The 118,389-nt window shown below is 47.8% G+C and overlaps 1 protein-coding gene across 5 annotated transcripts; it reads left to right on the top strand.

Annotated features, from left to right (window-relative positions):
- The first annotated feature begins 8,726 nt into the window (after nt 1-8,726).
- ZNF143 (zinc finger protein 143) lies at nt 8,727-67,949 on the top strand. 5 transcript variants are annotated; one of them, XM_047752134.1, is made up of 17 exons: nt 17,237-17,762; nt 18,662-18,730; nt 23,674-23,788; nt 24,110-24,202; nt 25,291-25,374; nt 25,915-25,998; nt 27,498-27,694; nt 28,490-28,564; nt 36,524-36,643; nt 37,855-37,930; nt 38,708-38,833; nt 40,255-40,434; nt 47,752-47,979; nt 51,344-51,492; nt 55,948-56,109; nt 61,926-62,072; nt 66,940-67,949. In XM_047752134.1, the coding sequence occupies exons 1-17, from the start codon at nt 17,742-17,744 to the stop codon at nt 67,021-67,023; spliced, it is 2,010 nt and encodes a 669-aa protein (XP_047608090.1). In that variant the 5' UTR covers nt 17,237-17,741; the 3' UTR covers nt 67,024-67,949. The 5 variants fall into 5 exon arrangements, with proteins under 5 accessions (XP_047608092.1, XP_047608091.1, XP_047608090.1 ...); XM_047752136.1 differs by lacking the exons at nt 17,237-17,762; nt 18,662-18,730 and adding an exon at nt 8,727-8,807 and having other exon boundaries at nt 23,670-23,788; XM_047752135.1 differs by lacking the exons at nt 17,237-17,762; nt 18,662-18,730 and adding an exon at nt 8,730-8,807.
- Nucleotides 67,950-118,389: the final 50,440 nt, after the last annotated feature.

The following is a 118,389-nucleotide window of genomic DNA, read 5'->3' as shown; positions in this document are numbered from 1 at the left end:
CGATGTCGAGAGGTTGGCTCGCTCCCCTCTCTCCCAACTGCATGTTCAAAAATAAGCCTTTATTAATCGTAAACATCTATCAGATGAGTCTTACATTGGGTTATTTTTTTATATACATGTACACACAATATTCCAAATTGAAAGCAACATCCCAATGGATTCAGAACTGTTAAGTGCTGTTGTCTATAATGGACTAGAAAATTTATAACTGTAAAAATGAAGCAAATGCACATATTATTTAAAATTTGCGTAATTAAAACCCATTGGTGTTGTGTTTTCTTGTATGCCAGTAATTAAGCCGCTGCTCTTGGCTCTGTTTGGTTTCTATTTTAACACTGAAGGAGTGAGAGTATTTCCTATATTTATGAATTTACTATGAAAATCTTGGCAAAAAAAAGAAAAAAAAGTCTAAAATGTGTGGGTGAAAACTGTTAATCAAGTGTGTTTCTACTTTTTTCCCCCCAAGTTGGACACCATCTGTGTACCCTAGGTTGCTTCAGGGGATTTCATTATTATGTAAAAATCAATAAAGTTAAAATGGAGTAGTTGTATATATGCAACATTGTGTACAGAGGGGAGATACTGAATAGTATTAAGCATTTTCGTCTTCCTTTACCTTTGATCCCCTTCTTAATATCCAGTCTACTTTTTAAAATTTCAGACTTCACTGCTCTTTGAATTGATAATTCCAATTTTCACATTGTTATTGGAAAACCATATCTAATAAAGGTTTTAGTTATTCCCACGCACAGTATGAAAATTTCGTTTGCTGAAGTTTTGTTACAAGAGAATGTATTGGCATGTCTTTGAGAACAAGTTGTATTGTCTCCTCTGTCATACAACTCTAATCTCCATTTATGGATTTTGACTGAAATTAAAGACCTTAAAATTAATTAAATTATATTTAATATTAAATATTGTTTAAATGGTAGTTTCTAATGTATTGAATATATACCTCGATTATTTTCAGTATTTCCTTAAGTATTACATCAAATTAGAGTTTCTTATAGATATGGATCTTGATATGTGTCAATGTTTCTAAGTAAGGTTATAGGATTTGGGGTAACTTTTCAAGAGTAGTATTTATAAACTTGTAATTAGTTGCATGTAGATTTTATTTATTTAACATACAGCTTTTCCCACAGTTTCACTAACCTATAACTTATTTAAAATTCTGATTTTGTTTGGGTTTCAGTATTTGTCTTTTTTAATGGCTGACATTAACATAAAATCTTACTTTTTGTAAACTTAAGCCATCTGTTTTTATAAAATATTTATCAGTATTAAATAAAGGAAGTTAATCTGTTTCTCTGCAGGTAACAGAATGATTACTAATCTACACACCTTATCAAGAGCGTGACTGTTGTGTTTACGTCTGGAACTGACCAGGCTGTAGAGAGCAGGGGTGGCCAGACCACAGCCTTATGGCTACGTGTTGCTCTTAGGTTCCAGATGTAGTCGCTGAAGCAAGCGTGAAGAAAAAAGGGAGACCTGGCATAATGACCTGAACACAGTAGGCATTCCCTAAGTGTTTGTAAAATGAATTACCTAAAATTACATTAAAAGAAAATTACAGTTTAAACATACTGGTTAGAAAATATCAGTTCTGTTGTATATAATTTTAAATTTTGTTGAAGATTATAAGTGGCTGTCAGAATCCTTCCTGAATTCTGGGTTTTATCCTTGATGGGGTTGGCCACCCTTGCAGTAGTACACACTTTGGTGTGTGTGGGTCTTACCAAGGGAAATTGGGTATCCAGCTAGAAATCCAGAATTTTATTGCTATGGGTGGGATAAGTTTAAGTAGCTTTTTTTGAGAGGTAATTCCCCCTGTAGGTTTTTTAAAGCACAAGTGATAATTCCTTTATGTATTTATAGAATCTTCTTTCCTTTATATATTGAAATGTCAGTTCGCTTGCTATTTGGATCCTATATTTAAGTACTTCCTATCAGAGGCTTTTAAAGTTTCTTTTAACATCCTTTTAGTAAACTCAGACTAGAAACACAAATTTACTCATCCTGAAAAAAGGCATCTACCAAAACCCTGAAGCTAATGGACTTAAAACAATGAAAGACAGGAGTTCCCATCGTGGCGCAGTGGTTAACGAATCAGACTGGGAACCATGAGGTTGCGGGTTCGGTCCCTGCCCTTGCTCAGTGGGTTAACGATCCGGCGTTGCCGTGAGCTGTGGTGTAGGTTGCAGACGCGGCTCGGATCCCGTGTTGCTGTGGCTCTGGCGTAGGCTGGTGGCTCCAGCTCCAATTCGACCCCTAGCCTGGGAACCTCCATATGCCGAGGGAGTGGCCCAAGAAATAGCAACAACAAAAAGACAAAAGACAAAAAAAAAAAAAAAAACAATGAAAGACAAAAAACTTGTCTAAAAGCTATTGACTTTGAGGTTGCAAGACACAATAAGATCATAATACAAAAATCAGTTGTTGGTGTTTTCCGTTTTTTTTTTTTTTTTTTTTTTTTTAATGGCTGCACCTGTGGCATATGGAAGTTCCCAGGCCAGGGACTGAATCCAAGCCATGCCAGATCCTCTAACTTGTGCCAGCCAGGGATCAAAACTTCGCCTCCAAAGCAGCTTGGGCTGCTGCAGTCAGATTCTTAACCCACTCTGCCACGGTGGTAGCTCCACAAAAATTAGTTGTATTTCTAGACAGCCGCACTGAGTCAGGAAAATTCCATTTACAATCCCAAGCATCCTTTGGAATAAACTTAACAGATGTGGAAAACTTAACTCTAAAAACTAAAAAATAACCTAGAGACAGCCCATCTGCATGAGGTGCAAGACACACTTGTGGAGAGGGCAGTACTCGTCTGGTGGACCGACAGATTCGGTGTAGTCCCTGTGCCTTTTTGCAAGAACTGACAAAGTGATCCTAAAATTTGCATGGAAGTGCAAGGGACCCTGTCAAAACAGTCTTGAAAGCAAACACGATGTAATTATGACAATAGTATGATAAGGATAGATGCCTTACACTGACCAATGGAATAAAATTGAAGAGTCTGGAAATAAACCCTTAAATTTATGATCAATTGACTTTCAACAAGGGTGCCAAGAAAAATCTTTTCAACACATCTCATACAGCTGGGTGTCTACAAAACATGAAGTTTGACCCTTAGTGCTTCATACAAAAAGTAATTCAAAGTGGTTTAAAGATCGAAGTGTAAGCTCAAACTCGGGCAAACTGTAAAACACTGTGACTGAATTAGGCAAGTTTCTTGGATATGACACCAAAGGACAAGTGACAAGAAGAATAGGTGACTTGGGCCTCATCAAAACTTCAAAGAATACTTTCCTGAAAGTGGAAAGACAACCCAGAGAATGGGAGAAAACTAATCTTGAGTATATAGAGGACTCTTAGAACTCAGAAACCCCAATTTAAAAAGGAAAGGGTAGAGTTCCCGTCCTGGGTCAGACTATTATCCATGAGGACACAGGTTTGATCCCTGGCCCCCACTCAGTGGGTTAAGGCTCAGCGGGTTAAGAATCCGACTAATATCCATGAGGATGTGGGTTGGATCCCCTGGCCTTGCCCAGTGGGTTAAGGATTCGGCACTGCCGCAAGCTGCCGTGTAGGTCGCAGATGCAGCTTGGATCCTGCACTGCTGTGGCTGTGGCCAGCAGCTGCAGCTTCCATTAGACCTCTGGCCCAGGTATCTCGATATGCCATGAGCACAGCCCTAAAAAGGAAAAAAAAATGGGAAAGAATTCAGGTAGACATTTCTCCAAATAAATGGCCTTACCAAAAGAAAAAATGCTCAACACCACTAGTCATCAGGGGAATGCAAATAAGAATTCATGATACATTTCCTACTTACTAGCATGTGCAGAATCAATAAAGTGCACAGTTATTATTTGTGAGGAAATAGAGAAATTGAAACCATACATTGTAAAACATTTATCTGTTATGTAAAAGTTTGGCAGTTCCTTAAAAGGTTGAAAATAGTCACTTAGCAATTCCACTCCCAACCAACATTCAAGAGAAGTGAAATATGTCCATGCAAGAACTTGCTCACGATTGTTCACAGAAGCATTACTATAGCCCCAGAGAGGAAATGACCCAAATAGCCATCAATCAGTTGGTGAAAGGATAAACAAAACGTGGTATATCCTTTCAGTCAGATACTCGGCAATGAAAAGGAATCAAGTGCAGTTATGTGCTGATGTAGATGAACCTTGGAAACAAAGTGGAAGAAGTCAGACACAGGATTCCATTTACAAACGTCTAGAATTAGTTAATTGACTAGTGGTAGCTGGGGCAGGGGGAGGAGGAGGAAATGGACAGCGCTAAAGGGTTTCTGTTGGGGATGATGAAAGTGCGTGTGATTAGACAGTGGTGATGGTTGAACAGCCTTGTGAGTATACTAAAAACTACTGAAATTCACTTAAAGGTCTCAAATTTGCTCAAAATTCTCAAAAACCTAATATGACATGTTTACTCATTTAATACAAGTTAAAATCAGTTTTAATCATCTTTATGCAACAGTCCCCATATTAAGGGGACAACAGCCTTAGAGATAGTATTCCCCCAATCCAATTATTTTGTTTTGCTACTGGTTCATTTGTCTTTTAAATCCCATCACCCTTATCAAACAGCTCTAGCTGGCGCCAGATTTGGTGGAGTGGGTAGCAGGAGGAAGACTCCTTAACATTCTTTTTTTTCCATAAATACCGCATCTGTTACATATTTCAGTGTAATAGTGTTAGGACCAAACCATCTCCCCCCCCCCCCCCAGATTATAGCACTTAAGTGGTTTTCTCTAAAATTGTATCAATTTTATTGCTTTTTGAAGACATGAGCTTCACCTTACAAATGTTCTCACTTTGACTCAAGAATATGTTTTCCTGGAGTTCCCGTCCTGGCTCAGTGGTTAATGAATCCGACTAGGAACCATGAGGTTGCAGGTTCGATCCCTGGCCTTGCTCAGTGGGCTAAGGACCCAGCATTGCTGTGAGCTGTGGTGTAAGTCGCAGACACGGCTTGGATCCTGAGTTGCTGTGGCTCTGATTAGACCCCTAGCTTGGGAACCTCCATATGCCGCGGGAGTGGCCCCAGAAAAGGAAAAAAGAAAAGAATGTTTTCCCAGAAAAAAATCATTTTAAATGCAACGGTTTGGTGTTCCTGTCGTGGCTCGACGGAAACAAATCTGACTAGTATCCATCAAGATGCAAGTTCAATCCCTGGCTTCACTCAGTGGGTTAAGGATCCAGTGTTGCCGTATGTACCTAAGCTGTGGTGTGGGTCGCAGATATGGCTCGGATCAGCGATGTGGTGGCCCTGGTGTAGGCCAGTGACTGCAGCTCTGATTCAACCCCAAGACCTCCATATGCTGCGGGTGCCCCCCCCCAAAAAAAAAGACTAAATAAATGCAGTGGTTCCATTCCTGGATTACTCCTTTACTGCTGAAACACTGCTGACTTTCTATGTATGTTAATGAGATTTGGTTATCCTCCTGTTGGGAATCCTATACTTTTGATTTAAGCAAATGTAATTAGAAGTGAAAATAACTAGAATCTTGTGGAGAGAGCCAGTTCCAAAGGGCCACCTGGAGTCTTCAGAGGCTTTATAACATTTTGTAAATTGAGTTTGCCTCTAAAATAAACCTAACATTAACCACAAGTGGTAATCTTAGAGCTCACTTACTGGATATTTTCAAAGATGTAACGAATGAATGGGGTTAACAAGGGGCCCAGGGTAGAGTTGGTAAAATGGAAAAATAGCACCTACTGAAGTTACCACAGATACCTTGAAATGGGGGAAATCATGCAATTTAGCCACTAACAGCAAAATGTTACCAGTTGTATTATACCAGTGCTTATGGCAGCATATTTACTGGGAACTACTTACTTGAGATTGGAAAGAAACAGTTTAAATAACCTCATCATACAACACTTCCAAAAGTATGTTCTAATTAAGCTCTGATTAATACTTTTCAGTGTAAAAGCTAAATATGATTAACTCAATGAGTTTATTCTTTAGACCAAGGACTCTTTAATTCTGGGTCCATGAGCCCTATGAAACTGCAGTCTTTAGTATATTTTATATAGCTTTCTTCTGAATCTCAAAGGAGTTGTCAAAGTCCTTAAAAACTGCTAGTGACCATAAAGGTGAGAATTGGAGAGACGGGCTCACATTTATTAAGCACTTGAAAAGCAGCTCTGATAAGCACTGTGCTACATTTATCTACACTCTCATATATCTGCCCAATCACCCTGTGAAATAAGTGTTTTTACTTTACAAATGAGGCAACAGTTTCTGAGACAAGTGACACACATCTATCTGCCACAACTTCCAATGGAGAGCAAAGTACTGGTTTGATTTTAAAGTCTTCAGTGTTTTGAGAAAAGAAAAAAAAGTAAAAACAAAAGAGAAAAAATAATTTTTACACAAGAAAAATTCATGTGTTTAAAAATCTATAAATTCATGATAAAATTTATTTTAAATTTATCACAGAAAAATTTGATAAATCAAAACCACCCTTTCCTAGATGTAATTATTTTTAAAAGTTGAATGTATCATTTCTTGGTGTCTTTTTTCTATACATATGATAATGGTTAAGTCATTATACAAATAAGCCAAAATCAACCAATTCTCCAGAAATTTTGAGTTAATGAAAGAAATGTTTTTAAAAACATGATGGTAACAATTTTTGAAGGGGGCTAGAAATAAGTTAGCCTATTAGAAATTTGGGGAAAAGGTCCAGCATTGTATAAGAGCCTGGACTACCACCGACTGGTGGTGAAATGTTTTCAAGTCACTAATTTGATAAGATGCAATAAATTATAAGGCATAGGAGGTGATTTAGGGAAAGTCTGAAGATTATGGATGATCCTGAATACTATGTACATTTGAACCCTGATCTATTGTCAATGGTAAAAACAAGAGTTCCATTATTTCTGACAAAAACGTTATTAAGGTTTCTCCCTGAATAAGATTAGAACTATAGCATCCTGCCTGCCACCACCAATGTTTACAATTAGTAGGTTCAGGGGATACAAAGATGTCCTGTAACTGCAATCTACAATTACAGGGTGGCTTTTTAACCTTCTTTTGAGATTTGGTATTACAGTGTTTTAACAAATGACTAAAGATTTGGTTCTTAGTAATACATGATTAAATGGCATAAGGTATTCTGATTCTGATTATAAATACAGATACAACAACTGGAAGGTACAGAAAGTATAAAGTAAAACACATCATCATCTGAATCTATTCTTTCGGCACAAGACTGTTGAGTGAGCCAATTCTTCCAGTTTCAAGTAACCTAATCCAATTTTATGTCGCATTTTTCATTCTTAAAAGGACATAAAATAATGACTACCTTAATGTAGTCAAACAAAACTCAAAGTCCTGTTTTCCTTCGAATGGCATTTGGGTAACAATTATGAGCTACACCTTGGTTAGGGTCAGCCTGCCCCTCACTTCCCACCAAAAAGAAGGTACTGGTAAAATCTCAAACCAGATTCAAGTGCAGATCAAAACACTAATTATCCTCACCTAGAAAGCCATTCCATAATCAATTTAGCCCAAAGACACTAAATCCTTCACCATTCAGCTCTCTCCCGTTTTCATAAGTAGGACACAAATCTCAGCTACGGCGGGGCCAGCGCCTCATTCTCAGCAACTCAAATCTACACCTGCGATGCCCAATTCAACAAATACTGAGTCTGCACACTTTAATCTCACCTCTGTTCAGCCTCGCTGCCAAAGCACATGGATACTTACTGAATACTTCAAAAGATTAGGATTTCCAATGGTTTAGAGAAAGTTTGGGTTGAGAGTTACAGCAAGTATTACCTAAACTTCACAACTAATTTGTACCTATAGGTTTGAGCAGGCCAAGCCAGTGCTTTCCCCACCCTTTAATTCGTAACAGACACTAAAGGGAAAGAAAAAAAGAAGTTAGCGACACCACTACAGACGACTTCGAGATCTGAGCCTAAACGACACGAAAGCGCAAAAGCATCCGCAGTGTCCTCCAGCAGCGTCCGAGACCACCGCCCATGGTCGAGCGCGGCCGGGGCTCCGGCTGAGGCAGGAGGCCCGCGCTGCGGCCCGTGGTGACGCCCCGGCGACCGGAGGAGCAAAGGCAGACTCGGCAGCCAGTGACCGGCCAACAGCCGCTCTCGGGAAAGCAGAGCCCCCGCCCAGGACCAAAGGCCTCAGCTGGCACCGGGAGCCCCCCGGGAGCGGCCAGGCGTCCCGCCCTGGCCTACCCCAGCCTGCTACTTCCCGCTCGACACTCGGCAGTCGCTAGGCAAAGCCCGATCGGTCGCCAGAACGCGCTCTAGCTAGCCCGCGGGGAGCGCCGAGACCGTCTCCTAGCCCCTGTGGGGAAAATGGCGCCTGTCACCCCTTCTCCCTCCCGGCTAGTCACAAGGACCAGCCTCCGTCCCTCGCCACAAAATGGCGCCTCCCGCTGGGGCCCTAGAATCGGCATAATTCACTTGTCAGCGAGGCGGTGTCGAGCTGGGACGCGCGCCTCTGCCGACCAGTCAGACCCAGTAACTTTGGTTCCGCACTTTGCTCAAGCCACTCAGGCGCTAGCTGTAAGGCCTGGCGATGCTGACGTCAGGGAAAGGGGCGTGGACAAGGCGGTCTCCTTTGGCGTCGCCTAAATTTGAGCCAATGGAAAGCAGGAAGTGTCCAATGACTGACGTAGTGACGGCCCAATGGAGGCCGGGGGCGGGCCTCAGACCCACTATGCGGGTTGCGGGGCCTGGGGGCCGGGCGGCTGTTTCCTGTCCTGGTGCATGGTGGTCGGACGAAGGAATTGTTGGAAAATTTTCTCGGAGGTTCGTATATAAATGTGTTTTTACCCAGTGTGCATTATTCTCCGCCCGGCCGCCGCCCTCAGCGCGGCGGCGCGGGCCCGCTCGGGCCGGGGCTCTGGCTCCGGCTGCTCAGCCTCCACCGCAGGCCCAGCCGATCCTACGGCCGGCCGCGGTAGCCGCGCCTGGGCAGAAGCGGAGTTTATTAATAACCCGCGGCCGCCACTCTGGGGCGGCGGAGCTTTTCTCACTGAGGACGCCCCCCCCCCCACCTCGTCTGCGCACTGCGCCCCGCCTGTTCCCCTCAGGGGACAGCCGAGGGGAGGGAGGGAGGGAAGGAGGGGAGGGAGGAGCCCTCGGGAGCCTGGCGGCGCTTCCCCGCTTGACCTCCGCGCGGAGCGGGTCCCCAGGCGCCGCCGAGGCGAAGCTCCTCCGGCCGGGACGCCGGGCCCGGTCCTCACGGGGCCGCAGCTGGGGCGCCGGCGGCGCAACTGGCCGGGGGCCCGGTCGGGATCCCGTCTGCAGATCGCACCCAGAATTTCCTTCTACTCAGATCGTGCACAGATTTCTTGTTTTTCTCACTTTTTTTAAAAAGTAATTTTTGGGTCTTTGAAGCCTAACATCGAATATTAGAAATTGTCCATTTTATCGTTCCACTCTTTTCTCGGTGTTGGCTAAAGAGTGAATGAATCTCTTCGTTGCTTTGTACCATTTTCTTGTGGGACCAATCACCAATTTTTATTCTCTTCCCTTTTGCTTATTTTACCATTAAGTTTACACATTAACAAAGTTAAGCAAAAAGTAGATAAGAATACAATTGCTAAACCGATTCTTTGTTTAAAATCAACTTAAGCCTTGGCTTCGGAAGTGTCCAGTCAGCTAATATAATTTGGTGGGGAAGTGGTGAAAAATTGTACGTTTGGCGTTGTGTTTGAAATTGTCCTGAGTCTTACTAGAGGATGTTTGTGTTGTAGTTGACAAAAATCTGTGGAATATTTAGTATTTTTTCTTTGCTCAGTGCTTAGTTTCAGTTCCTTGTGAAGTGTTTAGTAAGAGAATAGGTAATGAGACCATCCAAAGGCTCTGGTAAGTTAGGGAGCTAATTTTATCCAGGTGTATTTTCATTACTTTGGAAATTATTTAGCAGTGTAGTAATACTTGAGGGCCTATTTTTTTTCCATTGCCCTCCTTTATTTTTTAAAAATAATAGGTTTATTGATAGAATTTACATACCTTTACAGTTCACTCCTTTAAAGTATATATTAGGTAGGTTTAATGTACTCACAGGTGTGCAGCCACCACCACAATTTTAAACCATGTTCATCATCCCTCTTCCAAAAACCCTACCCACTGAGTTACTCCCCATTTCACTTAAAACTTCCCCTTCCCCGACCACTAATCTGCAGATTTATAGATCATGAACATTTCATATAAATGGAATCATACAGTATGTGTACTTCTGTGACTTGCTTCTTTGACTTAACATGTTTGCAAGGTTCATTCATGTTATAACATGTATCAGTACTTAATTTCTTTTCATTGCCAGATATTTTGTTGTATGGACATAACACCTTTTATTTATCCATTAATCTACTGATGTACATTTAGGTTGCTTTCACCTTTTGTCTGTTATGCATGATGCTACCATGAAGTTTCTGTGTGGAAATTTGTTTTCATTTCTGTGTGTGTATGTCCACACACACCTAGGAATAGAATTCGTTGGTTGGTTGGTCATATGGTAACTCTGTATTCACCCTTTTGAGGAACTATGAAACTGTTTTCCAAAGTGCTTGCACCATTTTGCATTGCTGCCAGCAGTGTATGAGAGCTCACGTTTCCCCATATCCTTGCCAACACTTGTTGTTATTCTTTTTGATGGTCGTCATCCTAGAGAGAAATGAAGTGATATTTCTTGTGATTTTGATTTGCATTTCCTAGGTGCTAATGGCATTGAGCATTTTTTCATGTGCTTTTTGGACATTTGCATATTTTCTTTGGAGAAATGTCTGGGTCTTTTCCCTATTTTTAAATTGGTTTGTTTAGGGAGCTCCTGTTGCGGCACAGCGGAAATGAATCCGACTAGGAACCATGAGGCTGCGGGTTTGATCCCTGGCCTTGCTCAGTGTGTTGGGGATCTGGCATTGCTGTGAGCTGGGGTGTAGCTTGAAGACGCAGCTCAGATCCACGTTGCTGTAGCTGTGGTGTAGGCTGGCGGCTACAGCTCCGATTAGACCCCTAGCCTGGGAACCTCCATATGCCTTGGGTGCGGCTCTAAAAAAAAAGACATAAATAAATAAACTGGATTGTTTATTTAGTATTGAATTGTAAGAGTTTCTTACATAAAGGGCCCTTATCAGATATATGATTTGCAAAATATTCGTTGCCCTTTGCTGGAGTTGGGATATTTCTGTGAAGTAAGGATTCATCATATTCTTCATGGAAAGATGACCTAGCTGGATTGGTGAATTATGGCTCTACTATTACTTTAGCTGTTATTAAATATTTATAATGTGTGTACAGTTTGTAATCGTGTGAGGAGACCTTTCTGAATTCTGATGTTCTTATTATTCATTTTGAAGTTTTTAATCTAGTTTGGTTTGTACATAATGTGGCGGACCATGGATGTTGTCCTGCTGTTTATGTACCTCTTTAAGTTAATAATGATGAATGCATTTGGCCTTGTTTTGGAAATACAGAGATTTGTGTAGTATGGATGTAATGGTCGCAAGAAGTTGGAGTCATTTAAATTAAAGGCAGTTTATTAGACTCACAGACATAGGGAACAGACCTGGGGTTGCAGTGAGATGGACTGGGAGTTTGGGGTTAGTGGATGAAAACTATTACGTTTAGAACGGGTGGACAATGAGGTCCTACTGTATAGCACAGGAACCATGTCCAGTCTCTTGGGATGGACCACGATGGAAGATAATGTAAGAAAAGGAATGTGTATATGTATGGCTGGGTCACTTTGCTGTTCAGCAGAAATTGGTGCAACATTGTAAATCAACTATACATTAATTAAAAAACATTATGATCAAAAGAAAAGGAATGTGTATATGTATGACTGGGTCACTTTGCTGCAGTTGGTACAGCATTGTAAATCAACTATAATAAAAAAAGAAAAAGATGCTCTGGGCACAAAGTTCAGAAATTTGTCACTCTGAAAAAGAAGTAATGGCAGTTTATAATGCTATTTGCATAAAATACAGTGACATATTTTAAGAAGTGAGGCACAATGAAAAGAGCATTGTTGTAAAGGAACCTAATCTTTAATCCTGTTGTAGGCGATTAGCTAGCCGTGACCTCATACAAATCGTATTCATTTGTTCAACAAATATTTAGGAAGTATGTACCATGTGCCAGGCATTCTTTTAGGCACTGGAAATTCAGGGGTGAACAGGACCGATGGGGCCCTGCAGTCGTGGAACTTAGAGTTTGCTTAGAAATTCTGGCGGGTGCTGTGAAGAAGATGGAGCTCTGTGATAGAGAATAGGAGGGTGGTGCTAGAACGGATGTCTTAGGCAGCACGTGCAGAAGCGGGGAGAATTAGGTGTGTTCTAGGAACCAGAGGGTCAGTGTGACTGAATGTATATACAAGGGAGGACAGTTGTAAAACACTCTCCAGCATGAGGTATTTTCAACTCACCAGATGTTCATTGAACTTGTGATCTTAGGTGTCCAAATTTCAGTGACTCATAGCATATAGCACCTAGCTCAGAAGGCTTACCATCTAATTGGGAATAGTAGATGTGGGAATAAAAGGACTGGTAAGAGGAGAGAGGAGTGTTAGGTTATCAGGAATCAGAAGGCTTTCAGCCGCAAACACGTTTCTCTAACCCTCACTTTCCTCACCTGTCGAAAGAAAGCTGGCATAGTGTGAGTGTATCTTCAGTGCTAAGGGCTTTGTGTACATTTGTTTACTTAATTTTTTTTTACAACAACCCCATCAGGTGGGTGTTCTCCCATTTTGTCGAAAGAGGAAAGGGAAGCTTAGCATTAATTTAATTGCCCAGTAACTGAGAGCAGGATTCAACTGCATAGCAGACCAGCAAATTATAAAGCTACATACAGGTGAAATCTAATAATTAAAACGTAGTTGGTAATTCAAAATGATCTGGGCTGCAAACCAAATGTCTGTACATAACTGTAGGATTCAGATGAGAATGGACTGAGAGGTCTGGGTAGAGCCAGTGACAATAAAGGCCGTCCCCAGTATCTGGACTGCCTTTTCTACTTTTCCTCCCCTTGTGAAATGTTCACTTATCTTATTGTGCCCACGTTCATGTGTAATCACCTTTGCATACTTGAGGCAAAGTGAGGGCCTCCTCACTTTATTAATGCTTCTATTTATAGTAACTTTTTTTTTGGCAAGGACCTTAAGTTCTTGCTCTTCTTTAAAGTAACCCAAACTGGAGTTCCCGTCGTGGTGCAGTGGTTAATGAATCCAACTAGGAACCATGAGGTTTCGGGTTCGATCCCTGGCCTTGCTCAGTGGGTTAAGGATCCGGCGTTGCCGTGAGCTGTGGTGTAGGTTGCAGACGCGGCTTGGATCCCGCATTGCTGTGGCTCTGAAGTAGGCCGGCGACTACAGCTCCAATTTGATCCCTAGCCTGGGAACCTCCATATGCCACGGGAGCGGCCCAAGAAATGGCAGAGACAAAAATAAATAAATAAAGTAACCCAAACTGGAATGTATCATGGCATAGGTTTTTGCAAAAAGACAGTGCTGAACAGAGCTGCAGACTAATTCTCAGAGAAGAGGCCTTGGCCTTCTATCAAAAATTAATGAATGAATATACGTTTCTGTATTTCAATTAAAATAGTTAAGGTATATGCCATTTTTATGCGTCCCTTCTGTAATATTTATTTATTTATTTTGCTTTTTAGGGCTGTACCAGCGGCATATGGAAGTTCCCAGGCTAGGGGTCAAATCAGAGCTACAGCTGCCGGCCTATACCACAATTACAGCAATTCTGGATCCAAGCCACGTCTGTGACCTATACCACAGTTCACGGCAACACCAGATCCTTAACCTACTGAGTGAGGCCAGGGATCGAACCCACAAACTCATGGTTCCTAGTTGGATTCATTTCCGCTGTGCCACGACGGGAACTCCCACAGTGCTATAAAAATTATGTATGTGTATGGATAGCAAGAGTTAGAGAAGAATACCAGGAAATGGAAAGACTTGTTAATCCATTGGAAATTACTCTTCTTAAATTTGTATTACATTATTATATGCAGTGAAAATTTTTATGGTGTAAAAGACAAATTAAGTTATTTGGCAGTATTATTGGACTGGAGGGATGAGAGACTGGAGCAAAGAAAGCAGTAAAGAGGTTCTTGCAGTAGTTAATGCATGAGGAGTTGGAAAAGAAAATTTTTAAAGGATAAAAATCATGGAGTTGGCAATTGCCTAGTTGTGAATTTAAGAATGAGGGTTTAGGGAAGTTCCTCTTGTGGCTCAGCTGGTTATAAACCCTCCTGGTATCCATGAGGATGCAGGTTTGATTCCTGTCCTTGCTCAGTGGGTTAAGGATCCACTGTTGCCATGAGTGGTGGTGTGGGTTGAAAAGGCGACTTGGATCCTGCATTCCTGTGGCTGTGATGTAGGCTGGCAGCTGCAGTTCCTATTGGACCCCTAGTCTGGGAACTTTTGTATGTTGCAGGTGCGGCCCTAAAAATCAAAAACGGAAAAAAAAAAGAGAGAGAATGAGGGAGTTACCATTGTGGCTCAGCAGAAATGAACCTGACTAGGATCCATGAGGCCATGAGGATGCAGGTTTGATCCCTAGCCTTGCTCAGTGGGTTAAGGATCCAGTGTTGTCGTGAGCTGTGGTGTAGGTCACAGATACACCTCGGACTTGGCGTTGCTATGGCTGTGGCGTAGCCTGGCAGCTACAACTCCGATTCTACCCCTAGTGATCACCTGCAGAATAAGAGATACTTGAACCACTGGAGTGGTGATTGCATTTGTCATTGGGGTAGGAAATACAGAAGGAAAATTTTGTGGGAAACTGTTTTGAGATGGAGATTTCTGTGGACCAGGAAGGTCATCAAAGCCAGTAGGCAGCTAGATGTATAGATCAGGAGCCCTTAAGAGAAGGACTGGAATAGTTCCTGTCATGGTGCAGAGGAAGCAAATCTGACAAGGAACCGTAAGGTTGCAGGTTCAATCCCTGGCCTTGCTCAGTGGGTTAAGGATCTGGCATTGCTGTGAGCTGTGGTGTAGGTTGCAGACGTGGCTTGGATCCTGTGTTGCTGTGGCTCTGGTGTAGGCCCTAAAAAACCAAAAAAAAAAAAAAAAGAGAGAGAGAGAAAGGACTAGGTAGATTTTTTTGTTTTATTTTGTCTTTTGTCTTTTTAGAGCCGCTCCCGTGGCATATGGAGGTTCCCAGGCTAGGGGTCGAATTGTAGCTACAGCTGACAGCCTACGCCACAGCCACAGCAATGCCAGATTCGAGCCACGTCTGAGACCTATACCACAGCTCACCAGCAATGCTGGATCTTTAATCCACTGATCGAGGCCAGGGATCAAACCCACATCCTCATGGATACGAGTCGGGTTTGTTACCACTGAGCCACAATGGGAACTCCTTTAATGTTTAACCATTGTAAGATCTGGTTGTTTTCTAAACTTTTTGAAAGCCTGAGATAGAATCATCTGTGTTCAATTTGATGACTTTTGGCAGCTGTACACGTCCAGGTGATCATCACTCAAAAGAAGATCCAGAAGTTCCCATCGTGGCGCAGTGGTTAACGAATCCGACTAGGAACCGTGATGTTGCGGGTTCCATCCCTGGCCTTGCTCAGTGGGTTAAGGATCTGGCATTGCCGTGAGCTGTGGTGTAGGTTGCAGGCGTGGCTCAGATCCCGAGTTGCTGTGGCTGTGGCGTAGGCCGGTGGCTACGGCTCCGATTAGACTCCTAGCCTGGGAACCTCCATATGCCTCGGGGCGGCCCTAGAAAAGGCAAAAAGACCAAAAAAAAAAAAAAAAAAGAAGATACAGAACGTTTTCATCACCACAGAAGATGCCCTGTCCCCCTTTCCCGGTACTCTCCCAGCCTCGCAACTACATTCTGATTTCTACCATTATAGATTCATTTTGTCTGTTCTTGGATGTTATATTAATGGAATAATACAATGTATGTTATTTTGTGTCCATCTTATTTCCCTCAGCATAATAATTTCGAGATTCATTAGTGATATTGTGTGTGTATATATGTAGTTTGTTTCTCTTTATTACTAGGTAATAATCTGTTGTATGAATTTATCATAGCTTCTTTATCCACTCTTTTATTCTTTTGTTTTTTTAGGGCCACACCCACAGCATATGGATGTTCCCAGGCTAGGGGTCGAATCAGAGCTACAGCTGCTGGCCTACACCACAGCCACAGCAACGCCGGGTCCTTGCTGGGTCTGTGACCTACACCATAGCTTATGGCAGCACCAGATCCTTAACCCACTGAGCGGGGCCAGGGGTTGAACTCACTTCCTTATGGGTACTAGTTGGGTTCATTACCACTGAGCCACGATGAACACTTAACCATTCTTTTATTGATGGACTTTTGAGTTCATTCCAATTTGGAACTATTATGAATAAAACTGTGGACACTATTGTAGGCGTCTTTTTGTGGACGAACATTTTAATTTCTCTTGGGTAAACATACCTAGGAATATTCTTGGGAATGGCCGTTGAACTCCATGTTAAAGTGGAAATTGTTGACTAGCCTGACAAGTTCGGTGCTTAGGGATAGAAACCAGATGGATGGCAGTGAGAAATCAGGAAGTAGTCTTGTTAACAGCTGTTAAGGAAGGCTAGCTGTGATAAGAAGGAAAGAGGAATTCCTGTTGTGGCTCAGTGGATTAATAATGGACACACTATTTGTCTCCTTGAGGATGTGGGTTTGATCCTTGGTCTTGCTCAGTGGGTTAAGGATCCCACTTTGCCAAAGGCTGTGGCATAGGTTGCAGGTGTGGCTCAGGTCTGGTGTTGCTGTGGCTGTGGTGTAGGCCTCAGCTCAGCTCCGACTGGACCCCTGGCTGCAGGTTCGGCTGTTTAAAAAAAAAAAAAAAGAGTTTAATATCTGAGATAGGCAAGATTTTGTTTACTTGATTTTTTTTTATGACACTTTTTTTTTTGCCTTTTCTTGAGCTGCTCCCACGGCATATGGAGGTTCCCAGGCTAGGGGTTGAATCGGAGCCGTAGCCACCGGCCTGTACCACAGCCACAGCAACTCAGGATCTGAGCCACGCCTGCAACCTACACCACAGCTCACGGCAACGCCAGATCCTTAACCCATTGAGCAAGGCCAGGGATGGAACCCGCAACCTCATGGTTCCTAGTCGGATTCATTAACCACTGTGCCACGATGGGAACTCCTGATTTTTCTTTTTGTCAGAGGTAGAATTTGAATATATTAGGATCTCTCTTTTTCTTCTTCTGCTTCTGGTCCTCAAACTCCCTAGTCTCAGTGAGAGCAAGCCAGGGCATGCTTAGCGAACTGAACTACTCAGATGTGCCCTTATCAGGCCAGGTTGTTAGTGCTACTTTGTTGAGGTTTGAGGTATTTTTTTAGGGTTCTTTTTCATTTAAATGGTTCAATTAAGATCAAATCATCACCAAAACTAATGTTCCTAATAACTAGACCTAGGCGTCTATGTCTAAATTCTCGTCCGTCTCTGTTCTTAGCTCTTTTTCTCACAAGTATTTTTAATTTTAGGTCTCCGAGGCCTTATCTCAACTACGTTATTCCATTTCTGCGCAGTCTTGGAACTTGGCAAAACCTTCAAGTTCCAACATTTCACCCATCCAGTAGAATAGTCTACTTCTTTAAAATTGGTGATACGAACTGGATGCCTTCATTTTACCCTTTGTCTTGTAGAGCCTCTGAAATCTCTACCTCAATCACCAGCATCTTATAACTACTCTGTACTTAATGGAATTGCATTTTACCAATGGAACTGCTTACTCCCTGGGTATGTTTAAATACAACTAAAAAGATTAAAGGCAGTTTTCCACAGACATTAATCAAAGCAGTGTAACTAGGTCGGCGAACTGCAAAGGTACCAGCTAGCCCACTATTTTTGTGTTGCTGTTCTGAGGAACTTCCTCATTCCAAGTTGGGAGATGTCATGAAATGTAGCACAAGTGACTAAGCTTAAGTGGGGAAATACTTTGTGTAGATGTAAGTTTCTAAGGAAAATTTGGAATTGAGATCGGGTAATTGAAAGGCCTAGCCTCTTTGTTAAACAGCCTGTCGTTAGAATCTGAGCTTGACAATTTATGAAGGCCTGGTTTGTGTGGCTTCGTGCAAAAAGACATCTTAGATTTGTTGATCTAAATTTCTTTTTGAATCATTTCTTATCACAATAAAGATTACTTGCAGTTGATTCTTGCTTTTGTACTTGGACCATTAGATTTCTGCTTTTGTAATGATTTGTGCTAATAATTGTCTCTAACAAATTAAGCCAAATTTGAAATATCCAAGGGCTTCACATTTTAAAATATTGGTCTGGTGTAGATTCAAAAACCATGGAGAAAACACCAATTTTTTTTTTTTTAAGGGATAAAGTCAGCTACTATTTAGTTACTAATTTAACCACCAGTTTTCGGACACTCATTTTCTTCTTGCCAGTAATTTGGGGTATTTTTCACTTTTAAAATTATGAAATCTATCAAACATAAGGAAGAGTACCTGTATAAGTAATTGCATAAATGCTTATGTACCCACTCGGTTTTTAACAGATCCTAACATTTTGTTGTGTGTGTTCAGACCTTTTTCTCACTATGGTAAAAAAACCACAACATAAAATTTACCATCGTTGCTGTTTTTAAGTGTAGACGTACTAACTGTGTGCACACTGTCGTACGACAGGTCTCTGGAACTTCTTCGTCTTGCAAAACGGAAATTCTGCACCCATCGAACAACACCCTTCACACCCTGGTACTTGGCGTTTACCTTCCTGTGTCCTAGTTCTAAGAAGTCGACTGCTTTAGATACTCTGTACAAGTCCGGTCCTGCAGTATTCGTCTTTTTGTGACAAACACTTATTTCACTTAGAAAAATGTCCTCAGGGTTCATCTCTGTTCTAACATATGACAGTATTTCCTTCTCTTTTAAAGCTGAATACTATTTTGTTGTGTGTTTTATGTGTCCATTCATCCTCTGATGGACATTTAGGTTGCTTCCACCTCTTGCCTTTTGTGAATGATGCTGCAGTGAAGAGGTGTGCCAGTGTGTCTCTAAGATCCGTTTTTAATTCCTATAGATATGTACCCAGAAGTGGGGTTGCTGGGTTGTATGGTAATTCTCTCTGGGATTTTTTGAGGGATTGCTGTTCTGTTTTTAGTAATAATTGCACCATTCTCCATCCCCACCGACAGAGCAGAAAGGCTCTAATTTCTTTGTGTTGTTGCCAATACTTGTTATTTTTCTTTTCTTTTCTTTTTTTTTTTTTTGATAGTGGGCATTCTTTTTTTTTCCACTTTTAAGAGCTGCACCTGCAGCATATGGAAGTTCCCAGGCTAGGGGTCGAATCAGAGCCGTAGCTGCCAGCCTATACCACAGCAACACAGAATCCGAGCCACATCTTCTGCCTACACCACAGCTCATGGCAAGGCCAGATCCTTAACCCACTGAGCGAGGCCAGGGATTGAACTTGCGTCCTCATGGACACCAGTCGGACACTGCACCGCAATGGAGCTCCTGATAGTGAACATTCTCACAGGTGTCGGGGCTATCTCATGGTTTTGATTTGCATTTCCTTTACAGTGATACTGAGCATATTTTCACATGCTTGTTGGCCATTTGTGTATCTTTGGAGAAATTTCTATTCAAGTCCTTTGTCCAGTTTTTATTTTTATTTATTTATTTATTTATTTATTTATTTATTTTTGTCTCTTTTTTTTGCCATTTCTTGGGCCGCTTTGCTCCCGCGGCATTTGGAGCTTCCCAGGCTAGGGGTTGAATAGGAACTGTAGCTGCCGGCCTACACCAGAGCCACAGCAACACAGGATCCGAGACGTGTCTACGACCTACACCACAGCTCACAGCAATGCCAGATCCTTAACCCACTGAACAAGGCCAGGGATTGAACCCTCAACCTCATGGTTCCTAGTCAGATTCGTTAACCCCTGCGCCACGACGGGAACTCTGTTTTGTTTTTTGGGGTTTTTTTTTTGTCCCTTTGTCCAATTTTTAATTGGATTATTGTTTTTTTGTTGTTTAGTTTAGAAAGTTCTTTGTACATTCTGGATATAACATTTACTATGTTTCGTTGGTGTGTTTTTTTTTTCTTTTCTTATGCTATCTTCCAGAAAGGTGGGAACTTAATTTGTTACACAAGTATGTCTTCATTTGAGATTCCTGTTGTGCCCCATGACAGCCTCATCTGTGTCCAATTGTGGCCCATAATTCATTATCACTATTTTTTAAATGATTTTTATTTTTTCCGTTATAGCTGGCCATAATTCATTATTAAAGTAGCCCTTTCTAAAGATGTTATGTGTCTCTTAGACGCTATTTCCATACAACCTGAAAATGTTGGTGCCAGAATGATCAAGACATGGCAGTGGGAGAGTTCCTGTTTGGTGCAGTGGAAATGAATCCGACTGATATCCACGAGGATGCGGGTTTGATCCCTGGCCTCGCTCAGTGGGTTAAGGATCCAGTGTTGCCCGTAAGCTGTGGTGTAGGTCGCGGACACGAAGCTGGGATCTGGAGTTGCTGTGGCTGTGATGTAGGCTGGCAGCTGCAGCTCTGATTTGACGCCTAGCCTGGGAACTTCCGTGGGCCGTGGATGGGGCCCTAAAAAGCAAAACGAAAAGTCATGATGGTGGATGTATTAGCCACTGTAGCATGTTTGGTCTCTAGCTTATTTATTTCATTTATTCACTGTGATATTTCCCCATTTGCTCATTTTCTAACAAAGGGCATTAATTGTATCACAGAGTTTTTTTGAGAATAAGACAGGCTCTGTCCCTGCAGTTGCTCCTCCTCTCTAGGAATTACAGTGCCCAATCTTCACCACCCCATGTGTTTCCCAGCAACTTGTGCCCACGAATCAGCTGTCTCTTCATCTTTTGGTGAGTGTAGATTTTTTCCCATTAGGACAGAAACTGTATAATTGCTGAAGCCTTCCTAAAATTTAACAGTTGACCAGCTTTCAGAGAAGAAAGAACTTTGATTTACTGCAGATACGTCAGTTACCTGTTGATGTAGTTATTTGTAGATTTATAAGTAGTTGAATGAGAAGGACAGAATGCTTGAGTTATGGGTCAAACCTTAGACGTTTCTTAATATCATGACCCAAATTACCTTGTAATCTGCCATTTTCAAAATGTATCTCCTAAATGAATAGTGTAAAAATCATACAGTTTACTACATTTATATAGGTGATTGCTCTTCCATTTCCTTGTCTTATTTCTGTTGTATAGTGACAGTATCTGTTCTGAAAATTAGCCTGTCCCAATCCTATACTCATCAGGGAGTTTAACAGCAGAATACTGCAGTTAGTTTGTTGCTCCTTTGTTAGCCCTTAGAAGTAGCAAGGAAGTATTGAAGTTTTAGTCTGCTTTGTGGAAGTTAAAGATTGTAAACCTTTCAGAAATCCCTGAGAAGTCAGCCCTTGATTGACTTTTATCACAGCACTGATAGCTTTCTGTGACTCTAAGCTATAGTCCCTGGCTGTAATCCAAAGAGGGTGCAGTTTAGTGTTTATAAAACAAAAATCTTCAAGGAGTCGTAAACATAAATGTCAAATATTATTACTACTATCTACATATTTTTCTTTTAAATATTGACACTGAGATCAGATCTTTAGACCTGGAAAGGTTCTCAAGAGACCCTCTGATCCTACTCCCTGGCTCAAGGCAGCTAAATTATTCCAACTTCTGTTTACAACTCAAGGCTCACAGAGGTAATGGGACCTTCAGGTGGGAAAAGGGAGGAAGGGGTTGTGGTGATGACTGTGAAAGAGCCATTCAGCTGTTCTCCTGTGGTGCAGAGGATTGAGGATCTGGTGTTGTCCTTGTAGCTGTTTGGGCTGCTCCTGTGGCACAGGTTTGATCCCAGGCTCGGGAACTTCCACATGCGCTCAGTATGGCCAAAAAAAAAAAAATTTTTTTTTTTTTTGGCTTTTTGCTATTTCTTGGGCCGCTCCTGCGGCATATGGAGGTTCCCAGGCTAGGGGTCCAATCAGAGCTGTAGCCGCCAGCCTACGCCAGAGCCACAGCAACGCAGGATCCGAGCTGCGTCTGCAACCTACACCACAGCTCACGGCAATGCCGGATCGTTAACCCACTGAGCAAGGGCAGGGACCGAACCGGCAACCTCATGATTCCTAGTCGGATTCGTTAACCACTGCGCCACGACGGGAACTCCCCCCCCCCCCCCAATTTTTTTTTTTTTTTTTGGTCGTTGTTGTTGTTGCTATTTCTTGGGCCGCTCCCACGGCATATGGAGGTTCCCAGGCTAGGGGTTGAATCGGAGCTGGAGCCCCCGGCCTACGCCACAGCAACGCGGGATCCGAGCCGCGTCTGCAACCTACACCACGGCTCACGGCAACACTGGATCGTTAACCCACTGAGCAAGGGCAGGGACCGAACCCGCAACCTCATGGTTCCTAGTCGGATTCGTTAACCACTGCGCCACCACGGGAACTCCCCAAAAAATTTTTTTTAAAGGAGGCTTTTGTTCATCCACTTACTCAGCACCTATTGTGTGTCTGCTGTGTGCCAGGACTCTTTAAGCACTTGGGTCAGCTGTGAGCAAGCAGTAAAAATCCCTGTCCATTCTAGTTGAGGGGGAAATACATAAGAAACAAAGTCAGCAAATGCTTGTAATATGTCGAATAATAAGTACCATGTAGGAATATACAGGAGGGAGGGGGTGCAGGGTGGGTCATCCTCGGCGGGCTTGGACGTGCAGTGTGAAATGAAGTGAGCAAGGAAGCTCTCACTGAGGGGACACTGAACACAGGCTTGAAGAATGTGAAGGAATCATCGTGATTGCAGGGAAAATGTTCAGGCAAAAAGAGCATCAGAGGCAAAGGTCCTGGGGCATTAGAACACCCACTGTGTTTGAGGAAAAGCAAAATGTGGCTGAAAGGGAATGAACACGAGTCAGAGAGTTGTAAAAAATGAGGGCTGAGATTGTTGGCCTCGTAGGCTAGTGTAAGGCCTTTTAGCTTTCCTCTAATGAGAAATCATCCGGGAGTTTGAGCAGGAGACGTGATCTAACTTTTCCCTTCAAAAGGGCCCTCTGAGGACGTGCCCTCGTGACGCAGTGGGTTAAGGATCTAGTGTTGCCGCACCTCTGGTGCAGGCTGCTCCTGCAGCACAGTTTCCATCCCTGGCCCAGGAACTTCCACATGCTTCGGGTGTGGCCAAAAAAAGGAACCCTGCTCACGGCTGTGTTGAGAGGAGACTGTGCAGGAGGGAGGCCAGGTGGAATGCCAGTGCTGTAACATCTTGGCGGGGAAGAGGTGGTAGTGGTTTGGGTCCCGGAGGTCAAGGTGAGGCTTGTGAAAAGCGGCCAGATGCAGGGTAGGTTTTCGAAGACTGAGTCAACAGGATTGCTGATGGATTGTAACTGGGAATTTTCAACCATGTTAAACGCAAAAAACACCAATTACGGGATTTCAGGTATGATGCAGAACTGATGGGCAAGCCTGGTCCGTGTGCCCAGCAGCTTCCTGATGAATTATTAAAGGCATGTCCTGGACTTTGGGTTCACACCCTTACCCTGCATGTTCAATGACGCTTTAGCTCTTTCCAAACACTGTTTACTTCCTTAGCAGTTTTTCATGGTTCACAAATGTTCTTGGTAGATTTTATTTCATATGCTTTGTTCTTTGCTCTCAATGCCTGTATTTTCCTTCAAGGTAGAAAATGTTGTTAGCCCAAATAAATCGAGACTCTCAGGGAATGACGGAGTTTCCTGGAGGAGGAATGGAGACTCAGCATGTTACCTTGTGCCTGACAGAGGCGGTAACTGTGGCAGGTGAGCACTCGTGTTTGAAGGGATCACGTGGGTTTGGAAATACTTATTTTAAGGTAAAATGAAAACACACACCACTGTGTTTTCTTCGCTTCTTTTCCTTTGGCTAAAAGCAGCACAAAGCTACGCCTTTTTACGAGTGTTTTTATCTTGGTGTGGATGCCGGGTACGGTAGGGCAGGGAAATATTTTTTTGTAAAGGCTGAAGCAATCCCACTTGAGTAAAGTTAAGCTGTCTGCCTTTGACTAATTTTTATTTTAACCTCATTACCTTAAACCATATGTACATGTGGTAGTTATCTGAAGAAAATGTTTCTTATAATAGATGGTGACAATCTAGAGAACATGGAAGGTGTAAGCTTGCAAGCAGTCACGCTTGCAGATGGCTCTACTGCTTACATACAGCACAGCTCTAAAGGTACGTACCTCCCGCACGGCCCAGTGGTTGTTTCCAGCAGTTCATTAGCTCAGAGTTGGAACACGTCCCAATCCCTCTTACTGACACTGTCTTGCATATGGTGTTTTTTAACAGTTTCACTTTAACTTAAATTTTTTTCTGTCTTTTTAGGCCGGCACCCACAGCATATGGAGGTTCCCAGGCTAGGGGTGGAATTGGAGCTGTAGCCGCTGGCCTACGCCAAAGCCACAGCAACGCCAGATCCAAGCCGCACCTGCGACCTACACAACAGCTCACGGCAATGCTGGATCCTTATTGACTCAACAGAGCAAGGCCAGGGATTGAACCTGCGTCCTCAAGGGTACTAGTCGTGTTTGTTAACCGCTGAGCCAGGATGGGAACTCCTAACTTAAAATTTTTTTGATAATTTGGGGACACTTTTTGAGATTCTTGAAAGGCACTCTGGGATATCGGAATTAGTGAGAGGGAGGGGGTAGCATCCCCAACCTATTTTTAGTTAAGACCTTTCTCACTTTTTCACTTATTTTTTGCAAATTATTATTTAATGTTTTTACAAAATATGCATGAAAGTGGACATTTGGTTTTGCTTGTGTAACATTGTCTCTAAGTCAGTGTTTACTTCGCTCCAAGAAACAGCCTCCTTCTCCAATTCCTTGTTTTATGGAAACCTACTGAGCATATGTGTACATAGTCCAGGGACTTGTAGTCCCGGGGGAGAAGGACAGGTGACATCGTATGCACTGATTGTCTGTCTGTCTTCCCAGCTTCAGCTACCCTGTGGCCGGGGTCACTATCCCTAAATGGCTCTGAGGGTGCGTAGAGGTCCAGCTGCCATAGCTGGCCGCGGTGAGCCACTCTTCCTCTTGAACTTACCCCACTGAAAATCGGAGGGAGGAAGGATGGCTGAGGGAGGACTTTCTGCTTCCTGTAGGATCACTGGATGTGTTATTGAATTGCCTCAGAACATTGAGGGAAGAATCAGGATGAACATGATCTTGAGTAGTGTATGTTTTTATATTATTTTGAAATTGTATAAAGTTTAAAATTTTTGCTTGTGCTGATTTCTTGGCTTCCCTCCTTTGTTCCAGATGGAAAACTCATAGACGGTCAGGTCATTCAGCTGGAGGATGGTTCTGCTGCCTATGTCCAGCATGTACCCATACCTAAAAGCAGTAAGTATTTGATGCTTACCCTTCTGATTCTCATGCTTCAGTATTTGCTGCCTCCATCTGCCTGTTTCTGCTTAAACTTGGTCCTGATCTCTCGTCGTCCTTCTGAAAGGGGAGATGGGCAGAGGTCAGAGGGAGGATCTAAAGACCATTCTAACGTCGTCAAGACACTCTCTCTGGAAGGTAATGGACGAGCAGTTGCTGGACTACACTCTGGCAATAAATGGCCACCAGTTCTAAGTGAATCATTCTGTTACATGAGCTAAAGCCTGCATGTCTTCTCATTTTCTTCTCCCCCCCACCCCCTTCTTTCAACTCTCCTCATCTCCTGGTATATGTTGCTAAAGCAGACATTCTAAACTTTTTAATTTTAAACACCTATTCAGAGCAGCTTTGCTGAAATTATTTACATGTTCAAAAACCCATAAAGCAAGGATGGGTTTTGGTTCATGGTATGTTTAATGGCTTATTGATCCTGCTGTTGCTCAGTCATCAGAACGTGCTTGGAAAACGTGGGATCTAAATGTAAGCATTGTTCTTGAGCAGGGGACAGTTTGCGTTTAGAGGATGGTCAAGCAGTCCAGCTAGAAGATGGCACTACAGCATTTATTCATCATACCTCCAAAGGTAAATTTGCTTTGAACAGTTGAATTAAATAAAGGAGAGGTGGGGAGTGGGAAAAATAAGAACTGATTTTAGTTGCTGAAGTGCTGTAATGTACAAGAATTGTGCTTACCTGAAACATAAGATGGCAAATTTGGACACAGTCTAAGGAATAACTTTCTAATTATTTCAGTTGTCTGATGACAGGTTGGAATAGCAAAGCCCTGGTCCCTGGAGGGCTTCAAACAGTGGCTGTTTTTATTTTTTTATTTAAAATTTTTATTTATTTATTTGATTTTTGCTTTTTTAGGGCTGCACCCACGGCACATGGAAGTTCCCATGCTAGGGGTGGAATTGGAACTACAGCTTCTGGCCTACACCACAGCCACAGCAATGCAGGGTCTGAGCCATGTCTTCAGCCTACACCACAGCTCATGGCAACACCAGATCCTTAACCCACTGAGCGAGGTCAGGGATTGAACCCACATCCTCATGGATCCTAGTTGGGTTCGTTAACCGCTGATGAAGGGACCTCTGAGGCTGTTTTTAAAATATGAAATTAAACACTTAAAAGTTAAATTCTTAAATTTTTTTCTTCCTTTTAAGTATAATGTTTTTAGCAAGGTCCTTTGCTCCTTGTGTTGGTCTTTAAATAAAAATATTAAAATTATCTGAAACAAATATGGTGATGTTCATGTTTCTTAAGTTTGTGTAGGGAGGACCAGGGTTTGAGGTGGAATGTAGAGGAGTGGGGAGCATAGTTCTGCAGCCAGAACGTCTGGGTCTGCTGTCTTTTAGCTGCAGATTATTCAGCCTCCCTGTACATCAGTTTCATCATCCGTAAAATGAGAATTGTAATAAATACCCATATCATAGGGTGGTTGGAGAATAAAATGTGAAGCATCTGAAACAATATTTGTCACATAATAAATGCTCAATAAATATTAACTATTGTTACTACTTGATAAAATATTTTAGTATAGAATGATGGTGACATGTTTTAAAAGACTGTTTAGTTGTGAAACCAAAGGAGGAAATGTTTTAAAATTTAGAATGTTTTAATTTATAAGTAAATTTATTTATTTCAAGTTGAAAGTAAACTCTGGATCTTTTCTTTAGCAGTGGGAGTTGATCACAGGTTCATTGTAGCTGGCTGGATTTATTATTTCACAGTGCTGTGTGTATTTGGTTATTTAGAGGGAAAACATGGAGTCACACTAACTTGAGTTCAGATCCTGGTTTCTCTGAATACTGATTTTGACTGTTAATTGTTAGTGTTTTTATTATTATTTCTGGGTCCTAAGGAAAGCGACTGTACCTCCCTAAGCCTCAGTTTCCCGACTGTACGGCAGGGGTGGTAAGCACTCCCTTCACAGGATCGCTGAGGGCACAGAGTAACACGCGTAAAGCGCGTGGGCCCTGCTCACAGCAGCGCCGCAGAAGTCCTCTCCCTTCCTCCTTTAAACGTGTAGCAATTTGTCCTACCGCCTTTAATTTAATGCCATTCTCTTCCGCTCCCTCAGACAGTTATGACCAGAGTGCGTTACAGGCAGTTCAGCTGGAAGACGGCACCACAGCTTACATCCACCATGCCGTGCAGGTCCCACAGTCCGACACCATCCTGGCAATTCAGGCTGATGGGACAGTGGCAGGTCTGCACACTGGGGACGCCACCATTGACCCCGACACCATCAGTGCTTTGGAACAGTACGCAGCAAAGGTACCGCATCTTATAATGTGAAGAACGTCCCAGATACAGCTTCTTTATCTTTCATTAAAAGAAAAGAAAACAAAAAAATAAGAAACTAGAAATTCAAAGTCAAAACCAGAGAGCATCAATGCAGGAGTTCCTATCATGGCTCAGTGGTTGACGAATCCAACCAGGAACCATGAGGTTGCAGGTTTGATCCCTGGCCTCGCTCAGTGGGTTAAGGATCCGGCATTGCCGTGAGCTGTGGTGTAGGTCGCAGACGTGGCTCAGATCTGGCGTTGCCGTGGCTCTGGCGTAGGCCAGCGGCTACGGCTCCGTTTAGACCCCTAACCGAGGATCCTCCATGTGCCGTGGGTGCAGCCCCAGGAAAGACAAAAAGACTAAAAAAAAAAAGAAGTGAAGGGCAGAAAGAAATATTTGAAGAAAATTAAAGGAATAGAGTAAGAGCTTAAAGAAGAGAAATGAGTGGCAGGTAACTCGCCAAAAGATATGTTCAGTGATGAGTGCCATGAAAGAAATAAGGCGACATAGACGGAAATGTTTATGAATTAAGAACTAGAAATTAGAAATTGGAAAAGATGAAGGAAAGTGTCACTTAAGCTTTAAATCAAAGGGGCAGTGTTTTTTCCCTGCATTGAAGTTATATCACTTACGTAATTTAAAAAGATTCCCCCCCCCACTTTTTATCATGGAAATGTTCACACATACACGAAAACAAATGATAATGAATCCCATGGACTTAGCTCCCAGCCTAAACAATTATCAACATGTAAAACTCTTTTAAGCTTTGTTTTATTCCTGTAGGTGTCCATTGATGGGAGTGAAAGTGTAACAGGTTCTGGAATGATTGGAGAAAATGAGCAAGAGAAAAAAATGCAGGTATGTAAGGCTAACTGTTTATATAGAATCTCTTTCTCTTAGCATTTCTAGGCCCTTCTATGGATGAAAACAAGAATTTGGAAAAGAAAAGTCTTGCCAATTCAGAAAAACAGTGTATGCGTTAGGCAGTTACATTCTCAAACTTCCTCAGGTCTCAGAATTCGTTGTTTGGATGAAAGTGGCAGTACAGAGATGGAAATCACACAGAGATCCCGCTAAAGCTCGTGCCCTGGGATCCAGGGCGGTTGTGGAGACCAGCTGATCTGCTGCTGCCACACTCAGGGCTGTTGGCAGATCCTGTCTCTGGCTTTCGCCCTTACTGTAGCTACCTGACCTCTCTGCTTTGCTTTGCATATCTTTCTGTCTCTTCCGTCTACAGCTGTTTCCCTCCGTACTTTCCTTTTCAGATTCTTGAGCAAAGGTCCCCGAACTAGTTAGCATTGTTCCTGCTGGGCTAGGCTGTTTCTGCTTTTTTTTCTCCCAGGCTACTCCCTGGGCTGTAGATGTCACAGGTTGGCTGCCCTTGATTCAGATGCCCACCCTGGGTCCAGTCACTGGCTGTCCTTTACTTAAATAACAGTCTAGAGCAGCAGTGCCTGTTCAGGCTTTGCAGTTAAGTACGGAGTAGTCACAGGTGCATTCTGGGAGATGTACGGAATTCCGTGTTTTTATGTTTGTGTGAGGGGTAGGTGTGTGGGTGGCTGTTCTTGGAGCTTATATAATCATTGTAGTGTATTCTTACTTTAATGCTGCTCTTTTTTTTTTTCTCAGCAGTTATCTCTAGTATTTTGCTGATTGATCCCTCATAGCAGTTTTTGCATTCTTCCGAGAGTTTTATCGTATTGAACTCCTTTTCTAAAAGCTACTGCTTTAGGGCCACACTGTTTTTGGACGGTGGGAGCTCTCATGCAGCATATGAAAGTCCCTGAGCCAGGGATCAAACCTGTGCCCCAGCAGGGACAATGCCGAATCCTTAGCCCTCTGCACCACCACAGAACCCCAGGGCCACCCTTTTAACTTGAGCGTTGGCGTCACCGCGTAATGCCACTGAGTGGGGATGATCAGGAAGATTTTACATGAGCCGTAATAGTGAATGGTGAAACAGCAGGAGCCACTGAAGTCACTGGTAAAACGTTGATGCTTTTAAACGCTGCTAAAATAGCCAGTATTTCTCCTTGCCAGCTGAAGTGATGTCGTGAAGCGGCAGTCGTAGAAATACTTGTTGCAATTCACTGAGACCATCCGCTTTGAAAATGTGTGTTTCTTGGCAAAATGTTCAAGTCTTTGAATTCATAAAATGAGACTTTCCTGTTTTTATCCTGCAGTGTGTCAGATCCATCTAGTCAAACTCTGCTAAAATGCAGACGCAGTGTAGATACGCGTAGGACATGTAGGTCGGTGCCTGGCAGTGGCCCAGTGGGGTCTCTCTCTTATCAGCGACTAGCAGTTTTTTAAATACTGGAAAGTTTTTAAATAACCTATTTTTAAAGACAGTTGTAACTACACTTATAATAAACTAATATAAAATAAGTCAACAAAGAATGAGTGAATTTACCATTGGGCCATATAACAATATAATATACTTTTATCATAAAGTTTCGTTGTAGTCAGCAATTACTTTCTGAAACCAGAAACATGCTAGGAATTCAGTACTGCCGAAACAGAATGTCGTAAAAAGCCCCATTACTCTTTATCTCCAGACATATAACCATTTGGTGTTGGTGCCAGTAGACAAAGAAATATAAGAAAGTTGAATAGGATTTTTGTGTTTTTGTTTTTTGTTTTTTTTTGCTTTTTAAGGCCGAACCTAAGGCATATGGAGGTTCCCAGGCTAGGGGTCCAATCGGAGCTGCAGCCGTTGGCCTACCCCACAGCCACAGCAACGCAAGATCTGAGCCATGTCTGTGACCTACACCACAGCTACCGCAACGCCGGATCCTTAACCCACTGAGCGAGGCCAGGGATCAGACCCGCAAACTCACGGTTCCTAATCGGATTCGTTTCCGCTGAGCCACAGCGGGAACCCCGGATTTTTGTTTTGACCGTAACTTTTTCTCCTTTGCCTTTTTACCTCTCCCTTGCAGACTAAGACTGTGCTGTCTAAAATGTAGCCACTTATAGCTACTGAGTCCTTGAAATGTGGCTAGTCAGAATTGACCTGTGGTGTGAGCGTAAAATACATACTGGATTTTGAAGACTTATAATGCCAAAAAGAATGTAAAATATATCATAATAATGTCTCCTACTGATGACATGTTTAGAGGATAATATTGGGTAAAATAAAATAATTACTAAAATTAATTTCACCTGTTTCTTTTTTATTTTTCATTTTTAATTTTTAAATATAGTTACTAGAACATTTTAAATTATATCTGTGGCTTGCATTTTGACTCATATTTTGCTTCATTAAGCGCTGGATCAGAAATTCCTAAATCTTCCATCCTCTAAAATAGTTGAGCACTATAATTGAGGTTGATTGAGGGCCCAGTATGTAGTATTAAAAGGTCAAAATATCCTAAAAAGACAAAACACAACAAAATCTGAGTTGAGTTTCCATTTTGCTACATAGTGGCTGTGTGACTGTGAGCAAAGTATCTAACTTCTCTGGATCTAAAATTTCTTATCAGGGAGTTCCCGTGGTGGCGCAGTGGTTAACGAATCCGACTAGGAACCATGAGGTTGCGGGTTCGGTCCCTGCCCTTGCTCAGTGGGTTAACGATCCGGCGTTGCCATGAGCTGTGGTGTAGGTTGCAGACGCGGCTCGGATCCCGCGTTGCTGTGGCTCTGGCGTAGGCCGGTGGCTCCAGCTCCGATTCAACCCCTAGCCTGGGAACCTCCATATGCCGAGGAAGCGGCCCAAGAAATAACAACAACAACAAAATTTCTTATCAGATAAATGATAATAACCTTTGCCTTTATCCATCTCGCGAGGCTGTGAAAACCAAGTGAACATTTCACTTGATTAATATTTTAGGTAATACATGAGAGAGTAAATATGTAAGCATTAATACAGCAAATGTTGATGCTTTACATGTTCTGTTAGAATCTCAGGTCCTTTTTCATGGTTTCCATTAGTTTTGACCTCATTAAAAACTAATTTTATTTACACTGGAGATCAAAGTCCTTTGGCGTGAGAGTTTCAATCCAAGCTCTAATAGTTGCACAACAAAGAAAGCCAATCAAGCTAGTTCAAGAAAAAAGATATGTTATAAGGATACAGCAGAGCTTACAAGAAGCTAAGGGCAGGAACTGCTGAACAGCTGGGCTTCACAGGAGCCAGAATTGCAACGGAGTCAAGGCTGGAGGCTGATCTTGGTTTTCCTTCCGCCGTCTTCCATAGCATCTCTGCTCCCTTTTTTTCTCTGCATCCTCACTGAGCCTGCATTTGGTCCACCGCAGTCCTGCTTTCTCAGGGTTACCACCCACGAGCAACTCAGGATTTCCCTTGACTTCTTAGGTCAAATTCCAGGGGAGAATTTGTGAAGTCAGCCTGCCTTTTTAAGCCTGGCCCTAGAATGAATATATATATATATATATATATATGTAATATGTATGTATATGTTTATAGGTATATATGTATACACACACACAAATTTCATATAACATATGGCTGGGGTGGCAGATTCTTTCAGAACATGGATTGGTTAATTACTCCAAAACTTGTTCAGCATGGACAGTTTGTCTTATTTATTTACTTTTTTTTCCTTTTTAGGGCCGAACCCAAGGCATGTGGGTATTCACAGGCTAGGGGTCAAGTCTGGGCCACAGCTGCAGGCCTACATCAGAGCCACGCCAGGTCTGAGCCCTGTCTGCGACCTACGTCGCAGCACACTGCAGCTTGAGGCAGTGCCGGATCCTTAACCCACTGAGCAAGGCCAGAGATCAAACCCAAGGCCTCATGGATTGTAGTCGGATTCATTACCACTGAGCCACAATGGGAACTCCTCGCCTTGACAGTTTGAATGTGGATCTTAGTTCATATGTATTTTCAGTACTTATCTAGCTGTGTGATCTTGAGCAAGTGAACCTTGCTCTTCTAAGGCTCTATTTTTTTTTTTCTTTTTTTTGCTTTTTTATTAGGGCTGGCATATGGAGGTTCCCAGGCTAGGGGTCAGATTGGAGCTACAGATGCAGGCCTATACCACAGCCACAGCAACACAGGATCTGAGCCACATCTGTGACCTACACCACAGCTCACGGCAGTGCCGGATCCTTAACTCACTGAGTGAGGCCAGGGATTGAACCTGCAACCTCATGGTTCCTAGTTGGATTCATTCCTGCTGTGCCACAACAGGAACTCCCTAAGGCTCTTTTTTTCATCCCTAAAATAAAGGTGTTGGATCAGTGATTCTTAATCTAAGGCCAACATGCTGTTGAGCTGTGAACTTTTGAAAAATAATTCAGGACCAAGACCAACTTCCAGACTTTCAGTCAGTAGGTCTGGGATGGAACCCAGGATTTTTTAAAATAATATTTTTAGTGATTTTTTTTTTTTTTTAAGTTCAGAGAAGTACAAAGAAAAAACCCCAAATGACCAATTATCTTACTATATCTTACTGTACAGATAACTATTGTATACTTAAAAAAAAGTAATCATGTTTATATTTAGAAAAGCCAAATGGTGAGAAGGGTAAAAATAAAAGGTGAAGGACCACTATGCAGTAACAATCACTGTGAGAAAACTCTTTTTTGTTTTTGTTTTTTAAATCTTCCTGGCAGTGCTGACATGTCCCCTGGTTCTCTAAAGTCCCCTCTGTTGCCACACTTCCGTGATTCCTTTCTTGAAAGAAAACATACTCTTTTTTTTCCCCCCTTTTTCAGCTGCACCAGTGGCACATTCAGTTGTTACCTACAACACAGTTGCAGTTACACAGGATCCTTTAACCCATTGCTCGGGGCCGGGGATTGAACCCTCACCTCCACAGCAACCTGAGCCACTGCAGACAGATTCTGATTCTTTTTTTTTTTTTTTTTTGTCTTTTTAGGGCCATACCCGTGGCATATGGAGGTTCCCAGGCTAGGGGTCAAATTGGAGCTGTAGCTGCCAGCCTGTGCCACAGCCACAGCACCAGGGAGACCTGAGCCACGTCTGCAACCTACACCACAGCTCACGGCAATGCCAGATCCTTAACTCACTGAGCAAGGCCAGGGATCAAACCTGAGTCCTCATGGATACTAGTTGGGTTCATTAACCACTGAGCCATGACGGGAACTCCTGCAGTCAGATTCTTAACCCACTGAGCCACAGTGGTTTTTAAAGTCTGATTTGGGTGGGGGTGTCATAGGGTTTATTTGAGGTCCCTCAGGGACTAGCAAAGCTGAGCCACCCACACCTCCCTGGGCTAGCAGCAGCAAGACTGCCTTATCTGGTTTTTTTTGTTGGTTTTTTTTTGGGGGGGCGGTTGGCTGTATCTGGGGCATGCGGAAGTTCCCAGGTAGGGACCAAACCTGTGCCAAAGCTGTAATCAGAGCCACATCAGTGACAACACTGGATCCTTAACCCCCTAAGCCACCAGGGAACTCTCCCCCTTATCTATTTTATGTAGTAGAATGCTGTGTAAGATTTCATCTGACAAAGGAGTTTGACTCCTTAAAAAAAGGTTTAATAAGGAAAAAATACCACTGGTTTCACAAAATATGTTCTTTATATAGACAGGCAAATAGGCTTTCCATGACGTGCACAAGGTCACATAGTGAATTTGTGGCAGAGCTAAGGTTGTCTCTTAAATCTCAGAACACACATTAAGTATAAATAGTAGTGAAGTCATTTTCTGTAAGTGGTTTTAGAAGCTAATTAGTGTTTCACTGATAATAGCTTCTAATGGCCCTTGAGACATTTCCCTTGTGATAATACATCAGGTGGTTTTTCTTTTGACAAGGATTATATATACCCCAGGCTTAAATGACTGTTACAGCTTTAGTTTATTAATTTAGCTTTTGAATTTTGGATTCTGTCCATTTTCTCCCTTAAAATATCTACAGAATCATCTGTTGCATTCATTCCATTAGTCATCGTCCTGGGCTGGTTTTCATTGCTCTTCCCTCCACATTTATGATTGTACCACCTGCTTGGAGTCTCCTTGCCTCTTTTGTCTTTCACTGTGTCCCGCACCGTTGCCAGTTTTCGTTCTGACATGCCGAACGGATCCTGGTCAGTCCCTTACTGAAACACTTCATTGCTGCCCTTTTGCTTTCATTATCTCGGCCTGCACACCAGAGTGGCACCTGAAACTTTCCCCGATGTGCTCCTAAACTTCCCTTTCTTTTTTAGAGTATTTATTCTCCTCTGCAAACGTAATGCTTTCATATTAAGTTTCCTTTTCTTCCAGACACACTCCCATACTCTTGGTTATACTACTCCTGCCTGGACTGCTCTTCCAGCTCTCTTTTTCTTTTTTTTTTATCTTTTGAATTTTATTTTTAACTTTTTAAAGATTTTTTTTTTCTATTATAGTTCATTTACAATGTTCTGTCAATTTCTGCTATACAGAAAAGTGACCTGGTCTCACACACACACACATTTTTTCATTCTCCAGATTTTACTTCTAGACAGCTTGCCCTAGCCTATAGCTCTCCCTACCTTTGAATTTTGTCCCCTTAGAACTTTGCTATGTTTTGGACTGCCGTGATAGCATTACTATATTCCATTATAATCCTTCATTTATAGGACAATTTCGCTAGCTAGAATGAAAGCCCTACTAAGGCAGGGACTAATTTACCGTTGTATGAGGTAGGTGCTTAGCCAGTCATTTGTCAGCCGTTTGTGATTTTTAGAATGTCTGCCATGGTGCAGATGGGGTCGGTGGAAGTTGGTATGGAAGTAAGGTACGAGGAAGGTGGTAGACCCAGAGCAGGTGCCAAGTAGAATAAAACAGTTTGAGAATTGAGAAGATAAATATCAGCTGGGATTGAGAGATAAAGGGCTCTACAAGGAAACATTTCAGATAAAAAGAATCCATCCCACTCAAACATTCTAGGAGTTCCCACTGTGGCCCAGTGGGTTAATGATCTGGCTTGTCTTGGTGGAGGTGTCAGTTCAGTCCTGGCCCAGCACAATGGGTTAAGGATCCAGCATTGCTGCTTGAATTCACTCCCTGGCCCAGGAACTTATATATGCCATGGGTGCAGCTGAAAAAGAAAAACAAAAGCATTCTGTGTGTGGAGATAAAAGCCAGAGTAGTTTTTGACTTTTGTGTGTCCCATGGCTTGGCGTTGCTGCAGTTATTTAAAGTCTGGCGTGTGAAGTTCCAGAGAAGTGGTCTACTTAACATATGAGTACAGACTAGGATCGTGTGGATTGTAGTGTCTTCCACGGGTGAGTCCAGTGACCTAACCCTTCTTTATCATTGCTTTTGAAACTGAAAATGATTTTTTACATCGTTTATAGAACTCGTGTGTGTGTGTGTGTCTCCCTGGAATATGTCAGGCAACACCTGCATACAGTGGAGGAATAGATGCTGCCTGGCTTGATTTTTCTAGAATGGGAATCAATCTATGAATACTGCTGGTGTTCCCGTCCTGGCGCAGTGGTTAACGAATCTGAATAGGAACCATGCGGTTTCAGGTTTGATCCCTGGCCTTGCTCAGTGGGTTAAGGATCTGGCGTGGCTGTGGCTGTGGCATGGGCCGGTGGCTACGGCTCCGATTAGACTCCTAGCCTGGGCACCTCCATATGCCGCGGGAAGCAGCCCTAGAAAAGGCAAAAAGACAAACAACAACAACAAAAAAAAAAAACCTATGAATGCTGGCTGTGTCCCCTTTTGGATCTCCTGACTTCTTCCAGAGCTGACTTTAGCCGTGGAACAGAACTGGCTCAGCATGATAAAATTTTCATAAAATGATGACCTGAGTCTGGAAACCCACATTACAGTTTTATCTTTTTTATTCTGAAAATTGTAACATCACCTACTTTATTATTTCTGTATAAATAATTTAAATTGTACTTTTTATTTCATCTAGATTGTCTTGCAAGGACATGCAACAAGAGTAACTGCTAAATCTCAGCAGAGTGGCGAGAAGGCCTTTCGATGTGGATATGATGGATGTGGAAAGTTGTATACAACAGGCCATCATCTTAAGGTACATATGAAGGAAAGCCTGTGTCTAGCATGAGAATCCCCAGGACACCAAACGCCAGCATGATGTACTCGCAGCACTTTCGCACACCGTAGTTCTCCTCCACCTGCCGCGATGGAAACACTCACTCACTCACACACACAAAGGCCTGTGCAGACTTGAGAACCTCCGCTCTTGGGGGCTGGGACGGTGCTTTCTTCCCTTCCGTCTCCCTCGTGTGCAGAATACATTTTTGTGAAGTGTGAAATTTATGTAATTAAATGAGGAATGTGTGTATAATCAACTCTGTTAACAGTGCTTTGCTGAAGTCTGGCAAAAGGCGGTGTTAACTTGTGCTGTACAGGTACAGAGGTGTCTGACACATAGGCCAAATGTTTGGACTGCAGCTGAAAACCATACGCCATGACTCAAAAGTAACAGCTGCCGCGTACTGAATAGCTTCGAGTGTGTCAGGAGGTGTGCATTTAGCATATTTGGAGTAGCCCCTCCATCATTTATTGGTGTGTAGCCTCGACATGTTACTCTTAGTACCTCATTTTCCTTGTCTGTAACATCGGATGATAAAAGTACCTCCCTCGGAAGTTCCCGGGTAGTGCAGAGGGTTAAGGATCTGGCACTGCTGGAGCTGTGGTGCAGGTTGCAACTGCAGCCTGGCTTCCATCCCTGGCCTAGCAACTTCCATATGCCACAAGTGTGGCAAAAACAAGTTACCTCCTTCAGCAAGTGTTTGCGAGAATTAAGTAAGTGAATTCTGTACATGTACAGTAAAGGTTCAGGAGGTGCTGGCCGTAGTCGTGCGTATTCGTGTGTCACGGCAGCTCTTGGGCAGGTACTGTTATGTCCCCTCTTTACTGAGAAGCCTTTGAGGCTGAGAGAAGGCAAGTGCCACGGCCACACCACCCGCCAGAGCTGAAGCCGTGCCTCAGCTCGAGGCCCCTCTGGCAGCAGCTCCACGCCCTTGGCCTCTGCCTGTCCCTGCCCTCAGCCTGGCCTTCAGTGTGTGCGTTCCATGCAGACCCCTCTGAGCACTCGGAAAACTCGGACCTCCGGTACTGCTGTTCCTTCTTTAAAATGAGTGCTTCTGAACATAGAACATTTGGTCCATGTTGAGAATTGTTGGGCCCTGGTTTCTGAAAAAGAACGTTTTATGTGGAGACCGTGGGTCTAAAGAGTGGCCTCCAGGAAGTGGACTCACGCCTGCGTTTTAATGACAGGTCCATGAGCGGTCACACACAGGGGACCGGCCGTATCAGTGCGAGCATGCAGGCTGCGGGAAGGCATTTGCAACAGGTAAAAACATGAATTTTCTTTGTTTCTTGGTTCCCCCTAGGGGTCAAGCAGAGAGAGCTGAGAGGCAGGAACTGCCCCCTTGCCTTGGTCTGAAGTAGCAGGTGCACAGTGACCAGCCTTCCAGTCTCTCGCCTCCTGCCTTTGTGCTGCTGCTCTGTTCTCTCTCTCGGGGTTGTCATTTTTCTCCTCAGACCTGTTTCTGCCCTCTGTGTTTGGATTTCACTCCACATTCTGCTTTCTTTAAGCAGGAAAAACAAAAGCCAAGCCTTAAGCTGACACGGGGTGTAACAGTAGGACAGACCTTGGGGGGAACTGTGGGGAACTGGAGCGCGGCAGTGGGACCGTCCTGTCCAGGGAGCAGGGCCAGGCCTCCTGACTTCCATCCTGTTCCTCATCCATGTCTCCGCTCTAATTCAGGATTTGGGGGCGTAAGTTGTGAACATCTAACAAGATTGGGGCACTTAAAAAATTCTTTTTATTACAGTTGATTTATGGTGGTCTCTCAATTTCTGCTGTGTAGAAATAACATATACACATTATTTTTCTCATAAGATTGGGGCACTTTAAAGAAAGAAACACACAGTCTCTTCCAGACAGAGATGAAACCATTGAATTTCCAGCAGGAGAGTCCTGAGCTGTCATACTCTTGTACCTTGTTAATAGTTGTTTTGTTGTGTTTGCCTAAGATTCTATTCTTGGTGTTTCCTGTATTTTTCAGTAGCTTAATCTCAGTGGGCATGCTTATATAATTAAATTTCTCATAAATTTTTCTTGAAGGTTACGGATTAAAAAGTCATGTCAGAACCCATACAGGAGAAAAGCCATATCGGTGTTCAGAAGATAATTGTACTAAATCTTTCAAAACTTCAGGAGATCTACAAAAACATATCAGAACGCATACAGGTACTGATATGAAGAATTGTCATATCTAGGCCAGGAGTGCCTAACTGGCAGGGAGGGACTCCAGGAAGTAGTTTCTGGAAGCTTTTGGGGGGTCAGCATCAAAGGCTTCTCTTACCCTCCCGAAACTCCATGCAGTTTGCCATCTGTGCGTATTTGCTTCTTTCCGGAACGAGGGTGCAGAACCCGTTAGGTTATGCCATTAGGCGCGTAGCATAACCTTAGAGGGGTCCATGTTCCAAAAGAGATTGACAGTGGCCCTGGATCACCAGCCCTCTCAGCTTTCAGGAATTGTCTGAGAAACGGGCTTATTTACCTAGGATTGTACATCTGTTTGGTAGCCCAACCGAGACCAGACCCTGAGGCACCCCATCCTGTCTCCGCTTAGTATTGCTTCTCCTGCATCAAGCTGCTTCTAAAAAGGTGTTTGGACTCTAACAGCCCCACAGGAAGAAAGGCTTGTTCTTCCTACCCTTTAAATTTTCTTCTCTCCTTCTCCGAAAGAGTGCTTTGTCTTCCCTCTGCTCCTCTCCCTTCCTTGTACTTGATTGTTTGAAGATTGGTATTATAACGGTAATTGTTTGCTTTGGGTCAGAGCTGGAAGAATTTCAGAAACTGTTGATAAGAGGTGCTGTTATAAGCTGTTGACTAAGTAATAGAGCATAAGCTTTAGTTTGATATTTTTACTGCAGATGTTTTAACTAGAGTGTGATAACTTCATCCCCAAATACTTCTAAGTATTCTGAGATAGCTTAGCAGATTTCTATGGAGGATTCTTCCAGTCATTAAAGTTTAACTTTTTAGTTCAAATATGATCCCAAATTGACTTGGCTTTATAATGTTTAGGAAAAACATAAAGCTGTAGGTTGTATTCTATTTATGCTCTTATTCTTAATCTTTCATATCAGAGGCAAGTGTTTCCATGCTCCTTAGAGTAGTAATATCTTCAGTAGGTATTTTTGGTGCAGTGCATATTATGTATTAGACACTAGATTTTAAAAAGACCAAGAATTCTTTTTCTTCAAGAATTATAGAATAAATAAAGTAGGAGATAAGATTTTAGGGGATCCTAGGGTTGTTCTAAGTTAATCCTTTTTCTTGACTCTGTTTTTCTTTTGTATTTCTCTATGATATGTATTTCTTTCTCTGCTTTTCTCAGCTCGTTTTTTATGATGCCCTTCCGGATGATTCCATCTGGGAAGTCATGTAATCAGTGATGAGTTTTGAATACTACTCAGGTTTTCCTGTGTAAATTTAAGTTTGGAGTAGATGATGCTGTTTCTGGAAGAAAGAAAACCGAAGGAGCTTCGATACAAAAAGCCTAGAGCTTTGAGCATGGATGAGCCTAGGCAGAATTGAAGGATAAGATATTTCAATTTTCTGTGGTTTTGCATCATTTAATTTATTTCCCTTTGTGTTTTCAGGAGAAAGGCCCTTTAAATGTCATTTTGAAGGCTGTGGGCGGTCTTTTACAACATCAAATATCAGAAAAGTGCACATTAGGACGCACACAGGAGAAAGACCGTATTACTGCACAGAGCCCGGGTGTGGGAGGGCGTTTGCCAGTGCAACCAATTATAAAAACCACGTGAGGATACACACAGGTAACAGCCTCTGTTTCTTGGTCTTCAAACTTTCAAGGCTCAGTCTAACTCCTGTCTCTCCCATAAACCATTTACAGGTAATCTCTTCCCTCCTTCCTGCCACTTAGCATGGTAGAGAGGGATTATGCCACTTGAAAAAGAGTCACCCTAGCATTTATACATTTATTCATTCAGTGGTTGTTGAGCATCTGCTGTGTGTTCCCTGCCAGCCATCACAGATGCAGAGAGAGACAAGAACTGTCCAGGACAGTCGATTGGGCGAGGATAGTAGACATATAATTGCTGCAGAGTATCTATGGATATATATATATTTTTTAACAGCTTTATTGATACGTAAGTCACTGTATAAGTCATCCATTTAAAGTATATGATTCATTGGTTTTTTATTTTTGTTTTTATTTTTTATTTATTTTTGTCTTTTTCTCTTTTCTAGAGCCGCACCCTCAGCATATGGAGGTTCCCAGGCTAGGGGTCTAATCAGAGCTTTAGGCACTGGCCTATGCCACAGCTGCAGCAACTTGGGATCCTTAACCCACTGAGTGAGGCCAGGGATCGAACCTGCAACGTCATGGTTCCTAGTTGGATTTGTTAACCACTGCGCCACAACAGGAACTCTGGTGTTTTTTAATATACTTACCCAAACCCAAATTTAGAACATTTTCATCTCACCTGAAAGAAACGCTATACTTGTTAGCAGTTCCCCCCCACACCCCGTAAGAATTACAATTCTACCTTCTATCCCTGTGGATTTTCCTATTCTGAATATTTCATATTGATGGAATCACACGGTTTGTGATGTTCATTGTCTGGCTTCTTTCCCTTAGCATAATACTTTTGAGGTTCAGCCATGATATGTTGGTAGTTCTTCCCTTTTTAATTACTGACTAGCGTTCTATTATATGAATTTATCATATTTTAGCCATTTACCAGTTATTTTACTTTTCGGCTATTATAAATAATGCTGCTGTATTGATGTGCAAGTTTTTGTGTGGCTGTGTATTCCTTCCTCCTGAGTGTACACCTAGGAATGGAATTGTTGGGTCACATGATAACTGTGTTTAACGTTTTGAAGAGCTGCCAGATTGTTTTCCAAACCGGCTGCAACGTCTCACAGTCTCATCGGCCATGTTTACGGTTCGCGTTTCTGCACATTCCAGGCGACAGTGGGGTTATCCGTGATCACAGCCTCCCTAGTGGATGAAAAGTGGTTCCTCTCTCGTCATGGTTTTGATTTGCGTTTTCCTGACGTGCTAATGACGGGGATCGTATTTTCGTGGGCTTAGTGGCCGTTTGTGTGTGTGTGTGTGTGTGTGTGTGTCTTTTCAGGAAGTGTCTTTTCAGTACCTTTGCCCATTTTTTAAATTGGGTTGTCTTTTTTGTGTGTGTTATAAGAATTCTTTATTATATCCCGGATATAAGCCCTTTATTAGGTATGTGATTTACAGATATTTTCTCCTGTTCCCTTTTTTTTTTTTTTCCTTCTGGGGCAGCACCCGTGGTATATGGAGGTTCCCAGGCTAGGGGTCGAATTGGAGCTGCAGCTGCTGGCCAGCGCCACAGCCACAGCAACGCCAGATCTGAGCCATGTCTGCGATCTACACCACAGCTCCCAGCAATGCCAGATCCTCAACCCACTGAATGAGACCGGGGATCAAACCTGCGTCCTCATGGATCCCAGTCAGATTCGTTTCCACTGCACCACAACGGGAACTCCTCCTGTTCCCTTTCTCGATGATGCTGTTTGCAGCACAAAACTTTTTGATTTTGATGCTTCACTTTGTGATTTTTTTTTTTAATGGAAGTAGAGTTGATTTACAATATTGTATTGATTTGGGGTGGTTGTATTTTTTATGGGCATGGAAAGGCAAATGAGGAGGTGCATTAGTTTTATAAGAAACTCTCTTTGAATATATTGTTTTTGTTACTGGTAGTAAAAATAACCTGTGGAGTTCCCGCTATGGTACAGTGGGATCGGCAGCATCTCTGCAGCACCAGGATGCAGGTTAGGTCCCCAGTTAAAGGATCTGGCATTGCCACAGCTGCAGTGTAGGTCACAACTGTGGCTCAGATCTGATCCCTGGCCCAGAAATTCCATATGCTGTGGGGTGACCAAAAAAAGAAAATAGGAAAAAAAGTAAGCTTGTGGTAATTCAAAATCAAAAGGTATTTTTATAGAATGGAACTTTAGACCCCTGGGTATCTCTGGAACTATTTCCAGGGATCTACAGCAATCCCTTTCCTTTGAAAGTGGTACATTAACAAGGTTTTTTTTTGCTTTTTAGGGCCGTACCCACGGCATATGAAGGTTCCGGCTGGGGTCCCCAAATCAAGAGCTACAGTTACCAGCCTATGCCACAGCCACAGCAATGCAGGATCCAAGCTGCATGTGAGACCTACACCAACAGCTCACAGCAACGCTGGATCCTTAACCCATTGAGCGAGGCTGGGAATCGAACCTGCAACCTCATGGTTCCTAGTTGGATTCATTTCCACTGTGCCACGATGGGAACTCCTGAATCTACTTCTGTGTGCATTTTTCTATAAAAGGAAAAAACCTTAAGTTGCATGCGTGTCGAAGTGAGAGAACATAGAATGCACTGAAGTCAAATTTCTGACACAGTCGTGTATTATGCTTCCATTGTGTGTTACACGTTATGCTGTCACCTTCTCTACATTATTTGTAGCTTTCTTAAGAAAGTAGAAAAGGCTGTGAAAACCTAAGAGGCCTGGAAAGGAGGGCCACAGATTAGAAGAAAAATTGTGTTTTGCTAATATAATTTGCATTCCTTTTTCATTAGGATATTTTATTGTAAAATTTTAGTACATGTTTGTGGTTGTAGGAAAAAAACAAAGCTATTTGATACAGCTCTGTCATAGTGTATTACACACAAACATAAACTTGCTACTGAGTTTATTGAGTATTAAATAATTAGATAATTGGTATTTTAAGTGCTTCATATTATACAGAAATTCTTGGTGGGTTATAACAGAGATGCTTAAGAACCTTTTGGTGATATTTGGGGAAATTGGCTAGATGGGTTGGGAAAGATATTTTTCCAACTTAAAGTGATGGAATACAGACTCATCTGAAAGTTAGCCATTCAACACGTTTTATGGGCACATTAAATTCCAGTAAGAGAGATGCTGTATTAAATTTGGCCATAGTGATCTTTGGGACATGCAGGTAGAGCAGTGTTTTCAAATGTGGAAGTTCACTGGATTCACCTTTTAAAAATAGACTGACTCCCCAGCTCTTATCTGCAAAGATTCTGGCATAATTTTATTGAGGTGAGGCCCAGGCATCAGTATTTATAAAAAACTCTCCAGGAGTTCCCATTGTGGCCCAGTGGGTTAAGAACCCAACACGGTGTGCGTGAGGATGAGGGTTTGATCCCTGGTGTTGTTCAGTGGGTTAAGGATCCAGCGTTGCCACAAGCTGTGGTGTAGGTCACAGATGCAGCTCAAATCCAGTGTTGTAGGTTCAGCTGCAGCTCCCTTTCGACCCCTAGCCCAGGAACTTTGATATGGAACAGGTGTGGCCATAGAAAGAAAAGAAAAACAAACATACAAAAATCTCTTCTGGGAGTTCCCATGGTGGCTCAGCGGTAATGAACCTGACTAGTATCCATGAGGATGCAGGTTCAACCCCTGGCCTTGCTCAGCGTGTTAAGGATCCAGCATTGCCATGAGCTGTGGTGTAGGTTGCAGACACTGTTCAGAACTGGTGCTGCTGTGGCTGTGGTGTAGGCCAGCAGCTGCAGCTCCAATTCGACCCCTAGCCTGGAAACTTCATATGCCACAGGTGCAGCCCTGAAAACAAACAAACAAACAAAAACCTCTCCAGGTCTTTTATGTGCATACATGTTTAGGAATCATTGAAGCAGAGATATCCAGTAAGTAGTTATAAATGTCGGTCTGACTCATGAGGTAGGTCTGGGCTGGAAGAAAAGATTGGCTAATGATCATCAAGTAGATAACCCAGTAAAAGCTCAAATTATGCTCTAAGTGGAGTGTAAAGATTCAGCTGTGTGAACAGTCCATTCTTGCAAGGATGGTCAGATGACCCAGGTGAGACCAGGTGGCTGGCTAGTCATTAGGGAGCTCAGAAGTGCAATTCAGGTCTGTTTATGTCTTCACGAGAAGATGCTCGGCATCACTAATTATCAGGGAAATGCAAATCAAAGCCACGGCGGGATATCACCTCCCACCTGTCAACAAGACAGATGTTGGTGAGAATGTGGAAGAAAGGGAACCCTCTTGTATTGTTGGTGGGAATATAAATCGGTACAGCCACTGTGGAAACAGTGTGGTGATTCCTCAAAAATTGAAAACAGAGCTACTGGAGTTCTCTTGTGGCTCAGTGGGTTAGGGATCTGGTGTTATCACTGCAGCAGTTTGGATCACTGCTGTGGCTCGGGTTTGATCCCTGGCCTAGGAACTTCTACATGCCGTAGATGCAGCCAAAAAGAAAAGGAAAAAATAAATAAAGCCACCATATGACCCAGCAGTTCCATTTCTGGATATTATAATAACAAAAACAAAAACACTAATTCAAAAAGATACACACCCCTGTATTCATTGCAGCATTATTTACAATACCCAAGATGTAGAAGCAACCTAAGCGTCCATTGACAGATGAATGGATGAAGAAGATGTGATATACACACACACATACAGTAAAATATCAGCCATAAAAGAATGAAGTCTTGCCATTTCTGACAACATGGATGGACCTAGAGAGCATTAAGCTAAGTGAAGTAAGTCAGACAGAGAAAGACAGATACCATAACATTTCACTTATATGTGGAAACTTAGAACAGAACAAATGAACAAACGTCACAAAACAAAAGCAGACTGGAAGAGAAAACAAACTGATGGTTGCTGGGGGCGGGGCTTGGGCATGAGTGAAAACAGGTGAGGAAGATTAAGAGGTACAGACGTGCGGTCATAGAGTACGTCATGGAATGTGTAGCATAGGAGATACAGTCAGTAATACTGTGATAACTTGGTTATGTTGGCAGATGGTAACTAGACTTACTGCGGTGATCATTTTATAATGTATAAAAACAGCAAATCACTAGGTTATATACCTGAACCTCGTAGAATATTCTAAGTCAATCATACCCAATTAAAAAAGTACAATTTGGGGAGTTCCCGTTGCGGTTTAGCAGTAATGAACCCGACTGGTATCCATGAGGACGAGAGTTTGATCCCTGGCCTCGCCCAGTGGATTAAGGATCTGGCATTGCCATGCATTGTGGTGTAGGTCACAGAACTGGCTTGGGTCCATGTTGCTGTGACTATGGCATAGGCTGGCGGCTGCAGCTCCGACTTGACCCCTGGCCTGGAAACTTCCGTATGCTGCAGGTTCGGCCCTAAAAAGACCAAAAAAAAAAAAAAGTGCAATTTCAGAACAAAAACAAAAACAACCCCCTCAAAAAACAAATTCATAGGAGTTTCCTGGTGGCCTAGCAGTTGAGGATTCCATGTTGTCATTGCTGTGGCTTGAGTTAGACTCCTGGTCCAAGAGTTTCCCCATGCCTCAGGCAAGGCCAACCCCCACCCCCAAACCAAGTTCATTTATATCATGACTTTGGTTTGGTGCCACCTAGTGGCAATTTGCTCTGCAGCCTAATTACTAATGGGGCGGGTGCTTTGCTTTGGAGTCCTTGGCATTTCCTGCCTGGCCTTGCCTGTCACGTCTCCCCAGCCACCATTTTCCAGGATTAGAACTTGAACCTGCTCTGCTTTGAGAATGTGGCCTGGAGAGATGATAGAAAGCATCTCAGTTACTGCATGTCTAAGACACATATTACAGGGTACATTAGTGTGCCCTTTTACTGTTGGCGGGTGGTTTTACTGTGCTTAGAACCATGGAAAAGATGCAGTTCCCCAAGAAAGGTGCAAATGAGAACCAAGTGGAAGATACGCATGTGCATATTTTAGAGATTATCCGAGCTCACACCAAAGCTTCCAGTTCAAACTCATCCTGCAGGGCTCTTTCCTTTCTTCCCCCGTCGCATGTTCGCACGTCCCTCCTTCCCTGGTGAGAGCTCTGGCTTCCAAGAGCACTGACACGTTTGCTCTCGCTCAGTCTTCTGTTACATCGAAACTAGGCTGAGTCGTTTTGTCCCTAGCACTGTAATAAGCAAGCCTACCAAGAAGAGCTGAGGGTTTGTTTGTTTGCTGTTTTCCCTACCCTGGCCTAGTCCAAGACTGAGAACGTCCGTCAAGTACTGCGTGTATGAGTTACTTTATTTATTCCCCGCCCCCCACACCTCCGTCCTGGCCCCTATACCCCTTCTTCATTTATATTATGGTTAGGTTAATTTGTTCCAGTTGGCTTTCAGTGTTAGATTCCCACCACTGCATGTTAACAGTGTCTAAGTATTTTATGACATTAAATAATTATTGTTAGCGTTCTTATTTCAAAAAAGAGTCCACCTTCTATACAATCTGAAATATTTATAGATGAGATGGAATGCTCTTGGAGCTGTTTCAGAAGACCGCAGGGTGGGTGAGGGGGCTGGAAGGAGTGCTCAATCGGTGAAACTGTTGGCTGTAAATTCACAGCTGAAGCTAGATGGTTGGTACCTAGGGCTATTGCACCGTGTCTCTATGCTTCTGCGTATGGAGAAATTTTCTGTAATAAAAATTCTAAAAAAATATGTACTGCCTATATTATTCTCAAACTGTTTTCATGGAAGAAGAATTTCTTTGTATTGAGTTGTTTTTAGTAAATATTCAATAGCTTTTGATTGGATGCAGGAAGTGAAGTGAAGTGAATAGGACATGTATATCATTTTAGATGTACTGACGTGTTCAAACTGTGTCTAAGAGACTTTTTAGGAAATCTGTTCATTATCCTTATAAAACCCTTAGGGTTAGCTGCTTTGATTACAGGAATAGCTGCATTTATTGTTGCCATCATTAGTGTAGGATCACTGATGTCTAGATTATCTCGTCATGGGCAGCAAGAACACTTTCAGCAAAGCTTAGAGGCAACTGGACAGTAAACGTCTCCATCCTGATGTTTCACCTCTCTTGCAGTTAAGGGGAGAGGGGCACCCACACACACGGGATACGACTCAGGGTGCAGATCCCCCTTTGAGCCCAGCTGAAGCCAGAGTTAGGGCATCTTCTCTTGTGTACTGCCTCATAGCAGGATAGAAAAGGGTTTGACAACTATTTATTTTTGCCATTAGAGGCTCCCCCTCTCTGTGCGCCCCCGCTCACCCCCAGAGGATATGGAATGAGTATGCCTGCATATGTAAAAGTTGATTTTTTTTTTGTTTTTTTGGTGTGTTCTTTACTTAGGGGAAAAGCCATATGTTTGTACAGTCCCTGGATGTGACAAAAGGTTTACAGAATATTCCAGTTTGTACAAACATCATGTTGTTCACACTCACTCTAAGCCGTACAACTGTAACCACTGTGGGAAGACGTACAAGCAGATCTCAACACTGGCCATGCACAAACGGACAGCCCACAATGACACCGAGCCCATCGAGGAGGAGCAAGAAGCCTTCTTTGAGCCTCCCCCAGGTAAGGCTTCTTTTTTACAGTACATCTGTGTCTGTCTGAAAATCAACAGTTATGAACATAATTTATGATTTAAAGCATGTGCTCAAATCATAACATTTCATTCCAATAGTCATATAAGCATATCATTTACGACTGTGATAACTACTGTCAAAGAAGGGCACTTAATGCTCTGGGCTCTATAAGAGGACAAGTTAGTTTAGTCTGGAAGTCAGAGAAGGCTGCCTTGAGGAAGCGATTTTTTGAGAGATCTGCAGGGTAAATAGGGGTTAACTCAGTGGAGAGGCAGGGACATGGTGGTGGGGGCGGCGGTGGAGAATTAGGAACAAAGAGAGGGATTGGCACAAAGCCCTGAGGCTGGAAAGAGTGAAGCAGATTGGAGGGACTGAAAGGAGCCTGGCCAGCGTGGCACTTCTGCCTGGGGAGGCGGCGCGGAGCGAGGCCGCACAGCCAGGCAGGGCCGCCGGGCTCTTCGGGGACGTTAGGGCGTCTTCAGCCTAAGAGTGGGGGAGCACTCCCCAGTAAGCCTTAGCTGACTCATGTGCTCCTCAGCGTGCTGTGGTAGACAAAACATTCATCTTAATAAGGACAAACTCTTGAAAAACATTTGAGAATTAGATTCTGTGATTTCAGTTAAATAACTCAGCATAGTTAAGTAGCTAAAGTGACGATGATTTCTCTAAAACAGAACACAAAACAAAACAGGTTCCCTGTTTCACGAGGACCTCCTAAATTAAGTAAATTTGAAAATTAAAACATCTTTCCTGGAGTTCCTACTGTGGCACAGTGGGTTAAGGCTCCAGCCTTGTCACTGTCGCGGCTCTGGTTACATCTGGGGCCTGGGCTCAACACCTGCATGTCGTAGGCACAGCCAAGGAAAATAATAGTGATTCCCTTTAGTTCTAATTTGTCTTTTCAGATATCAGTCGTGTGATAGGAAGAAAACAGCAATTCCTTCACTCTTGAATGCTATACTATTTTCCAGCCAAAGCACTGCAGGTGTGCATGGCTAGGTGTTATAGTAACTGCTGAGCCCTTGCAGTTAGAAAGCAGGCTTTGATAATGTCAAACCTAGGTTCAGGACTCTTCCTTTCTTGGGAGTTGCCTAGTGGGTAAGGATCTGGAGTCACTGCTGTGGCTCAGGTTGTTGCTGTGGTGTGGGTTCAATCCCTGGCCCGGGAACTCCTGCGTGCTGCAGGTGCAACCAAAAAAAAAAAAAAAACAAACAAACAAACCCAAACAAAAAAACCTGTTCCTTTCTTAAGCTTCTTCAGTCTCTTCCTTAAATGTTAGTATTTCAGATTGTCAATTTCTCATGTTCTACAAGATAATCTATAATATATCCTTTGTTGAAAAAATTAAACTAAGATTGTTTTTCTAAGAATAAGGGTGGGTTTATGTTCTTTTTCTCCCAAATGATCTAGGTTTTGAACCTACTGGCGTGATGGTATAATCGTAAGTATAATAAATAGCCATGAAAGAGAACCAAGAGAAACGGAGCCATGAGTGTCACAGGGACTACACCAGGATGACCAGTGCTGGCGTCAGCCGTGCCTGTCATAAGCACCTTTAAATTAGCACAAAAATGTCCTTCTTTGAAGGGAAAACCCCCATAGTCCCCTCTTTCTGGCCTCACTCGAGGTGGACTAGGAGAGAGGGATGGGGGATCTTCCGGCCTGCCAAGGGGGGCGGGAATTGCCGTTCACTTGCCGGCTCCCCGTGAAATAAAGAAGTAGGTGTGGGTTCCTGTTCTGCCACGTAGGAAACATTCACCTCACCCCCGATAAGGTGCCATTGCTTAGTCTTCATACAGGGATGTCACTGTGTGCTGATGACTGGCAGTCAGTCACTTCTGTTAAAGAGACAGTCACTTGGTGCTGATGCGTTGCGTTTACACACCTTTCTGGTTTTGCGGTTAACGTTTTGAAGATTGTCTTCTTTTTAACAGCTTCATAAGCGATTGCAAGACCTTAGTGCATCCTTGTCATGTTGGAAGGGTTATTCGCCAGATAGCCATCCTGTGCAGTCCCCCCTTCCCGCCCCAACACACGTGCACAGTATCACCTAGTCAGTCAACTAAGAGGGTAGGAGAGGCCTCTCAAAATTAGAAGAGGTGCAGTTCATGTGGAAAGGCTGGGTTGGGACTGCTCTGGTCCGGTTTGGCTTGGCAAAAGGGGAGACAGAGAGATTGGCAGGAGGTACCCAAGCCATTCTCATGACTTAGAATTTAATACATACACCCTGCAATTTTTGTCCGTTTCTCCATAATATCGAAAATGTCCTCTATTTTCTCTTTTTTTTTTAGCTTGTAAACAATATAAACTTATTTTTCAGTTTTGGAGGCTAGGAAGTCCAAGGTTTAGGCACTGGCAGATTGGCTGTCCTGCTTCCTGGTTCGCAGATGACTGTGCTTTTGCTCCATCCTGAGGTGGCGGAAGGGATTAGGGGTTTCTCATCCCTTTCATGAGGTCTCCAGTCACCTCCCAAAGGCCACCCACCCCGGTATCAACATGTAGAATGTTAGAAGTTCTGGGTGACACAAGTATTTAGTCTGTAGTACTAGGGTCAGCCTTTTAACTCATACTCATTCCTTACGGGGTGAAGCCCAAGACCTTCACAAAGAGCGCAGCTGCTCCTTGTCCGCCTCGTCCGCCGTTATCCTGCTGCAAATTCCCAGGCCACGAGAATGGGTGTGGTCCCTGTTAATCCTCTCACCGATGACTTGATGTTTCTGTCCATGCTGATTGGTCTGCCTGTAGCATACCCTGAGACAGACCTTATTGCAACTGCCCATTTGAATATACATCTCTCTCTAAATTTCGACCTCTTAAGAAAAGACAGCTAACAGAGGGGGTAGTAAATAATAGTCCCTCCATAAATGTTCATTAAACTAATGTGAGCTAGCCTGATATTTTGGGAGAGTTGACAGGCCAAGATGAACTCTCTCTCTCACACAGACTCAAAATCTAAGCAAGGAGTTCCCGTCGTGGCTCAGTAGTTAACGAATCAGACTGGGAACCACGAGGTTGCGCGTTCGATCCCTGGCCTCACTCACTGGGTTAAGGATCCGGCGTTGCCGTGAGCTGGGGTGTAGGTCACAGATGCCGCTTGGATCCCGAGTTGCTGTGGCTGTGGTGTAGGCTGGCAGCTACAGCTCTGATTAGACCCCCAGCCTGGGAACCTCCATATGCCACGGGAACAGCCCTAGAAAAGGCAAAAAGACCCCCCCCAAAAAAATCTAAGCAATATATATTGTAAATTGAATATTGACCAGTGTAGCAGTAGGTTGAAAGAAATTAGAAAACATCCTTGTTTTCATAACAGCTTGGTTGGTTGATCAAGTAAATAATCCATTTGTTTTAAACAGGTCAAAGCGAAGATGTTCTCAAAGGGTCGCAGATCACATATGTCACAGGTGTGGAAGGGGACGATGTTGTGTCTACACAGGTGGCCACGGTAACGCAGTCTGGGTTGAGTCAGCAGGTCACGCTCATATCCCAGGACGGGACTCAGCACGTAAGTACCCACCCAAAGCAAACCACTTAAATAGTATTTTTCTGAGCCTGGGCTTGAAAGGCAGGTTGGGTCCCGGTTGAGGAAAGCCTTGAAATAGGGCACTAAGTTTGGAGTTTAGCTTGTAGGCAGTGCTGGATCTTCTGAAGGTTGTCCCATAGCCAGAGACTACCTGTGGGGAGGGCGGGAAAGAGGAGATTGGTGACTCGGCAGAATTCAGATGATGTGATGCGTGTCGTTCAAAGGGGAGGGATGAAGTTCAGAACCACAGCGAAATGAAGGGCTTGAAAAGCAAGGCACCCCTGTGAAGCAGGAGGGGTAGGGTCTGGCGGCTGATTCAATCCAGGAGCTAAGATTGAGAAGTCAGCAGAGGTTTGGCTGAGGTAGTGAGGACATCACTGCAAGATCCTGGGAGGTCAGTGATGGACAGACCTGTGAAATTCCCGGAGTGTGGCTCTCTCCCTACCTGGAATCATGGGAGTTCACTTAACTAGCTTCACAGAATTAATAGAACAGGTGTCTTGATTTCTGCGGGAAAAGCAATATAATGGTTGTTGGTTGTTGTTCAACAGTCAAACTTGTCATTGTTTTCTAGATGCCACTGGCCTAGGATAATTCAGACTTGACTTCGTATCTAAGCTCTAGCTAAGGTTGTCTTAGTATCTGGTGGAAATCCTGCCCCTTCCGGGGAGAGCGCTCTTCCTGCCCGTCCCTCTGAGAGCTTTACCAGCCATGGTTAATCTGCCGTCGGTGTTGATAACTGCTGCTGTGCTGATGTTGCCTAGAAGGCAGAGCACGTTCAGGAGAGGAAAGTACAAAGCACTTGTACCATCCCGTTCATTCCTCCTCCCCTTACTTTGTGGGTTTTTTTTTTGGGTTTTTTTTTGTTGGCTTTTTAGGGCTGTACTCTCGGCTTATGGAGGTTCCCAGGCTAGGAGTCTATGAGAGCTGTAGCCACCAGCCTGCACCACGGCCACAGCCACGCCAGATCCAAACCATGTCTGCGACCTACACCATAGCTCATGGCCACACCGATTCTTAACCCACTGAGCAAGGCCAGGGATCGAACCCATGTCCTCATGGATACTAGTCAGGTTCATTAACCACTGAGCCATGGCGGGAACGCCCCTCCTCCCCTTACTCTGATGTCACTAATTCCACTTGGTGCTTTGGGCCACTGATGGGCATGTAAAGTTAAACATCTTTGCTAATACTGCTAGTTCAGTATCAACCCTAAGCCTTTTTTTAAAAATTAGGTCATCACAGACAGAGTCTATAAAGGTCCTTGGATCTAACCTCCTTCCCTCCCTACGCAGGAGAAGTTCCCTCTGCAGCAGCCCCAGAATAGATGAGGCAGCTTCTTTCCTCAGAGGCAGTCTGTTCCACTGTTGGCTAATTCAGGTGTTTATCAGACTGGAACCTACCACTGTGTCGTCCACCCGTGGCCCTTCTCTGACCTTATAGAATGAATCCAATCCCTCCTTATGCATTTTGGGGGCTTTTTTGTTTTTTGGTTTTTAAACCTTTTTTTTTTTAAATTAAAGTGTAGTCGGTTTGCAGTATTGTGCCAGTCTCTGCTGTGCAACACAGCGACTCAGTCGCACGTGTGTATGCATTCTTTTTCTTTCTTTTTTGGTATTATGTTCCATCACAGTCTGTCCCAGGAGATTGGCTATAGTTCCCTGTGCTATGCAGTAGGACCTTACTGTCTCTCCATTCTAAATGTAGTAGTTCACACCTATGAACCCAAACTCAGTCTATCCCACTCCCTCTCCCTCCCCCTCAGCAACCAGAGGTCTGTTCTCCATGTCCATGAGTCTCTTTCTGTTTTGTAGATAGGTTCATTTGTGTCATATTTTATATTCCACATGTAAGTGATATGGTATTTGTCTCTTTCTGACTTCACTTAGTATGGGAATTTCTAGTTGTGTCCACGTTGCTGCACATGGCATTATTTTGTTCCTTTTTTAATGACTGAGTAGTATTCCATTGTGTATATGTACCACATCTTTATCCATTCATCTGTCAATGGACATTTAGGTTGTTTCCATGTCTCGGCTATTGTAAATAGTGCTGCTATGAGCAGCATGAACCTTTTTGTAGTTTTGTCCAGATATATGCCCAGGAGTGGGATTGCTATGTCATATGGTAGTTCTATATTTAGTTGTCTGAGGTACCTCCATACTGTTTTCCATAATGGTTGTACTGGTTGACATTCCCACCAACAGTGTGGGAGGGTTGCCTTTTCTCCACATCCTCTTTAGTATTTGTTATTTGTAGACCTATTAAATGGATGGCCATTCTGACTGGTGTGAGGTGGTACCTCATAGTAGTTTTGATTTGCAATTCTCTAATAATTAGGAATGCCAAGCATTTGTTCATGTGTCTATTGGCCATCCATATCTCTTCTTTGGAGAAATGTCTGTTTAGGTCTTCTGCTCATTTTTTCACTGGGTTGTTTAGTTTTTGTTGTTGTTGAGTTGTATGAGTTGTTTGTATATTTTGGTGATTCAGCCCTTGTTGGGTTGCATTGTTTGCAACTGTCTTCTCCCATTCCATAGGTTGTCTTTTCAGGGTTTTTTTTATGGTTTTCTTTGCTGTGGAAAGCCTTGTAAACTTGATTAGGTCTCATTTGTGTATTTCTGTTTTTGTTTCTGTTGCCTTGGGAGACTGACCTAAGGAAACATTTGTATGGTTGACATCTGAGAATGTTTTGCTTGTGTTCTCTTCTAGGGGTTTTTATGGTGTCAGGTTTTATGTTTAAGTCCTTAAGCCATTTTGAGTTTATTTTTGTGCATGGTGTGAGGGTGTTGTTCTAGTTGCACTGATTTACATGCAGCTGTCCAGTTTTCCCAGAACTGCTTGCTGAAGAGACGGTCCTTGTCACATTTTATATTCTTACCTCGTCAAAGATTAATTGACCGTAGGTGTCTAGGTTTATTTCTGGGCTTTTATATTCTGTTTCATTGATCTGTATGTCTGGTTTGTACTAATACCACACTGTTTGGATTATTGTAGCTTTGTCATATTGTCTAAAGTTGGAAGAGTTATGCCTCCTGCCCCCCCCCCCCCACTCAGGTTTACTTTGGCAATTCTGTGTGTTTTATGGTTCCATATAAATTTTTGGATTATTTTTTCTGGTTCTGTGAAAAATGTCATGGGTAATTTGATAGGAATTGCATTAAATCTGTAGACTGCTTTAGGTAGTATGGCCATTTTAGCAATATTAATTATTCTAATCCAGGAACATGAGATATCTGTCCATTTCTTTGAATCTTCTTTAATTTCCTTTATTAATGTTTTATCCTTATCCATTTCCTTGGCCAGGTTTATTCCTAGGTATTTAATTTTTGGGGGGGTGATTTTTTTTTTCATGTGTTTTGAAACAGCTGTTTTCTCCATCCCAGTGTCGTATGTTCTCTAGACATAACCTTCCTGTTTCCTTTAGGACTTAGATCACTGCTCCATTCCTTGGCCAGTTAAACACCAAATGTTTGGGTTGAGCATCAACCCAGTGCCAGGCATTTTGGAAAACTGAGGGTAGGGAGTACAGGAAGGAAGGTATCATCACCTAGAAGGAGAGGCACATCCCTAAAATGGATAATAATCTCTCATAATGATAGGTTTTTAATGAACAGAAATGTAGATACGTAACGTGTTGTGACAATCTGGAGGAAGGAGTTAATGCTTCTTCCTGAAGGAGGCTCGGAGGCCTCTGTAGAGTATGGCCGTTTAGCTGGGTCCTGAAGAATTTTCATGAGTTAGCCAGGCAGAGAGTGAAGGGAAGGGCAGAGCCACAGCAATGTAACAGAATGCGACACCCCGGGACTGCAAACGGCTTGTTGTGGTTGGAGTGCCCGATGTGTGTGCTGGCTTGGAGGCCCTGAAAGAGTCTGGGGATGCCGTTACGGTCATGAAAGGTCGTGAATGCCATGGAAGAAGTCTGAGGAGGAGTGATGAGGAGTCTGGGGATTTGAGCAGGGAGCAGGATGAAATTCGCTTGTCTTTTAGGAAGGTAACAAGGGAGAGGATTATTAAGGAAGGTTAAACTAGATGCCTGGAAAGAAGTTATATCATTGCAGGAAATTTAATGGAAAAAACAGGGGTCTAAATTGGCAATAGAGATGGAGAGGAGGGATACGTTTAAAAATTTCAGGGTTTTGATGACCTCTTTCCATGGGTTGATCCCATTGTAAAATGCTTCTTTGCTCCCATGGACTTAGACAAGGATTGGGCCTACTCCTTAACAAATACTGCCGAGGAACACAAGCGGCATTGACTTTTTTTAAAACGGGGGTTCCCTGGTAGCTCATCAGGTTGAGGATCCAGCATTATCACTGCTGTGGCACAGGTTCGATCCCTGGCCCAGGAACGTCCACGTGCTTCCGCAGATGCAGCTAAAAAACAAAACAGAAACAACAAGAACTTAGGCTTACGGTGAAATGCGTTGTTTTGCAGGTCAACATTTCGCAGGCTGACATGCAAGCCATTGGCAACACCATCACGATGGTCACACAGGACGGAACGCCCATCACTGTGCCCGCTCAGGACGCCGTCATCTCCTCAGGAGGAACACACTCTGTTGCCATGGTGACTGCAGAGGGTACAGAAGGCCAGCAGGTCATTGCTTTTTCTTTTATACCAGTCGCTACATATCAGTGTCAGAACTGTCACCTAGGTGTCCTGCACAACACACAAACCTCAGGTTGAATCCCAGTTTTAGAACTTCCTAGCTGCGTAACCCTCTGAGTCTCTTTTTCCTCATCTGTAACCTAGGAATGGTTACTGCATCTACCCATAAGGTTAATAGAAGATTGAGATGATACATATAAAGTGCCCAGGTATGTTTTAAGTATTCCTTAATGGTCACTCTTCCTGTCATCATTATCATCATTAGATTGTTAGGGAAAAATTTTATTTGCAAAATTTAATTTTTGGAATATGTAACATATTTACATAGTTTAAGAATCAAAAAGTATAGGGACTCCCCTTTGTAGCTCAGTGGTAACAAGCCTGATGAGTATCCATGAAAATGCAGGTCCAATCCCTGGCCCTGTTCACTGGTTTAAGGATCTGACACTGCCGTGAGCTGTGGTGTAGGTTGCAGATGTGGAGCAGATGTGGATCAGATCTGGCATGGCTGTGGCTGTGGTGTAGGCAGGCAGCTGTGGCTCTGATTTGACATCTAGCCAGGGAACCTCCATATGCCACGGATGTAGCCTTAAAGAAAATTAAAAAAGCAATAAATCCCAAACTGGGAAAAAGATATTCACACTATATTTGACCATGGACTTGTATTAAGAATATATATCAGGGAGTTCCCATCGTGGCGCAGCGGAAACGAATCTGACTAGGAACCGTGAGGTTTCAGGTTCGATCCCTGGCCTCGCTCAGTAGGTTAAGGATCTGGTGTTGCCGTGAGCTGTGGTGTAGGTTGCAGACGCGGCTCAGATCCCGCGTTGCTGTGGCTGTGGTGTAGGCTGGCAGCTGTGGCTCTGTTTCGACCCCTAGCCTGGGAACTTGCATATGCTGTGAGTGTGGCCCTAAAAAGACAAGGAAAAAAAAAAAAGAAGAATATATAGCAGATTTCTGTAAATCAACAATAAAAAGATGAACCCATTAAAAAAGAGCAAAAAAGGAAATACTTTTAAATTAGCAAATCATTTGATTAGTTATTTGAAGAGACACCTTACAAAAGAATATACATGAGTGTCAGTAAGATAAAAAAGTGCTCAACATCTTTAGTCATCAAATAAATGAAAATTAAAGCAGTAATGGGATACCATTTCAGACATGGGAAATGGCTAAAATTAAAAAGACCAACAAAACCAAATGCTGACAAAGATAAGAAGCAACTGGGACATTGAGCACCCTAGTGGGAGTACAAAATCATCCCGCCGCTTTGGAGAACTGTTTGGTAGTTTCTTATAAAGTTGTACATACGTCTACCCTATGACTTAGCAACTTCGCCTAGAACACATGCTGTATGATCCCACTTACGCAAAATCCAAGGACAGACAAGACGAATCCGTGGTGGTAGAAATCAGAAAGTTCAGCTTGGCTGGGGAGGAAAATTGAAGGAATGGAATATGAAGGAACTCTTCTACATCTTGCTTTAGGTGGTCGTTTCATAGTTGTATCTAACTGTCGAAATTCAGCAGAACACCTAAGATCCATGCATTGTTACTGTTTGCTAATCATACCGTATGCCGTAACAAAAAAGCCAATCCCCAGCTTTCAGACTGGCTTATGGAATGGTCCCACCTGATTGGTGTGCAGTTATTTCCCTGGCTCTGGCATTCCTGGATGGGCTTAGAGCCCATCTTGGGTAAATAGACCTTGTACCGGTTTCCAGTTGCAGGTCTGGAAAGATCGCAACCCTAAAGCAGACATTCTGCTTCAGGTAGCTTATTGGTAGCCTGTTGGCAAGGAAGACTCCCAGGAGAGCAGGCTTTGAGGGCTAGAGTGAAGCCAGGCAGCTTCCACAAGTTGGATGTCACAGCAAGGGAGAGGGTTTCACTTGAGGACCTGCCACTATCACTGCTCCTCCTGCTGGAACTACATTGGGCAAATGTTGACGTTCCACTGAGGTGTTTAGACATCATCTGTGAGTTATCTGTAACACTTAAATTGGCTATAACATTTCTTTACATGCACGGGAAGAAAACAGTCGGTCCTTCCCTAAGTGTTTTTGTTTTCTTTCTTTTTTTAATTAAGGTAATTGCATATCTCAGACTCATTTTTCCAGATGCCTCTGGAAGCCTGGTTAGCAGGTATAGACTGAAGAGGCAGTGCTTTTCTTTTTTGTAGTTAATCAGGTTACAAAAGTAATACATAACCCCAATGGGATAAAATATTCTAGAAAGAAACCCTCACAAATATATTCAGCTAAATTTTGACAATTGAAATTTGTCCATTCAGTGGGAAAGATCTTTTGTCTTTTCAACACATGGTGCTGGGAAAACCTCAGTATCCACGATCTGCAAAAGATGAAGTTGGACCCTTACCTACTACCATGTATAAAAATAAGCTCGGGAGTTCTCATGTGGCACAGCAGGTTAAGGGTCTGGCATTGTCCCTGCAGCAGCCCCGGTCCCTGCTGTGGCATGGGCTTCATCCCTGGCCCAGGAAATTCCACATGCCTCAGGCACAGCCAAAAAAAATAATTTAACTCAAAATTGATCAAATACCTACATTTAAGAACTAAACCTATAAAACTTTTAGAATAAAACATAAGTGAAATTCTTCATGATCTTGGATTAGGAAATTATTTCTTATGACACCAAAATTATAGGCAATAAAAGAAAAAGTAAACTGAACTTCTTCAAAAATGCTTGTACATCAGAAGCCACTACCAAGAAGTGAAAAGACAGTCTTCAGAAAGAGAGGTTCAAATCATGTATCTGATAAGGGATTATGTATGTATATTGCAGATATAGTTTCTTTAGGGCCACACCTATGGCATATGAAAGTTCCCAGGCTAGGGGTCAGATTGGAGCCATAGCTGCCAGCCTGCACCACAGCCACAACAACCCCAGATCCGAGCCACATCTGCACCCTATACCACAGCTCAAGGCAATGCCAGATCCTTAATCCACTGAGCAAGGCCAGGGATCGAACCCACGTCCTCATGGATACTAGTTGGGTTCGTCACCACTGCGCCACCATGGGAACTTCTAGAATATATTTTAAAATAATAAAAATTATATTACAAAGGAATAAATATCTAGACTATGTAAAAAATCCCTATAACTCTACAAGGAAAAAACAAGCAACCTAATTTAAAAATGGACAGAGGAGGAATTCCCTGGTAGCCTAGTGGTTGAGGACTTGGCATTGTCACGCTGTGGCTTGGGTTTAGTCCCTGGCCCAGGATCTTCCACATGCCATGGGCACGGCCAAAAAAGGGAGCCAAGGACTGACAGACCTTTCTCCCAGAAGATTTACAGATGGCCACTTAGCACATGAAAAGATGTCCCACTAGGATGATTATCACCCAAACAACAGACAGTAGCAGGTTTTGGGGGTGACAAGGAGAAATTGGAACTCTTGTGCGTTGCTCCTGGGAATGTAAAGTGGCGCAGCTGCTGTGAAAGAGCACAGGTACATATGATCCAATAATTCCTCTTAAAGCTGTATACCCAATAGAATTCGAAAATAGAGAAACTGAAAATCAGGTATAATCCCTTGATGTTAAAATAACTAATTTCAACATTTTGGACTATCTGTCTTTTTTTCTGTGTGTGTGTGTGTGTGTGTGTGTGTGAACGAAGTTAGTGTTATAATACAGTTTTGTATACTTGTCACCCACTAACGTTACATTTTGAGCTTTTTCTCCTGTCAGTTAAATAGGAGAAATCCTCTTTTGAAAGGATTTGTAATACTTATAAAATAATCCATCAAGTGGATATACCATAATGTATTAACTCGTTCCAAATACGTAAATTTTTGTACAAACTTCTGACTATTTTCATAGGAAACAAATTCTAGAAATGGCATTGTTTTATTAATAGCATGAACCATTTTAGGCTTCTTGCTATATATTGCCAGACTACTTCCCAGAAAGTTTTTTCTTGTTTTAAAAAAATGCTATTGGAGTTCCCATCGTGGCTCAGTGGTAATGAATCTGAATAGTATCCATGAGCATGTGGGTTTGATCCCTGGCCTTGCTCAGTGGGTTAAGAGTCTGGCTGTGAGCTATGGCGTAGGTTCCAGATCTGGCTGGAAGCCCGGGTTGCTGTGGCTGTGGTGTAGGCCAGCAGCTGTAGCTCTGATTTGACCCCTAGCCCCTAGGGAACTTCCATATGCCGCGAGTGGGGCTCTAAAAAGAAAAAAAAAAATTATTGAAGAATAGTTGATTTGCAATATTGTGTTAATTTGTTCTGCACAGCAAAGTGACTCAGGTGTGTGTGTACACACACACGCACACAATTTTTCATATTTTTTTCCATTATGGTTTCCCAGAAAGCTTTAACAATTATGCCATGAATCAAAAAGTATTCTTGTTTTACTGTACTCTTGCTAGCATTGAGGATTTTTTTTTATATTTGCACAATTCATAAGCAAAAGGTAAATTATATTTTTCCTTTCATTTGTCTACTGATGAAGTTGAGCATGTTTTTCATACTAGCCAGCAGTGTTTTTTCTTCATTGGTATAAAATTTACATAAAATGAAGTGCTCAGATCTTAAGTTTACAGTCCTTTGGTGGTTAAACGTACGCACCCACCCGGTCCCAAACAAGGTCTGGAACATTTCTGTCACACCAGGAAGTTTCCGAGGTCCTCTTGCAGTCAGTTCCCACCCAGCTGTTCACATTATGTTATTTCGTCTGTTCTTGAACTTTGCGTAGTGGAGACAGAGTTTAAGCTCTTTTGGAGTTCCCGTTGTGGCTCAGCAGAAACGAACCTGACTAGTATCTATGAGGTTCAATCCCTGGCCCCTTCTCAGTGGGTTAAGGATCTCGTGTTGTTATGAGCTGCGGCTCAAGTCTGGTGTTGCTGTGGCTGTGGTGTAAGCTTGCAGCTGTAGCTCCAGTTTGACCCCCAGCCGGGGAACTTCCATATGCTGCAGGTGTGGCCCTAAAAAAATGTATATGTATACTCTTTTGCATTTAACATGGCATTCTGGAGATTTATCCATATTCTTGTTTATACATCAGTACATTCTTTTTTATTGCAGAGCAGAGTAGGAGTATATCACAACTGATCGATGTATTCTTTCTTTGATGAACATTTGGGATGTTTTTAAGTATCTTATAACAGGTGTAGCTGATGCCGTTTTCTGTGTTATCTACATAGAAGAAACTACACTTGTGGTTTAAGAGCCACGAAAGCACTTTTAACATTCCAGCTAGATGGTTCTGGACCAAGATGGAAAAATTCCCTGGACTCTGAAAGAGGAAATGAGTATAACAGGATATGTTACTGTTTTGTCAGTATTGCTGCTGGTACTTTTGTTTTCCTAGTTAAATGGAAATCCAATTTAAAGTGGGACAGATAAAACAGGAGGAAATAGTGTATCTACCACTGATCCAAACTCAGGCATACACAGGCGTTTGAGTTGTGCTTAGTCCACCTGTGTCACCTCCCAGGCAGCCGCGTAGGGTCATCGATTCCAGGCACAGTCCCGTCTCTGCTGACCTCTACGGGTTAGCAGAGCCTGGTCTAGCAGGTCCCTGTCTCCAGTGTCTCCACCCCGTTCTGCCATTGGCTTACTTCGTAACCCTGCCTAAGTCTCTCTCTGAGCTCAGCTTCCTCAAATGAAAAACCAGGGTTCCAGAACAGACAGTAGGTAAGGTCTTCCCCAGTGTCAGGCTTCTACACGTCTGTGGTCAGAAGGGAGGTTTTCCTTTTGAATTTGAAGACAGTCCCTTGCATTAAATGGTCTTTAACCTATTTGAATCATAGTTTTAATTCTTCTCTTGTATTTTTAAAGGTTGCAATTGTGGCTCAGGATTTGGCGGCATTCCATGCTGCTTCATCAGAAATGGGGCACCAGCAGCATAGCCATCACTTGGTAACCACAGAAACCAGACCTCTGACCTTAGTGGCGACATCCAATGGCACCCAGATTGCAGTTCAGGTGGGTACAGTGGCAACTGTGCCGAGGGGACAGCAGTGCTCCCAGCGCTTACCCTGGGACCCTGTGCTTTATGCGTGCCCTTCACGGAGGGGGGCCCAGGGTAATCTGTTATTTAGCCTCTTTAAGGAAGTTGTGTGTTTGAAGTAGACTCAGAGAGGCCCGGGTTTTGTTCTCTACTATCTTTGCCTATTCTAGGGGAATTTAAAACCAGAAAAACAAAGCTCCTGGTAGATATATTTCCCTGTGCGTACCTGGCCTTTTCACTCTCAGAATAAAAGTCTGTCTGTAGAGCCTTTAAGAGCCGCTCCATGGTGATGAGCCTTGTGTGGACATGGACCTGTTAGTCTTCTGAGAATCACTGCACAGCCCTATTTAATGGTAGGAATGTTAGAAGATGATGAAGCAGCTCTTCTCTGGGAGGTCACTGCACTCAGAGAACCCGGAATGCTAGGTGTAAATTACCTCTCCTTGGGAAGTTCTTTGTTTTTAATGTACTTATTTGGAAAAGGGTTAGAACATATTCAGGAAAATGCCAGCTATTAGTTTTAACTTAATATATGGGAATAGACAGAGAATTAAGATGGCGGAATAGAAGGACTGGAGCTCAACTTCTCTCCTAAAAACAACAAAATTCACAACTAAAAGCTGAGCAGTCCCCACCCAAATGGACCAGAAACCTTAAAAAAGATACCCTCCTCCAGAAGAAAAAGAGGAGGCCACATCAAGAGGTAGGAGGGGTGATTTCACGATATAAACAACCCCATACCTCCCTGTGAACCAGACTGAAAACTAACTGGTTCACAGAGAGAGACTCACCTACAGGAGTGAGAGTTCTGAGCCCCACATCAAACCCTCACGTGCGGGGATCCGGCACTGGGAGAAAGAGCCCCTGGAGCATCTGGCATTGAAGGCCAGTGGGGCTTCTGCGCAGGAGCTCCATGGGACTCGGGGAAACGGAGACCCCATTCTTAAAAGGCACACACAGACTTCCACGTGCACTGGGTCCCAGGGCAGAGCGAGGTCTCCACAGGAACCTAGGTCAAACCTGACTGCAGTTCTTGGAGGACATCCTGGGAAAACAGGGGTGAATGTGGCTTGTTGTGAGGGAGGGACATGGAAGGCAAAGCTCTCGGGAATATTCAGCAGCTGCCTTTCTCTGGAGGGGGCCATTTTGGGAAAATCTGGCCCTACTCTTCAGTCAGTGCTGAGAAGCCCCAGGGCAAACAACAATCCAGGTGGGATCACAGCCCCGCCCCCTCACTAAACAGGCTGCCTAAAGACCCCCCAGGCACACAGCCGCCTCTAATCCCATCCAGAGACTAAGCCCCACCCACCAGAGGGACTAGAATCAGCCCCACCTACCAGGGGGCAGGCATCAGCCCCTCCCATCAGGAAGCCTACAGCAAGCCCCCCATGCTGACTTCAGCCACAAGGAGGGCAGACGCCAGAAGTAAGAGAGGCTACAACTCCATTATCTGGAAAAAGGTCACCACACCAAAAACCTATACCAATGAAAAGACAGAGAACTATAACTCAGATGAGGGAGAAAGGAAAAACCTCAGAAAATCAGCTAAGCCATGAGGAGATTCTCAGCCTCCAGGAAAAAGACTGTAGATTGTTGATGCTGAAGATGATGCCAGACATTGGAAATAAACTGGAGGCAAAGATGGATAACTTGCAGGACACACTGACCAAAGAGATACAAGATATAAAACTTAAGAAGAGATGCAAAATACAATAACTGAAATAAAAAATTCACTAGAAGCAGCTAACAGCGGAATACAGGAGGCAGAAGAGCGAATAAGTGAGGTGGAGGACAGATCAGTGGAAATTATGGATGCAGAACAGAAAAGAGAAGATTGAAAACAAATGAAGAGAGCCTCAGAGAACTCTGGGACAATGTGGAACACACCAACATCCGTATTATAGGGGTGTCAGAAGAAGAGAGAGAGAAGGGGACAGAAAAAATATTCCAAGAGATAATAGCCGAAAACTTCCCTCACATGGGAAAGGAACCACTCACTCGAACCCAGGAAGCACAACGAGTACCATACAAAATAAACCCAAGGAGGAACACCCCGAGACACATATTAATCAAACTGACCAAAATTAAAGACAAAGAGAAAATCTTGAAAGCAGCTAGGGGAAAGAAACAATTAACACACAAGGGAACTCTGATAAGGTTATCAGCAGATGTTTCAGCAGAAACTCTGCCGGCCAGAAGGGAGTGGCATGATATGTTTAACGTGTGATGCAAGGAAAAAACCTCCAACCAAGATCACTCTACCAGGCAAGGCTCTCATTCAGATTTGAAGGAGAAATCAAAACCTTCACAGATAAGCAAAAGCTGAGAGGATTCAGCAACACTAAACCAGCCTTACAACAAATACTAAAGGAACTTCTCTAGGCAGAGAAGAAAAGCCAGCAACAGGAAACAAAAATTCCACAAATGACAAGGCCCACCAGTAAAGGTATATATACAGTAAAGATACGAAATCATCCATGCACGATTATACCACTAAAATCAGAAATCATGAGAAGAGGTGGGTACAAATGCAGGACACCGGAGATGCACTTGCAATTAAGAGACCAACAACTTAAAACAATCTCATATACATATAGACTCTTGTATCAAAATTTCAGAATAACTGCAAACCAAACATCTACACTTGATACACAAACAAGGAATCTCTGGAGAAGAAATATATCTCATAGTCAATAAATGCCCAATCCACCATGAAGGGGGTCATTTGACATCATTCTTGGAATGCTGAAGTCTTCTCAGATCTGATTCTGATTTCCTCTCCATCAAAGAATTTATGATAATTACAATTAAATAATATAACTGTACAATTAAATAATACAGTTCTACAATTGTATTATTCAAAACCATTTCTCTCCATGGTACAATGTAAGGTCTATAATGTCTTCTTTATCACATCACCTAGAATGGTGTAATGCCTATACTGAAGAATCAATAAGATGTAACAAATTGTGAAGACATATTTATATAATTACACTGTTTTTTAACCAATTTATGCATTTTATATTTTACTTATTTTCAGGAGGTGTATTATTTTTGTTATTCTTATCAGTTAAGTTATTCTTTTTATTATGCTATGTAAAATATTTAATGGTATATAAAGCTTTCTTCTTTATAAATTTTCGTTGCATAATATACATAATTTTAATATAATGCTAATTTTTAAAGAAAAATTGAAATGTAATAGATAATACTAAATAGTAAAAATGAAAGCCATACAAAATGGGATAAAGTATAGAATAAATTTCCTATTTATCTCAGCATATTTTCCATTCCACTTCTCCAGAGGGAGTCACTTAATCTGTTTCTTAAGATCCATGATATCATAATCTGTGTGAATGTAATTGTGTTTAAATATATGTATTTTGTAAAAAAAAAAAAAAAATTAAAGAACAGGCATTCTTCCAAAAAAAAAAAAATCAATGAGACAATTCTCTCAAGTGAGTTCATTTGAATATCTTAAAAGGAAGTGTAACTTCTACAATGTTTTCCATTAACTTTGCTAACGTCACCCTCTTAGAGTTAGAAACGAACGTGTCTTTACGTGAGGGACCGTGAGGGACCGGGATATCAACGATGGATTAATTTTGAATGCTACTGACCCAAGCTAGTGTACACCTTCTGTCAGCCATGAGGAAGAAGTACAAAGCAGCTGATCCTGATACTCAGCGATCATAGGAAGCAATGTGTTTGAAGAAAATCAAATGCCTACAGGGATCTAACAGGCAAGATAAAAGTTTGAGCCTGGCCAAAGATAAAAGAATGGAAAATACAAAATGTTTTGACATACAGAAAACATATTCCAAATTAAAGGCATGTTAATTCCTAATGTTGAAGGATATGATCCAGCAGTCCCGCTCCTGGGCATATACACATGCAGACAGAACTGCAGTTCAAAAGAAACATGCACTCCTCTGCTCACAGCAGCACTATTCGCAGTAGCCAGGACATGGAGACAGCCTGTATGTCTACTGACAGACGAATGGATTAAAAGATGTGGTGCATACACACAACGGAATACTATTCAGCCATAAAAATGACAAAATAATGTCATTTGCAGCAACATGGATGCAACTAGAGAGTCTCATACTAAATGAAGTAAGTCGGAAGGAGACAGACAAATACTACACAATATCACTTGGATGTGGAATCTCAAATATGGCCCAAATGAACCTATCCATAGAACAGACACAGATTTACAGACACAGAGGACAAACAGTTGCGCCAAGCGGGGAGGAGAAGGGAGTGGGCTGGATGGGGAGTTTGGAGTTGGTAGATGCAAACTATCCCATGTAGAATGGATAAGCAACGAGGTGCCACTTTAACAGCACAGGGAACTTTATCCGGTCTGTTGGGATAGAACATGATGGAAGATAATGTAAGAAAGGAAACGTGTGCGTGCGTGTGCGCGTGTATATATATATGAATGACTGGGTCACTTTGCTGTACAGCAGAAATTGACACAATCCTGTAAATCACCTATACTTTAATAAAAAATAAAAATATAAAATGGTTAAGATTGTAAAAAAAATAAGGGAAAAAATATATATATATGGGAATAGATGTGAAAGGCTTAGGACGCTCTCTACTTCTGTCGGAAAGAAGCATCTTTTTTTCCTTGCATGTGTAAAGGCTTATCAAAATGTTAAATAAAGAAACTGCATTCTTCTCCCCGGCAAGGATTTGTTTTTGTGCCTTGTGGACCAGCATTAGGACCTCAACAAGGCCAGGCGTCAGAATTGCAGAGAGAAATTTTACGTCTGGCCTATTTTAGGGTTTCTTTGGCATTATCTTGACTGTGGTTTTCTGTATGTTGCGTTTCAGCTCGGAGAACAGCCATCTCTGGAAGAAGCCATCAGAATAGCATCCAGAATCCAACAAGGAGAAACGCCTGGTTTGGATGATTAACCCTAGAACAATGGAGCAATAAATGGGGAGGAGCCTTTCATCTCCAGGCAGCAGAGATGCATGAAGCCCGGGCCCAGGAAGATGAGAAGTTTTCCATTCCTGAAACACTGTACACTTTTTTATGCAAGAGTGAAGAACGTTTTATTCTTGACACTTTTGTGTATATAACCCTTGGAATAGATTTCCCAAACTGATTGTGTACAAGGAAGTATGAAATTAGGGCAATACAGTAAATTTTTATGTTACTCTTTTACCAGCTTGCAAGCTCCGAGAGTCCACATGCAAGACCAATGGAGTCTCATGGAGTCTTACAATGGATTTTTAACTTCCTGTGAAAATAAATAAAGGCTGTATCTAAAATGCAAAGGTTCTGTAAGTCAAAACAGTCATAATTCCAGAAGCCGTCATGGGTAATCAAGGGTGTGAAGCCTGCAGATACTTCCCTCAGCTATAGCAGCGTGTCTGCAGTTTCTGTTCTGCTGTATGGGTGTCCATTTTTCTTTGTATCCCACGGTTTGAAGACTATTCACCATAGTTTTCCATCTCTGTTAAATACCAGCTCTTCAAGCTGAAGTGCTAATTACATTAGCATGACATTGGATTATGTGTAAAATTACAAAGGTTGGTTATTTAAAATTAAAAAGTTAAATCCTGTACTTTGGTTTAACGATTTTCCTTAGTGTTCAGTTCTTTGTTACTGTTTTTTTGTTTTGTTTTGTTTTGTTTTTAAAGTAAAGAACCATCAAAAGTTTGACCATAGGCTGGAGCCCGGGATGACAGTGCTGTAATTGGAAATGGCTTTACTCTGAAAGTTAGGTTAGTGGGTTGGTGTAAATTATTTATTTTTGCTTATGTATTTTTGTTTTAAAGCTTATTTGCCCTAAAGCTTATTATTCATTTTGAATACAGCAGTTTTTTAAACGGTACCTTTATATTTGTATTATTAAATTGGTGTGGGGGCTGGGGGAAGTGTTGCAGAAAATGCGACCAATGCAGTAGACTGTGATGCACACAGAGGTTGAGAGGTGGGTGTACCGAGCACCAAATGCGTTCCCTGCGTCTGGGTCTGCGCGTAGCAATTTTGTGAGCTCTGTGGGATCGCCTCCTCCCGTTTGTACATGAAGAGGTTAAGTGTCCACCCAGGACTCTGGCTGTGGGGAGGCAGCACGGAGCCTTGAGAACCCAGGCTTTCCGACCCCAACATCCAGGCTGTTTTTTTCACCACAGGTGCCTTCTCAAGGGGTTAATGTGTGGCAGAGACTATCAAGATGAGCCTTGGTGATTTTTATTTTTTTGTCTTTTGTCTTTTTAGGGCTGCCCCTGCGGCATATGGAGGTTCCCAGGCTAGGGGTCTAATCAGAGCTGTAGCTACTGGCCTGCCCCACAGCCACAGCAACGCCAGATCCAAGCCATGTCTGCAGCCTACACCACAGCTCACGGCAATGCCAGATCCTTAACCCACTGACCGAGGCCAGGAATTGAACCCACAACCTTGTGGTTCCTAGTCGGATTCGTTTCCACTGTGCCACAAGGGGAACTTCGAGCCTTGGTGATTTCTGGTTGCCCAGTGACCTGAGCACCTGAAAAACCATCTCTAATGTCAGAAATTCAGTGTAGGGTCCACCAAGGTCCAAAAAGAGCTGGGGAGGGTGTGTGCGGGCTGTCCTTCACTATGCTTTGTTTGCCAGAGAGCTGAAATGCGGCTGTGTTTCATTTCAAGCTTTACAGTAAAAAAAAAAAAAAAAAAGTGCTGTTTTGTTTAATATGTTTGATCAGGTTCTTTGAGGCCTTGCTCAGAAGGGTCATGACTCAGTCACTTGAAATGGGAAACCCTTCAGGCTAGACCGGGGGGGGTGGGGGTGGGGGTGGGGGTGGGGGGGTGTTGCTGCTTTGCTCTCCACACTCTTCAGAGACACCTGATGGGAGAAAAGGCCTTTGCCACCCACAGTCTCAGTCTCCATTCCTGACAGAAACCTTTGGCCACACAACTCCCAGCTGAGGCTCAGAAAGGGGCCTGCTTCAGGGGACGGGGGGGTGCAGCCCCCACCCGGGCCCTGAGTCTGGCTGCTGGCAGGGAGCTCCTCCACCAGGCCCATCCAGGTCAGCTGTGCTTCCCAGAACGGAGGCTGAAGTTCAGCCTCCCTATGCTCTGCCTTCGTTCAGATTCCAGGGTCTTTCTCCCTCTTGTGCCACTGGATTGGGCAGGGCTGAGCTGGACACTGCTGGTGGGCCTGACATTCCCTCAGCTCGAAAGGAAATGCCTTCCTCCTGGCACCAGAGAAGGGCAGGAGGCTGCTACTGGTTTGTCCCCTCCCTGCCTTCCGGGAAGGGACCTCAGGAGCCTAGAGAGGTGGCATATTGCCCCAAGGCAAGACTCCACCTGATGTACTGATAGTTGCTAGCAAAGCTGGTGAGGGCTTCCCTCCCAGAGTGGGGTTCAGAAAGGAGCCCTCCAAAGCTGAAGTGTCCTCCCAAACCCTTGATGAAATGAGTACACTTCAGCAGAAGGAGCTGGCTGGAACCCAACTGCAATGTGATCCAGACAATGCTCAAGGCAAACCTCTCAGTCCAAGAAAAACAGCCCACTCCATCCCAGGCACAATTCATTTGAGAACTAGCTCAACAGGGCTATTGGAATCTCGTGCTAAGTACTTGTTGTATAAGGGTGAAAAACTCCACAGGTTTGGGTTTTTTTTTTTTTTTTTTTTGGTCTTTTTGCCATTTCCTGGGCCGCTCCTGTGGCATATGCAGGTTCCCAGGCTAGGGGTCCAATCTACGCCAGGGCCACAACAACGCGGGATCCGAGCCACATCTGCAAACTACACCACAGCTCACGGCAACACTGCATCCTTAACCCACTGAGCAAGGCCAGGGATCGAACCCGAAACCTCATGGTTCCTGGCCGGATTCGTTAACCACTGCGCCACAGTGGGAACTCCCACAGTTCTTAGTATTGTTCAGGTATTGGTATTGAGGACAGCAGGCAGCAAGCATATGCCTGCAGTAGGAATTAAAACCTGGGTAATAATCCTGCCTACTGGAAACTTGGGTGGGAAGCATTTTCCAGAAGAAGGGTTCTCTGGGTGCAAGCTTACCTTGTCTTACTCACGGGGAAACAGAGGCTCTAAGCAGGCTAGACTTTTCATCTGCCTTCAGTACGACAATGTGTCTTAAACAACAAACCTCAGGCTTCCGTGTTCAAACCTGTTTCCCTCACCCAAGAACAAACTGCCTAAGTGTGCTTTGCTCTGGCTAATAAAGTTTGCCACTTACCCAAAAGAATTAACGAGTTTGAATATGCTTTCTGTAAAGAAAATTTTCTAATTCTGAGTATTCTGAGTTTAGCCTCATATCACAACCATGTCCAAAAGCAAGCAAGTATCTAGCGCGCACAGAGCATTTGGCAGCTGAGCTGGTCAGTAAGCCTAGTTATACGTGAATGGCCTGGGTGGCAAAAAGGTAAGGGTTGCTTTCCTGTGGAGACCACCATTGGGCCTGGTGTTCTGTAGGTCACTGGCATACACTTTGCAAGTAGGGACCTAGAAGCCTCTAGTTTGTGACATGTCTAAGCTTGCTGACAGGCAGGTAGCATCCTAGCTAGCTATGCCCTACCATTCCACTGTAATGAGGAGAACGCCTTTTCATACGAATCAGCCTTCTCCAGCATGGAGAACACATTTTGAGTGTGTTTCAAACCAGTTGAGTCCACTGCAAGAATCTAGTGCACACAGAGCATTTGATAGCTGAGCCGGTCAGTAACCCTATTTATATGTGAGAGGCCTAGGTGGCCAAAGGCAAGGGTTGCTTTCCTGTGGAAACCACCTTTGGCCTGGTGTGATCTCAGTCACTGGCATAAAATTTGCAACTAGGAAGCAGGGATCCTCTGGTTTGTGACATTTTTAAGACTGCTGACATGCAGGTAGCAGCCTAGCTGGCTATGCCCTGCATTTCCACTGCAGTGAGGAGAGTGCCTTTTCATACCAAATCAGCCTTTTCCAGCATGGAGAACACGTTTGGAGTGTGCTGCAAGCCATAGCCTAGGGCCTTGCTTAGGGACTTGGCAGCATCTTCGTTCCAGGGAGAGTCAAGGATTTAGTTAGAGAAGGCTTGGGGTTTTAGCAGGGAGACACAGGGTCCTCGTTATGGGAAGATCCTGGGTCTCAGGTGGGGAGGAGTCAGGCTCACAGTGAAGGACATGCAGGGCCTTAGGTCCAGACAGCCAGGTGGCTTTGGTAGGGACATTGTCAGGGCCTACGTTAGGGACAGCGTGTTAGGGCTTTTCTTAGAGACAGAGTCAGAGCCATAGTTGGTGACAACTCAGTTCCTTAGGTGGAGAAAATCTCAGCCTTAGTTAAGGACACACAGTCTTAGGGACAGGGCAGGGCCATAGTTAGCAACAGCACAGGGTCACAGGGATTTGTCAGTTTAGTTTGGACCAAGCAGAGCCATAGTAGGGACACTTAGGTCAAACTAGGGACAGCTCAGGTCTCAGTTGAGGACAGTACAAGGCCTTGGGAACAGATCAGGGCCTTAGGGACATTCAGCTGTAATTAGTGACATCACAGGGCTTTAGATAGACACAGCTCCGGCCTCAGTTATGGACAGTGCTTAGGGAGAGCTCATGGCCTCAGACAGCCCTGAGCCTAAATTAGGGTCAGAGCAGGGCCTCAGATAGGGACAGCACAGAATTTTAAGTAGATACAGCTCAGGTCTCAGGTATGGATGCTACAGGGCCTTAGTAGGAACTGTTCAGGAGCTTAGCTAGGGACAGAGAAAAGCCTTAGTTAGGACAGCTGGGTCTAGTTAGGGACAGAGCAGAGCCTCAGTTGGGGACGGTACAGTCCTAAGTTAGGCAGAGTGCAGGGCCATGGTCAGGGACATTGGAGGGCCTTAGTGAGGAGCACTGCAGGGACTTACCAGGAAACCGAGCAGGGCCTTATTTAGGGACAGCGCTGGGCTCGGGTAGAGTCAGCTTAGGGCCCTGGTCAGGGACAGCTCATGGCCTTAGACAAAGCTCAGGGACTCATTTAGAGACAGAGCAGGGACATAGTTGGGAAAACTTGCTTCTAGAAATGGACAGGGCTGGGCTTTTTAGAGACAGAGCAGGGCCTTGGTGTGAAATTCCCTAGGACAGACTCTGCTGCTCCATGTGCCCCGAGGCTGTGGCCTCCTCAGCCTCCAGGGAGCATAGCGGGAGGGGGTGGCCTTGTTCAAAAGAAAGGGAGCTTCTGCCAGAACAAAACCTGGCGCTGCCACCTGCCTGCCGCCCTGTGTGCTGGGGCAGGAATGTGAGAGCCAGGCTCCTTCCCTCCCCAGACACAGGACACGTGGGGCGCTGGTCACTGGACTCCCACACGACATTCAAACTCTCTCCCAGGACAGGCCTGTGGGTGAGAAACACCACCTGAAGCCTATTAAGAGGGCAAGCAGGTACCTGGGATGGGGCTGAGGGTGGGGAGGGTTGGAAAGTAACCCAAGGACCCGCTCTCCCTGCAGTGCCCCCGGGGGAGCCCAGGAGGAGGTGGCCCATGTCAGCGCCCTCATGGCCCTGACCCCCACATCCTGAGCCTCCAGGGGACAAATACCCGAGCACCCCCAGTACCTGCCTGCACCTGCTGCAGTTAGGGCTGCCCTGTCTTCACCGCCCAGTCCTCACCCCTCCCAGCAGGCCTCCTGGGGGCTAATAGGATGGGGGTGTCCATGGCAGGAGCAGGGGCCCGGAATGGGAGAAGGAACCTTCCCCACCGGGCAGAGAACCTCGGCCAGGCTGGGGCCTGAGCAGGGGCCTCCTGACTTAATTCAGTAAGAGTCTGTAAGGGGTGGTGGCCTCTGCCCCTGGGGTGAGCAGAGGGGACACTCAGAGCACCAGCACCAGCCCCGGGGGCCTGGACCATGTGCTCTCGTCCCCTCCATGCCCCACACTACCCAACAGTCACGACATGCGACACTGGCTGCGATGTCTGGTCAGGAGAGGCCCAGAGGCAGCCCTGGCGCCAGATCAAATGGCCTTTTCACAGGCAGTGGACATACCGGGTATCAGAGCTTTGCCTTGAGCGTCTAGAAGCTGAACTGCTCTGCGGACGTGACACCCATGTGCAGGGCAAGGGCGCGCACGGACGCTGCCTCGGAAGCGTGTGTCCAGGGGCCGACCGCACCCGTGCTTCCTGCCCGACGCCTCCAGGCCTCCCTGGTGGGCACGGCTGGACCCGCCTCCACGGGCTCCCTGACCCGGAGCCTGCGGGGCCGCCGCTGACAGGGCCCGGGGACAAGGGCGGTCACTCCCCCGGCCATGCTGCTCAGCTCCTCCTCTCCAGGGACCAGGGGCCGGCTGGCCGGTGGAGTCCGGCACCGGCAAAGCTCGATCCACCCTCCACGGGCCCCTGGCCAGTCCTCAGGCCCCCAGTCTGGCCCCCTCCCGGCGTCCACAGCACCCCGCCCCTCACTCCCAGTGTGGACGGCGGCATACACGAGCTGCCCGGGAACTCTTCCCACGCGGGACGCCCCCCCATCCTGCTTCTCCTGACGACAGCCTGGACCCCGTATTTTGGGCAGGAAGGGGGGGTCTGTCCTGCCCCCTCCTGGGGGCCCATGGGGACTGCTGGGCCTTGAGGTCTGGACGCTTCCAGGTGTGGGATGAACCTGGCGCTGCCCGCTGGAGCCTCCCCCTCCAAGGAAACAGGGGGACCCCCCCCAAGCTGGCCCATCCCCGGGCTCTGCTGCGAATCTGCTGGCTTTGCCCTCCTGACCCTGCAGTAAAATCTGCGGGAACGGGACCTGCGAGTCCCCTCAGGACGGCGTTCCTGGAGATTTCCCAAGACCCCTCTCCACCCTGTTAGGAGCAAATCACTAGTCAGCCCGTGCTTCTGTCACCCCACGAGCAGCCTGGGAAGCCAAGGCTCCAAGAAGCCAAGTAACCCACCTAAGCACAGATGTGGGGCCACGGAGTGGGGTCTGCTCCCGGAAGGTTCCACGCGCCCCCGTGAGGGGACCAGCTCACAGAGCCCCCTCTTAGGGGCAGTGCAATCCTTCCCTTCACTGGGGTTTGTTTTACAGGTCCTTCCTTTGCTGAGATTTGTCTTACAATCCTGTTTTGGGGTCACCCAGGAGGCCTTTCCCCGTGAGGTGAGTTCAGACTTGTGCCAGCAGGGCAGCTTCACTGGGTCCCACTCACCACCATTCCCAGCCCAGACCCAGAAAGACCCCAACCCCACGGCTCCACCTGAGCACCCACTCCGGCTCCTCCCCGCCATGTCCCCTGAAGTGTCACCAGGAGCTCCCACCAGCCCGGGTGTACTGCCCACTCTGTCCTAGGGAAGCCTCCAGGTCAGATGGAAGAAGTAAGAGGTACCCGTGGGGCCTCCTCCATGCAGCACAGTGGCCAGCACCCACCTACTGACCTTGTCGCTCTGGGTGAGCCTTGGTGGGGGTCCAAGGACCTGAAGCATCTGCTGGCTCTCACCTCATCCCATCGCTGCCCGTGAAGACTTTGTTCTAAGCAACCCTGTGCTGGCTGCAGAGAAGGGATGCTTGTTCACACGCCCCTCCCATTGCACGGGGCTCGCATGGGCAGGCCCCTCCCAGGACATGCAGCTCACCTGGGCGGTCACCCAGCAGCCCCTGGGGCTCATGTAGCCAAGCCCCTCCCAGGACATGCAGCTCACCTGGGCAGTCACCCAGCAGCCCCTGGGGCTCACGTGGGCAGGCCCCTCCCAGGACATGCAGCTCACCTGGGCAGTCACCCAGCAGCCCCTGGGGCTCACGTGGGCAGGCCCCTCCCAGGACATGCAGCTCACCTGGGCAGTCACCCAGCAGCCCCTGGGGCTCACGTGGGCAGGCCCCTCCCAGGACATGCAGCTCACCTGGGCAGTCACCCAGCAGCCCCTGGGGCTCACGTGGGCAGGCCCCTCCCAGGCACCACGTCCTTCCGGGCAGGCCCCCTGACAGGCTCAGCACACAGGAACCGTGCCCAGGGTCCTCACTGCAGACCACCCTGAGCTCCCCGTGTTGGTCAGAGCTGTTCCTGAGCACCTCGGAGCAGGATCTGGACAAACAACAGCTCCTGGACAGGTCTGTGCCCCTGGGCTTCTCTCTGTGCAGCCTCCCTCCACTGGGTTTTCCAGAGGCTTCCAATGCACCCAGGGTACTGGCCGCTGTCTCCACCCACCTTCCTTCCTCTTCCTAATTCCAGGATTTCTCTCATGAGAAGAGGGTCTCTTGAAATTGTCTCCCACTCATGAGCCAGTTAAAATGATTAGAAAACGAGCTAGAGCTGCAGCCCCTTGTCTATCCGGACCCTCAGGACCCCACACCTGGTCCTTGTACTGACCCATTTGCAGCAAGACCCATTTCCTGCAACCATGAGCCCCTGATGGGTGAGAATTGGCTGCCCAGCCGTTCCCAGGTGCTGAGTTGAGGTCTGTCTAAATAGCCCCTCTGGGCAGCAAGAGTACCTGCAGCTGTACCCGAGGGCACACTTTCTGCCCTGTTAGCCGCTGTGGGCCGGGGCTGTGTGGAGGGAGTGAGGAGCCATGGCCTGCGGGTGGGCCAGCCTGAGTGGCCTCTGCTGGCCCTTCCACAGGAATCGCCAGGCCACGACCTGCAAGGAAGAGCACTCGAATCTGCCCTGGGAAGTCCTCCCCAGGCAGAGGTGAGGAAGCAAGAAAAAAGGCAGAGAGGGCTCAGACAGAAGGAGTTACTCAGGTAGGCAAAGGGAAAGCTTCCAGAAAAGCCCCGAGGCCAGGACCATCCCCCGTGGCCTGCAGATGCCAGCTCGGCAAGCGAGCGCTCCTGGCACCCAGCCCTTTCTTCCAGGTTTTAAAGTCCGCGCATGTTCAGGTGGTTCACCCGGGAGGGTGGATAAGGCTTGGGAGCGTCATCTGCTCGGAGACCCCGACACGGGCTGCCAGCTTTCCGGTGACGGGCGCTCCCGTGGGGGCCGCTGCTGCGCGGGAGAGCGTTCCCCACCTCTGACCAGCCTCGGATGGTTCCCCGGGGGCAGTGGGTGTCCTCACGGGGTTTTCTCTGTGTAACTGGCGGGTTCTTAATTAGCCGCGTGAAAGGCCCTCAGTCAGGGTTGAAATGCCCCCTCCTGTGTGCAGGTGTAGGAACCCGGGGGCCGTGTGCAGCCAGCACCCTTTGGGACGGCCTTCGGACTCGACCCCTCAACCTTGTGCTGTCCAGCCCCTGCTTTGGGTTTTCTGGGGGCCCAGAGCTGACTCCGAGGTCTCTCTAATCCAGGCTCTATCTGCCTTTGGAGAGACCTGCACTTCCAGGATCCTACAGAGCAGCGTCTGTGGGGCTGGTCTGTTGGCTTCTCTTGCAAATGACCCCGAGCTGGGTGGTTTAAAGCAACGGGAATCCATCCTCCCCCAGTCCTGGGGACCAGACATCCGAGGTCAAGTGTCTCGGCGCTGAAGTCCCTCCAGAGGCTCCAGGGGAGGGTCCTTTCTGCCCTTTCCAGCTCCTGGGGTGTCCAGGGGTCCCCAGGCTGTGGCTGCCTCCCTCCATCTCTGCCTTACCTCCTTCTCCTCTGTGTCTGTGTCCCCTCTTTTGTCTCTTATCAGGACTCTGACATTGGGTTTGGGGCCACTCTAGCCCACAATGACCTCGTCTCAGGATCCTCATCCACACCCGCAAAGGCCCTTTCCCAGGTATGGTCCCGCTGATGTGTTCTGGGGGACACAGCTTTTCAGGCCACCATTCAATTCTGTGCATAAACCAACCCTTGTTTTAAGAGAAGACCAAGGTGCTGTGTTGACGGGCACAGACGCAGCCATGGGCGTGCGGGTCTGGGGAGAATGAGGACCTTGGAAGCACCTGGAAAGGAGCAAGGCCTGGCTGCGTCGGAAGCTGAGCTCTTCCACCACGTCCCGTGAGAACCGCCACTTCACCCTGTCGGTGGAGAGGAGCCCAGTGCGGAGGCCGGGAGAGGCTGCCTTGCAGAGCCGGCCCCTCTGGGAGTCCATCCTCGGTGGCATCAGGCGACTGATGACTACGGGCTTCAAGGCATCACTTTCCGGCAGGTGATGACGGCACTGTCCCTTTAGGCTCAGCAAGACTAGAATGGGGGGTTGGAAGGAGAAGCGTTTGGGAGCGTGTGAAGCCTGGTTGTCAAGGAAACGTCCCCTTTAAGCTGAAGGCAGACCTTGGGGAGTTGGACTCCAGGCGTCTTTTAAAGGGGCTGCCCTGAAGCACCATGACCTGAGAGGTGGTCTCGGCACAGGCTGTGGTTTGAGGGAAGTGTGATGAGATGAAGCCTTCCTTTCTGTTCCTGATGGGGAGGGTTTTACAGGCACTTCAGCTTTCAGGGCGAATGTTTGTTACTGCAACAAAGTGCCGTGTCCTGAAATGGGCTGAAGCTCAAGATGTCTCTGCCCCCTTCATGAGAGGGTCCAGGGCAGGGGGTGTCGGGGCCAAGGCTCTGTCCCCCTTGTTTCTCCTCCCTGCTTCTGGGTGGAGGACTCCAACCAGGAGGGGGTGGGTGTACCATGCCCTGCGTCCTAGGACAGAGGCTGGCCCAGGCCCCACCACCTCCACCTCTTCCCCTCAGTATCAGGAGACGCTGTGCCCCAGCTGCAGGGGTGGGCAGGCTGGGGGCGGGGGCAGGGCACCGTGAGCAGGTAACGGATCATGGCTGTGGTGGGAGCCAGGCGGCTCTGCTGCAGCAGGGTCACCAGGGCACTAGCGCACGTCTCTGGGTCCTGTGAAGTGGGACTGCACGTGGGCGTGAGCTCTCTGGTGCTTGTGGTTCTGGAAGTCATGGAGGAGGTGTCCCCCAGCAGGTGAAGCTCTTGTCCCCAGTGGTGGTGAAGCCAGATCTGCGGTTCAGACGGGTGTGGCCGCGTGTATAGGACAAAACGAACACGTGTGCCTGTAGATCAGGCGCACGGGGCTGCCTGAACTCTCCTCTTGTGCGCCCTCCCTGGGGACCCTCCTCAGCTGCGGAGGCTCCGTAGCTCACGTGCAGGGGACGGAGCGTGCCCAGCCTGAGGCCTAATTACCCTGCGTCCGAGTCTGCTTGGCGCTGCCACATCAAATGCCCGAGTCCAGGCGCTTACACCACAGACCGGTCTCCTCGCCTGGATGCTGTCTGAGATCAAGGTGTCTGCAGGCTGGTTCCTCCCGGGGCTTCTCTCCTCTGCGTGTGGACCTCCGTCTTCTCCCCATGTGCTCACGTGGTCGCCCCTGTGCCTGTGTCCTGGTCTCTTCTTGTAGGACCTCAGTCCTGATGGACCAGGATCCACCCTCATAGCGTCGTTTTACCTTGACGGCTCTTGAAAACCCCATCTCCAAAGACAGTCACATCTTGGGTTCCTGGGGGTTAGGGAGCCAGCACGTGTTTTGTGGGGAAACAGCTGAGCCCACACTGTCCTGCTTAGGACCTGGCGGGGCTCCGTCCCCCCTTCCCTCAAGTTCCATGGCAGTGGGGGTGGGTGTGAGTCAGCCCAGGGAGAGGCCACTCGTCCAGGTCTAGTTGGGGACAGTGCAGGGACTGAATTAGGAATAGTTCAGGGCATTTGTTAGGGATAGAGCTGGGCCTTGGATAGGGACAGCTTAGGTCTAGTTAGGGAGCCCTCAAAGCCTTACTTAGGGAGAGTTTAAGGGCATTAGTTAGGGACAGTATTGGGCCTTATTAGTGATAGCGCCGAGCCTTAGTTAGGGACAGCGTAAGTGTAGTTGGGAGCAGCACAAGGCTTTAGTTAGGAACAGGGCAGGCCCTCCTTTGGGAGAGTGCAGCACCACAGTCGGCCAAAGCACAGGGCCTGAGTAAGGGACCTTGCCCAGCCTTAGGTAGGGACAGCACAGGGCCTTAGTTAGGGACACTGAAGTCCAGTTAGGGATACACGGAGGCTGAGGTCATGAATGAAGGGTGGGAGTGCAGCGGTGTTTTGGTGGGCAGGCTGTGCTCATCTCTGTGCCCTTTCTCTTGAGATTTCTCTCCAACGTACTCCTTGCCTTTGCACCTGAGCCTCTTCCTCCTGTCCCTGACTGGCGTCATGGGGATCTGACCTAAAGGCGTGTCTCATTGCTTAAGGCAGGGTGACATAAAGCTGGCTCTCCTGACTCAGTGGGGCAGCAGGGCAGCTGAGTGTTTTAAGGTCGTGGGATGTGGTAGGTTGGGGTGGGTATCCTGGGAGGCTTTGAGAAATACCCCATCTGTAGGGCTCTGTGCTTAGAGGGAGAGGAGGACCGAAATCGAGCTGGCAGGTGCCCAGGATTAGTGCCCCCAGGGGCTGCTGAGGGAGACGGAGGAAGGACTGAGAGTTGCTGTTAAGAGCACACGCCGCCAGAGGGCGCCAGAGCCTCAGCAGCGCCCCGCCCCCCGCAGCTCCCTGGCCGCACGTCCAGGCTCAGAGGTAGGAGATGGGTCGGTGGAGCCCCAAGGGGGGTGCCCAGAGCTTGGGGCTTGGGTACAGGACACCTCTGACCACCTGCCCCCATTTTCCTCACCTCGGAGAGGAGACGTACTTCTGCCTTCCTATCTGTGATCAGTTCTTGTCTGGTAGGGTGGCCCAACGGCTAGAGAGCGTGACAGGCTGGCTGTGGTCTGCGTGCCCTTTGATAGTTTGGAGGCACAGCTCCGGCCCCAGAAATACCTGGCGCACATCTTGCATGTGCAGTTTTCTAGAATCAACTTGCAAGGGCTTTGGGCTGATGGTCGTGAATGGAGGGTGTCAAAGGGGTGCTATGCTGGGGGGTGGGCTGCGCTCCCCCCTGTGAGCTTTGTTTTGAAATTGATCCCCAGCTTTCTTTCTCCCTTCCCTCTGCCCACCTCCTGGTAGGGAAAAATACCTAAAACCCGGTGATATGAAGAAAGGGTGCAAGGTTACTGATTTAAAACTGGGCCCCAGGGCTGAAGGGTCCAGATGAATTTAACGCCGCTCCTGTGAACTAAAAAGCAGGGCGGCTGAGGGATGGCAGGCTGGGGGGTGGTGTCAGGTGGGGTGAGGGCCCTGGTGGACCGAGAAAGCTGGGCCCCCTCTGCAGGGCCTTTCATGGTGCTCATGTTAGGGCACCATTGACTGAACCACTGAAACTGCCCCCCTGGGCCAGGCAGGACCCCAGCCCTTGCAGGAGTTGTGTCACAGCAGGTGGCCCTGAGGAGAAACACGTGCTGCCCTGGAGACAAACTGGGAGGGTTGGGAGGGTGCGGGAGGGGGAGCAGACGACCAGCCTCCCCGATCCTTAGACTCCGTCTCGGCTGAGAAGCACATGTGCCACCAGGAAGGCCCCCGGTCCCGTAACACCTGAGGCTTCGAGCCACATGGCCGAGCCGTTCTCCTGGGCTCCCTCCCCTGCTGCCCTCCGCCTGGGCGTCCTTCCCAAGGAAGCCTCTCCCTCTGCCAGCCGTGTGTCCCCTCAGTCAATTCATTTCCCAGTGTCAGACAGGAGCCACACTGGGCCCTGGAAGGGGTCCCCTTCTGCCACAGCTGGCGACTCTGCCAAGGCACCTTCCTCACCGGGACTGATATTCCAACCATCAGGCCCCAGCTCTGCTCCCTCATCCCCCGCTTCTCTCAGTCTGGCCACTCTCCCTCCCTCGGAAACCTCTGAAGACTCCGCATACTTCCATTTACCGTTGGTGCAGAGGCCGAGCAGGCCCTGGGGCGTCCTGGGACCAAGCCTTCCTGGGTCCCCTGCTTCGGGCTTTTAGGGAACCAGCTTCGGCCTCCGTGACCTCCCCTGAGCTCCCAAAGGGTAGGTTCAAACTGCTGCTCATCAGGGAAGGGAAGGGAGGCAGAGACAGGAGACCAGTCAAGAGGCAGCAGGGCAGCCCTGGGGCCGAGTCCTGGATCTCCTTCAAGGAACACGCACAACAGCCTCTGAGTCCCTCTGCAGAACGAAGCCCCCAACACGTGACAACCAGAGCGGAGGACCCCCGGAACCAGTCCTGGGGCCACGAAACACTGACTCTGAGGGAGAGTGAAAGCTTGCATCCACCCCGCCCTTGTCTGGGCCCCTATTTTCTCTCCCCAAACTCTAAAAGCACCTCCTGTTCTCTCCCAAAGGCGGGCCCAGTCCTTAGGGCATGAGCCGGCTGTGGCCTCCTCTGCCTGGCAAAGCAATAAGGCTGTTTTTTCCTCCTTCACCCCGAACTCTCTCTCCAAGTTTCTATTCGACACCAGTGGACAGACGCCAGGTTTCGGCCACTGTACTGGGATCTGCCATTCTTGTCTCTGAGGGTTTTCTCAGAGACGGCAAGGCAATCTTGTATTTCGGGGGCCTCTGACTAGGCCACACCCCCCCCCCCCCCGCGTTTTGTGCATGAGATGTTGTGGCTTGTGACGGCCATTCTGCCTTGTGACATGGGACGTTCTGGTTCTGTTCCACTGCGGTGCCCTCTGGGGTGAATTCTGTCTGACTGGGAAGATTTTCGCTATGGGCCTAAGACTAAGAAAAAGACACTTTATTTTAACATGGTGTGGCCACAATATTCTTTAGATTCCAGAGAAAATTGGTCTAGATGAAACTCTTGAAAACTCCAAAACTGGTTCTCTTGGCATAGAGTTAGAAAAAGTGAGTTCGATAAAGCATCTTTTCAGAATTCTGACCCTGGAGTTGCCGTCATGGCACAGTGGTTAACGAATCCCACTAGGAACCATGAGGTTGCGGGTTTGGTCCCTGCCCTTGCTCAGTGGGTTAACGATCCGGCGTAGCCGTGAGCTGTGGTGTAGGTTGCAGACGCGGCTCAGATCCCACGTTGCTGTGGCTCTGGTGTAGGCCAGTGGCTACAGCTCCGATGGACCCCTAGCCTGGGAACCTCCATATGCTGCGGGAGCAGCCCAAAGAAATAGTAAAAAAACAAACAAACAAAAAACAGAATTCTGACCCTGAGTGAACAAATCCTTCTGGGAGAACTTGCGTTTCTGTCCGCGTGCCTTGAGACCTGGGCTCTCAGGATCACGTGTCTCAGGCCATCGCTAATGGACTTGCATGGGTCGTGCAGTGGTTTTAGCATCTGGTTGGCCTCATACTGGCTTCTGGAGAGCAGGGCGTATGGCCGTGAATGCAGTGGGTTGATGCAGTGGTGTTGGGGGTGGGGGACTAAGCCGACTCCTGGGCTTTTCGCCTCCAGAGATCTACAATTGTTCTTCCATCCCAGCCAAGCCTCTTCCTCCGCTGTCAGACACCTGCTGCAAGGAAGCTTCCTAAAACCAGGGAACGTGAATAAAGGCTGGGTGGTCCTTGATTACAAGCCGGGTCCCACGGCTGAATGATGCTGATTGAGTCAGAGCCTTCTCACATGACTTATAAAGTCGGGTCCTTGATTTGAGGGGGAGATGTCGTGTGGGGGGAGGGTCCTGGCCGACTGTGAGCGAGTCATGCCCCCCCCCCACAGTGTATCTCAGTGAGCCCGAGAGGGGGAGGAGCAAGGGCATCAGGCTGGCAAGGGGCCCAGGCCAGCGCAGACCAGGCTTCTGCTGTGGGAGGCAGAGGCGGGGCTGAGAGGTGCTGTTAGAGCACATGTCCGCCAGAGGGCGCCAGCGCACAGCAGGGCCCCTGCAGCTCCCTGGTGGCATCTCCAGGCTCAGAAGGGGATTGGACATGGCCCCGTGGAATCTCAAGGAGGTGCAGGAGCCGGGTGTCTGAGTTCATGGTGCCTCTCACTCTGTGACCCAATTTGCCTCAACTGAGGGGACAGTTCTGCCATCACATGTCACAAGATGAGGGAGATAGAGAGGCTGTCTGTGGTCTGAGTGTCCTTTGCTTGTTTGCAGGCAGAACTCTAGACCCAGAGACACCTGGCTTGAGTGTGGTACATGCAGTTTTCTAGAATCAGCCTGGCAGGGAGTTTGGCTTCCGGAAAGCTGGGCTTCAGTTGTGAATGCAGTGTGTCTATGTGGTGGTCTTTTGGGGGGTGGGCTGTGCTCATGGTTGGGCTCTTTCTCTCTAGAGATCTCTACAACTTTCATCTTCCCCCTGCACCTGAGCCCCGTCAGCCTCTGCAGGACACACATTTGAAGGAAACTGTCTAAATCCATGTAAGGAGGAGACTCATGGCCGGGTTATTTAGGATTCCAAGCAGAGTCCTGGGGAGGAAGGCTGCTGAGTCAAAGTCTTCTGTCCTGACTTAAATAGCAGGGTTGCTGATTTCAGGGAGTGGATAAAGTCGGGTGTGGTGAGTGGCCTGGCTGATTGTGAATAAGTCACAACCCCCACCATCGTGCATCTGAGTGTGAGGGAGACAGGTAAGAAAACCACACAGGCACGTGGCCCAGGCAAGGGCAGACCAGGGTTCCTCTGGGAGGCAGAGGAAGGGCTGAGACTGGCAGTTAGATGCCATGTCCAACAGGTGGCGCCTGAGTGACAGCAGACCTCCCCACCAGCGCCCCCACCCCTGCAGCTCCCTGACCACAGAACCAAGCTCAGATACAGGGTGGAACATGATTGGTGGAGGCCCAAGTCGGTTCCCAGACATTTGCCTTTGGTTACACGGTGCCTCCAACACTGTGACCCAGTGTGCCTCAACTCAGAGAAAGATGAAGGTTCTGCCGTCCCATCTCAGGTTCCGTCTCTGCACAATCATGTGGTCCAGGGGATGGAGAGTTTGACGGGCTGCCTAGGGCATGAGTGCTTGTTTGGAGGATATCACTGGATCCAGAAATCCCCGGCTTATGTCTTGGGCCTGCAGTATTTTAGAATCGGCCTGGGGTGACATTGGCTTCTGCGAAGTGAGGCTGTTAGCGGTCAGTGTGGTGCATCACTGGGGTGGTGTCGTGGGGACGGGTCTCAGACATTCCTGTGCCCTTCCTCTCTCGAGATCTCCACCTCCTCCTCCTTCCCGCTCCACCTGAGCCACCTCCTCCTCTGGATGTAGGATCCCTACCTACATCCAGGGAAAGTGAATAACTGGGAGGTCCTGGATCTCAAGCCGGTGTCAGGGCTGAGGGCTGCTGATTGATGGCCAGTGGGCTTTGTTGACTGACCAAGCAGGGTGTTTGATTTCAGGGAGTGGGGTGGTCTCAGGGGAGTGCCCTGGCCGATTTGAGATAGTCCTACACCTTCCCTTCATGTATTTCAGTGCGCTGGGAGGGAGAGGAATTAGGAAATCAGCCTGGCAACTGGCCCAGGCCAGTGCAGACCAGGGTCCTGGTGTGGGGGGCAGGAGGGTTGAGAATTGCTGTTAGAGCAGCTGGCCACCAGAGGGCAACAGAGCTCCAGCGGAGCTGCTCCCTTAGCTCTGACTTCACCTTCAGGCTCCAAGAAAATCTAGAAATGGGTCCTTAGCACCAAATGAGGTGCCCAGAGCCTTCCATTTTGGTACATGGTGCCCCTGACCCTCTAACCAAATTTGCCTCCTCAGGAGAAATAATTCTGCCATCACATCTAAAGTTCAGTTCCTGCATGGTCAGGTGTCCCCATGGCTAGAGAGGTGACAGCCTGTCTGGGGTCTGAGTGCCCTTTGACTGTCTGGAGGCAGGTCTCTGGATCCAGAAATACCTGGCTTGAGACTGTTTTCCAGGATCGGGCCGGAGTGCACTTTGACTTCTGGAACCCTGGGCTTCTGGTTGAGAAAGGTACCAGTGTTTACAACCAGTGGCTACTTTGGGATGGTCTGTGGTCCTCCCTGTGACTTTTCTCTCCAGAGGTCTCCTCCACAACCTCCTCCCCCCCTCCCACCTGAGCCTCTTCCCCCTCTGCAGAGCCTGGGGACAAAGAACCCAGCCAAGTCCGGGTAACGTGTAGAAATGCTGGGTGAGCCTTGATTTCAAGCTGGGTCCAGGGCTGAAGGGTGCTGCCTGATGCAAAGCCTGCACATTTGACCTGAAATGGGGCTTGTTTGTGTCTGATTTCAGGGAGTGGGTTTGGGTCGGTGTGGGGGGAATTGCCCTGGTGACTTTGAGATTGTCATAACCCCGCCTACAGGGTATTTCAGGAGGCGGAGAGGGAGAGAAGGAAATTACACTGGCAGCAGGTCAGAGCAGAGCAGGGCTCCACTGAGGGAGGCAGAGGAAGGGCTGGGAGCTGCTGTTAGAGCCCACGTCTCAACAGAATGTGCTGGGGCACCGGCAGAGCCCCATCTGCAGCCTCCCTGGCTGCACCTTCAGACTCAAACACAAAGTTGGAGATGGGTTGGAGAAGCCAAAAGAGGGGCCCAGAGGTCATTCTGGTTACAGGGCACCTCCAAGTCTCTGGGCAATTTGTCTGATCTCAGAAAAAGGGACATTTCTGCCATCGCATCTCAGGTTCAGTTCCTGTATGGTCCAGCAACCCAATGGCTAGGGAATTTGACAGGCTGTCTTGAGTCTGAGTCTCTTTTGATTGTTGGGAAGCACAACTCTGGACCCAGAAATACCTGGCTGTAATTTTGGCCATACAGTTTGCTAGAATCAGGCTGGTCCATGTGGAGCTGAGCTTCTAGAAGTCTGGCTTTGTGGTTGTGAATGCACTATGTCATCCCAGTTGTTTCTGGGGACAGGCTGTGCTCGTACCAGTGCTCTTTCTCTCTAGAGATCTCCTCACGCTCTTTCTTCACTCCCATCCGAGACTCTTCTTCCTCCGACAGACACTTGTTCCAAGGAAGCTACCTGCAAACAGTGTGAAAAAGGCCTTGGTTTCATGCTGTTTCCCAGGGCTGAAGGGTGCTGACTCATTCAGAGCCTGCTCACATGACTTATAAAGTGGGCCCATTGATTTCGGGGTGTGTGGTGGTGTCGTGAGGGTGAACGTCTTGCTTGAAAGTGAGCTGCTCATACCTGGCTGGTAGCGTATTGCATTGCTCCGGAAGGGAGCGGAGTAAGGACCTGAGGCTGGCTGGTGCCCCAGGCCAGTGCACACTTCTGCTGTGGGAGGCGGAGGAAGAGCTGAGAGCTGCTGTTAGAGCACATGTCCGCCAGAGGGCGCCAGCGCACAGCAGCGCTCCCTGTACCTACCTGTTTGGATCTCCACGCTCAGAAGGGGATTGGAGTTCCACCCTTGGATCTTCGACATGGTGTGTGGAGCCTGGTGTTTGTGTTCATGGTGCCTCTGACCCTGTGACCCATTTGCCTCAACTCAGGGGATGGAGTTCTGCCATCAGGTGTCTAATTCAATTCCTGTCTGGTCGGGTGGCCACAAGGAGAGAGAGAGAGACAGGTGCCTGGGGTCGGAGTGTCCTCTGCTTGTTTCCAGACAGAACTCTGGACCTAGAAACACCTGGCTTGAGTGTCAGATGTGCAGTTTTCTAGAATCAGCCTGGAGGGGAGCTTGGTTTCCGGAAAGCTGGGCTTCATTCGTGAACGTAGTGTGTCCATGAGATGAACTTTTGGGGAATGGGCTGTTCTTATGGATGGGCTCTTTCTCCCCAGAGATTTTCACAACCTCCATCTTCCAACTGCACCTGAGCCGCTTCAGCCTCTGCAAGACAGGCATTAGAAGGAAGCTGCCTAAATGCATGCAAGGTGAATCATGGCTGGGTTGTTTAGGATTCCAAGCTGAGTCCCGGGGAGGAAGGCTGCTGATTCAAAGCCTGCTGTCCTGACTTAAATAGCAGGGTTGTTGATTTCGGGTGGTAGATAAAGTCAGGTGTTGTGAGTGGCCTGGCCATCTGTGAGACAGTCACAGCACTGTCCGCAGTGCATTTGAGTGTGCTGAGTGGGAGACGGGAAAGAAAATTTCATTTGCAAGTCCTCCAGGCAAGGGCAGAGCAGGGTTCCTCTCTGGGAGGAAGAGGAAGGGCTGAGCCGTGCTGTTAGGGCTCCTGCCCACCAGATGGTGCCAGAGCGACAGCAGAAGTTCTGCTCCCCCAACCCCTGCCCCTCTGCAGCTCCATGGCTGCATCAACAGGCTCAGATACAGGGTGGAAAATGATTGGTGGAGGCCCAGGAGGTTCACAGATATTTGCCTTTGCGTACGTGGTACTTCCAACCCTGTGGGCCAATGTGCCTCAACTCAGAGAAGGATTATGGTTGTGCCGTCACACCTCAGGTCCAGTCACTGCATGATCAGGTGGCCCAATGGGTCGAGAGTTTGACACGCTCCCTAGGGCCTCAGTGCCCTTTGCTTGTTTGATGTACAACACTGGACCCAGAAACCCCTGGCTTAAATCTTGGGTGTGTGGTGTTTTAGGATCAGGCTGGTGTGATGTTTGGCTGCTGGAAAACTGGGCTTTTGGTGGTGAATGCAGCGATCTGAGGTGGTGGTGTGGTGGGCGGGTCTCAGCTTCTCCCTCTGCCCTTTCTCTCTAGAGCTCTTCACCTCCTCCTTCCTGCTCTGCCTGAGCCTCTTCCTCCTCTGGGGTGGAGGCTGTGCCAAGGAACCTGCCTAAATCCAGGGAAAGTGAATAAAGCCTGGAAGGTCCTGGATCTCAAGCTGGGTGCCGGGGCTGAGGGGTGCTGGTTGATGGCCAGCAGGCTCCATCGATTACCAAGCAGGGTGTCTGATTCAGGGAGTGGGATGGTCTGGGTGGGATGAGTGCCCTGGATGACTTTGAGATAGTCCTACCCCGTTCATCATGCATTTCTGTGCACTGGGAGGGAGACAAGTGAGGAAATCAAGGGGGCAAGTGGCCCAGGGCAGTGCAGACCAGGGTTCTGCTGAGGGAGGCAGAGGAAAGACTGAGAGTTGCTGTTAGAGAATGTGGCCACTAGATGGCGCCAGAGCACCAGCAGAGCCACCCCTCTGCATCACCCAGACTTCACCTTCGGGTTCAGAGGCAAGGTTGGAGATGGGTCCTTGGGACACCAAGGAGGTGCCCAGAGCCTTCCATTTTGGTATGTGGTGCCTCTTTCCAAATTTGCCTATTCTGAGAGGGGGAAATATTTCTGCCATCACATCTCTGGTTCAATTCCTGCATGGTCAGTTGTCCCAATGGCTGGAGAGTTTGACAGCCTATTGGGGGTCTGCCCTTTGACTGTAGGCAGATCTCTGGATCCAGAAATACCTACTTGGAGTCCTGGGTGTACCATTTCTATAATCAGGCTGGAGTGCAGCTTGACTTCTGGAAAGCTGGGCTTCTGGCTGTGAGGTACCAGAGACTCCACCTGGTGGATATGCTGGGCTGGGCTGGGCTGGGCTGGGCTGGGCTGGGCTGGGCTGGGCTGGGCTGGGCTGGGCTGGGCTGGGCTGGGCTGGGCTGGGCTGGTCTCTGTGCCTTTTCTCTCCAGAGATCCTCCAAAACCTCCCCCTGCCCTCCTGCCTGGTCCTGTTGCTGCTCTGCCCACCCCAGTGATAAGGAACCCACCCCAGTCCAGGTAACATGATGAAAGCCTGGGTGATCCTTGATTTCAAGCTGTTCCAGGGCTGAAGGGTGCTGACATTCAAAGGCTGTTCATTTGACCTAAAAAGAGAGGTGTATGGCTGATTTCAGGGATGGGTTTATGTCAGGGATGGGTGTAGGTGCCCCGGCAACTCTGAGATAGTGATACCTCTGCCTGTAGGGTATGTCAGTGGGCTGAGAGGAGAATAAGAAGGAAGTCATGCTGGCAGGAGCCTGGGCCAGATCAGAGCAGGGTTCTGCTGAGGGATGCAGAAGGTGGCCTGGGAGTTGCTTTTAGAGCCCGTGTCCACCAGAGGGTGCCAGAGGATGAGCAGAACCCCCTCTTCTGCTCCATGGCTGCACTTTCAGGCTCATATTCAAGGTGGAAGATGGGTTGGGGGAAGCCAAAAGAGGTACCCAGACCTGGGGCTGGATTACAGGGCACCTCCAGTCTTTGGACAATTTGCCTCATCCCAGAAAAAGGGACATAGTTCTGCCATCGCATCTCAAGTTCAATTCCTGCGTGGTCTGGTTAACTAATGGCTAGAGAGTTTGATAGGCTTTCTTGGGTCTGAGTCTCCTTTGATTGTTTGGAGGCCCAGCTCTGGACCCAGAAACACCTGGCTTGAATTTGGCTGTACAACTTGCTCGAATGATGCTGGTCCCCCTGGAGTTGAGCTTCTGGAAGGCTAGTCTCCTGGCCGTGACTGCACTGCGTAAGCCTGGTGGTTTTAGGGGGAAGGCCATACTCATACCCCTGCTGTTTCTCTCTGGAGATCTCCTCACGCTTCTTCTCCCCTCCCACCTGAGCCTCCTTTCTCCTATGCCGGACACCTGCTGCAAGGAAGGTACCTAAAACTGGGCAAGGTGAATAAAGGCTGGGGGTGGTTCCAGGTTTCTAGCTGGGTCCCAGGGCTGAAGGGAGCTGACTGATTTGGAGCCTGCTCACATGACTTAGAATGCAGGGTCCTTGATTTGAGGGGGAGATGTCGTGTGGGGGGAGGGTCCTGGCCGACTGTGAGCGAGTCATGCCCCCCCCCCCCCACAGTGTAGCTCAGTGAGCCCGAGAGGGGGAGGAGCAAGGGCATCAGGCTGGCAAGGGGCCCAGGCCAGCGCAGACCAGGCTTCTGCTGTGGGAGGCAGAGGCGGGGCTGAGAGGTGCTGTTAGAGCACATGTCCGCCAGAGGGCGCCAGCGCACAGCAGGGCCCCTGCAGCTCCCTGGTGGCATCTCCAGGCTCAGAAGGGGATTGGACATGGCCCCGTGGAATCTCAAGGAGGTGCAGGAGCCGGGTGTCTGAGTTCATGGTGCCTCAACTCAGTGACAGAATGGAGTTCTGCCACTTGTCTGATTCAGTTCCTGTCTGGTCATGTGGCCCCAAGATGAGGGGGAGAGAGAGGCTGTCTGTGGTCTGAGTGTCCCTTGCTAGTTTGCAGACCTCTGGATGCAGAAACACCTGGCTTGAATGTGGTACATGCAGTTTTCTAGAATCAGCCTGGCAGGGAGTTTGGCTTCTGGAAAGCTGGTTTCTGGTCATGCAGTGTGTTTTGTGGTGGTCATTTGGGGGGTGAGCTGTGATCATGGCTGGGCTCTCTCTCTCCACTGATCTCCAAAATCTGTCTTTCCTCTGTTCCTGAGGGGCTTCAGCCTCTGCAGGACACCCATTCAAAGGAAGCTGTCTAAATCCATGTAAGGTGAATCATGGCTGGATTGAGTCCCGGGGATGGAGGCTGCTGATTCAAAGCCTGTTGTCCTGACTTATTTAGGAAGGTTGCTGAGTTCAGGGCATGTGGTAAATTCAGGCGGGGTGAGTGGCCTGACCAACTGTGAGTCAGTCAACCCCTCGCCCATCTACATTTGAACACAGAGGAGGAGACGGGGTAAGAAAATCACGACGGATGGAGCCTCAGGCTGGTGCAGAGCAGGTTCCTCTGTAGGAGGCAGAGGAAGGGCTGGGACTGGCCGTTAGGGCCCATGTCTGCCAGATGGCTCAGGAGTGAGGGCAGAGCTCCTTCCCAAAGACACCCCTCCTGCTGACAGCAACTCCATGGCTGACTCACCAGGCTCAGATACAAGGTGGGAAATGTTTTCATGGTGTGGGAGGGTTGCTGATTTTTGGGAGTGAGATAAAGTTGGATGGGGCGAGTGGCCTGGCCGACTGTGAGACTTTCATGCCACCGCCCTCGTGCATTGGAGTGTGCTGAGAAGGAGGGTGCTATGACAGTCATGCTGATAAGTGCCCCACGTGAGTGCAGAGCAGGGTTCCTCTGGGGGGTGTAGAGGAAAGGCCGAGACTTGCTGTGAGTGCCCATGTCTGTCAGATGGTGCCAGAGCACCAGCAGAACCCCCTCTGCGGCTCCATGGCTTCACTTTCAGCCTCAAATATATGGTTGGAGATGGGCTGGTGGAAGCCAAAAGAGGTGCTGGGGCTTAGCTACAGGGCATCTCCAAGTCTATGGACAATTTGCCTCATCTCAGAAGAGGGGACATAGTTCTGCCATCTCATCTCAGGTTTAATTCCTTCACGGTCCACTGGCCCAATGGCTAGAGATTTTGACAGGCTGTCTGGGGCCTGAAGTCCCCTTTGATTGTTTAGAGTTATGACTCTGGACCCAGAAATACCTGGCTTGAATTTTAGCCCTACAGTTTGCTGGAATCAGTTGGTCCACTTGGAGTTGATCTTCTAGAAATCTGGAATTCTGGTTGTGAATGTACTATGTCAACCGGTGGTTTTTTGGGGGCAGGCTGTGCTCAGGCCCAGGCTCTTCCTCTCTAGAGATCTCCTCATGCTTTTTTTCCCCTCCCACCTGAGACCCTTCCTCCTCTGCCAGACACCTGTTTGAAGGAAGCTACTGCAACTCGGTAACATGAATAAAGCCTGGGTGGTCCTCAGTTTCTATCTGGGTCCCAGGGCTGAAGGATGCTGATTGATTCAGAGCCTGCTAAAGGGACTGACAAAGTGGGGTCACTGATTTCAGGATGTGTGGGGAGAGTATCCAGGGCGATTGTAAGAGTTTCATACCCCCTGCCCCCATAGTGTAGCTCAGTGCGCCTGGGAGCAGGAGGAGCAAGGCCATCAGGCTGGTAAGTGGCCCAGGCCAGCGCAGACCAGGCTTCTGCTGTGGGAGGCAGAGGCAGGGCTGAGTTGCTGTTGGAGCACGTGTCCGCCAGAGGGCACCAGCGCACAGCGGAGGCCCCTGCAGCTCCCTGTTTGCATGTCCAGGCTTCCAAGTGGATTGGAGATGGACCCATGGAACCTCGAGGTGGTGCCTGGAGCCTGGTTTGTGTTCATAATGCCTTGGACCCTGCGGCCCAATTTGCCTCAACTCAGTGAGGGAACAGAATTCTTCCATCATGTGTCTAATTCAATTCCTGTCTGGTCAGGTGGCCCCAAAATGACGGAGATTGACAGGCTGGCTGTGGTCGGAGTGTCCTTTGCTAGTTTACAGGCAGACCTCCAGTCCCCAGAAACACCTGGCTTGAATGTTGGATGTGCAGTTTTCTAGAATCAGCCTGGCAGGGAGTTTGGCTTCCGGAAAGCTGGGCTTCATGTCATGAATGCCGTGTGCCTGTGCTGTCGTCTTTGGGGGGGTGGACTGTGCTCATGGCTTGGTCTTTCTCTCCAGAGAGCTCCACAACCTCCATCTTCCATTGCACCTGAGCCGCTTGAGCCTCCGCGGGACACCCACTCGAAGGAAGCCGTCTAAAGCCATGTAAGGTGAATCACAGCTGATTTGCTTAGGACTCCAAGCAGAGTCCCGGGGAGGAAGGCTGCTGATTCAAAGCCTGCTGTCCTGACTTAAAAGGAGGGTGGCTGATTTTGGGGGTGGGATAAAGTTGGGTGGGGTGAGTGGCCTGGCCGGCTGAGACAGTCACTCCCCTCACCCCCCACTGTGCATTTCAGTGTGCTGATAGGGAGATGGGTAAGAAAATCACACGACAGGTGCCCCAGGCCAGTGCAGAGCAGGGCTCCTCTGTGGGAGGCAGAGGAAGGGCTGAGACTTGCTGTGAGGGCCTCTGTCCACCAGCCTGAGCCGGAGCAACAGCAGAGCTTCCCTGACCCCCACCTACTCTCACCACCATGGCCGCATCACCAGGCTCAGATTCAGGGTGCAAAAGGCTTGGTGGAGGCCCAAGTGGGTACCCAGACATTTGCATTTGGGTACTTGGTGCCTCCTACGCTGTGCCTCAGCTCAGAGGAGGATTAAAGTTCGGCCACCACATTTCCGGTTCAATCTGTGCCTGATCAGGTGGCCCAATGGCTGGAGAGTTTGACAGGCGGCCTCGGGCCTGAGTGCCCTTTGCTGGTTTGAAGCACATCGCTGGACCCAGAAACCCCTGCCTTAACTCTTGGGCGTGCAGAGTTGTAAATCAGCCTGCGGTGAAATTTGGCTTCTGGAAAGCTGGGCTTCTGCTCAGGAATGCAGCGCATTAATGTGGTGGTGCTGTGGGGGCAGGTCTCAGCTCCTCCCTGTGCCTTTCTCTCGAGAGAGCTCCACCTCCTCCTCCCTCCTGTTCCACCTGAGCCGCTTCCTCCTCTGTGGGGGACCCTGTCAAGGGACCTCCCTCAATCCAGGGAGTGTGAATGACGCCTGGGAGGTCCTGGATCTCAAGCCAGGTGCAGGGCTGCGGGGTGCTGATGCAGGGCCACCTGGTTCCCCTAACTTACCAAGGTGTCTGATTTCAGGGAGTGGGGTGGTCTCAGTTGGGGTGAGGGCCCTGGCTGACTCTGAGATAGTCCCCCCCATCGTGCCTTTCAGTGCGCTGTGAGGGAGAGGACTTAGCAAACCAGGCTGGCAAGGGGCCCAGGCCTGTGCCTGGAGTGCAGACCAGGCTTCTGCTGTGGGAGGCAGAGAGAGGCCTGAGATTGTTAGAGCAGATGGCCACCAGATGGCGCCATAGCACCAGCGTGCCCCCTGCTGCATTGCCTGGACTTCACCTTCAGGCCCCCAGGCAAGATTGGAGATGGGTCTTGGTCCAGTGGCCCAATGGCTAGAGAGTTTGACAGGCTAACTCTGGTCCAATTCCGGTTGGTGGTTTGGAGGCACAACTCTGGACCCAGAAATACCAGGCTTGGATTTTGGCCCTACAATTTGCTGGAATCAGGCTGGTCCATGTAGAATGTACTTCCAGAAAGGTGGCCTTCTGGTTGTGAAGGCGCCGTGTCAGCACAGTGGTTTCGGGCGCAGACTGTGCTCATACCTGTGCTCTTTCTCTCCGGAGATCTCAAGCTTTTCCTTCCCTCCCACCTGACTCTCTCCCTCCTCGGCCAGACACCTGCTACAGGGAGGTTACCTGAAACCAGGTAACTTTTACAAAGGCTGCATGGTCCTTGGGTTCATGCTGGGTCCCAGGCTTGAAGGGTGCTGACCGATCAGGGGCTGCTCACAGGACTGACAAAGTGGGGTTGTTGATTTCAGGGTGTGGGGTGAGTTCTGGCTCTGAGATTGTCATACCCCAGCCCGTAGCGTGTTTCTGTGCGCTGAAAGGGAGAGGAAGGAAGGAAATCACACTGGCAGTGCCCCCGGGCACTGCAGAGCGGACTTCTGCTGTTGGAGGCTGTCAGGGCTCAGAGTTGCTGTTAGAGCAGCACATTCTGGTCAAAGGGCTCTGGAGAACCCCGGAGACCCTCCTCTCCTTCAGGCTGAAATACATGGTTGCCGATTGTATGATGAGACCCCACGGAAGTGCTTGGGGCTGAGATGGGGTTACAGGGCGCCTCTTATCATCTGGCCAATTTCTTTCACCTCAGGATACTGGCATAATTGCTCATACATCTTTGGCTCAAATTCAGCGTGATTCTCTGATAAATGACCAGAAAATTTGACGGGCTCTCTGAGGGGACAAGCAAATTCCTGGCTCGAATCTCGAATGTTCAGGTTTCTGAAACCAGGCTGACACCACGCCCTCTCCTCTTGGGTGTTCAGCTCGCTGAGAGGAAGGGGCAGAGGACACTCACGCCGGTCTGTGCCCAAGACCAGCGCTTCAAACGTCAAAGCCCCATCTGTAGCCCTGTTGTTTCTGGACCCAAGGGTCTGCCTCTGGAGCAACAGGGCCAGCTGACCCAGGGAGCCTGTCACACTCTGGCCCTGGGGCACCGATCTGGCTGACATGCCCGCCAGATGCTGAGGGCACAGCTGTGTCCCTGCCCTGAGGTGAGTCCGTTTGGCCAGAGCCGTAGAGGCTCCCTGTTTCCAGCCCCAAGCCTGTGAGCATGTGCTGAGGGTCCCGCAGTCCTCCCTCAGCTGCAGCTCTGAGCCCGCAGTCTCAGCCAGGCGTCTGCCAGGGGCTCTGCCTGGGCTGGGGTTCAGCCTGGCGACTTCCATCTGACACCTTCGCGCAGCCCTTCCTCCTGTTTCTCAGCCGCCCTAGAAGCTACCCGGGCCTTGGGCCTGAGCTGCTCGATTTCATTTCTCCTCAGATGCTGAGCCGAATGAATGCCCTAGACGCTGGAGTATTTCCCTCTCACAGTCTCCCCGAGTGCTCACCCCAACTTACCCCACCCCAATACGTAAAAACCTCTGCATCCCCACCATGGGGTACCGAGAGCCTTCTTTAAATCAGTCCCAGCTGCCTTCCCTCTCAGGCCCTTCCTTTATTTCTGCTGCTTAAAACCGTGATTGCAGACAGGAGATAGAGGTTCAGATGGAAGGGAAAGAAAGAATCTGGGGAGAACTCCTGAAAAATAAAGCACAGGGATTCCTGTCCGCCCCTCAAAATAGCACCACTTCACAAGCTCCATTCATGACCACTAGCCCCATTGGACACGTTGATAACTTTACAGAAGCTGCAGGCTTGGTAATTGCAAGGCCAAGATTCAAGCAGATATTGTGGGTCCAGTGTCCCTGCCTCCTGAGAAACTAAGAGCAAACCAACCCCAGAGAACGTGTCCACCTCTCTGGCCCCTGGGCAGCCAGAGCCGGATGGAACTACCCATCAGATGTGAAAACACATGTCTTTCTGCTCCCTGAGGTCAGTTGATTGGTGCCAGAGAGTCAATGGTGCCCTGCAAGCCATCTTAACACATCCTAGGGCTCCCACTAACCCCTCTTGGCACCACCTCGTAGCCTGGAGGCGCAGCCAGGGCGGTTCAGATGGGCTTTGTCTGTGCTCTGGCCCCTCCCGGAGGGGGCCGTCTCCTCTAACACTGACTCTCAGCCTTTCCTCCGGTTTCCCTCAGCAGCCCCCCAGGGCTCTCCTGGCCTTGGGCAGCTGCCAGCCTGATTGAATTCCTCCTCACCTTCTAAGCCAAGTGAAGTGCCCAGAGAGAGGGACAATTCTCTTAAAGACTCCCAGCACACCCCCCCCACCCCAACTTAATGCATTAAAATCCTTTTAATTACCCTACTTTAATTCCCGAGAACCACCTTTAAGTCTGCTCCCTGAAACAGGGCTTGGGGACAGGAAAACGAGGCCCCAAAGGAAAGAGAGGAGGGAATTTGGGGGAGGGGTCTTGAAGCGCAAAGCCTAGTGATTTGCAGTCTTTTGCACAGTCGCCCAGTGGAACCAGCACCACTGTTAGACGCTCCATTCCTGACCATCAGCCCCTTTGCTGCATGACAATGACCTGGGGGGGGCGGGGCGTGGCAATTGCGAGGCCAAGATTCAAGAGAGACATTTCCTGTCCAGAGTCCTGCCTCTGAGAAACAAAAAGCAATCCATCCCCAGAGAACCTGTCAAACTCTCCCGCCCCTGGGCCACCCAGGCAGGCTGGAAAGCCCGTCAGATGCTGAAGGTGTTAAGTCCCCTCCCTGAGGTGAGGCTATTTGGGTCAGTGTTGGAGGCACCCCAACCACCCCCAAATCGATGAGCCTGTGCTGAGTGCTCCCACATTCCTTCTTCCACTCGGGCTCTGAGCCTGAATGTGCTGCCAGGCAGCGGCAGAGGGTCTCTGCCGGGGCTCCGTGCGGCCTGGTGACCATCTGCTCTGACCCCATCTCTCAGCCCTTCCTCCCGGTTCCCTCAGCAGCCCCTGCAGCTACCCTCTCCTTGGGCCCTGGCCACGTGATTTCATTGCTCCTCAGCCACCCAGCACAGTGAAGTACCCCAGACACTGGGTCCTTCTCAGTCTCCCGCACGCAGCCTACCCGATCCCCGGACATTCAAACCCTCCTCTGCCTCCCGACCCACTGCGTCTTGAGTCTTTAAATCAATCCGCTTTCATTCGCAAGATCTGCCTTCAAGTCGGCTCCTTGCCATACAGAGGTAGAGGCCAGGAAAAAAAAAAAAAAAAAAAGTCTCAGATGGAAAGTGAGGTTTGGGGAGACGCCTTGAGGAAAAGACCCAGGGCTTCTCCAGCCGCCCCCAGAATCAGCGCCGCGGCTCTGAGCTCCGTTCACAAGCACCTGCCCCTTTCACACCGACGACCTCAGGAGGCCGGCGGCTCGGAACCTGTACGTCCGAGACTCAGGACAGATATTTGCGAGTCCAGAGTCCTGCCTCTGAGAAAACAAAGGCTGCGTTTCCTTCCAACAACAGCTCGCAGCCCTCGCCTCTCGTTCCCTCGGCAGCTCAGCAGGACATGCTGACCTCGGACCCCTGCCAGCTGGAGCTCCTTCTTCCTCCCCTTTAGCGCAAGGACTGCCCAGCAGCCGGGGCCTTCCCTTCTCACAGGCGCCCAGAGCGCTCACCTCGGCCGCCTCCGCCCCAAGCATGAGACTCCCCGCCTCCCGGTTCCCCAGCGCCTTGTTTATTTCAACCCCTGCGCTCAGGGCGGCTCCCGGAAACCCGCTTAGACACGGGAAAAAAGCTCAGATGGAAGCACAGTTAGAAACGCAGGTAGAACTCTTGAGAGACAAGGTACCTAGATTGGCACAGGTGCCACAAAACAATGTGCCCTTTTAACATGCTCCGTTCACAAACATCCACATTTTTTCCCCCTTTTTTTCAGGGCTACACCCGCAGCATATGGAGATTCCCAGGCTAGGGGTCCAATTGGAGCTACAGCTGCTGCCTATGCCACAGCAACACAGGATCCAAGCTGTGTCTGTGACCTACAGCACAGGTCACAGCAACACCGGACCCTTAACCCACAGAGCGAGGCCAGGGATAGAACCAGCAACCTCATGGTTCCTAGTTGGATTCGTTTCTGCTGCACCAAGATGGTAACTCCTGAAAAAAATTTTTTTTTTAATGTAACAACATCATGGAGGCTCGAGGCTTGAAAACTGCAAGCCCAAGATTCAGACAGACATGTCAAATCCAGAGTCCTGCCTTTTGAGAAAGAAAAACCAGTCTGACCCCAGAGAATTTGTCAAATCGGGCTGCCTGACTGGGCTTGACATGCCCATCAGATGCTGAAGGCACAGGCCTGTCCCCTCCCTGAGGTTAGGCAATTTAGGCCAGAGGGTCAGAGGCACCCTGTAACCAACCCCAACACGCTGGGCACCTCCCTAAAAAAAAGGGGGGGGGGAAATGTGGATGTTTGTGAACGGAGCATGTTAAAAGGGCACATTGTTTTGTGGCACCTGTGCCAATCTAGGTACCTTGTCTCTCAAGAGTTCTACCTGCGTTTCTAACTGTGCTTCCATCTGAGCTTTTTTCCCGTGTCTAAGCGGGTTTCCGGGAGCCGCCCTGAGCGCAGGGGTTGAAATAAACAAGGCGCTGGGGAACCGCTGGGGAACCGGGAGGCGGGGAGTCTCACGCTTGGGGCGGAGGCGGCCGAGGTGAGCGCTCTGGGCGCCTGTGAGAAGGGAAGGCCCCGGCTGCTGGGCAGTCCTTGCGCTAAAGGGGAGGAAGAAGGAGCTCCAGCTGGCAGGGGTCCGAGGCCAGCACGTCCTGCTGAGCCGCCGAGGGAAAGAGAAGCAAGGGCTGAGAGTTGTTGGAAGGAAAAGTTGAGAAACAAAGGGCAACCCAACCTTAGAGAACCTGTCAGACTCTCCGCCCCTGAGGGCAACTGAACTACACTGGAAATACCCACCAGAGGATGAGGGCACACGTATTTCCCCTTCCTGAGGCGAAGCAATTTAGGACAGAGTGTCAGAGGCACCTTGGAATTTACCCCAACTCTCTGGGCATGTCCTGGGGTACTTACCAACCCGAATTCAAGCCCACCTCTGAGCCTAGAGGTGTGGACAGGGAGCTGCAGATGGGATCTGCCTGTGCTCTGGCGCCATCTGGCGGCAGGCCCCTCTAATGACAACTCTACATGCTTCCTGTTTCCCTCAGCAGCCCCCAAGAGGGCACTGGCCTTAGGCACCTGCCAGCTTGAAGTCTTCCTCCTCACATTTAAGTGCCACGACTTGCTCTGCAGACTGGGGGTATTTCTCAAAGTCTCCTAGAGCGCTCACCCCAATGGAACCCACTGCAATACCTCAAAACCCTCTGCCTCCCTGACTACCGGGTCTTGAGCACTTTAAGTCAATCAGCTTTCCTTCATGAAACCTGCCTTAAAATCTGCTCCCTGGAGTTCCCGTCGTGGCGCAGTGGTTAACGAATCCGACTAGGAACCATGAGGTTGCGGGTTCGATCCCTGCCCTTGCTCAGTGGGTCAAGGTTCCGGCGTTGCCGTGAGCTGTGGTGTAGGTCATAGACGCGGCTTGGATCCTGCGTTGCTGTGGCTCTGGCGTAGGCTGGCAGCTACAGCTCCGATTCAACCCCTAGCCTGGGAACCTCCATATGCCGCAGGAGCAGCCCAAGAAATGGCAAAAAAAAAAAAAAAAAGACAAAAAAAAATCTGCTCCCTGACAGAGGTTAGAGGCCAGGAAAAAAAAAAAAAAAAAGGCTCAGGAGGAAATAGAAGAAGGAAGTTTGGGATAATGTCTTGAGTGAAAAAGCACAGTGATTCAAACTGCCAGCTACCACAATCATCACAACATTTACAAGCTCCATTCAGGACCACCAGCCCCTTTTCCCACATGACAACTTTACAGAAGCCAGTGGCTTGAAAATGATAATTCCAGGATGCAAGACAGAGATTGGTGGGTCCAGAGTCCTGCCTCTTGAAAAACAAAGGCTGGTCTGACCCCGGAGACCTTGGAAAACTCTCTGGCCCCTGGGCTCTCTGACCAGGTTGGAATAGCCAATCTGATGCTGAAGGCACACTTATTTTTCCTTCCTGAGTTTCGCCAATTGGTCCAGAAAATCATAGGTGCCCTGAAATTAGCCCCACACTCTAGGCACCCAACTTTCACCCCATCTCTGAGCCTGGAGTTGCAGCCAGGGAGGTGCAGGAGGCTCTGCCTGTGCTCTGGTGCCACCTGGTGACCATCTGCTCTAACACCAACTCTCAGCCCTTCAAGCTTAGCCCCCCCTGGGGCTGCCCTGGCCTTAGACACCCCCCAGCTGGATTTGGTTCTAGATCTCCCTCTCAACCCAAGGAAATGCCTTACAGATGGAGTCATGACTTTCTCGACGTCTCCCAGCACGCCCCACCCTAGACCACCCACTACCTGACATCTGTCAGAGGCCCCGAATTTTCTTTTTTTTCTTTTTTTTTGTCTTTTTGCAATTTCTTTGGGCTGCTCCCGCGGCATATGGAGGTTCCCCAGCTAGGGGTTGAATCAGAGCTGTAGCCATTGGCCTACGCCAGAGCCACAGCAATGCGGGATCCGAGCCGTGTCTGCAACCTACACCACAGCTCACGGCAACGCTGGATCCTTAACCCACTGAGCAAGGGCAGGGACCGAACCCACAACCTCATGGTTCCTAGTCGGATTCGTTATCCACTGCGCCACGACGGGAACTCCAAGGCCCCGCATTTTCAAACCTGTGAAGAGGATTTAAAGCAATCAGCACCCTTTAGGCCTGTGAGCCAGACTTAAATCAGTAAACCTCCACCCCCACGCATGTTACAGGTTTTCAGATAGGTCCCACTAACAGGGTTCCGGTAGAGGAGGAAGAGGCTCAGATGGGAAGGGAAGCAGGACACTTGGGGAGGACACCTGAGAGAAAAAACCCACAGGGACCCCAAAGCCGACCACCAATCTATCAGGAGGTTTCCACGCTCCATTCATGAAGAGCAGACCCCTTTTCTTTTCCTTTCTTTTTTTCCCCTTTTAGAGCTGCAGGGTCATATGGAAGTTCCCAGGCTAGAGGGTCAAAATGGAGCAATGGTTGCTGGCCTACACCACAGCTCAGAGCAATGCCGGATCCTTTAACCCACTGAGTGGGGCCAGGGATGGAACCTACATCCTCATGGATACTAGTCGGATTCGTTTCTGCTGTGCCACAATGGGAACTCCCAACAGACCCCTTTTCCAAATGACAACCCACACAAGTCAGAGATTAGCAAATTGCAAGCCCAAGGTTCAAGACAGGTGTTTCTAGGTCCAGAGCCCTGCCCAACATTAAAAACAAAGGACAGTCTGACCCCAGGGAATGTGTCAACCCTCTGGCACTTGGGCCACACAAGGAGACTAGAAAGGCCCATCAGATTTGAAGGCAAGAGTGTGTCCTGTGCCTGAGGCGAGGCAGCTGGTGGGGAATGGGGGGAGTCAGTCTCTTGTAAACAACTTCACAACTCTGGGCAGATCCAGGCAGTTCCATCTTCAACCTGGTATCTGAGCCTGGAGGTGTGTCCAGGGAGGGGCAGGTGGGATATGCCCCTTCTCACACAATGAAGTGAACGAGCAAAGCCCTTTGAGAGGTGGGTGTTTCTCTCTCCAAGTAAAACAATGACACACACTCCTCCCTATATCCCACACCAGACACAGTAGAAGAGGTGAACCCAAGCCAAACAGGTGACCAGACTTAAATGAAACAGCACCCCGCTCTTCATTTCTGTGTCTTGGCTTGAGGTAAGAATTTTCACCAGGGGTGAAAGGAGGGGAGAGGCTCAGATGGAAGGAAAAGAAGAAAATTTTCAGAGAGCCTTCAAGAGACAAGGCACTGGGATGGATGCAAACTGCTACCAAGGAACTGTTGCCTTTGCTCTCCTCACTCATGACATCTGCCAAGCTGCCCAGATGCCAAAAGCAGTGCAAACCAGATCTGGGAACCCTGCAGGGCCAGTATTCAGTCAAACGCTTTTTGGGCTCTGATGTCTGCCTCTGCAGAATCTGAAGGCAATCAGAATTCTTTTATGGAAGTTCCCAGGCTAGGGGTCCAATTGGAGCTGTAGCCATGGGCCTACACCAGAGCAACAACAGTGCAGGATCTGAACCATGTCTGCAACCTACACTGCATCTCATGGCAAAGCTGGATCATTAAACCACTGAGGGAGGCCAGGGATTGAACCCGCGTCCTCATGGATGCTAGTTGGGTTCACTAATTGCTGAGCATGATGGGAACTCCCTGAAGGCAGTGAGAATTCTTTTTTTTTTTTTCTTTTTTTTATGGGCTGCACCTGTGGCATATGGTGGTTCCCAGGCTAGGAGTCAAATTGGAGCTGTAGCTACCGGCCTACACCACAGCCACAGCAATGCCAGATCTGAGCTGCGTCTGCAACCTACACCATAGCTCAAGGCAATGCCGGATCCTTAACCCACTGAGCAAGGCCAGGAATTGAACCCAAAACCTCAGGATTCCTAGTCAGATTCATTTCCACTGCTCCATGACGGGAACTCCCAGTCAGAATTCTTTTTTTTTTTTTTTTTTTTGCTATTTCTTGGGCGGCTCCCGCAGCATATGGAGGTTCCCAGGCTAGGGGTCTAATCGGAACTGTAGCCCCCAGCCTACACCAGAGCCACAGCAACGCAGGATCCAAGCCTCGTCTGCAACCTACACCACAGCTCACGGCAACGCTGGATTGTTAACCCACTGAGCCAGGGCAGGGACCGAACCCGCAACCTTGTGGTTCCTAGTCGGATTCGTTATCCACTGCGCCACGACGGGAACTCCCCAGTCAGAATTCTTGACAGCATGTCCAGTCATCTGGACTCCAAGCTCCCTGAGCTGTCTGAAAGTGACGCAGAGATGATAAGGTCCTTCCTATCAGGTAAATTAATTTAGACCCGAGAGTGAGAGGTGACCTGTAACCTAGCCCCCCCCACAAGGCAGACCCCAGAGGGACCCAAACCACGGACTCAAACTGCACCTCTGGACTGGGACATGCCCATGCCAAGCCGCTGGGTGTGTCAGGCTCCTCGTCCTCTAGTGGCCATCACGACTCCCAGCCAGCCTCGTCCCACACCTCTGTCTCCTGACACCACCTGGTTCCGCGGGCACTGCCCTTAAGCGCCTGGGAGCCTGGTGTGGTCCTCCCGTCTCTCTCTCAGACTCCGAGGCCCTGCGGAGGGCAGTGTTTCCCCAAGTCCTCCACGTGCCTCCCTGCTCCCTGTGTGTCAGCCCTCCTTTGAGTCCATCAGGGACACACTTCGAGTCAGGCATCCTGATTCACCCACCCTGCCCCGCTTCACCAGCCTTCACTCTGCGTCACCTGGATTCAGGTAAGATGTGCCCTCAGGGGTGCTCGAAAGGCAGGAGAGGCACAGATGGAGGAAAATCTAAGGAACAATGCAGCGCACCCCCAAGAGAGAGGGCTCCTGCATAAGGACAGCCCGCCTGCCACAAGGGTCAGCTTTCACGCACACTCTTCATTGACGACCAGCAGCCCAGCTCTCCAGAGGCCAAGCCCTGGACCCTGGAAAACTGCAGGCCCAAAACCCCAGCCAGCCACCTACCTGCGTGCTAACACTCCTACTTCTGGAGAACCCCAAGGCCCTGTGGACCCCAGTGGCACATACAATGATGTGGGCTTTGGGTTAGCTGAGTCGACTGAAGCTGACCATGACATTTGGGGGGCAGAACACGTTCCCTTTTACCGGGTGTGCCAGTTCAGACTGGAGAGTCACCTGAAACCTGTACGCAACCTCCTTTCGAAGGACATCTCCTGGGGGATCCACCCATCCCTGTCTTGAAACCCATCTTTGAACCCGGAGGTGATACTACCAAGCCTCGGCTGGGCTTGAAACGTGTTTTGGCGCCCTCTGGTGGCCATTCTGTCTAATGACAACTCACAGCCCTGCCTCCAGCTTCCTGAACAGGAAAGAATGCCCTTGGCTTATGCTCCAAATAGTTGATTTAATCCCTCCTCTCACTCTAAGAACAATCAAGCTCATTCTAGGCGCATTAATATTCTGTCGAAGTCAGCTATGGCACTCACTCCTCCCAATCCTTCCCCACTCATCTAAGTCCTTGAGTCGAACCCATCCAAATCTGGTGACAGGATTTCAATGAATCCTGTTCCCCACTCTTCATTTCCGGGTTTTGGCCAGAGGTTTGATTTTCCCCTCCAGGGGGAATTAGAGGAGGGAAAAGGCTCTGAACAAAGGAAAAGAAGAAATTTTTCAGAGAATCCTCAAGAGACCAGTCTCTGGGATGAATGCAGCCTGTGGGCTGATAAAGGAAGCTTTAGTGTATTCAATTCATGAGCCCCCGCCCAGCTGTCCTGAGGGCAAACCCTGCAGAAGCCTGATTGGGAGCACTGAAAGCATAGTCCTCAGTCTCATGCCTTTCTGCTGAGATGTCAGCCTCTGCAGAAGCTGAAGGCCATCAGAACTCTAGATGGCCTGTCCAATCATCTGGAATTTAGGCTCCACCAGCTGTCTGAAAGCGACCCGCAGATGATGAGAGCAGGACAATTTCTTCCTATCAGGTGAGTTAATTTAGACCTGTAACCCAGCCCTCCTGCTAAGGCATGTCCCATGGGGATCCACCTCACCCAATTCCAGCCTCACCTCTGGGCTGGGATTTGCCAATGCCAAGCAGCTGCTGGGCCCTGTCAGTGCTCTGTCGCCTTCTGGTGGCCAACCCCTCAAACAACAACTCAGAGCCCTTCCTCCTGCCTCCTGCCCAAAGCCATGGATGCACTGCACCCTCCTCCTTCAGCTGAAGGCTGAACTCCCTCCTGCTCTCATCCTAAGTTCCACCTTGTGCCTTACAGAGGCCAGAAGTCTCTCTCAAAGTCTCCTGGGACTCTCCATCATCCGGCCTATCCAACCCAATGCCCTACATTATCAGCTGATCCCACTTCAAGTCAGCTCAACAGCTGGAAATCCATAAGCCTGCATTAATACATGTGACCTGGTGCACACTCCAGGAGTAAGTTGCAGGAAGCAGTGGGGCAGGTAGACAAAGAAAAAAAAGAAACTCTAGGGAATAATTTGAGACTTAAATCCCAGGAAGGAGCACATCCCAGCCAGCCCCAAATGCCACTTCTACACACTCCATTTAGGTCCTCAAGCACTGCTTTCCAGATGCCACCTCTGACCAAGCCCCATTTTGGTAAAGGGACATACGCAAGGCTCAAACCAAGTACCTGTGAATTCTGGGTTTTAATGCTGCAGAACCCAGAGGCTGTAAGACCCCACTCCCCCCCCATAGCCTGTCAAATCATCAGAACTTAGGGCTCCGTGATCCCTGTGGAAATGATCCCTAGTCGTGAAGCAGGAACTACGCGCCCACTCCCAGGACATGTGTTTGGGACCTGAGAGTCAGAAGCAACCCATAACTCAACTGACCTCACTGGGCATGTCCTCCAGTGCCACCAGCACCCATTCCAACCACATTTCCTATGCTCGAGATGCCAACACATAACAGCATCTCAGTGTGTTTGGGCTCCTCTTCCGCTAGTGGCCATTACTACTCTTGTCCCACACTCTGCCTCCTGACCACACCTGGTTCTGTTGGCATGGTTTTTGTGTACCTATAACAAAAGGACCAGCATTGGTCCTCCCGTCTGGTTCACTCTCTCAGAATCATCTAAGGCCTTATGGAGGTGGTAATTCTGAGTCCTCCACATGCCTCTCGGCTCCCTGTGTGTCATCACTGCTATGAGTCCATCAAGGAAACACACTTGGAGTCAGGCAACTGCCTTTGCATTATTCCCCACAACACCCCACATCTCCAGCCTTTGTTTTGTGTCACCTGGCTTCGGGTAAGATGGAGAAAAAGTAAGGCGCATTGCAGAACACCCTCGGGAGAGGGCTCCTGCATAAAGACAGCCTGCCCGCCACAAGACATCGGCTGTACACTCACTCTTCAGTGATGACCAGCAGCCCAGCTCTCCAGACCCCTGGACTCTGGGAATCTGCATGTCCAGTAATCCAGCCACATGCCTGCATGCTCAGAGTTCTACTTCTGGAGAACCCCAAGGCCCTATGAGCCCTGATGGCCTGTCCTACAACGTGGGCTTTGGGCTGGCTGGGTCGACTGAAGGTGACCCTGATATTTGGAAGGCAGAACTCTTTCTCTTTTACGGGGTGTTCTAATTCAGACTCGAGGATCAGCTGTGGCCTGTATGTGACCACCTTTTAATGGACACTTCCTGGGGGATCATCTGGCTACAGAGCTGTCTGAAAGGTGGAAAGGGCAGCACAGGTCCTTCCTATCAGGTGAGTCAATTGAGACTTGAGAGTCAGCAGCAAACTGTAACCTGGCCCTCCTTGCGATACGTGTCTCAGGGGGATCCACCTCCTCCAACTCAAACCCCACCTCTGGGCTGGGATTCGCCAATGCCAAGCAGCTGCTGGGCTCTGTCAGTGCTCCTTCACCCTCTGGTGATGAATTGTTGAACAAAAATTCAGAGCCCTTAATCCTGTATCCTGACCAAAGCCATATTGGCACCGCACTACCCTTGTTCACCTAAAGGCCCAACTCCCTTCTACTCTCATTCTGAGTACAACCGCGTGCCTTACAGGGGCCAGAGGTCTCTCTCAAATTCTCCTGTGACTCTCCCTCCTCCTCCCTGCCCATCACCACTACCCCACGTCATCCGGCTGATCCCACTTCAGTTCAGCTCACCACCTGTAAATACATCTGGCTGCCTGAATACATGCAACCTATTCCTTGCCACTGTTCATTTTCGTGGATGACTTTTAGCAAGTCATGGCTCAGTTAGAAAAAAAATAGGAACCACAGGGAGGAATTTGAGACTTAGACCCAGGAAAGAGCACATCCTGCGCAGCCAAAAATGCCGCTTCTACAACTCTCCATTCATGTCCTCAAGCACTGCTTTCCAGGTGCCACCCCCAACCAAAGCCCCATTCTCCAAATCAGACATGCCCAAGGCTTAATCCAAGTACCTGTGGATTCAGGGTTATACTGCTGGAGAAACCAAAGGCTATTGGCCCAACCACACCTGCTCCCCAGATAGACGGTCAAATCATCGGCACTTAGGGCTCTGTGATCCCTATGGAACTGACCACCTGGTCATGATGGAAGAACTACCCACCCACCCCCAGAGGATGTGTTTGGGACCTGAGAGTCAGAAGCAGCTGTAACTCAACTTTCTTCACTGAGAGGTCCTCGAGTTGCTGCCAGCACCACCTCCAACCCCACCTCTAACCCCGGAAATGCCAACACTAAGCAGCATCTCAGTATGTTGGAGCTCCTCGACCTCTAGTGGCTATTCCCACTCCCAGCTATTCTCATCCCAAACTTCTGCCTCCTGACCAGACCCAGTTCTGTTGGCACTGCTCTTGAGCACCTGAGAGCCTGGCTTGGTCCTCCTGTTGCTTCACTCTCTCAGAATCATCAAGGCCTTATGGAGGGTGGTATTTCACTAAGTCTTCCTTGTGCCTCCCTGCTCCCAATCTGTCAGCATTCCCTTGAGCCCATCAGGGGAACACATTTCAAGTTGGGCAACTGGCTTTACATTACTTCCCAGAACACCCTGCTTCACCAGTCATTCTACTGTGTCACCTGCTTCAGGTTAGATGTTCCCTCAGTGGTGCTCGAAAGGCAGGAGAGGCTCAGATGGTGGAAAAACTAAGGAACATGGCAGAACACCCTCAAGAAAGAGGGATCCTGCATGAAGACATCCTCCCTCCAAAAGATGTAGGCTTTTACACTCACTTTTCATTGACCAGCAGCCCAGGTCTTCAGAGGGCAACCCCCTGGACTCTGGAAAACTACATGCCCAATACTTCAAGCAGCTGCCTGCGTGATCAGAGTTCTACATTTGGAGAACCTAAAGCATGTGTGAACCCTGATGGCCCATCCAATAATGTGGGCTTTAGGCTAGCTGAGTCGACAAAGTTACCTCCATTTTTGTTTTGTTTTTTGTTTTTAATTTTTGTCTTTTTTTGCCATTTTCTTGGGCTGCTCTCGCAGCATATGGAGGTTCCCAGGCTAGGGGTTGAATCGGAACTGTAGCTGCCAACCTACGCCAGAGCCACAGCAATGCGGGATCCGAGCTGTGTCTGCAACCTATACCACAGCTCACAGCAATGCCGGATCTTTAACCCACTGAGCAAGGTCAGGGATTGAACCTACAACCTCATGGTTCCTAGTCAGATTCGTTAACCACTGAGCCATGATGGGAACTCCTGTTTTTGTTTTTTTGTTGTTTTTTTTTGCTTTTTATGGCCACACCTGTGGCATATGGAGGTTCCCAGGCTAGGGGTCAAATCGGAGCTGTAGCTGCTGGCCTATGCCACATCCACAGCAACACAGGATCTGAACCACATATTTGACCTACCCCCCAGCTCATGGCATCAACAGATCCTTAACCCACTGAGCAAGGTCAGGAACTGAACCTGCATCCTCATGGATGCTAGTCAGATTCTTTTTTTTTTTTTTAAGAGGGATTTTTTTTTTGTCTTTTTGCTATTTCTTGGGCCACTCCCGCGGCATATGGAGGTTCCCAGGCTAGGGGTCCAGTCAGAGCTGTAGCCACCGGCCTACACCAGAGCCACAGCAACGCGGGATCCGAGCCGCGTCTGCAACCTACACCACAGCTCACAGGAACGCTGGATCGTTAACCCACTGAGCAAGGGCAGGGACCGAACCTGCAACCTCATGGTTCCTAGTCAGATTCGTTAACCACTGTGCCACGATGGAAACTCCTAGTCAGATTCTTTAACTGCTGAGCCATGATGGGAACTTAGTACCCTGATATTTTTAAGACATAACACTTTCCCTTTTACTGGGTGATCCAATTCAGACTGGAGAGTCAGCTGTGGCCTGTACGTAGCCACTTTTTGATGGACACCTCCTGCATGATCCACCCATCCCCATCTTGAACCCCATCTCTGAACCTGGAGGTGCCACCACCAAGCAGCTCTTGGACTTGGACCTCCCTTCAGCGCCCTCTGGTGGCATTTATCTGTAATGACAACTCACAGCCCTGCCTCCTTCCTTCTGAACAGAGCCCATGGTTGCACTGCATTTGGCTTGTGCAACCAATAGTAGATTTAATTCCCCCTGTAACTCTTAGAACAACCAAACACATTCCGGGGGGGGGGGGAATTATTCTCTCAGAATCAGCCATGGCACTCCCTCCTCCTAATCCTTTCCTCTCCTCAAATTCCTTGAGTCGAACACCCTTCAAATCATGTGACCAGATTTCAATGAATCAGCTTCACAATCTTCTTTTCTGGGACTTGGCCAGATGTAAGATTTTCCACTCAGGGGGAAAGAGAAGATGGGAGAGGCTCAGACGGAAAAAAGGAAGAATTTTTTCCGAGAACCCTCAAGAGACCAGTCTCTGGGGCAAATGCAACCTGGGAACCAAGCAAGGAACCGCTGTTTTGCACCCTTCATTCATACACCTGCCCAGTGGACAAACACCGTGCAAGCCTCATCAGCGCAACCTGCAAGCCAGTATTCAATTCCATGCCCTTTTGTCTCAGATACAGCCTCTGTAGAATCCAAAGGCAGTCAGAACTCTAGACAGCCTGTCCAATCATCTGGACTTTAGGCTGCCCGAGCTGTCTGAATGCGACCCACAGATGGGAAGGGAAGGTCTTTCATTCAGGTGAGTTAATTTAGACCCGAGAGTCAGAGGCAATCTGTAACTTAGGCCTCCTCAGAAGGCATGTCTCCACCCCCAACCTCCTGGTTCAGATTCTCCCATGACGAATAGCTGCTGGGCTCTGCTGGTGCTCCATCGCCTTCTGGTGGCCAATATCTGTAATAACAACTCAGAGTTTGTTCCTTCAGAGCAAACCATGGATGCACCACACTCGCCTTGTTCACCTGAAGGCCGAACTCCCTCCTACTCTCACTCTAAGTAACCCCCCCATGTGCCTTACAGATGCCTAGAAGTCTCTCTGAAAGTCTCCCCTCCTTCTCCCTATCCAACACCACCACCCTATGTCCACCGGCCAATCCCACTTCAAGTCAGCCCACCAGCTTTACAGTCATCCTCCTGTCTTAATACCTGCGACTTAGTTCTCATTATGTTTCATTCCTCATGGGTAACTTACAGGATGCCGAGGCTCAGGGGGAAAAGGAAAAAAGGAACTCTAGGGAGGAATTTGAGACTTAGACCTGGGAAGGAGCACAACCTTGCCAGTCAGAAATGCTCCTTCTACACACTCCACTCAGGTCCCCAAGCACTGCTTTCCAGATGCACCCCGACAAAAGCCCCATTCTCCTAAATGGACATGCCCAAGGCTCAAACCAAGTACCTGTGGATTCAGGGTTATTCTGCTGGAGAACCCAAAGTCTTTCTGACCACTGGTGCCTCCCGGTCCAGATAGGCTGTCAAATCATCTGTAGGTCGGGCTCCATGATCTCCAAGGAAAAGACCATGTAGTCCCGTAGGAAGAACTATGCACCCACTCACAGGGGAAGTTTTGGGGACCCGAGGGTCACAAGCAACCTGTAACTTGACTTTCCTCGCTGGGCACATCCTTGGTCTGCCACCAGCACCACCTCCAAACCCATCCCTGAGCCTGCCAGTGTCAACGCGGAACAGAAGCTGGGCATGTCATAGCTCCTTGTTCTCTAGTGGCCAGAACCACTCTCAGCCACTCACATGTCAAACTTCTCCTTCCTGAGCACACCCAGTTCTGTTGGCACTGCTCTTGAGCACCTGGGAGCCCGATTTGGTGCCTGCCCCCCCCCCCCAACAATCTAGGTCTTGATGGAGGGTGGTATTTTTCTAAATCTTTAACCTGAAACCCTGTTCCCTGTCTGTCAGCTCTTTGAGTCCATCAGAACATACTTCAAATCAGGCAACTGGTTTTACATTGTTCCCCATTATACCAGGCTTGGCCAGCCCATATTTTGTGTCACCTGGTTTCAGGTAATGTGTTCCCTTGGTGGTGCTCGAAAGGAGGGCGAGGTTCAGATGGAGGAAGATCTAAGGAATTTTGCAGATACACCCAAGAGAGAGAGGGTCCCTGCATAAAGACAGCCTGCCCACCTCAAGCTGTCAGCTTTTACACTCATCCTTCATTGACGAACAGCAGCCCAGCTCGCCACAGACCAAAACCTTGGACTCTGGAAAACTGCATGCCCAACACTCCAGCCAGCTGCCTGTGTGTTCACAGCTCTACTTCTGGAGAACCACAAGGCCATATGAACCCTGAGGCCGTGTACAATACAGTGGGCTTTGGGGTAACTGAGTCGACTGAAGGTGACCCTGATATTTGGAAGGCAGAACACATTCCCTTTTACCAGGTGAGGCAAATTGGACTGGAGAGTGTTCTGGCCCTTTCAGTAAGACTTTTTGATGGACCCCTCCTGGGGGCCCACCTGTCCCCATCTCAAATCCCATCTCTGAGCCTGGAGGCACCACTACCAAGCAGCTCCTAGGCTTGGGCCATGCTTTGGCCTCCTTGGTGGCTATTCTCTGAAGGACAACTCACAGCCCTGCCTCCTGCCCCATGAACAGACCCCCTGGATGGGTTGCCCTGGGCTAGTGCATTTGATGGTCCTTTTACTCCCTCTTCTCACATGAAGAAGAAGCCAGCACCATACAGGGGGTGATTCTTCCTCAAAGTCAGCCATGGCACTCACTCCTCCCGATCCTTACCCACCGCTCTAAATCCTTGAGGTGAACCCATCCAAATCTGGTGACCAGATGTCAATGAATCTGTGTCCCACTCATCATTTCTGGGACTTGGCCAGAGGTAAGATTTGGCCCCTCTGGGGGAATGAGAGGAGGGGAGAGGCTCAGATGGACAAAAAGAAGAAAATTTTCAGAGAACCCTCAAGAGACCTGTCTCTGGGGACCCAACCTGACGACCAAAGAAGCATTGCTTTTGAGGGCTCCATTCATGAACACCCTCCAGCTGTCCAGAGGTCAAACACCGTGCATGCCTGATCTGGGAGCCCTGCAAGCCCAGTATTCAATCCCACATATTTTGGGATCAGGCGTTAGCTTCTGCAGAATCTGAAGTCAGTCAGAACCCTTAGCAGCCTCACCAATCATTTGGATGTTTGTCTACCAGAGCTGTTGGAAAGCGACCCACAGACGTGAAGGAATTAAAGGCAGGACATGCCTCCTCTCCATGCATATCCCAGGGGGATCCACCATCCCCAACTCAAACCCCACCTCTGGCCTGGGATTCCCCCATACCAAGCAGCTGTCGAGCTCTGTCGCCCTCTGGTGGCCATTCTCTTGAATAGCATCTCAGAGCCCTTAACTCCTGCTTCCTGACTAGGGCCATGGGTGCACCGTGCTTGTTTTGTTCAGCTGATGGCAGAAGTCCTACTACTCTCACTCTAAATACCACCCTGTGATTTACAGAAGGCCAGATGCCTTTCTCAAAGCCTGCTGGGACTCTCCATCCTCTTCCCTATGCCACAAAACTACCCTACATACACCAGTGGATCCCATTTCACGTCAGCTCACAGGCTGGACACTCATCCGCCTGCATTGATACACACAACGTAGTTCTCTCTATGGATCGTCCTTGGGGGTCACTTACAGGAGGCCATGGCTCAGGTAGAAGAAGAAGAAAAGGGAGTTCCCATCGTGGCTCAGTGGCTAACAAATCCGACGAGGAACCATGAGGTTGTGGGTTTGATCCCTGGCCTTGCTTAGTGGGTTAAGAATCCGGCATTGGGAGTTCCCGTCGTGGCGCAGTGGCTAACAAATCTGACTAGGAACCATTAGGTTGTGGGTTCAATCCCTGACCTTGCTCAGTGGGTTAAGGATCCGGCATTGCCGTGAGCTGTGGTGTAGGTCGCAGACACGGCTCGGATCCTGCATTGCTGTGGCTCTGGCATAGGCCGGCAGCTACAGTTCCGATTAGACCTCTAGCCTGAGAACCTCCATATGCTGTGGGAGTGGCTCAAGAAATGGCAAAAAGACAAAAAAGAAAATAAAAAGAAGAAGAAAAGGACTCTAGGGAGGAATTTGGGACTTAGATCCCAGGAAGTACCATATACTGGCCAACCAAAATGCTGCTTCTACACATTCCACTCAGGTCCACAAGCACTGCTTTCTGGATGTCACCCAGGACCAAAGCACTACTATCCTAAATGAACACACCCAAGGCTCAAACAAAATACCTGTGGATTCAGGGTTATACCAATGGAGAACCCAAAGGCTTTCAGACATCCCCCCCGCCCAAACCTGCCCCAGCCCGGATAGCCTGTCAAATCATCTGGTCTTAGGGCTTGGTGACCCCTGTGCAGATGACCCCTAGTCATGAAGGAAGAAATACACACCCTCTCCCAGGAGATGTGTTTGGGAGCTGAGAGCCAGAAAGAACCCATACCTCGAATTTCCTCACTGGGCACATCCTCAGGCTGCCATCAGCACCACATATAACCACCTCTCTGAGCCTGGTAGTGCCAACACCAAACAGCAGCTGGGCATGTCATAGCTCCTCATCCTCTAGAGGCCATTGCCACTTCCAGCCAGTCTCGTCCCAAACTGCTGCCTCCTGACCCCACCTTGTTCCACTGGCAATGCTCTTGAGCACCTGTGAGCCAGATCTAGTCCTTCTCTCTCTCTCGGAAAAATAAAAGAGCATGTGGAGGGTGGTATTTCTCCCTCTAAGTCTTCCATGGGCTTGCTTGCTCCCATCTCTCAGAAACCCTTGAGTCCATCAGGGGAACAAACTCTATGTCAGGCAACAGGCTTTTATGTTAGTTCCACACCCCACTTCACCAGCCCTTAGTCTGTGTCAGCCTGGCTTCAGGTAACATGTTCCCTCAGTGGTTCTTGAAAGGAGGGAGAGGCTCAGATGGAGGAATAATATTTAAGGAACTTTGAAGAAAACCCTCAAGAGGGAGGTCTCTGGCATAAAGACTGCCTGCCAGGTAAGACATCAGTTTTATACTCACCCTTCATTGATGACCAGCAGCAGCCCAGCTCTCCAGTGGCCAAACCACCGACTCTGAAAAACTGCATGCCCAATACTCCAGCCAGCTGCCTGCGTGCTGAGAGTTCTATTTCTCAGCCATCTGGACTCTGCAGACCCGTCTAACAATGTGGGCTTTGGGCTAGCTGAGCCGACTGAAGGTGACCCTGATATTTAGAAGGCAGAATCCTTTACTGTGTGTACCAATTCAGACTGGCGTGTCAGCTGCAGCCTGTAAGTAACCCCGTTTCAATGGACACCTCCTGGGGGATCCACCCACCCCCATCTCAAACCCCATCTCTAAGCCTGGAGGTACCACTATCAAGCTGCTTCTGGGCTTGGACCACATTTCAGCACCCTCTGGTGGACATTCTTTCTTGCCTTTTTTTTTTTTTTTGGCTTTTTAGGGCCGCACCTGCAACATATGGAGGTTCCCAGGCTAGGGGTCCAATTAGAGCTGCAGCTGCTGGCCTACGCCACAGCCACATCAGATCCGAGCCATGTCTGTGACCTACACCACAGCTCTCAGCAACGCTGGACCCTTAACCCACTGAGTGAGGCCAGGGATCAAACCTGCAACCTCACGGTTCCTAGCTGGATTCATCTTCACTGCACCACAACAGGAGCTTCTGGCAGACATTCTTTCTAATGACAACTCACAGCCCTGCCTCCTGCCTTCTGAACGGAGCCCCGGATGGACTGCCCTTGGCTCCTGCACCCCTTGGCAGATATAATCACTCATTCCCCTCTAAGAACAAGCAAGCACCTTCTGGGGGATTGTTTTTCTCTTCAAGTCAGCCATGGCACTCACACCCTCCCCATGCCTCTCAGTCCTTGAGCCAAACCCACTCCAAATCAGGTGACAGGACTTCAGTGAAGAATCCTCCCCTCATCATCTCTTTGCCTTGGCAAGAGGTAAGATTTTCACACTGGGGGGGAATGGGAGGAGGGGAGGATGGAAGAAAAGAAGCAACTTTTCAGATAACCCTCAAGAGATGAATCTCTGGGATGGATTCAACCTGCCAACCAAGGAACCACTGCATTTGCACTCTCCATTCACGACCACCTGCCCAGCTCTCCAGAGGCCAAACACCATGCAAGTCTGATCTGCAAAAACACTGCAAGCCCAGTATTCAATCCCATGCCTTAATGTAAGCTTCTGCAGAATCCAAAGGCAGTCAGAACTCTTCAGAGCCTGTCCAATCATCGGGACTTTAGTCTACCTGAGCTGTTGGAAAGTGACCCTCAGATGGGAAGGGCAGGACAAGGTCCTTCCTATCAGGTGAGTTAATTTAGACCCAAGAGGTAGAGTCAACCTGTAAAGTAGACCCTCACGCAGGGCATGTCCCATGGGACCCACCACCCCCAAGTGGAATGCCAACTCTTGCCTGGGATATGCCAATGCCAAGCAGCTCCTGGGCTCTGCCTGTTTTCTCTCACCCTCTGCCAGCCAACTCACAGCCATTCCTCTGGCCTCTGGACCAAAGCCGTGATGCACCACACTCACCTTGTTCACCCGATGGCTGAGCCCCCTCCTCCTGTCACTCTAAGTACCACCCTGTGCCTGACAGGAGGCCAGATGTGTCTCTCAAAGTCTCCTCCTCCCCCCATGTCCAACACCACTGTGCTATGTCCACCAGCCTGTCCCACTTCAAGTCAGCTCACCAACTGAAAATTCATCTGCTTGCCTTAATACATGCGATGCAGTTCTAGCTATGGTTCATTCCTCCTGGGTAACTCACAGGAAATGGTGGCTCAGGTAGATAAAGAAGAAAAGGAATTCCAGGAAGGAATTTGAGACATAGCTCTCAGGAACAGCATATCCTGGGCAGCCAAAGATCCTGCTTCTACACACTCAATTCAGGTCCACAGGCACTGCTTTCTAGATGCCACCCCCAACAAAAACCTGTTCTCTTAAATGGACATGCCCAAGGCTCGAAACATGTGGATTCAGGCTTGTACCTACTGGAGAAACCAAAAGCTTTCAGATCATCCCCAACCCCAGATAGTCTGTCAAATCATCTGGTCTTAGGGCGCCATTACCCCTATGCAGATAACCCCCTGGTCATGAAGGTAGAACTACGCACCCACTCACAGGGGAGGTGTTTGGGGTCACAGGGTCAGAAGCGACCCATAACTCTAATTTCCTCACTGGGCACATCCTCAGGCTGCCACCAGTGCCACCTGCAACCCCATTTCTGAGCCTGGTAGTGCCAACACCAAACAGCAGCTGGGCATGTCATAGCTCCTCATCTCCTAGAGGCCATTACCATTCCCAGCCAGTCTCGTCCCAAACGTCTGCCTCCTGACCCCGTCTGGGTCTCTTGGCACTGCTCTTGAGCACCTGGGAGCCTGATTTGGTCTCTCTCTCAGTCTCTCTCTCCCTCAGGCTCAGTCTCTCTCGGAAAAACCACAGGCCTTATGGAGTTTGTCATTTCTCCCTCCAAGTCCTCCATATGCCTCCCTGCTCCCTATCTGTCAGGACTCCTTTGAGTCCATCAGGGGAGCACACTTTGTGTCAGGCAACTGGCTCTACATTACTTACCCACCCCACCCTGCTTTGCCAGCCCTTATTCTGGGTCACCTGGCTTCAGGAAGGATGTTCCCTCAGTGGTGCTTAAAAGGAAGGAGGGGCTCAGATGGAAGAAAAACTAAGGAGCTTTGCAGAACACCCTCAAGAGAGAGGGCTCTGGCATAAAGTCAGCCTCCCTCCAAAAGACGTTGGCTTTTACACTCACTCTTCATTGACGGGCAGGAGCCCAGCTCTCCCGAGGCCAAACCCTAGAACTCTGGAAAACTGAATGCCCAGTACTCCAGCCACCTGCCAGAGTGCTCACAGTTCTACTTCTGGAGAACCCCAGGGCTGCCTGAACCCTGGAGGCACATCCAATAACGCGGGCTTTGTTTGGCTGAGCCAACTAAAGGTGACCCAGATATTTGAAAGGCAGCATGATTTTCCTTTTACTGGGTGAGCCAATTGGGACCGAGGAGTTATCTGCAGCCTGTAAGTAACACCTTTTCAACAGACACCTCCTGCGGGATCCACCCGTTCCCATCTCAAACCCCATCTCTGAACCTGGAAGTGCCACTACCAAGCTGGTGCTGGACTTGGCTGGCATTCCCGAGCCCTCTGGCAGCCATGTCTCTAAAGATGACTCACAGCCCTGCCTCCTGAACAGAGCCCCTGGCTTGGACTGCACTGGGCTTGTGCACCCAAGAGGCAATGTAATCCCTCCTTTCGCACTAAGAGCCACCAAGCACCTTCCGGGGGCTTACTTTTCTCTCAGTCAGCCGTGGTGCTCACTCCTCAAATCCCTCCTTACGTCTCTAAGTCACTGGGTGGAAACCACTCCCATCTGGGGGGCAGATTTCAATGAACAAGCCTCCCCCTCTTCACTTCTCGGACTTGGCTTGAGGTAAGATTTTCCCTGTCAGGGGTGAATGAGAGGGCATTAAAAGCTCAGATGAAAGGAAAGGAAGAAAAATCTCAGAGAACCCTCAAGAGAGGAGCCTCTGGGATGGATGCAACCTGCAGACCAAGGGACAGCTGCTTTTGCACTCTCCATTCACAACCACCCTCCCAGCTGTCCAGAGGCCCAGTGACATGGATGCATGTTCCGCCAAAACACTTCAAGCCCAGGATTCGATCCCATGCCCTTTTGTCTCAGAGGCAGCCTCTGCAGAATCTGAAGGCAGTCAGAACTCTAGACAGCCTGTCCAATCACCTTCACTTTAGGCTACCCAGCTGTCTGAAAGAGACCCCAGATAGGAAGGGCAGGACAAGGTCCTTCTTATCAGGTGAATTAATTTAGACATGAGAGTCAGAGGCGACCTGTAACTTAGCCCTCTTCGCGAGTCAGGTCCTGGAGGTGGGGGGGATCCACTCCCCCCAAAATCAAACCCCACCTCTGGCCTGGGAAAACCAGTGCCAAGCAGCTGCTGGGCTTGACATGCTCTTTGGTGCCCTCTGGCGGTCATTCTCTCTCATGACAACTCAGAGCCCTGTCTTCTGCCTCCTGAACTTCAGAACCCTTGGATGGACTGCTGTGGGCCTGTGCACCTGATATTTGATTTAATCCCTCCTCTCACTCTATGAACAACCAAGCGCCTTCCATGGGGTTATTTTTTTCTCAAAGTCAGCCATGGCGCTCACTCCTACCAATCCTTCCCCACTCCTCTAAGTCATTGAGCTGAACCCACTGCAAATCAAGTGACCGATTTCAATGTATCAGCCTCCCTCTCTTCATTTCTGGGACCTGGATTGAGGTCAGATTTTCCCCCTAAGGGGTGGATGAGAGGAGGGGAGAGACTCAGATGGAAAGAAAAGAAGAAACTTTTCAGAGAATGCTCAAGAGTTGAGTCTCTGTGATGGTTGCAACCTGCTGACCAAGGAACCTCTGCTTTTGCCTCTCCATTCACATTCGCCTGCCTGGTTGTCCAGATGCCAAACAGCAGGCACGCCTGATCCAGGAACACTGCAAGCCCAGTGCTCAATCCCATGCCCTTTGGGCTTGGATGTCTGCCTCTATGGAATCCTAAGTCAGTCAGAACTCTTGACAGTGTGTCAAATCATAAGGACTTAAGCTACCCAAGCTGTCAGAAGGTGACACCCAGATGGGATAGGGAGGACAAGGTCAGAGGTGAGAGTAAGAGGGCATCTGTAAGCTAGCCCTCCTCTCAAGTATGTTCCTGTGGGATCCACCGTCCCCAACTCCAACCTCACCTCTGGGCTGGGATTTGCCAATGCCAAGCATCTGCTGGGCTCTGTTGGTGCTCTGTCACCCTCTGGTGGCCAATCTCTCAAATGACAGCTCAGAGCCCTTCCTCCTGCCTCCTGACCAAAGCCATGAATGGACTGCTCTCCCCTTGCTCCCCTGATGGCTGAATATTCTCCCACTCTCACTCTAATTACCACTGGTTCCTTACAGAGGCCAAAGGTCCCTCTCAAAGTCTCCCAGGGCATTCCCTCCTCCTCCCTACCCAACATCACTACCCTGCACCCACTGGCCAATCACACGTGAGGTCAACTCACCACCTGGACATTCGTCTGCTTGCCTTAATCTACTCGATCTAGTTCTGTCTGTGGATCATTCCTCGGGGGTATCTGACAGGATGCAGTGACTCAGGTAAAAAGAAAAAAGGAGAAAAGGAGTGTGTAGACGTGATGGTTCTGGCTGGCGAGGATGTGCTCCTTCCTGAGGTCTGTGTCTTACGTTACACCCGAGGGTGTAGGACGTCACCTCTACATGCTCCATTCAGGTTC

This window comes from Phacochoerus africanus, chromosome 11 (assembly GCF_016906955.1).
Source record: "Phacochoerus africanus isolate WHEZ1 chromosome 11, ROS_Pafr_v1, whole genome shotgun sequence".
Taxonomy (NCBI): domain Eukaryota; kingdom Metazoa; phylum Chordata; class Mammalia; order Artiodactyla; family Suidae; genus Phacochoerus; species Phacochoerus africanus.
Note: the sequence above shows the minus strand (reverse complement) of the source record. Positions and strands in the feature narration are given on the sequence as shown.

Bases quoted from the DNA above. Each gene is read 5' to 3' on its own strand.
- ZNF143 (XM_047752134.1), top strand. From the start codon at position 17,742: ATGGAACTGCTTACTCCCTGG. The intron at 40,435-47,751 runs GTAACAGCCTCT...TTCTTTACTTAG, and splicing joins CCACGTGAGGATACACACAG to GGGAAAAGCCATATGTTTGT. The intron at 62,073-66,939 runs GTGGGTACAGTG...GTTGCGTTTCAG, and splicing joins GCACCCAGATTGCAGTTCAG to CTCGGAGAACAGCCATCTCT.